This window comes from Spermophilus citellus, assembly GCF_964194105.1.
Source record: "Spermophilus citellus genome assembly, chromosome: 5".
Classification (NCBI taxonomy): domain Eukaryota; kingdom Metazoa; phylum Chordata; class Mammalia; order Rodentia; family Sciuridae; genus Spermophilus; species Spermophilus citellus.
This window is the reverse complement of record NC_138186.1, coordinates 144392361-144536539: the sequence shown is the minus strand read 5'-3', so window position 1 is coordinate 144536539 and position 144179 is coordinate 144392361. Positions and strand designations below refer to the sequence as shown.

The window sequence follows — 144179 nt, the reverse complement described above, 5'->3', positions numbered from 1 at the left end:
GGAGGTTAAGTGAGTTACTAGGGGTCCCCCAGAAGGCTACCCAAAGACAAAAATTCCAGGGAATGAAGCTCATGAGAAAGTGAAGGAAAGATTAGCACAGAGGTAAGAGAGTGAGAAGCCGATGAAGCAGCCAGGGCAAGATGCCTCTGGCTGAAGGGACAGCAGTTCCTCTGGTAATGGGTAACTAACCCAGGACTGGATACAAAATAAACTAAGGACACTATCCATGAAAATTAAGCCTGGGAAAGGGAGAGTTCCCTTTCCCTCATCTTTCCAGCCAGCTGGTTTCCAGGAACCTAATTAGCACCATTCACTCCTACCTTTTAGATTGTCAAGGACTTTCCCTAGGAGCTAACCACTTTCCTTTGAAGTGTAAATACCCTGGGAAGGCTCCAGGCCAAAAGCCTTAGCTAGAGGAGCAAGTCTCCTTTATCAAGCTCTGCTTAGGTAAGCACACCTCTTGCCTGAAAATGGTTACACACAATCATAAATCATTTTTGAAACCTTGTCAACCATGTGTCGTTTTAGACTAGAAAATTTATGACACTAGATAGCCTATAAATGTTGTAAAAAACTGGTAAGGGGCGCTCAGTGTCTGGAGCTGATCTCCTCTGGGTCTGCTGGTGTAAAATAAAGTTTGGTTTTTCCCACTCTACTTTGCCGCTACTTACCTGATTCCTGCAACACTCCTACAGGGGAAAGGGGCAACCAATGAAAGGCACAGACCTTAGAGTCATCCCTTCTACTTGGTAACAGAGCTAGAGAATTTATACACCAACTCCTGTCATTCATTGGATAAGAGCCACTGCCAAGAGCTACCAACTCTGCAGATCTAGATGTAAAAGCAAGACCTTGGGGAAAACGTTTCATTGCCGGCAGTTGGAGGTCAAGCCTGTGTGCACAGAAGCAAGAAGAGCAAGAGTATAAGACAGAGTATGAGCCCTGACAGCTGTTACTAGGGGCCTGAACCACACTGACATGGCTCCATACAGATTGTGTGCACGTTAGGGAATGTGAGCTGACACAAGACAGCAGTCTGAGGGACAGATTTTTCCAATGGTCCAGACATGAGGAATATCAGAAATGGGAATTCCTGAATTCTATTATTGCCACTAGGCTTTCTAGACTCACCCTTTCCCTTTGCCCAGTTCTGTTTTCAACAACCTTCTTATGTGTTTTCTAGTCACTAATCTTGTGGTCAGGAGTATTTGAGACACTGAAAGGCAAATCTTCTCTGTATGGCTTCCACATGGAAGGCCCAGGAGACAGGTATGCAGGATCCAAGTCTGGAAAAGGACAAAAGGGATGCTCAGCTTCAGATAAGGAAGAAAGAATGGGGGAGACACAAAATGAGTCAGAGCTCAACCTGAGCTTTGTGGGACTTGGGGAAAAAGGCAAAGTCACAAATGCCAGGTCCTAGTCAGGAGGCCCAAACCAGTGAGTAGATCTCAATCCAAGGGATTGAGAGTAAGATACGGTTTCAGTGTTTAGGATCTATAAGGAAACAATAGATTAGGCCTGGGAATCTGGGAAATTGGCCTATATTAAAACTTATTCTGTTAGAATTCTGGAGAATAAACTGACCAACCCAGGAAGCCTATAGGTAAATGAGGCAGATTTAAATTAGAATGCTGACATCTGATTGCTATTTCTTTAGTTAACAGAGAGCATTAATTCAAAAGATTATGGTACCCAGAAAACTTTACCTTTACTTGGAAATATTCATCAACATTATCTCCAATTATTTAATATAATTTGCTTTAGAAATCTGTATAGCATTGAAATGTATGACGATCTAAAATATCATCTACAGAATTAATGGCCAATAAAATCTTAAGAAAGTATTTGCAGCATTGGGCAAAACATCAATATTAGTAAAACTAAAAATGATATATTTTGATATTCTAATCACAAGAAAACTATAACTAGCAAAGGAAATGTATATGTTAAATTATTATGTACAAGAATCATTCTACTTTGGATATGTACATAAAAGCATCATGTTGTACATCCTTTAAAAACCTATAAATAAGGAGATCCAACATGGCGGCGGGTGCGGAGAGATCAAGTCTCTGACCTCTTCAGCTGCGCGGGCATAGGGAGTCGTAAACCATCTAAATGCTGTTTGCTCAGGATCACTAGGCAATGCTGAGCTAATGTGGATCTGGGGCGAACAGTCTGGGCCTCTCAGAACACACACAGAGCCCGGATTGGCTGAATTCAAGCTCTCGTTCGCCTGCTTCTCGCAGACAAACTGCTGTGACTCAGGATCCTGCTGAAACAACTGGTTGGCCCTTCTGAACCTACGGAGGTTAATGCCAACTGAGCCTTCATAGGCAGTGGCCACAGGATTGAAACAGGGCTTGGGAGAGCCAGTCAGGACCCACCCATTGCATTGGTCACCCGGCAAAGGGAACGAACTGTCGCCATTTGCATGGGATACCACCATGGCAGAGAACTGACGTCACCAAAAACCTATAAATAAAACACTTAAAATTCCAAAATAAAGTCTATAAAGTAGTAAAATTCATTGCTTAATAGAAAAAGAAACAAGTTGTTTATATGTGTATGAAATATATTAATTCTGTTTATAGTCCCATAAATATATTCCAAAACATATTACCTTTCCTTGTTCTACACAAAAGCAAATGTTAAAATAATAAAATTCTGTGTTAATTTCAAATTAAAGAGAATAGGTATGTTCATGTATGTTAAAAATGAAAATTATTTCCAAAAAAAATGAAAATTATTTCAAATTTTTTTAAAAAAAATAGTGCAAGTTCTGGCAAATAAGAAACTTTTATTTATTTTTATGTGGTGCTGAGGATCGAACCCGGGTCCTGCCCATGTAGGCAAGCACTCTACCACTGAGCCACAATCCCAGCCCCAATATTTCAAATTTTCTAGAACAGATCTTAAAAGTAAGAAATTTTCTAATATAAGTTATACATTAATATTAAAAAGACAATTTAAAAATTTCCAAGAATCATTTGCCAGAAAAATCTTATTAAAGCCTAACATGAACCCTGCTCTGGAATTCTAAGAGAAAAAGAAAATGCATCAAAGGTGAATGGAGTCATATATTGGAATTTTCATATATTGGAATTTCTACATTATGAAGATTTTTTCTACATTTTATTTTAAAAACACCCTTCCAATAATTCTCACTAAAAACAAATAAACCTTAAAAGGAACTACTTTTGGTTTGTACTTACACATCCCTTATTTGATTCCATGAGGAAAACACCTTGTGCTCTACTTTTCCAAACAGAATGATTAAAATTAAACCTGTAACATTCCATATAATGAACTAAGAGTCTGAATTTTATTTCTTTGACACAAATTAGTGTACAAAGGAACAAAGGGCATATCTGAAGGAGTTTTAGTGGCAGTCAACTTGAGAATCATTAATAAACAGCTCTCATAAAAATGGAAACATACTGTCCAATAATTAACAAGAGCAAACAATATGGCTTTCAAATTCTGAACAAAGTTTTTTCAGGACAGGTATAATTTCCATTTCAGGAAAAGATCATATTCATCAGAAAATTAGAAGGGCATTAATTGGGTTTTGACATAAATATAAATATTTAAAAGTTTCTTATTTGCCAGAACTTGCACTATGGGGATTCAATCTCAGGGGGCTTAGGTATTCAAAATCATTAGGTTACTTTCCTGAGGGGATAGAGGGCTCCTGGCATTGCCCTGGCTTTGTGAAGTCAGGATAAGAATGCTAATAAAAGGGGCATTCAGTCATGTGAAACAGATCATTCTTTTTGAAGAGAAGCACTTCTCAGATGTGAGGAACTGGGCAAAGCAGGTAAATATTTTAAAAAATATTAGTAAATAGCCTTTTCCATAATAATGAAAGTCGGTTGCTTGTAAGTTAGAAAGGAAATAATTTTATGAGATGAGGATATGATTCAGTTTCCAAACATGAAAATAAGGATTTGTAAGTACAACGAAAAAGGGACAAAATGTACTAACAATTATTGACCTATTTTATATCTTTTTGGTTTTGTTGAGATTTTTCAAAAACTGGAATAATAAACTTGGCTGTAGAGGAGGACAGTTTTCCCACCACGTATGAGAACAGAAAGTTATGAGCGGTGATCTGACCTCTCCTTCAGTAGTCCAGCTGTGCTATGAGAACTTGAACACGTCCTGTATCAAAACTCCCTACTCTCCGGTCCCCCGCCTGATTCTGTATGCAGTGTTTGGCTTTGGGGCTGTGCTGGCTGTTTTTGGAAACCTGCTGGTGATGATTTCAATTCTTCATTTCAAGCAATTGTATTCTCCAGCCAATTTTTTGGTCGCCTCTTTGGCCTGTGCTGACTTCTTGGTAGGAGTGACTGTGATGCCCTTCAGCATGGTCAGGTCGGTGGAGAGCTGCTGGTATTTTGGGGACAGCTACTGTAAATTCCACTCTTGTTTCGAGGGGTCATTCTGTTATGCTTCTATCTACCACTTGTGCTTCATCTCCATTGACAGATACGTGGCCGTTACAGACCCTCTGATCTATCCAACCAAGTTCACTGCATCTGTTTCTGGCATCTGTATTGCCTTCTCCTGGCTCTTTTCAATTATTTACAGCTTTTCCCTTCTCTATACAGGGGCAAATGAAGTTGGGCTGGAGGAGCTAGTAAGTGCTCTCACCTGTGTGGGAGGCTGTCAAATTGCAGTGAATCAGAGTTGGGTTTTGATAGATTTTCTATTATTTTTTGTGCCCATGCTTGTGATGGTAACAGTTTACTCCAAGATTTTCCTCATCGCTAAACAACAGGCTAGGAAAATTGAAAGCATGAGCAATGAAACAGCAAAATCGTCAGAAAGCTACAAAGACAGAGTGGCCAAGAGGGAGAGAAAAGCGGCCAAAACGCTGGGAATCGCAGTGATAGCATTTCTGATATCGTGGTTGCCGTACTTCATCGATTCCATCATTGATGCCTTCCTGGGTTTCATCACACCCACGTATGTTTATGAAATATTAGTTTGGATTGCCTACTATAACTCAGCAATGAATCCCTTGATTTATGCTTTCTTTTATCCTTGGTTTCGAAAAGCCATCAAACTAATTGTCACTGGTGAAGTCTTGAGAGAGAATTCCTCAATAATAAACTTGTCTCTTGAGTAGCTTCTTATTTTAAATTGGGAGAATCAAAAAGAGACTCACTTCAGATACATCGTGGGGAAAAGAACTGGTCATACATGTGCAAGATCTCCAAATGTGAAATAACTAAATTATGCTTCAATATGATCTGAACACTTAAATTCATGTGCAATGGTCTTTGGTAAATATAACATTAAAGCCCAATTGCATTGCAAATAGCATGACCTCAGAGCCAGAAACATCTGAAATCCAACAGCAACTCTGCCATTTATCTATGTGATCTTGGGCTGCTTAGCTTTCTTTGAAGATTCTTTCTACATTTTATTTTAAAAACACCTTTCCAATAATTCTTACTAAAAACAAATAAACCTTAAAAGGAACTACTTTGGGTTTGTTCTTACACATCCCTTATTTGATTCCACAGGAAAAACACCTTGTACTCTACTTTTCCAAATCAGAATGATTAAAATTAAACCTGTAACATTCCATGTAATGAACTAAGATTCTGAATTTTATTTCTTCGACACAAATTAGTGTACAAAGGAATAAAGGGCATATCTGAAGGAGTTTAGTAAGCCTTTCCTTGTAGTATCCTTGAGAAAATTTAGGAGAATAAATATGAATGAACTATTGAAATGTATTTTTAAATTCTAAATTCTGGCATTTATTTCTTTATATTAGTTTAAACCCTGGACATATCATTTCTCTATTCTTCCATGTCAATTTCCTTTAAAAAAGTGAATGAAACTAAGAGAAACTTATGTGCTGGTGCTTCGCTCAGAGAGGTCCAAGGGAGTCTACACAATCTGTTATTCAGGTTTGTGGGTCTGAAAGTTCAATTTAAGAGCCATGAAAAATAAATGAAGAAATATATTAATTATAGTACCATTCAATATTTTATAATGGGAACGAATAATAGCATCATAAATACCATTTGTTTACAACTTTACTAACTGTAGATTGTGTATTTACTTCCAGGGAGTCAGAGAGTAAGTGAGAAAGAAGAGTGAGTCTCAGACTGCAGTCAGGTTGCTTAGAGCTATCTGGAGCACAAAATTTTCATATAAATTTTTTCAGAAGAACAATATTATGTCATAAGGAAAAATACAGACAAAGTTCTATTAAGAGATGTAGATGTGGGAGGGAATAATTTATTTGCTGTGATTCAACATTTGAACATCTGAATTTCTATTCATTCACACTTCTATATTAAAAATCACTGTTTTTATTCTAAAGGATTATTTTCCTTTAAGGCTCCTAGGGGAGATTCAGATAAACTCTAAGTATTAAAGCAGAATTGGCCCACAAAAATTAACCAAAATTGTGATTTTTGTTATTTCATACTCTTGAATCATTTGGTTCCCTTGTTCCTCTTCTCCCCAACAAATCCATTCATTCACCTAAGCCTTATTGAGATTACAAATTGCCTTTAACTTTTCTCCATGGACACTAGTGCATTAGTATGAATAATAATATGATTATGTTTTCAAAATGTGTGCACCTTTAGTAACTCATATATTTAACAGTAACTTGGTAATTTTCCTTTTTCATGTATAAAAGTTTAAAACAAATGAGATTCTGGATGCATTTTTAGCTTCCCACTTTTTAGAAGCCAGGTTGTTCATCCTGTCATGTTATTTTCTGCATTTTAATGATCCAATGTGCATATTCATTTCCCTAAAAAAATCTATTCCTCAGGAGATTGTCTTTTCTTGTTCCTCTTTATGCCTCTAGCAGGGACCCTCCACTATATATGGAATGTAATGGTTGGTCAATAAATGTTGACTGAATAAATATGTGTGCATTTCCTTTAAATATAGAAAAAAATATATATATGTACACATACACTTACACCACGATTGGAACCCAAGGGTGCTTAACCATTGAACCACATCCCAGCCCTTTTTCTTCCTTCCTTCCTTCCTTCCTTCCTTCCTTCCTTCCTTCCTTCCTTCCTTCCTTTCTTTTCTTTGTTATTTTTTAGTTTGAAACAGAGTCTTGCTAAGTTGCTTAGAGCCTCACTAAATTGTTGAGACTGGCTTTGAACTTGCAATCCTCCTGCTTCAGCCTCCTGAGATACTGGGATCAAAGTCATGTGCCACCATGCCAAGCTATATACAGAAATATTTTGATGAGTTCATATAAGAATATGCATGTTTGGGCTGGGGAGATAGCTCAGTGGTAAAGCACCTGCTTAGCATACATGAGGCCTGAGTTCAATCCCCATCACCACATAAAAATTGAACAACAATAAAAAATGATGTTTAAAAAAAAGAATGTGTATGTTCACATTGAGTGAATATGACTATGAATGGATCATTATACACAAAGGTAGTTATCCGACACTACTGTGGACACCATACATGTTAATTTTGTGGTATTTGTGAGTCTGGCTGTCCATGAGACTAGGATTGGGCCTTGTAAGGATAGCCTGTTGGTTATCCCTCTTTGGAACCAACAACAAGTCAAAGTGCAATTTCTTTCTGAGGATTGCCTAAATGTTCCTCTCTTAAATGGGTTGGCCTGGTTCTATAGATCCATGGCTATTTCTTCCACACTCTACTATACACATATACTAAATTTTATTTCTGAATTACCTATAGAGGATTTTATGGTAATTCTATTAAAATTTTAACTGGAAATAGAACTCTAGTTCAAAAAGAAATCCCTCAGAACTTGAAAACCATTTCTCCATTGCCTTCTAGAACCTAGTGGGATGATGAGAAATTTGATAGTCATTTTCCATCTTAAAACAAGTGTCTTTCTCTGGCCACTGAGCCTACTTTTAGGTCCACTCCTTTTAGCTTCCCCATAGAAAAGAAAATATCTGGCACTTGCCTTTCTGTGATGGCAGACACTTTGAAGTGAAATCTTAGACCTTTCTTTAACCCAGAAGAAACTTTCTCCAGAATTGCTTTTATTATATTCATTCCTTTGTTCTCTTTGGTGGCTCTTTTTGTAACTTGGAACTTTGGTCTAAATCAATTGAGAGACAAAAGAAAGAATAGCCTCAAGATTGTGTGTACGTGTGTGTGTGTGTGTGTGTGTGTGTGTGTGTGTGTGTGTTCACACACGTGCATGCACAGGCTGTGTAATTCTCTGGTTTTCTAATTGGTTTGATCCCATCTGTTTTCTACTTTGGGGGGCATTTCAATGGCATTTCAGAACTAATACTACATGCTCAATTTGTTCAACAGGGTGATCTTCAGACGATATGTAAAAATACAACCATTCCACAGTTAAAATTTTGGAATGCTTAAATGGATGTTTATAGGACAAAGATACATATTTACTTTGAAAGTAGTTATTGCTATGGTGTGAGCCACCATGCAAGTTCCCCTCACACCTCCCAAGACTTTTCATGATCCACAAAAGCAATGATCAATATAAGGCAAAGGAAGGCATCTTCAGGGCATGTCCACCTCTGAGAGGAACCTCCTTTCTGACAGATCATGGCCCACATCTTGCAAGACTGTATTTTCAGTATTTGCATATCAAGTCTGAATGTTGATTCATAAATCAAGTGGTCACATTTTGAAGAGGACTTGCTCAACAATAAATTTATTTTTGATCATGTTATCTTAAATGGGGGAAATTGAAGAATGGACTCAGAATTAACACATTATTATTTAATTATTATTTATTCATTATTACCTTCTAAAATTAAATGAGGTCTCTTTTCTTCATGTAGCCACTCTCCAAGTTAGAGCAGAAATGGAATAGAGAACATCAACAATGGTACAGAAGTTTTAAATCATACCCCATAGTGTGGTAGCCTTGAAGGGCCAAGCTCTCAATGTACAAATGTAGGCTCTGTGATGAGGTACATCTTTGGGGTAAGCTTGCATACCACACAGATCTCTGATGGGGTAAGCCTCCTGAGATCCCTTCCAACTCCTGTTTAGCGTCTGTCCATGAGAAGAAACCTTATGACTTTTGCATCAGGGATCGTTCTGTCCAGGGGACCACTCCATTGAAGAGAGTACTAGTAAGATGATTCAAGTTTAATTCTCTGTTTAGCTTTCCTTATTCATTCATCTCACTGTGCTGCCCTGTGCTCATTTTGAGCAGAAGGAAGATAGAATTGCAGGTATGGTAGGAGGAGAAGTGGGCTGATGAGGAGAGAAGCCTATGCTGTCACTGTCCAGGAGGTAAAGGAGCTAGAGTTCTTGTGCTTAGAGAACACATGGGAGGGAGAAGGGAACCCTTCCTGCAATTGCTCTATTTCAAGTTACACCAAGTGTCTGTGACACATCCCATAGGAATTGGTAAAGAAAATGCAAGTTTTGAGGAGAGTGACCATGAGCCTCAGGTAACTGGGGAGAGGGAATGCTCCTGCAGAGATTATTGAAGAATTCAGGTTTGTACTGCATGAGAGTGGCATGATCTGGACGTTCAATAACCAGAAACCATGCCCACAAAGTGAATGTTACAAGCAGACCAAATTTGGTATAAAATTATGTGGTCCTCCCCCCCTTTCTCTTTTTCTCTGAGGAATAGATACAGAAAAGTGGGGGGTAAGGCATGGGTGACAAGAAATTAAAAAGCAGGTATTTCCTTTTCCTAAAACCAAGCCCTTTAAGCTCATACCTGCCTCCTGGAGGCAGGGAGGACAGGGATATTCAAGTAGGTATGGGTTGAGGTTTTAAATTGGAGTGCCCTGAAACTGAAATTTTCAACACTCAAAGTGACTGGACCATTATGAGTCATACCTGAGGTATAAACCAAAGAACCTGGGAGGCTGTGATCACAGAAAATGTGATTGCTTCTTGTTCATCATCATACTCAAAGTAGTCCATAAGCAGTTAATGAAGATTTAACTCATCAAACCCAAATGGATTATATAGTGAATCAAATTAATTCAGTGATAACGCTCACTTGTTGGCTTAGATCATTACTGAAATGAATTAATTGCATATAAACAATGCCCATCACTCTTAGTTTACTGTTTAGCACTTTGGCCCAGCTGTTTGTTTGGTGACCAGTAGCCTCTAATCCATAGAGACAGGGTACAGATCATTTCTCTCCTTTTCCTCTCATTAATAGTCTTCTGAGTTTGGGCACTGCCATGACTACAGGGCATCATTATCACATTTTTCTCTTTCCTTGGTCATAATGAGGGAGTTTCACACTCTCAGTCACTGGGGAGGAAGTCAAGTTAGTGGGCTTTTATTTTTGAAATGTCTTTGAGGATTTCACAACACACAAGCTAAAGGTCAATGTAAAAATGACACTGAAAACTTCAGCTGATGCAAGACCACCTAAAATTTGCCTGCAAATGCCTTGGGTATTAGGATCTTAACTTCCTGAAGATGGTCTTACAACCAACACCAGTAGAGTCAGATATGTACAAGAATTTTAGAGGCTTTGGAAAAGAACTTCTAATCCCATCCCACCTCAGTACTGGGTGAGGTGCTTTTTATTGACTAAGTGCCAATGTAGAAATGGGAATTGAGTTAGATTCCTGTATCAAGTTTAGATGATACAGTGAAAACATACAAATATTGAAGAAACATGTTTGTTTAATGCTATTTTTAGTGACTCCTTTGATTGTATCTGCCTGTCATTGGCTTACTATACTCACAAGCTATTGTCTTTCTCCCTTAAAGTGCTTATCACCATTTGAATTCATAAATCCATCTCTATACTTACTCGCTTCATGTTTCTCATCCTCTCAAGACCTAAAACGTCATGAGAATAGGCATCATATGTGTTTGGGCCATTATTTTATACCAACCTAAGGGATTCACTAAATATATTTTCAATACAGGAATTCATTAATAAATATACCTCAGAAGGATGGAGGGAGGCATAAAGTTATGATGACATTAAATGCCATAAAACCTATGGGAAAACTCCCCACACCCAAGTATCTTCAAATTTAAATGTCAATACAGATTATGTTGAGAAAAAACTCACATAAGGTTGTGTCTACTAAGCAATCGACATCAATTCATCAAAGGAAAAAAAAAGACACTCAGAAAGAATTAGGAGAAATCTGAAAGAATATTTGGTTAATAACACTAATTTTATTCATTAGTAATCAGATGGCCAGTTAGATTACTAAAAATATGCCTCTTATTTGGGTCTAGGAATACAGCTCATTTGGTAGGGTGCTTGCTTTGCATGCACAAGGCCCTGAGTTCAATCTCCAGTATCACAAAAAAAAAAAAAAAAAAAAAAAAGAAAAGAAAAAGAAAGAAAAAAAATACCTTTTGCTTTTTATATTGTGAAAAGCAAGTTCACAAATATCTCTCAACCAGCCCTGCACTGCCAAGGTCTTGAATTCTTCCTCAGGAAGACTGAAGATTGCTTTTCCTTGCTCTTCAATGTTCCACCGCTCCAGGGTTGAAACAATTCCTAAGGAATTCATTTCTACATTCTCACTTCTTCCTGCTCATTACTCCTGTGTGAGTGTGTGTGTGTGTCTGTGTGTGTGTGTGTGTGTGTGTGTGTGTTGCTGGGGATTGATCCCAGGGCCTCACACATGCTAGGTAAGTGCTCTTTCACTGAGCGACATACCCAGTCCTCATTTCTCATTCCTTTTTAAGACACTTCTTTATCACTGGGCAGAGAGACCAATCACCAGGAACCACAGCTGAATGTGTAGTGATAAGGTTCACTGCCTATTTGTCACATACATGGATAGACATTACAGATGTGCTTCAGGTGACAAGGTCCTGAGAGAAGAGCTGACTTTCTACCAGCATCTCAGGAATGTTCAAGTGTCTAAATCTTTAATGTTTGAAATAATATATTTCATCAATCTCAAGTTTCCCCCACTGCATCTTATCTTTTTGATTGTTGGTAGATATTGCAAATGCAGAAATGATTCTTGACAGGATAGAAAGAGCCAAGTTGAACTTTAAAGTTTGTACCTTATTATAGCTTTGCAACAAAAATCCAAGGTACAAAAATCTTAGTAACAAAAATTCAAGGTACAAAGATCCAGTAAGGTGGCTAGGTCATGGTTGGGAACACCCCCTATTCAAGTCTATACATGAAGGAAAAAAATCTTTGGCCCCAAATACATAATGTCAATTAAATTTAATGTAGAATAGAGACTTGTTTTGTAAAATAACTTTCCTAATAACCACTGTTGGAAATAGTCTTCTAGTTCACACCTTGTACCACAGGGATTCTGTTGAGGGAGTTCCCATTGAAGGTGTCTGTTTAGCTGGAAGGACTGAAACCTTTACACAATGATGCAAGACATTCGACATGGAAATAAACCTGGAGAAGATGATCCATCAACACTAATCACATTTATTAGTGACTGTTGCTCAGAAGAACTGTAGAGGTAAAAATAAAATGTAAAACAAAAATAATGAGTAAAAGCAAATTTTATCAAATTAAGGAAAAGAAACATTGGCTGCTTGAAATCAACCCCCAGTAATCTTTTACAATATTATATTTTGGACTTTATTATTTTCTAGAAAGTGTTCAGAATTTATAATACAAATGGAAAATTATTGTAGGGATGATATCTGATAATTTTCTGTTGTATTGGTGCATGTAGGATCAGAATAATACATTCTTGACAATCAGAGGTGAAGCTTTTGCACATACAAGCAGCAGCACCAATGAGCAGCAACTCATCCCCACCTGTAGCTCCGCTGCTTTGCTACGAGAACCTGAATGGGTCCTGTATTAAAACTCCCTACTCGCCAGGGCCCCAGGTGATTCTCTATGCAGTGTTTGGCTTTGGGGCTGTGCTGGCTGTGCTGGGAAACCTGCTGGTGATGACTTCCATTCTCCACTTCAAGCAGCTGCACTCTCCAACCAATTTCCTCATCGCCTCTCTGGCCTGTGCTGACTTTTTGGTGGGAGTGACTGTGATGCCCTTCAGCATGGTCAGGTCCGTGGAGAGCTGCTGGTACTTTGGCCGAAGTTTCTGCACTTTTCACACTTGCTGTGATGTGGCGTTTTGCTACTCTTCTCTCTTCCACCTGTGCTTCATCTCCATTGACAGGTACATTGCTGTTACCGACCCTCTGGTCTATCCCACCAAATTCACGGTATCTGTGTCAGGGATTTGCATCTGCATCTCCTGGATCCTGCCCCTGGTGTACAGTGGTGCCGTGTTCTACACAGGTGTCTATGATGACGGTCTGGAAGAATTATCCAATGCCCTCAACTGCATAGGAGGTTGTCAGGTAGTTGTCAATCAAAACTGGGTTTTGATAGATTTTCTTTCTTTCTTTCTACCTACGATTGTTATGATAATTCTGTATGGTAATATTTTTCTTGTGGCTAGACAGCAGGCTAAAAAGATTGAAAATGTTAGTGGCAAAGCAGAATCATCCTCAGAAAGTTACAAAGCCAGAGTGGCCAAGAGAGAGAGAAAAGCAGCCAAAACCTTGGGGATCACTGTGATAGCATTTATGATCTCATGGTTACCATATAGCATTGATTCATTGGTTGATGCTTTTATGGGATTTATCACTCCTGCCTATATTTATGAGATCTGTGTTTGGTGTGCTTACTATAACTCAGCCATGAATCCTTTGATTTATGCTTTATTTTACCCTTGGTTTAAGAAAGCTATTAAAGTTATTATTAGTGGTCAGATCTTAAGGAACAGTTCGGCAACCATGAATTTGTTCTCTGATCAAATGTAAGCAATTGGATTGAAGAAGTGGAAGAGTTCATTTAAAAAATTATTGTGCATTATAATTATACATATTAATTGGATTTGTTGTTACACATTCATAGATTCATACAACATAATTTGTCCAATTTCCTCCTCTAGTATGCAGATATCTTTAAGATATCCAAATGAAGACTGTGGTAGCATGCTTGTCTAGCATACATGAGGCCTTGGGTTCAATCCCCAGCTTCACAAAAATAAAACACAAAGCAAAATAAAACCCAAATGAAGTATTTTAAAAACTCAAGAAAAACTAGTGATGAATACAAATAAATTGCTCTTCAAATAGATAGGATATGACCATGTTTTCAGTCATTGTTAAGATGTCTCTGTCACTTCTCCAAAAATATTAACTTGACTATTAAATATCAAGTTATTATTTAATTGCTCAGAGCTCAACATATCTCATCCCTGAGGACACTTCCCTCCCTCCTCTCTTCCTTCAAGTCACAGAATTTCCATTTGTTTTGGTATGTTCCCTGAAAATATCTTTGTTCTCTTTTGATTCCCATTCCTTTTCTCCTTACAAAGTTTGCTACTTGATCTTAGCCTGTTAAAAATTTCATGCATGAATAGCCTTTCTGGCTTCTTGTTCTCTTTTACCTTTTTTTTTTAAAAAAAATAATTTTTACCAAAGGAGCCTCTTGGGTAACAGCTTAATCTATTCAGTCTGATGGGAGATCTCAGGTGTGGGGGCAATTTTCAAATATAGACATCTTCTTGACCAGATTGTTGTGATTGTCTAACAAATTACTATCCTTCTGTGTCATCATATTCCCTCCCAAAGTAGAAGGAAAAAGCTCCCATGGTTACCAGAATGGTGTTAGGGTGATGATCATGTGGCTTCTCTTCTTGCTATTGCTGGACACTGAATAGTTTGGATGGTCAACACCCTGTGTTATAAGCTTATGTTTAAATACAATGACTATCACTTGTTCTTGGAGGGGGAATCTCTTTTGACTGTGGTCTCTAGTTCTCTTTCATTTTCTTTTAAAAAAGCTTAATCAGAATAGAGAATTTGTAAGGCTGGTGGAATATAAATCAATAACAAACATTCAGATATCCGTTCATTTTGTTCAATTACCAAACAGGATGTATGCCTACATCATATTGAAATCTGTCCTCAGAGCCTTGGATGCAAGTAATAACATTTGTCTTTAATAAGCTTTGACTCTAGCAAGATGCAATGTTGGTCATGGAGGACAGGTTTTAAAAGGACAAACACTAGCTCAAGCAGGTAATGGAGGTTCACATCCATGGTGAGCAGTCTTCTTGATGTTATGCAAAGAGAAGGACCTTTTATCTTGTGATTACCCCTCCACAAACATATAAAAGAAGACATCAGAAGAATTCTCATTAAGGACTACACAGAATTCATGACTGGTGTCTTTATACTGATAAGGTCATCAAAAATAAGGAATGTGAGAAATCGTCCCAGTCTAGAGGAACCTGAAGACACGTGACAACTACATGTGCTGTGATATCCTAAATGGGAAGCTGAAGCAGAAAAGGGATATCAGGGAAAGTGAGGAAATCTGAATAATGAATGTTCTTTTTATTAATATGTTAATGATAATGTACCAACATTTGTTTATAGGTTGTTATAAATGCACCATACTAATTAAAATGATAATTAGAGAAAGTGTGGGTGAGTATATAGAAATTCTCTGCATTATCTCTGCAACTTTTCTGTAAATGTAAAAGTACTCCAAAACAATGTGTGTGTGTGTGTGTGTGTGTGTGTGTGTGTGTGTGTATAAATGGAGTATACAATTCTTGCTTGATGAAGTTCCCAACTGGTCTACCTGAAGACAACAAGGCACGTTCATTCATTTCTCCACTATACAAATGTCTGTGAAGGATAGTGTATACCAAGTTTTGGGTTCAGTGTGATTAGAAATAGAAAACAAAGAATACAGAATCCTCAGTGGGAAAAAAAGTTGCCAATAATTATGTCTTATAATTCATAGGACTTAAAGCTCTAAAAGATACATTTGAGGAGCACAGAGGAAAGGAGAATTCATATGTGAATGGCAGACCAGGGAGACAAAGAAGTAGCATTTAGGTTAGGCCTTAAGTTATAAAAAGATTTTTGAAGGAAAGAAGAAATGGGAAGAGATTATCAAGCTGAGGGAAGAGCATGAGAAAATAAACCAAGAAAGTATAGTTTTCAGAGAATATAGAGATAAAACAATTAACAACCACACAAAGAGTACGCACCCTTTAAAGCTTCCTGGTGTGAGCATTACATAAAGTTATTCCAAGGAAAAGAGTTTCTGTATCAATAATGTTTGAGATAGTTTGCATACTATATCCTGCTCTTGGAGTATACCACTATCCAAAGTCCTATTAAAGACTCTGAGAAACCCTGTTTTAACAAAACCCATCTGACCTTGTTTAAATATGAATTTTTAAAAAATGTTTAACCCATGAAGACCTCTTTGAGGTGAAAGGCTGAATAATAGGACTCCTGTCCTAGGAAAATATTGGTCTATATCATTGATTTGGTACTTATCAAATATATTCCTTATTTTGTCTTGGTCTTTTTCACTATAATCCAGCAAGTTCAATGTGTATTTTTTTGTACAATTTTACTTATTTATTATTTGTTATTCTTAGGTATACATGACAGTAGAGTGTATCTTGACATATTATACATACATGGAATATGGCATTCTAATTAGGATCCCATTCTTGCAGTTCAATGTATATTTCTAAAAGGCAAAGATGGGTTTAGAACTCATGGTATAATAATGAATAATAATACTCATGATGTACTTATTATCAACTGTGATATATAAGATAAATTATATGATATGTAATACACAACACAGTGTGATTTAGGAAGACAAAGAGAATGCTAAAGTCTGAGGAAGCTGAGAAAGTCCCTTGGAGAGCTCAGAATATAGCCTGAGCGTGTATCACTCATTTAAATAGAATAAAAGTAGAGAGACAATTTCTACTCAGAGTAAACTTTCATGAAATACATAAAGTTGGTGGCATATCAAGCATCATTAAGCATACAAAACGAACAGTCAAAACACCAGTCAGTACAAAGCAGAGTGTTTGTGTTGGAATGCCACAATCAATCACAGTATTGTTTTAGACCCTATCATTACACCACCCAATGAACAACCATAACATAACCAATATGTGATTATTGAGAACATGAAAAATGTTAGTCTGAATTGAGGTAGGCTGTAAGTAGGAAATGCCTATCAGATTTGCACAAACCTAGCATAAACAAGCACGTAAAATCTCTCATTAATTTTTATATTAATTACATGTTGAAATTATCAATTTTTATATATTGAGTTAAATTATGAGTTAAATACAATTTTTAAACTTTTTCAAGTTGGATACTAGAAAAGTCTTAAACTACATACATAGTTCATAACATATTTCTATAGGACAGTTGTACTTTATAGAGAATAAAAATGAATTATAAGACCTGATTCAAGCCCTTTAGGGCTTAAAAATTAGGATTCTAGCCCTTAAGGGTATAAACGTAACAAGTAAGTAAAAATATATGAACCATGATAAAACTAGAATATTTATTTCCAACTGATGTGGAAAAATTCATATAGAACTTATTCCTATGTTTGACTCATTTTACAAATGAGAAAACTGGGATCTTATAGAAGCAAAGTAATTTGCAAGAAATTATACAGTTAGTAAAAATCTCTTTGCCAAAATTTGAATTCAAAGCATTGAATTTTAAGCTCAAATTAATTTTTTTTACAGAAATGAGAATTTAAGAAAAAAAGAGTGGATATCACAAAATAATACAATTAAGTAAATGCTACCCATAAGAAGGTACACAGCATTCAGAGTTTATCATGCAAGCTAGTAGTTCCTGGTAAACTTTAGATCATAGTCACATTAAAAATATACTAAAATTTAAGTGCCCGCTTCCAAGAAAAAAATTCACATAATCACATTTTCATAATATTTAGCGTCCTATTCCTAAGTTCCCAAACCCCTGAGGTCATGGATACACCGCTTCCAAGTCAGACCCAACTTAGAGTGGTTGAAGTATAAAAACCTCAACAATCTCTGTAACTTTAACATAAGAGAAGTTTATTTCTTGTTCATGTGAAGTCTGGTGTGAATCCGGAGCACTATTATGTGCAGCTGTCCTCAATATCTGTGATGCAGACCCCTTTGATTTTGTGGTTCCATCTTTTTAGCAAGAGACCAGTTAGTGCCTCAACTGGAACAAATTATCAGGGTAGTCTATGAAGAGCAGAACCGAGCAGGCAGCCCCACCTAGTGGTTGGGAAAGGTAGGGTGAGCAAGTGCTGTTGGTGCGCCTCTGCTGTGTTGTGTATTAAGTCATACCTCTCAGGATTTGGATTTGGCACAGACTGGCTTAAACATATTAGAGTTTATTAAGTAATAGTAAAACTGAAAGAAGAGATTTCTGGCTTTGGTTTGGTTATTATGATTTAATATTGTGATTATGATTTAAATTATGATTTAAATATAGTTTTTAAATCTAAAGCACCTTTTGTTAAGGGTGCCATGATTCCCTGATAATGTCATTACTGGTTCTGGAGTGGCCTCTGGAGCTTCAGCCAAATCTCAAATATTCCTGGACGCAGGGAGGAGCAAGAGACAGGGAGAGAGGGCTTTCCTGGAGCCTCTCTCAACAGCCACATCTTCATCTATGGAGGAAAGGTTCTGATGCCATGGAGAAAGGAGGCCATGGCCATTAGGTGAGAAATAAGCACTTCTTCCCTGAAATAATTGAGAAAATGAAACCTAACAACAAAAACAAAATTCCTTGACAAATCTTCTCAAATGCGTTTTCTCTACAAATTCATAAGAGAGTGAATTGAGAGAGACAGGACAGAAGAAAATAACTAAGGTTTTCTCAATGACATCTCTGACCTTTTTAATTTCTCCCTTAGTATTATTTTTTTCAACTAATGAACATTTATTCAGCACAATGTAGAAAACACTGATTTGACAAATGCATGAGACATGAATGAGACATGAGAGTGAATGAGACCCAGTCACTTCAAAGACTTGTCACCAGGGGCTGGGGATGTGGCTCAAGCAGTAGCGCGCTCGCCTGGCATGCGTGCGGCCTGGGTTCGATCCTCAGCACCACATACCAACAAAGATGCTGTGTCCGCTGAGAACTAAAAAATAAATATTAAAAATTCTCTCTCTCTCTCTCTCTCCTCTCTCCTCTCTCACTCTCTCTTAAAAAAAAAAAAGACTTGTCACCAAAGTCTGGGGTGACAAGCATCACCTGAAGTTCTCATCTTAGGACAGAGACATCTTCCTGGAGTTCACAAGGAAATCAGCACCAGGGACAGAGTCAAAGATTCACAGTGGCATAGTCATTCAAAAAAAAAAAAAAAAAAAAAAGGTGCAGTCTCTGAGCAATCAGCAGAAAGCTAACCAACGTCTTATCCATGCCTAACAAAGAATAATTAAAATCTCACTGGACTATAGCAGTTAACCCAATAGCAAGTTAGAAAAAATTGTGAGACCAATTTAATAATTCTCGTTTTTAATGTCTTTTTTCCTCATTTGACCTTCATTAATACTTACAAGCAAAATGGTGAAGTTGTATTTCTCTAAATGAACTCAGATGGAATAATATTGCCTGAGTCAAACATTCAATAAATACTGATTGAGTTCCTACTGTGTGGGCGATATTATGCTAGGTTCCTGGGATAAGGAAGTGAGGACACAGTCAGCCATAATATCCAGACCATATCCAGACGAACAAAGATGCACTGAGGTTGTCACCATATCTAAATGGCATGAATACCAGCTGGGTGATCAGGAACAGATCTCAAGTCTGTGCTGTGTGTTGACCTGTGCTACTTCATGATAACTGTATTTCAAAGTAACTATTTTCTTTTACAATGCTACCTTAAAACAGTTTTATTCACTTGAAGGTCTTGTTATGAGATGGGAGTCTATGATCATAACCAGAGTGTCAAAACAGTCATAGCACAAAAAAGTAAGAATATTTGCCTTAGTAGAGTTAATTCTCACTCAGTAAGGGAGAGGGACAATAACCCCATAATAAAGTATCACCAGAAACATTCTGTTTAGACATCAGAGTCTCAGAAAATTGATATGTAAAGCAGGTTTCCATTTTTCCAAGGGCAAAACATTTTTGCCAGGTGCAAAACATTTGCTTTTTATACCCTGTTCTCATAAGTAATGATGATGAACTGGACTTCAAGTCCTGGGGTCAGGTCTTTACCTGTTCACCCATCAGCTTAAGCTCCCCATGCGGTATCCATCACAGGTCTGATTCTTGTTCTCCTTCCTCCCTGATTCATTGGTAATAGAGACTGCACCATTATACTCATGTCTCTGTGTTTCTATGATTCTCTAGAAGCTGATTCTCCTTCCTGATTTTTAATACCAGTCCTACTCACAGATTTATTGCCATTGCTAGTAATGGCTGCTGAGACACACTTGATCCAATTCTGAGAAGTATGTGACACAGGTACTTGTTTTCCCAGTGAAAACCATGAGCTCGTGCTAGTGGAAAGATAGTGATTCTAACTGGTGATTAAAGGAGGGAATAATTAAAATGATAAGATGGGAATAATTATCACTTACTAAAATAATTTTAAAAAATGAAAACATTCCTTCAGGAACATAATATATTTACTCAATGATCATTAAAATAAATAAGTCTGACTTATAATTCTATTTAGTGGTTGACTTCCAAGAGGACAGGAATTCTAAAATGAACATTTTGAAAAAAGAGGTATTTCAAACTCTTGACAATGACTTAAAAATGTGAAGTGAAATTATGATTTAAACAAGGTTTCCAATATTATACTAGGCAATATTTTAGCTTCAGGACACTTTAGAGAGAAAACAGTACAAACCCCAGGTTTTATGAATGAGGACACTATAAGGCAAGGGAGATGGAAGATTCAAAGATAGCTGAAGTCTCACCATGCTGCTTCATGTGGCAGAACCAGGGAGCTCTATCCTTCCACCTCTGCATCTTAGTTGTTTCAAGGAAGCAATGACTTAGGAGCCAAATATTTCCCCAGCATTGTGGCTTATCCACGACGTCTTTAGATGACTTAGCTCTCTCCTTTCCCTACATTCTACTATGAGAGCACTGAATAAGAGGAGCACTCATCTCTTTCCAAATTAAGCTATCTTTCTCCTGCACTTGAACCCTGGAAGCTACCTACAAACTCATGACACCACGCAACCCACAGCTCCGGTGCCACTCATCCTTCCCACCATGCCTTCCTACAGGATTCCTGCCTGCATTCAGCAGAAGGAGTTATTCTTGGTACAAATCAATAGTGGGGGTCCGTGGCAAGAAGATCTCCCGGCTCAGGATGAGTTTCAGTGCCTTCCTGAACCACCGGTAGGAAAAGACGTAGATGATGGGGTTGCAGGCTGAGTTGAAGTAGGCAAACCAGATAAAGATGTCAAAGATGAGTGGTGGTGTGACAAAGTTAAGGAGGCTGTCCACCAGGGTGTCCACGGTGAAGGGAATCCAGCACATGAGGTAGATGCCCACAGCGATGCCTAGGGTCTTGGCAGCTTTTCTCTCACGCTTGGCAGCCCCAGCCAAGCTTTTGCTCAAGGTGCTGATCTGTCGAGCCTGCCTGGTTGCAACCATGAAGATCTTCACATACAAGCTAATCATGAGGAGGCAGGGGATAAAGAATGCAGGGAAGTTTAACCAGCCCCAAAACTTATTGAACAGCAGCTGGCAACTGCCCACACAAGGCATCTCTTCCAGCCACTGGCTAAGTCCTCTTTCTACAAAATCTGTGTAGAGGAGGATGGCAGTATAAGCTGCTGGCACTCCCCACCCTGCTAAGATATACTTGAGGGCCACCCTGATTGTGAACTTGGAGGGATAGAGCAGGGGGTCGCAGATGGCACAGTGACGGTCAATGGAAATGAAACAGAGATGGAAGATGGAGGTGAGGCAGAAAAGAGTGTCCAAGTAGGTGTGCAGACGGCAGAGGAAGTCCCCAAAGAACCAGCAACTCTCCACAGAGCGAACAGTGCTTAGTGGCAGCACCAGAAGACCCAGCAGCATGTCAGCCAGGGCCAGGGAGAGCAGTAAGAAGTTAGTGGGAGTGTGAAGCACTTTAAAGTAGGACACAGAAAATACCACAAACAGATTCCCTAGGACTGTAGTAAGTATGCCTGCTGCACAGGACAGGTAGATGACCAGCTGGATACCCAGAGGATGGACTGTCCTGGAGCAAGACCCATTCACCTGGTAGCAGAATGCTGCAGGGAGTTCTTCAGCACCACCACGGGTGAAGACAGCTCTCATTGATAAGTTCTACTCTTCTCTCTTTGGAACTGGCCACCAAAATTTAAAAAAAAAAAAAAGTACATATATTTTTTTTCTGCTAAAAAATCAGAAAATGAGAGCAAAAGAGAAAACTAATGTCAATTGAACCTAGTACAGTTTCCCTGGGTACTGAATCAAAAGTGCACTGGAAGCTGGGTGTGGTGGTACATGCCTATAATCCTAGTGACTCTGGAGGCTGAGGCAGGCTTGCAAATGTGAGGACAGCCTTAGCAACTTAGCAAGACCTTTGGCAACTCAATGAGACCCTGGCTTAAATTTTAAAAATAAATAAAGAAAAAGGGCTGAGACTAAGAATGCAACTCAATTGTAAAATACCCCTAGGTTCAATCCTTAGTATCCACCCCCCAAAAAAGTGCACTGAAAATCAAAAGTAGCATAGGGTTCAAGGTTTTGTTGAACTTACTTCTGCTAGCCTTGGTTTGTCTGAATGGTGCACACAAGATCCTTATGGAAAGAGAAGGATATAAGTTAAATATTCCTTCAAGGAAAAACTGATCATGTGATACTATTTAGAATAAAATTATTTAAAGGGTGTCTTTCCCATGTTAATAAAGTACTTGTCAAATGTAAAGTGACATTTAAAGTTATGAATCTGAGCCAAGTGACAAATTAATTTTTGTTAAGAAATCATCGCTTCAGGAAAAGGAAATTTTATCACCTCTCTTCAATAATTAAATTGACAATAAATTAAAATCAATTAAAGCTTTTAATTAGGCCAATTTTTCCAAAATGAAAAACTCAGCAGGCACATAATCAAAAGAATAAAAAATTGCCCTATTTTAGTTTTTCATACTGCACATTTTCTAAAGATTATACACAGTGTTTACACATCTTGGAAGAACTATCTGAGAGACTATATGAGAAAGTATTTTGTATAACAAACACAAGTCTGTAAACTATTAAAAAAATTCTAATGATCTGAATCCAGGGTTTCCAAGCTACTTACACAGGTAGGAGTCAGAGTCACTTCACAGGAAGGTTTTCTGTGTAAGCAGGTAGAGATTAGGAATGTAGAATACTCTCTCCCCACAGATGACAGATGTGCTACCAGTTCATGATTTATACTTTCCATAGAAACAGCTCCCCATGTAGTGGGATACAAATGGGCAGTGGAGGAGTACCAAGGGACCTAGTTTGCACTATTCACAAGTCTCTGTTGTTTAGGTTTCTTTCTCAATATGGGATTATTTACTCTGAAAATTAATTAGAGATGAAATTTAAAGATAATGGATTTAGATATACCTTTTCTTTCACTCCTGAGTTCTGGGTTATTCACAAAGGTACTCTATTTTCTTATGTGTGGATAGTTTCTATCCACAACTATAGACAATTAAAATATTTAATGTTAATATTTATCAAATTCCATTTTATTTTATTTCATTTTCCGTAAGTTCCATACATCCCTTCTACTTTAGAATTCTTTCTGTGAGTTTCTCAATATGAGCAAAAGTTGAGAATTAATTCTTTTTGGCAAATCATTACCCGAGGAGAGTTCTAAATGTTGGTCATGGGGAGGGAAAGGCTGTAAGGAGATATTCCAGCAGGGAAGAAATTCTAGCTGAGGACCCTTACGAAGCCCATGTGTCCTCAGAAGCATTTGAGACAAGAAGTAAGTTTCCAAGAACTGCCTCTAGTCATATTTGTAAGCCAGATGAGCAAATTTGCTGTAAGGCCAATAAAGTGGGAATTAAAACAAACAAACAAACAAACAAACAAAAAACCTGGGAAGCTACTTTTTTAGAGATGCAAACAAAGAAGCAATTTCAGAACTTGTGTATGGAGTACAGAACTACCCACATTTAGTAGAACCTATGCAATCCAATAAAGGTAAATTAAATGTTGACAAAGGAAAGGCAGGGGTAATCATTAGACAATGCAAACAATAGGACTTTATATATAGAGAGAACTGGTTCTAAATCTTGCTCCTAACATATGAGCTATTTGGTCTCAGAAAAGTTGCTTAACCTTTCCGAGAATCAAAAGTTCTAATATACAAGTTGTAAGGGGTGTTAAAATATTTAGAAGATTAATAAAATACAAACCAGTCACCTGAATCATAATAAGCAATTAATAAAAATTGATTTCTTATATTGCCTTTATTTTATATCCTCTCTGTATTTATACCTTGTGTCAGATATTTGCTTGAATTTCTCTTTTATGATGCTTTTGGAATTGTCCTCAAGGAATTAATATTTTACCCCAGTGTGCTGGTAAATGTCTTGAATATAGGAATTTTCTGATCTCTTTTAAATCTCCCCACTGTGCTGTACATAGCCTCCTCTGCACTGTACTTAATGCTGAAATAATTGATCCTAGATTTCCAAAGCTTGGACTCCATGTCCTACTTATGTGCTTCTTTAATTCTTATACTTCCTTATTGTTTAGCAGCCATTAAGACCTTATTTCTTTTCAGGGCTCCATCAATCACAATCTTCATGAGATAAGGAGTTTGTATAATTTAACCATAGGGCTTGATGCCTGTTTCAGTGCCTGGCATATATTAGTCACAGAAGGATCATGCATCGAATGTGATTCATCACAGCCTAGACAAGCCAGCACTGTAAGAATGCTATGAAAATACTGGTCAACAGTGTGACTTTAATTAGCAGCTTTCTCCTACCACTAGGTACAAGGCAAGTTATGAGACATGGAGGTCAACTTCACTTAGACATTGTGGTGCGGTTGCTTTAACAGAGTTGTTTTGGCTGTAAGGGTCTGTGGTCTCCAGATGTAGCATGGGAACAGGGGGGAACCAGGAAGGGATTTGAAAGGAGCAGAGAGGGTGGTGGTGAGAACAAAAGCATTGGCCTGGGGGTAGGATTTAGGGTTCAAGTTCATTGGACTCAGTTATATGGCCTGGAACCATTCCTGGATCCAGTGTCTTCACCTTATTTTTCTAATCTCACTTCTCTCTTTGTTCTGCTTTTTTTTTAAGTTTAAAAATTAATTTGGGTATTTCTCCTTCTTGTACACATTCATATAAATTATTCTTAAATCCTTTCTGGAGCAAGGGGTGGAAGTAAAAGTTATTATTATTATGAATCTTGGAATTATCAGTACGAATTCAAGTAATACATCCCAGAGAGATAACCATACAAAGATAAACTGCATGCTAAAGGATATTCTATGGAATATTGTTAATAGTAGTGAAAAATGTAAACAATCTGAATACTCTCTAATATGGGATGGATTAAAGAAACTGCAGTATATACCATGCAATACAATATTTTGCAATTATTAAAGCTAATAATACAGTTATGTAAATAAAATACAAAAATAGGGCTGGGGATATGGCTCAGTGGTTGAGTAACCCTGAGTTCAACCCCCTTGTACCAAAAGGCAAATGAAACAAAAAACAAAACATGAAATTAAATAACTTGAATGTGTTTCAAAGGCAAATGAAGAGTATACTCTGGTTCAACAATCCAGGAAAGATTTTTTCTTTGCTATTAACCATTATAGTCATGATACATTATTAAGTGCTAAAGACAGATATGAAGAAAACAGGTATAGCAAAACTGAACATAAATATTTCTATGGGCCAATTTATACAGGAGAGGAGCTGACAGTGGCTCTCTCTGGTCTGTTTTGGAGTTATTGCCTTCATTGTACTTTTTTTTAGTGCTTGAAGTTTTGTTTCGTTCTTTGTAGTAAATCTGTATGATTTTAACCAAAGGGAGAACGTTTTTAATTTTGCTCCAAGAAAGATGCATAGATTTTATGTGTGCTCAGAAATTGAGTTCTGCCTCAGGTCCCTAGCCAGGTATACTGCACTCTTTCAATTGTTAACTGTGAATAAAATTCACAAAGGGGAGTATCCCAGATAACTGATTTAAAATAGTCTCAGTATCACAGCACCTCCTAATTTGGAATGTACCTCTGTAATTTAGTGATATCAAAGGTGTCATGGGATGTTAGCAATAGCTACTTAATCATCATTTATGGTCAAGAATGCTACTACCAGGGGGATCCAAGATGGCAGGCCAGAGGGAGGCAGCATTCTGTGTTGCTTCATGACCTGGGATTCAAATATTCAAATGAGAATACTGCTTCTCTGCGAGCAATATTCCTGTGATTCCTGCACAAGAATCACAGTCCCGTGCCCATCCAGGGCTTCAGGCCTCAGTGTCAGAGTAGGTCTCCTAACTACTCACCCATGCAGAAATACTGGTACCTGAGCAAGACCATCCACAGCAGCAGCACCCACACAGAACTTTCGGCCACCCACCCAAGAAGAAATCACTGATGTCGCTCCCACACAGGACACCTGGCAGCTTCCAACAAATAGGAACTCCAGCTTCCACTCCTGTATGGACCCCTATCTAGCAACGTGGGGATCCCCTGCAGAGTCTTGAGACTCTGCAGCAGCGAAGATAGTCCCCTACACACAGTGGCCTGCCTGCACCCGAGAACCTCACACAGGCTCTGAAGTCAGCCGGCAGCCACACACTGGAAACCACAGAGCTCATCTCTGAACTCATTGTCCCAAACCATCGCTCAGCTCCCCTCACCAGACCCAACAATCCACCACTGAAAGCAGGCGCCTCCATCTTGGGCGACCTTCATCACCATTTTCAGTGGGAGCAACTCCCAGTTTGGAACTCTGGCTGGCCATGTACCCAGTTTCTAACTCCCCCCTCTCCTCAGCAGCTACTCACCTGGCACAGTGACACCCTGGTTACCTTCACCATCCTGAGGGCGGAGATACCACCTAACAACAGATGACCCCACCTATTGGATGAGAAGGGAAGCAGGAACCATACTGATCTCCAACCAAAATAATACCTGTTTCTTCCTTCAAGATTTTTCCCCCTCCCTCTCTATTCTCCCACCCTCTTATCCCCAATATATGTAAAACCAAATACTTTGCATAACTTAGGATTTCAAGGTCTGGGATGTCTGAATAGTATATTACAGTTGTGTTGTATATTCTTTTTAGTTTTTTCTTCTTTTCCACCAATTTCTATTATTTTAATATTTTTATTTTATTAATATATATCTGTGTTCATTTTATGTACTCTATTATCTTCCCACTTACTTGTCTACCCCAAATTACTTCCTCTCCCTTCTCATGCTACTAATCTTCTTTAGATTTCTATTTAACAATTCCTAAGATATAATAACTCTATATCCTCACTTCCTACTTCCTCAGCATATCATCCTACTCCTCACCCCCAGTTTTTTGTCCACCATCAGAAACTGTAAACACTTTTACAAACTTACCAAGTATATTGTAGATAATAATTGAATTCACCATTTCTGTACATTGTGACCTAACTCTAAACATCTTAATAGCAAACATTTTTTTTTGGTAGGGTGTATATTGTTCATATTGGGATTTGTTAACATTGTCTTTCATCTCAAAGGAGAGGTTGGATTGGATTTGGTTGGATTGAATTGGATTCCTACAGAGGCACTATAAGCCTACAGTGTAAAAATGGTAACTCCTTGGATCCACAGTGCTATAAAGAAAGACACACAAGAAATATGAAAAGACAAAGGAAGAAAGTGCCCCAAACAAATCAAGATACCACATTATTAGAATCCATGGCCAGCACAACAGAAGAAATCACAGAGAAGGGTTTAGGATGTACAAAATTAAAATGTTCTGTGAATTAAAGGATGATATAAGAGAGCAAATACAGGCAGCAAAAGATCATTTGACAAATAGCTACATAAACAAATACAGGAAGTAAAAGATTACTTCAATAGGGAGATAGAAGTTCTAAAAAAAACAAACAGAAATCCTTGAAATGAAAGAAACAATAAATCATATAAAAAGTTCAATTGAAAGCATCACCAATAGATTAGACCACTTGGAAGACAGGACCTCAGACAATGAAGACAAAATATATAATCTTTTTTTGGGGGGGAGGTAATTTTTTTTATTATTATCTACACATGACATTACAATGATCTTGGCAATTCATACATTTGCATCATTGGGATATAATTTCTCATTTTTCTAATTGTACAGATTGCAGAATCACACTGGTCATAGAGTCACCTATATACATACATCAATCATAATGTCTATTCTATTCTGCTGCCCTTCCTATCCCCCCTACAAAATATATAATCTTGAAAAGAATATAGACCACACAGTGAAAATGGTAAGAAACCTTGAGCAGAATGTTGAGGGCCACAGCCAAGTCGGGATGATGCCTGTCATTTTGCCAGAAGTAATGGTTGAGAGGCGAGCCATTAAGATGATGCTGGATTGATTCAATTGTATATAGACCCCTGCTGTCCATCTTGGAGTTCTTGCAGGGATTTCCTGGGGAGTTCGTGTGCTGTGCCAGAGAGGGGGCCGAGTGGGTGGCATTCGGGAGAGTTCCTAGGGAGTGTGCATAGTGTGCTGTTGGAGTTCAGGCAATAAAGTTTCCTGTTTGAACATACAAGTGCTTTGTGGCGGCCCAGCGATTTGTGCACAGCCAGACTGTGGCAGCAGAACATTCAAAAAATATGGAATAGCATGAAAAGACCAAATGTAAGAGTTATTGGGATAGCAACTCTTAGCAAATATAAAAAAGTAGAGATACAACCTTGTTCTATCAGATCATAATGGAATGAAATTAGGAATCAATGATAAAATAAAACATAAAAGCTACTCCAACACCTGGAGACTAAATAATATGCTACTTAATGAACAATGGGTTGCAAAAGACATCAAGGAGGAGAGTAAAAAATTCTTAGAGATGAATGAGAACACAGATGAAACAAATCAAAATCTCTGGGACACTATAAAGGCAATGAACTAAGAGTAAAGTTCATTGCATGGAGTTCATTCCTTAAAAGAAGAAAAAGTCAACAAATAAATAACCTAACATTACATCTCAAAGCCCTAGAAAAGAAGAACAAATCAACACTAAAAGCAGCAGAAGACAGGAAATAATTAAAATCAGAACTGAAATCAATGAAATTGAAACAAAAGAAACAACTGAAAAATTTGACAAACAAAAAGTTGGTTCATTGAAAAGATAAGTAAAATTGACAAACTCTTAGCCATGCTAATGAAGAGAAAGAGAGCGATAACTCAAATTACTAACATCCATGATGAAAAAGGAAATATCACAACAGACACTACAGAAATACAGAAGATAATTAGAAATTATTTTGAAAACTTGTACTCCAATAAAATAGAAAATATTAAAGGCATTGACAAATTTCTAGGGCCATATTATTTGCTCAAATTGAATCCGGAAGATATACACAATTTAAACTGATCAATTTCAAGCAAGAAAATAGAAGACACCATCAGAACCTTATCAACTGAGATAAGCTCAGGACCTGATAGATACACAACCAAGTTCTACAAGACCTTTAAAGAAGAACTAATACCAATATTCTTTGATTTATTTCAAGAAATAGAAAAAGTGGGAGCACTTCCAAACTCATATCACCCTGATTTCAAAACCAGGCAAAGACACATCAACAAAAGAAAACTTTAGACCAATGGTAAAGAATAGAGGACACAGAGACTAACCCACATAATTACAGTTATATTAGACAAAGGTACCACAAACATACATTGAAGAAAAGATAGCCTCTTGAACAAATGGTGCTAGGGAATGGGAATCCATATGCAACAAAATGAAATTAAACCCCATATCTTTCATGCACAAAATTCAACTCAAAGTGGATCAAGGACCTAGGAATTAAACCAGAGACCCTGTGCCTAATGAAGAAAAAGTAGGCCCTAATGTTCATCATGTGGCACTAGGCCCCAGCTTTCATAATAAAATTCTTATAACTCAAGAATTAAAATCAGGAATTAATAAATGGGATGGATTCAAACTAAAATGCTTCCTCTCATCAAAATAAGCAACCAGTGAGGTGAAGAGAGAGTCTACAGCTTGGGAGCAAATTTTTACCCCTCACACATCAGATAAAGCACTAATCTCTAGGGTATATAAAGAGCTCAAAAAGCTAAACACCAAACAAACAAATAATCCAATAAATGGGCCAAGAAACTGAACAGACACTTCTCAGAAGAGGATATAAAATCAATCAACAAATATATGAAAAAAGGTTCAATATCTCTAGCAATTAGAGAGAGACAAATCAAAACTACTCTAAAGTTTCATCTCACTACAGTCAGAATGGCAGCTATTAAGACACAAGCAACAATAAGTGTTGGTGAGGATGTGGGGAAAAAGGTACAGTCATACATTGCTGGTGGGACTGCAAAATGGTGCAGCAATATGGAAAGCAGTATGGAGATTCCTTGGTAAACTGGGAATGGAACCATTTTTTGACCCAGCTATCCCACTCCTCAGTCTATAACCAAAGGGCTTAAAAACAGCACACTACAGGAACACAGCCACATCAATGTTTATAGCACACAATTCACAATAGCTAAACTCTGGAATCAACCTAGATGTCCTTCAGGAAATGAATGGGTAAAAAAATGTGGCATATATACACAGTATTACTCAGCAGTAAAAGAGAATAAAATCATGACATTTGCAGGTAAATGGATGGAGTTGGAGCACATAATGCTAAATGAAGTTAGCCAATCCCAGAAAAACAAATACCAAATGTTTGCTCTGATATAAGGAGGCTGATTCATAGTGGGGTTGGGAGGGGGAGCATGGGAGGATTAGACAAACTCTAGATAGGCAGAGGGGTGGGAGGGGAAGGGAAGGCGCATGAAGACAGGAAAGACAGTGGAATGAGATGGACATCATTACCCTAAGCACATGTATGGAGACACAAATGGTGTGAATATACTTTGTATACAACCAGAGATATGAAAAATTGTGCTGCATACGTATAATATGAACTGTAATGCATTTTGCTGTCATATATAACAAATTAGAATAATAAAAGTAAAAAGCTAGGCAGGCTTGGTGGCACCTGCCTGTAGTCATGACTACTCAGGAGGTTGAGGTGGGAGGATCACTTGAGCCCAGGAATTTGAGACCAAACTGGGCAATATAGCAAGGCACTGTCTAGAGGAAAATAAAAATAAAAATCTCTAAAGCAAATAAAAATTTCTAACCAAAAAAGGGTTTTATTCTACTTTCATAAGGATCTTTAGAAAATTTTCTTAAAAAATCTTTAAACTCTAAAAGTTTTTAAAAATCTTCATGAGAAAAAAAGTTAATAATGGTAATAATTTATTGGTCACCACTTGTGTGCAAAGCCATTGATCTCTACCATAACAGAAAAGGCATTATTGGTCTTGTTTAATGATTAGAGGTGGAGGTTCAGCCATGCAAAATAAGTTGTTTATGGCCACTTATTGTGTTTTGTCAACTTAAGCTGGAAACTGCTTTTGCTCAATCTCTCTCTGGATTCCCCATGAAAGGGACATGTGTGAGATTTGGAGAGCAGAAGTGAAGCTCTTCAACACACAGCCAGAGTACCCATAGTAGTCATCCTCATCATGAGGTTATGATTACTCTGTTCAACCTGTATGAGTTTTGGAAAGACGAGAGTTAAAATAACAATAATGTTGGGGATGCTTCATTTCTCTTTGGGTTAGCCTAGCAAGAGCATGTGGAGATATTTGGAGAAAAAAAAAATGAGCTAATAAAGTTTATGGACACCTTTGTAAGTTGTAAAAGTCCTTTGATAAGGTAAAAAATTATTATGACTGAAACAGAGGTTTCCTTCTACTTCTCATTTTTCTTCAATTTACTGGTCCGAGTAAATGCTTATCTATGAAGAGGATCACTTCTTGTCCTCAAACCACAGTTTCTTGTGATTGTCACATATTTTGTGTTACATTGAGGATCATTTGAGAAAATGAGTACATACTGAATGAATGACTGCCTTTCATATTCATTCTCTTAGATTCTTCCTTGTAGATGTCCTGGTTAAATCCCAGACAGGAAAGGACATTCATAATAGAAAGTGAACCGTAAAATGCTCCAGCTATTATAAGGTGACCTATTGCCCCTTCGAGACTTTCACTGAGATCTAACTCGACCTGAAGCCTTAAAAACACCTCCTGCTCTTTTGACTCTTCAAAAAGAAACACCCTAGCCTCTGAGTGCTACCTTCAAGAATAGTCAAAAGAAATCCCCTAAAGGATGAAATTCCTGCAATCACAAGATAATAAATCAGCTGCTGAATATCTCAAAATCCAATTTTTATTTCAACTACTGTTGTGCTAACTGTGGTAATTTAGTGAAACATCTCAGTAACTTAAAATGCTATATTCAACTTATCAAATTACAAATACTGACCTCTGGAAGCTAAAATGTTCAATAGAACATGTAGATCAAGAGAGTGCTGGGGGATTCTCAATTGAATAGAGATGTTTTATTAAAAGTGTTTTGAAATAATGAGTATTTTCTCAATACATATGCTTGAGTGAGGGTAGATTCGAAACTGCACACATGTTCATGAAACGTTCATTAAGTTAGAAACCTTGGGATCAAGATGTCTTACATAGAGGTTTGATGTCATTTGGACAGATCAGAGAACAGTCTATTTAAACAATTATTCTGATATCACTACAAGAATTATTACAAAAGATGAAAACAAGAATATAAGAGACAAAGATTTGGTGAAATAAGTTTATGGGTAGGAAGGAGTAGAGAAAGTCAAAAGGCTGGGAGAAAAGACATTCAATGAGATAATAGATACTACCCTAAAACTCTGGAAAAGGGAGAGAACATCAGGTTTGTGCTTGGAGTTTAGTCTTGGTGAATAATTTGTATGTGTGTACACACAGACACACATACACACACACACACACACACTCATACATACATTGACACATATTCTAAAAGACAGATATATCTGCTATACAGATATATGCAGGACACTTGTATATCTAGTTTGAAAGTATATATTGGGAGAAAGAATATTTTCTTCAACTCTTTATTCATTCTTATCACTTAATTAAAGTCCAATTTTATCAAATATTGTGAACCTCACATCAATTGTTTTCTGAAAAGAGGCTTAAGTCAGAACCAATAAAATTTGAGGTAGCTCTCTCTCTGCTTCCTTCTTCCCTCTCCTGTCACTCACAACTTCCATAGCCTAGGCTACCCATGTTCCAGCTCTCTGGCTCCCCTAATAGGCAATAATTATCTCAAAAGAGATAAGATCCACTCTGATACACTACATGGCTGTCAATGATTGTAAAGACTGGAATGTCTTCTCCCTGGATGTTTATAAGTTAAAATAAAAAAATCTATGTGATGCAAGCCAATAGAAGTGAGATTCTAAATTGTTAATTTTGGAAATTCAGAAATCAGAAAGACTTTGGAGAGAGCTTCTTTTTGTTGGAGGTGCCTTTGCCAGGAATCCAGAAATGGACTGTGATGTTGTTTGTATGCCAGGAAAGCTAGCTTTACTGCTCATGCTTAGGAGCCTGTTATACCATCTGGAAGAATCTCCTTGTTGAGTCAGTTTGTGCTACTGTCTTTGGGAAGTAAGAATACCTAAAATTCCCTTTGAGAAAAGAATCTTCGAGGATGGGGAGCAATGTCTAAGGATGAGCGGGAAACAGGCTTAGGGTGGAAGAGTCGGGGCGGAAGATCATTCCTGTGACTATCATCCTCAATGCCTTGCGAAACCAAGGATAAAACATGCCGTATATAACGGGATTGAAAGTGGAATTTAAATACCCCAGCCAGAGGAAGACATTATACAAATCCTCAGGGGTTGTAAAATTAATGAAAGGGTCTATGATTGTCAAGAGAAAAAAGGGCAGCCAGCATAACACAAACACTCCCATGACTATGCTTAAAGTCTTGGTGGCCTTGCTTTCCTTTTTGGATGCTGCCTTTGTCTTGCTTTCTGAGCCAGCCTCTTTCATCCTAGGGCCCATGCCAATCTGCTTAGCATGCTTTCTAGCTACTGTAAAAATGTGTATATAAATCCCCACCATGACTGTGCCAGGGAAAAAGAAAGCTATACAGGAGGCAAGCACCCCCCAGAGCTTATTAAATATCAACACACATAAACCTGTACAGTCAATAGCTGCAACAAAATCTTCTGTACCAATTATGTTTAATTCTGAGAATACCAGGCCAAAGGCAAAAAATATGGGAATGGACCAACTGATGAGTAGAAAGACCTCTATAACAGGTATTGTGATTTTGGTGACATAATGCAAAGGGTCACAAACAGCATAATAGCGGTCAACTGAGATGAAGCAGAGGTGGAAAATAGAGGTGGTGCAGAGCATAATGTCGCAGCAGCTGTGGATTTTGCAAAAGAGGTCTCCAAAGTACCAGCAGGACTCGATGGACCTGATTATACTGAAGGGCATGACCACACAGCTTAGCAGAAAGTCAGTGGTGGCCATGGAGAGGATCAGGAAGTTGGTGGGGGAGTGGAGCTGCTTGAAGTGGGTGATGGAAATGATCACAACCATGTTGCCCAGCATGGTCAGCAGTATAGCGCCGATCATGACCACATACATGGCACAGACAATGGGCATGGACCTCTCTTTCCTAGGGCATGAATTGTTAATGAAAGCAAAGCAAAATTCTACTTCTGGAAGATTCCGAAGGTCAGGTGAATTCATCGTCTTTATCCTGTTGGTGGTATTATGGATCTTTTTCGAAAGTACTGTATTTCCTTTCTTTCTGTCAAAGAAAGAAAAAAAAACAGTAAAAATCATTAGCAGGGTAACTTTCTGTACAAGCCCAGGAAGTCTGCACTTCCAATCTGTGTTTGAACTCCCCACTGACCAAGAGCTCCCCCTCCTAAATATTCAGGTGCGTATGAATCACATAGGGATCTTTCTAAACCCAGATTTTGATTCTGGGTAGAAGCTAGAGTCGGAATTTCTCCAAAGCTCTTGGGAGAGGCCAATGCTATTTGAACAAGGACCATCCTCGAGTCAGAAGGGACTAAAGAAAACTGAATTGATATTTAGATACCCAACATACAAGCAGTACAGGTGAATGAAGGTTTCAGTTGCATTAATAGGTAACTCTTCATCAGGATCCAAATTCAAAGTCAGAAAAAGAATTTTTCATTTTCCATTTATATTAACCCATTTTCCAGATAAAACCCCTCAAGAGGGGCTGGGATTGTGGCTCAGTGGCAGAGCGCTTGCCTAGCATTTGCGAGGCCTTGGGTTGGATCGTCAGCACTACATAAAAATAAATAAATAAAATAACTATAAATAAAAAATAATATTAAAAATACCCTCAAGAATGATCAAAAGCTGTAGAACTATTATTTCATGTTTTGCCTAAACCATAATTATAATTTGAAGACTGTGTTGCTTTTTTTTTAAAAAAAAAAGAATTTTGATCCTGCCACTTATTATGTATTATTCAGATAAGGGACTATTTCTCTTTCCAATGTTAAGAACATAGTTTTTAGAATTTAGAGCAATATTATAGCAAACTAAAAATATGCTTATTATGGTTATTAGATTATTAGGTTATACATGAACAATGTCTGAAAAGGGAGAAAATAACTCAAATGATAGATTCTGTAAATTATATGGGTTGTTACCTTTCACTTAGCAGAGGCAGTCACAAATTCAAATTCAGGTTTGAGGACTTCTTGCCACTGATTTCAAGCCTTGCATTGGTAACAAATTTGACATACAGAAGTTTTTATTGTTTAATCTGTTATTTTGTATCCTGTATGCTGTTGTCCTTATTACATAAAATTAATGAGACTGACTCACCCAGAATATGAAGGTGTTTGGTTTGTTTTTTCAGGGACTGGCTGTATGTATAATTCTGATGACCAATGGCAAGCATTTGTGACATCTAACAACTGCTTGTAGAAGTGGACATTGACTACAGAAGAGACTCAAATTCACTGATGTATTGGGGGAAATGAACCCACAAGTATGTCCTCACCAGACTGATATGAAAAACATATTAATGAGAATATAAGCACCTTTGAAATCAATATTTCCACCATTTCCTACAATAGCTCAATAGTTACTTCCAAAGTCTATGTTTTATTTGAAATCTTACCATTACATCATATTTCACTTATTTGCTCTGGTAATTTACTTTCTCAGATTAGTATTTTTCTTCAGATTTAAAAAATTGTACCAACATAATATTGTATATCAAGCCATAGTAAACTAAAATGTACGATGGATATTTATTCAGCTCCTCTATAAGGTGCAATCAATTTAAACAAAGCCCCAATTATTATATTGTTTATCACTTTGGTTCCTAAGCTCTAAGAGACTAAAAATAATTAAATCTTAAACACTTAATTGTCTTATTTAATAAATTAATTTTATACTGCATTTTGTCGTTTCTGCTTTTGTGATTTAAAGTTTTCTCCACTTTTTTAAAAAATCTCTTAAAAATTATCTTAAAGTTAGCTAAGAATCACCATAATATTACATAAAAATCTGTGGCTATATATTCATAGATATAGCATTCCCTAAACAAGATAGAACAGTCTTCAATACTTCATTGTATGTTATTTAAAGTTTTAAATTTTATTTCTGAAAACTAATCCCTGAAAGCATCTATATAATTTAACTCCTTACATTTGTCAAGTGAACTTCATTTTTTTCAAAAACATGGAATGCAACACTTCTAGAGATTAACAGTATTTTCTCCTGTCTTTTTGCATAGGTAAAAATATTAAGGAAATATTTAAATAGCTAAGTGTTAGATTTAGACAAGAAGATAAAGTAGAACACACATTTATTTTAAAATTATTACATGGATGTATTGTTTAGGTAATGTCAAAGATAAGACTTAATATTAACTTTATCTTGACCTCTGAGCCAGAATTACAAAAACAAGTAAGCAAACACAAGTCTGATTACTGGTATACTGCTTTGCTAAAGAAAATTCCTATGAAGCTAAATGGAGCTGAGGTTTTGTTTGCTCTTTTAATACTTGACATAGTCATGATTTCTTGCTTTTGAAGACATTTTCAAAAGGGACATACACCATAATTTTTTTAATAATATAAGATAAAGTTAAGCCCTTTATGGCATCTCACTTTCATCAAGGGACATTGATGTACCTTTTTCTCTTTATCAATAATATTTCCCCAAGCATCAGCAACAAAAGACTAACAATTAAAGCACTATACACAATCACATAGTAAAGCTAAGGAAATTACTAATTTTTTTCCCAGAACACAAAAACAATATACTTTTAGAATTTAATATAATTACTTTGAAAATGTAAAAAAAAAGTATGCAGAATTTTGAAGAAATGAGAAAAAGAGTAAGTAATGATTTTTCCTCAGGTATTAAATTCCTAAAATTATATTAGTGTATATGTATTCCCCTTAAATCAGGAACTCTTCAACAAGTTAATAATGTATTGTAAATAAGTGGAAAAAAATTAGGAGACAACACATCAGCTTACTTGGGCATGATTTTTCTTCTTCTACTAGTTGCATAGCCCAAACACTCCATTTCTGCAACTATCTCTGCAAAAGTAATGATTGGCTATTAATTTAATTCATCTACCCTGCACAGTAATTTCTTAGTTAAGGGAGATTACTTGTGAAATAAATTTAAGAACAATTTGTTGCAGTTCTTCCTATGATTGTCACTTTAGAATCTTAGTGACTTTTTAAGTAAGAAATCTAATTTATTTTTATAGGTCGACATTTTAAATGTAATTCCTTTTAAAGTGAAAAAAAATGTTTTTTTTTCCATGACAAAAACTTTTTCTTTTAGTTTACTAGAATGTGTTTGGTTAAATCAAGTAATTTGGAGTTAAAATAATTAAACAAAAGTTTTTTCTTTTGTGCCACAGTCTCTTACCAGACAAATGAACCTGTGTTCCTTTGATCTCTTTCCCATACATTTCCCTCCAGAGAAGTTTCAGGCCCATGCTGGAGGGAGGCTCCCCACAGGTTGCATGCTCATCAGTATTTAAGCACAAAATACATCCCCAGAGGTGACGTTACCAAGCATCCTGGTTTTGACAGGTGTGTTCTTTTACAATCTTCACTGTCAACAAAATTACAGTCAGTCATCAGAGAATTGGCTTTGTGAGGGCAAATCTTTTTTTTTTTTTTGTGCTCTCATTATTATTGCCTCTAAGGGGTAATGTGGATGAGCCTCACCAGAAGGCCAAATGTGAGAAATGATGAAAAATGAACAGAGAAAAGGAGTAAGAAAAACATTTAATTCAAATCCAACAAATACTCATTCTGTTATTACCAAATGCTAAATAGTGATTTCAAACAGTGAACCCTTTAATTCCTAGTGAAAAGGTGACTCCCTGATACCTTTACCCTTTGCTGCCATGTGCAAATCAGGAATGTTACTTCAATATGTGTTTCCTTAAGTTTACGGCTTTCCAAATAAAGGTCCAAGCAAAAAGAAAAATGTTGCAAAACAACCAGATGAAAAGTAGAAACTTACATCACTCTGTGGGTATTTTGACAACCATTGGGGAAGTGTTTCCATTAGTGTGTCATAGTTGTGTGCTCTAAATTTTAAATAATTTACATAGATTAATTTATCATTCATAAAGACCACAAAATCATTGCACTTAAATATGCAATAATTTGGAGAACACCAAAGCTTGAGTACTTACCAAAAAAAAAAAAAGAATCAAATTATTTGTATTTAAATCAATTTGTTGAGCTTAGTGTGATAGGGCATGTGTTTAGCATATTGAGGTCCCGGGTTCAATCACCAGCACCAACAAACAAACAAACAAACAAAGAAGTCAACTTGGAAAACTATTGTATCCTTGGAGAATTTTCTTCATAAAATTATTCTCTTGGTGAATTGGAATGGTTGGAGCATTGGAGAATTGATGAGTTTTCTGTTCAACCATTTTTATTATAATTATTAGTGCATATTAATTGTAAAAAATAATAGGTTTTTTGTGCCATTTTCAAGTATGTAGATAATGTACTTTGGTTATCTCTTCCTCCCCATTCCCCTCTATCATCCTCTTTCCCACTTCCCCTGGTTCCCTTCCCTAATAGTTCACCTTTTACTTTCTTTTATTTTTCTCCCTAGATTCCATTCATGAGGAAAACATGAGATACTTGTCTTTTTGAATCTGGCTTATTTTGCTTAACATAGTGCTCTTCAGTTTCATGCATTTTCCTGGTAAAGACACATTTCATTCTTCTTTGTGGCTGAGAAATACTCCATTGTGTATATGTGCTACTTTTAAAAAATGCAGCATTTACTGATGGGCATCTAGGCTGATTCTATTATTATGAAAAGTGCCATGATAAATACGGGTATACAGGTGTCGATATTATATGCTGACTTTGATTCCTTTGGATGTGTACCCGAGGAGTGGAATAGTTGGGTCATCTAGTATTTCTATTTTCTTTTTCTTTTTTTGAGGAACATGAGTTTTCTTTTTATGTTCATCTGGCATGACAAAGTGCTTTCCAAACTTTTTCCTAGATAGATATCTTAAGTTTATTTATAATATATTTTTAATAAATATCGATTGCTTTAATCAGGATGCAGTCAGGAAGATAGAAAATTGTTACTTAAATAGGGAGAAATCAATTTAGGAAATTGTTTTAAGTGGTACTGGAGGATTAAGAAGGTAAAAACAAAATAAAAACTCTAAGATCAACACAACTAGTATTGCAGGAAGCACTTACCTTCTATGGCTGGAATACAAGGATAGTGGTGGGGATATCAGAATCCGGAAGCCTGAAGCAGGGTTCACTTGGAATGGTTTCTCAGACTTGGGAAGTATAAATCAGACCTGCTTACTGCCGGTTCCCTAGGAGTTTGGCAAGATCCTCTATGCAGAAAAACTACTGTTATCATCATTGTTGTTATGGTTATTTTGGTATAAATAATTTTACCAAAGGAGCTAGTCCACTGTTATTTATAATTTAACAATCATTTCGATATTTATGTATCTTCTTTGTAGGTCTATTAATGGCTTGGGCCAGGAAAGAACTGAAAATTTCAATGGTGTTTATCTAAAAAAACATGATTTAATATTAAGATAACTCCTCAGTGAACTTTCAACCTGCTGAAACATAAGGCACATATTTTGGGGTGGAAACAGTCTGAGTTTCTTTTGAGGGCATTTATACGTAAGTGTTAGCCTTTAAAAAAATAATAACAATTTTTTAAAAACTAGGGTTTTCTTTCTTATTATTTTAATAAAAAATTAAACTGTTTTAGCTAGGGATAGGGTCTAGAGAATGCTTAACTACATGTTTACAGATAGAAATGACAAAGTACAAGTGAAAACACAGAAAAACTTGAAGCTCTAGGATCTATAGAATTAGAAAAGAAGAAGGCAAAGGAGGATGAGGAGAAAGAAGAAGGATGAAGGAGGAAGAGGAGATGAAGGAGGAGGAGGAGGAGGAGGAGGAGGAGGAGGAGGAGGAGGAGGAATGACACCAAAAAGGCAAGTACTGACCAGAACAGATTAAGCCTATGGATTTAGAAAATGCTTTGTTTTAACTCTATGAGTTAGAAATTTGACTGTTTTCAAGAAATAACATCTTAGAAAAGACAACCAAAAGACAACTAAGAAGAAAGTGGTTGTTATATTTTCTGAGAAAGATTGGCATTATGTGAAAGCACCCACTATGTTCAATATAAGAAATATTGAATAAACACTAATGATAAGGACTCAAGGAGCCAAAATTGTATTGATGGTCTCAAATGTTGTGTGTTCAAAGAGAGCTTCACTGTTATGCAGAATGGGGAGCTGCATTTAGAAAATTCCTGCTAATTACTGAGGGTATTATTTCCAAAACTGCCTACATCCATTGCATAGTTTTATGTGAGACAAAATGTGTTCCCTGGTCAAAAATATGTCAGACCATGATTGAAATTCAGGTGAGATCAAGACTACTGATGGTTATTTCCCTCATTTGTTTGGCATTAATTTTACTTAAAAACTGAACCAGATTTGGAAGACCTTTTATGCTCAGCACCAACAAGTCTACCTAATCTAGAGGAAGATGATGGAAACTATGACCCATGAGTTATGTCCAAGTGACTTGAAAGAAGCCATCAATCAAGTGATTTCAAATGGCTTTGGAGAAGACATACAAAGCCTTGCCAATATATTCATCTTCATGATTTTTACATTATAGAGGTAGAATGGTAAAGGAGCCGAACTGGGAAAACTTGCAGAGTTTCTTGGTGAATGTGGTAGAACTGGAAAAGCTAACTAGGGATGAGACAGTTGAACAAGTTAATAGATATAAAATACTAGTGCAAGACTCTACTTAAAAATGTAGATTATTAATAATGACAAAAATCCTATTTGTGGGGGAAAATGACTTGTTTTCTTTTCCTAGAGGTAAAGGTGAGGAGCAGGGCATGCATATACCAAAGAACTCATAGGCTGCAACCAGGTGATTAACTCACTAAGATGTTTCAAGTAACATTTCAATGAGAACTTAGCCTGCTCTAGTTCAGCAATAATGAGAGGCAAGAAAATCTTCAGTTTAATAGAGGAAAACCAACATCAAGGACAAATCTGATGATGTAAAATCAGTATAATACTCTAGTACAAAGAGTACGTGATTAATCAAGACCAATTTTCTTCAAATACAAATCTAAGGATATCTTCATATGTAGAATTGCATTTTGTGCATATGATCAATAAAATTTCTCATAACAATGTTAAAAAGAACACATGACAAAGTAAATCAAACCCATACTGTTGATACAGTTTGTGTTCACTCCAAAAACAATCTTTGTCATTTTTAGTATTTGCAAGGTTTAAAACAATTTAACATTCAAAAATATTTATTACAATAGCTTTGTGATTCTGCCTAGATGTATTATTAAATAATTGATTTATATATGAATTTTCAATTGTGAAATTTACTGTTTCTAAATGGTATTCTACTTTTAAGAATCATAAAATTCACATTAGTATATCACTAAATTAACAAGATTTATTAAAAATACTAGAAAAGTTAAGATATCAGACTGACAATTGAATAAACACAAAGGGAACCTAAACATTTAAGTTTGATGAATACAACTAAAACATAAAGGGAATTAGTTAGGCTGCAACTGCTGCTTAAAAGTTGTGGAAAGTTGTGAAAAGTTGTGATAAGTTTTTTTTAAAAAAATGAAACAAGATTTTAGGAAAGGACTAGGTGTTTCAGAATTATTTTACAAATGAAATATTAATTTTAAAGGCCAAAATTACCTCAAAGAATCAACAATGACAATCAGTACACCAGAAATCTCAAATGGACAGTCAGATCTTAGAAGTGAAAAGAACTGTGGCCAGTGGAGGAGGAGGCTGAGTAGTCCCCATGGAGCGAATGGGTGAACTACTTATTGGGGAGGTCAGTGATTCCTTTAGAGAAATGTAGAGCTGAGCAGAGCAATTAAATGTGGAAAAAACAAATGCCAAATCAGGCTAATATAGAACTTGATGCATTGGGGAGAGTTTCTAAACATCATCTGTGAGCAATGAAAATTACATTACTCAGGTGTCCAACAGGAAACAGATGGTGCAATCACTCTGGCTGATTGAGGAGAGTTTAATGAAGGGTGTGTTTGCAAAGGTGTGTGAGGACAGCTGGTGGAAGGAAACCAGCAAGAAACAGAGTTGTACCCAGAAGCAGCAATGGAGGGAGCCACCACCTCAGCTAGATCAGAGTAGCAGGGGAATGGAGCAGTTACAGGAACTCTTGAGAGGGTGGCTGCATGGAAAGGGACTTGAAATGGCCTTTCTTAGAGGAATACAGCCATCTCTGGGGCAGGTTTGCAGAAAAGTACCCTGATTTTACCCTCTTTCCATCCACTGATCTCTCAAGGGTGCTTCTCATGGGTAAATGCCATTGGAAACCCTGGGCAAAGGTGACCCTTTAACCCAGCATGTTCAGAGCTGGTTAAGAAGCCTGGACATGGGGTGTGGGGGCACGTAGCATTTAAACAATTTAAGATATTTAAGAGAAGCATGTCAATGTCATGTAAAGCATTTTTAGATTTTTTTTTTAATAAATGACAGCGGAATGTTTAAAAGCTCAAATTAGTCACAAGGATATTCCCTTTTCTGAACTTGCAAAGTAGAATCAGATAGAAAACAAAACCATCTCTTTATTTACATTGGCTTTAGTTGGGTGTAAATCTAGTAGAACCTGTTCCAAACTTTGTTTTATATTTCTTTTGTACATTTTCCCCACCATGTACATTGGATACAGAGTTAACAATAAATGAGACATTCATTAATTGATTCAAGATGTTGAAAGTAGCTCTTGTACAGGTTATAGAACTGGGATTATAGAAATTTCAAAGAATAACATAGTAATATGGGATATAGACTGCAGGACTAAGTAATCGCAATCTCATTTTCAATATTCTATTGACTTCTGTAATGGTTTTTCATTAATGTGCTTCAGGAAACAGTTTAGCAGTTTCTGAATGGGAACTAAATATTTTTCCTGATACAATGTACTTAAGAGCTTTACGAAACCATGGATAAAAAAATCCATGAATGAGGGGGTTGCAAGTAGAGTTGAAATACCCAAATACCAAAAGATCAAGCACAATTATGGGAGTGGAGTAGTCTAATTATGGATCAATCAAAACGGCAAGAAAACAGGGCAACCAACAAGCTAGAAACACCCCCATGACTATACCCAGGGTCTTAGCTGCTTTCCTGTCTTTTTTCTTAGATAGGGCATTTTTCACCTCCCCTTTTGTGTTTTCAGGCAGATTGCTAATGACTCCAGCATGGAAACAATAAAAATCTTGCTATAAATACCAACCATGATGGAGCCGGGAGTAAAGAAACAGGTAGTGAACAATATTGTTCCCCAAAATTTGTTGAAAGTAAGTGCACAGAACTTGAAGCAAGCAACAAGAATCTCATAGCTTTGCATACCAGAAACATTGGCCTCAGATAGAACTAAACCAAATGAAAATAGAGCTGGGGCAGACCAGCAAAATGCTAGCAATCTCTTTATCATTGAGGTTGTCATTGTGGTTGTGTAGTGTAAAGGGTCACACACAGCATAAAATCGATCAATAGCAATGGAACAGAGGTGGAAAATGGAGGTCAGGCTTAGCATCATGTCAAAACTTGCATGGAATTTACAAAAGCCATCCCCAAAATACCAGCAGCTCTCCACTGATCGCACCATGCTGTATGGCATGATGACAAAACCCAGCAGAAAATCTGTGGTTGCCATGGAGAGGATCAGAAAGTTTGTAGGAGAGTGAAGCTGTCTGAAGTGTGATATGGAGATTATTATAACCAAGTTTCCAAAGATGGTGATAACCATGGCTTCAGTCATAACCGAATACATTATCACTCAGACATAAAAAGAGCGATGAGTGGGAGGGCAGGATTTGTTTCCAAAGTTGAGACAATTGGATAAGTCTTTGGGAATATAAGTTAGATCCATGGTGCTTTGTCACTTCAAATTCCTTTCCAAGAGGATGAGTCCGTTCGTTCTCTTCTGAAAACGATCCCAAGCAAATTTCAGCTCCTGATAGTATAATAGGGTTCAAAATCATGTTATTAATTCACTTCAACTCTAACTTATTTTAAATATTTAAAATTATATCAGCTATATTTGCCTACTGAGTTAGTTGTTGCCCAACAAAAATGAAAAATTTCAGCTGCTTCTTCTTTCCTAATTATTTTACTAATTATTTATTCCACCCATTCATTCAATCAACATGGGATTGTTTATGACTCTTTTAGTTCTGGTAATGTATTGAAAGATTTTCAAGAGGTTTTTATTTACTTTTACCTTGAACAGCTACTTTCCTATTAACTCCTGAACTACAATAAGCAAACATCACTTTCACCCTAAAAATACTTAATAAACAAAATCTAAGTGAAGTCACGAAGTTTTCATTATACATTCTTTTAATAATTTGAATTATTTATTTACAGAAAGTCTGCATGTATTTTAGGAATTGGAAATGGCATATTGCTGTGGAATATCGAAACATGACTTTTCAACACAGCTGCTCAAAGCCACACATCTGTGAAATAAACCATGCACCAGGGCCAATGTTTTATAGCTTCTCTATTTTCTACTCCCTTTCTCTCTTCCTATGTCCTCCTTTCCTGTTCTCATTTGCCTTCTGGTATTTGCGTCTTATAGCTTATCTGAGACTCTAACTAGTGGAGTTATGCCACAGGCATGAGTGACCCAGGAGAAACACAAACTTTACACTCACACCTATCCCACATATCTCACATGGCTGCTGTTTGTCACGGTAGGCTGAATGAAGGAAGATGGATAATGCCTTTCAATAAATCATTGCGTCTGGTTTGCTATTTATTCTGGGGTATATATCACTCTGAAATACATCTGACTAATAGACTTTAGAAAGGCTTGCTGCTGTGCCTATAAGGTAATATCAAGTCTACTTAGTGGGCTTCAGGAAAGTGAGCCTAGTCATGGTGAATTAGAGATAGAGAACACTCCGAAGCTACATCAGATTCTCTCAAATTGGAGATTCAACTGCAGCGTACATTTAGAAACTTTCCTATTTAGACAGGTTCTATTTAGTTTTCCCCTTAAAACCCCTAAGAAAGAGTATAAAAAAGAACTCTAAGGATGAGCAGCAAGTTTCTTTCCTGATAGGAAGGTGTTAGAAGTTCCCTTCATTGCTTTTGATTCTGTCATTCTCTCTGAGAGATGGAAGAAGGAAGACACTGTGCAAAAACAAAACCAAAAAATATAAACCCTGTATGATGCCAGTCAGAGAAGTTTCCTGTTCTCAAGTCACAGGAAGACTTCTGTTCAGAAAATCTTAGGAGGATGCCTTCGTGATCTGATCATTCCATAGGAATCTTGGGCTTCCTCTGGTTAAAGGTTTACATTACTGCTTTCCAAAAAAGCAGGCAGGAAAAGATTGTTGCCCTGGGAGTCCTTCTAGTTCTGGGAGCCAGTGGGGACCAGTGGGGAGCTCTGGTAATATGAGGTGTGCTGGCTAGATGTGCTTTCTAGGCACTTCCAGTTCTAACAGTTTGTGGGTCATTGAGAAGCCAAAGGCTATTAGTTTTAAATTGAACAGAAGACAGAAGATCAAAGAGACAAGATGAAAGAGAGACATGGAATGAAGTCTGAGACTCAGAGCAGAGACTTGCTGAATGACACTTTCAACCCTGGTGCATGTCTAATCCATAGTGAGAATATGTTCCCTCCACTATTGATCTTCTCCCACTCCTCCTCATCTTCTCTTTCTTCTGTGGTTTTCATCAAGAAAAGATTGTGAGCATCTAACCTAGGTTCCATTTTAACCTACAAGTGACAGCACTTTATAAATAATTGTTGAATGGTGAATATTAAAATACAAAGAGACTCACATTTTGTTTTTTCTTGACTTTATCTAATAAACTAAACAAACAAAACAACTACATCTGACAGGGTGTGTCTTTCTGTTACAACACCATTAGAGGAAGAACTTGTCTATTTGGTGCACTCTTGGATTCTCAGTACCAGTTTAGTGATTGTAATAGAAACTGGATAAGATTTGTGAATGAATAAGTGTACAAATATGGTAGATTATGGTCATTTAAAAAAATATCTGGGGCTGGGGATGTGGCTCAAGCGGTAGCGCGCTCGCCTGGCATGCGTGCAGCCCGGGTTTGATCCTCAACACCACATACAAACAAAGATGTTATGTCCGCCAAAAACTAACTAACTAACTAAATAAATAAATAAATATTTTTTTTAAAAAATATCTGCATTATTTCAATAAAAGCCATGGATTCTATATACTTGAAACTTTGTCATAGATGAATGGACTAGTTCCAGGAGCATATTTCATGAAGACACTTTCTGGGATTAAATTATTTCTGAGGTTGCTATAAAGAAATCCCGCCCAGAGTAGTATTTAGATAGGCAGAGCTGAGAGATGTGACATGGGCATATTTCACTGATATTTTAGACTGCAAGAAGAGAACTAAAGAGAAATATAAAGTATTAGTAGAAGAAAACAAAGCTATTGAGTATTTCTGCTAAAAGCACTTGAGTTCAGGATGGCGTAATTCATTTTCATTGTCCCATGAACATGTTAGGAAGGTGCTATACTGGCTCTTTTCAATTTCACCTACCACTTAGGGGAATTAGAAATTTTCTTCCAGCTGAAACTCATATATTCTCCAAACTAAAACAAAAGACAATGTCAGAGAGCTCAGACTTACAAATTAACTTGTATAGTATCTAAGTCTTCGAACACACATGTACAGAGTTGAAGTATATGATTGCCTAGGAGACTACCATGACCCAATTGCCCTTGTGATCTTAATGATCACAGCCATGACATTGAGATAGCCTCACTAAGCACTTCAAACAAGCAAATGCTCATTTACTAAGGACTGGGATGTTCTACTAGGTGTTTCAATATGATATCAAATCTTCTACTATGTATTTCTTCTTATTAGCACTAACTATTGCTATAAGGAAAAATCATGAATGTTTTAAACTGAGAAATCCTCAAGTAAAATGTTACAAAGAACTGCTACATGGTACAGTTCCAACCTCCTTGCTATCTGAATTTCCATGGTATGACTTTGAAATTGGAAATGTGTTGTTTTATTGGTTCTACCACTTATTATCTGCTCCATTTTGAACAAGTCATTTAATGTCCTTGGGCCTCAGTTTCCTCCTGAGTAATGCACTCAATTACTTGATTTAAAGATCAGAGATAATATTTGAAAAACATGCATCTGTCTATAAGCACTTAATGAAGTCTACATTGACCAGCTTTAACAAACTAACAATGTTCTCTGGAAATCTGTATTATGATTTCTTTTTTGTTGTTGTTGTTTTAATTTTTTTATTAGTTGTTCAAAACATTACAATGATCTTGACATATCATACATTTGATTCAAATGGGGTATGTAATCTTATTTTTCCACGTGTACAGATTGCAGGATCACATTGGTTATACAGCCACGTTTATATTCTGATTTCTTAGTGACTGATTTGAAGATAAACTTTTGCTTCATAATATGCCTATAAGTTTGGAAATGACCTATGTGGATTTGAAGCTATTGGCATTGTTCCTACTCTCCTCCCTGCTTTCTTTCAGAAGAAGTGATACCTCTTTCACTTTTGCTTTTTTTTTTAAAAAAGTATATGATTTAATCTATTATGCTGAGCCAAGTGGACTGTGTTAAATTGTCTTTTTTGTCAGTAATAAATGTTCAAATACTAGTGATTTCAAATAATTTTCAAGAGGGATTGAAAATTATTCAATTTTTCAATTTTTCCTCTCAAGTTTTAGTTTCAACCCCTATGTGATAAGATTGGCATATCTCCGGCCATATACATTTGCAAAATGTCAGATTTGCAATGTTGGATTATGTCATGGAGTTAAAGCATGCTCAAGAGAATCTTTGAGAGGCTGGATACATTCATTTAAGTAGGAGGCATTGGTAGCCTCATAGCAAACTCTAGGTGCAGAATCTAATTTTTGAAGCCTTAAAATATGAATGCAATATAAATTGTAGTTGGAAATGAAAACTTGTAATCCAGAATTTCAACAGAGGAAATAAATATTTTTACATGGTACTTACAAGGCACCAAATAATATGAATGTCAGTATTGTTATCAAACAATGGTTATCAAAAAATGTAGCCTCTACAGATCACAGACTCTTTTAAATGCTTCTGTATGATATTCCAGAAAGGAAAAGAGTCTCTTACCCAAATCAGCACCTAGAACTAACATAAACAATGATTGCTCCACTATATTCCTATTATCAATGGTCAGAAAACAAGGCTAATTTTTATGAACCCCTTAAAATTGATGTTAAAATATATACTTTCAAATGTAAATTTTATCTTAAAGCTCCAAAATCATTCTTAGTCTAAAAATAAATTTCATCCAAAAAGCAAATTTGTGTTAATTTTTATTCAACTTGTTAAAATTAAGACAAAAGGGTAACAATACAATTTCATAAGTAATTTCATAATGTGTACTAGCATTTTATTCAAAAATACTAGTAAATGATATATGTAGTATAACTAAAAAGATATTGTTTTGACCCTTATCAAAATGTATCTGTTAAATTCTCTAATATCTAATATAAACCACAATGAACATTCATGGTTATAACAGTAAAGACTAATTGGAAATTATTTCAGGGTTCACAATAAGTAGATTGTACTCAAGTACAGCACTTCAAACTTAAGACAAACAGAAGAAAATAGTTCTATAAATTTGCTTTATATAATATATAGTAGTTTTTTTTTATTTCATAACATTATAAAGTTAAGAAATAGTGTCTGGTATTTAAATGACTGATTTATCCAAGTGACTCAGTTCACAAGTGAGCCAGCATGGCACTTGGCAACAGACAGGGATAATATCTTGAAAACATTGTCTTTTAAAAAGCAGGTAGTAACAGGAAGACCATTTTTTAGTGACAGTAAATATACACACAGAATAGGCAGGGCAAATTCTGTCTCAGAGATCAGGAGCAAAAATGTAAATGAGAATTAAAACCATATAGCATCTTTCATATAATTAGCTATAAACTATAGCATTATTTAAAAACTAACAGAAGAGAAAAATATTTACTAAATCTAAATATCAGAGAATGAGTTAGAGATTGGGGGCCAGGAGGAATTAATCTAAATGCATCCTTTGTCAGGACCACATTTACTTTTTTGTGATGGACAGAGAGAGGGTCTGGGAAAGCTCACCTGGGCTCGAGGGTCAGATTACAGCTTGCATGTGCTCCACATGCATATTTCAGCAGCCATTTTCATGGAAACTTTGCTTCATGCTTCCTTCCTTCAGTCTCCAATCCCCCAGTTACCTTAGCCATGGTGGTCTCTGTGTTGTTCTGCAAATGTCCATTCTACGACTTGAACTACTCCCTTTCTTCCATACAATTCCAAGACCCTTCATCTCTATCCACTTCAGGGCTCAGCACAAATATCATTTTCAGAATCAGATGTAATAATTAGCATCGTTTTAATCTGTTCACACTTGCAGCACTTAATACAGAGTCATGTATATGGCTGGCTACCAGTAATGGCTTGTTGAATTAAATACAAGTTAACTTCAATACATCATATAAACCTGATTAATAAGAATTTTTCTGATAATATTCTCTAATCCTGATTGAGAAAGACTAAAATATTAGGAAAACAACAAAAGCTGTTTAGAAAAATGCTAACAAATGAATTATTAAAAACAATAAGAAATCTGGGTGTCTTAAAGTTTCTAAATTCCTTGATAAGAACCTTTTTCTTGCATCCTCCCAATTACTCCATGTATATGAAATAACTAAAGTCTTGAAGTAGCCACTGCCATTAAATGCTGGAATCAGCATTAAAATATAGGTTTTCTGGCTCCTGTTTTAGAGAACCCCCTCCATCCCTTTCCTTCTCTAACAATGGGTAACAATCTACTTCTAATCTATTTGGCAGCAAGGAAATTTATGGCTTCAGTTAATTCTTGCTAATCAAATCATGGTTCATGAGCCAGCCACATTCTCATCTCCTCAGAATGGCTTTGAGATGAAAAATCTCAGACCCATCCCAAAATATACATCTCTTCAAGATACATATGTTATTTTTACACCCATTGAATTTGCAAAGGATTGTTTTGAATCATAGACAATCTGAATTTTTTTGTTTGGCCACTCTTTGTATTTGGAATGAAGGAATAGCTTTGTGGGGCAAAGAGCAATAGAGTATCTTAAGTAAATGCTGCTTGTAAGAGAAAAAATACCCAAAATTAAATGTGGCATCTGGCAGGGATTTAAGTAGTACATAACAGATATTTTATATTAAGATATAATACTAAAGAAGAAAATACAATATAATATTATTGAATGACCTGAGTACCTTACACATACTGAATTATGACTTGCATAGTTTTGTACTTTCCAAAAATATCTTATACGCCACTACATAAAAATGTATAAAACATGTCACACAATTTTTTATGGGAAATTCAACACCTTTCATTGAAATACCATAATAATTACTTTTCAGTTAGAAAAACAAAATCCTTCCATCTCTCTTACAACCTATTTGTAATAATTTTTGTTTACTAATAAAATGTAGTTATTGTTGTTTGATTATTTCAAAGAATAGAATAAATAAGTAAGAGTGAAAAAAGGTTAGTACATTTCCAAATCTTTTTATTGACTCAGTACCTTTCTTTTCCTGGAAAGTTAGTTGTGAATCATGGAGTCTCTTTTGGTGACACGGCAGGTGTGCTAATGGAAGTTCCAGAAGGTTTGGTGTCGAGGATGAAGATGTCTGTTCTAATAAGTTTACCTCTGCTCTTAAGAACATTGGAGTGGAGAAGGCAGATTCAGGAACTCCACGGAGGCACTAACTTCAGAGCCCCAGTAGAATTATTCTCTTAACTCTCTTTCCTGGGGGATATTGAAAAATTCTTTGTATGTTTAATGTCCCAGGGAGTTTTCTGTATGTTTTTTAATGTCCCAGAGAGTTTTCAGTTCTTTTCTCATTTTTCAAATGACAGATAATAAAATCTTATATATGATTTCATGGCCATAGGGTCTTTATTCTGGAAAGATATAGTACAAAAACTTCTCTATATTTAAAAACATATAACGTGTGAAGGCTAAATTAAGTGTTGGTAATATCCAGGGAGGAGTATTGTCTAACTTCTAAAAGGATTCTATTTTCACTTTATATGAGAAGATAATGGAGTGGGAGGCATATTTATTTTTTACTTCAGTAATTTGTACCTGTTTAAACAAAATCCTGAATTAAAAGAAAAAAGAAAGCAGGTACAGGTGTCACAAACAATGAAAAGATACCCTGATTTTATAAGCAAAGAATACTAAATGAGAAGTTAAGAAGTTGGATTCTAATCCTGCTTCTATAACTAGTGGTGTAATCCACGTTAAGTTACACAATCACTTGGACTCAGTTTTCTCATCTGTTACTTCCTATCAAACTTTGGGTGCAGGTGAAATTACTTGGTCAGCCCTGGGAAACAAAAGCAGAAGGAATGAAAGAGGGCAGCTGAATCACTGCTTCATCAGTGGACAAAGCTGGATGACCACATCTTCAAACGGGAAAGTGCAGGGGAAAGAAATGAAGGAAAAGCAGCTGTTTGAATGTAACTCAGCAGAATTTTAAAGAGAGAGTGAGAGAGGAGAGAGAGAGAGAGAGAGAGAGAGAGAGAGAGAGAGAGAGAGAGAGAGAGAGAGAGAGAATTTTTTTTTTTTAATATTTATTTTTTAGTTCTCGGCGGACACAACATCTTTGTTGGTATGTGGTGCTGAGGATCGAACCCGGGCTGCACGCATGCCAGGCGAGCGCGCTACCACTTGAGCCACATCCCCAGCCCTCTCAGCAGAATTTTACAGAGTGGCCGTGTGAACGGTGCCTCCAAATACCAATATGAGTGGGGATGGGCTGAGTGGGAGAAGGCTTGCCTAGCATAGATAAAGACTTTGAGTTCCATCCGCAGCCTCACAACAGATAAAATAAAAAATACAAATAGGTCAAATAGAAGAAGCAGCATAAGAATGTTTGTGGTCCACGTACTGTGGTCAAATTTTTATTTTGTCTGTAGGCTCCAGCACAAACAAAAACCACCAGCACAAACATCATCATTTGTAAAAGGGACCTTTGCAAACCCCTTTCTGGCCAATGACAACAGGTATACCTCCCACCAAGATATTTGATTTTATTTTCTCATGCCATATTTTAAGGAGTCAGGAAATAAATTTAAAATTTTTAATTCAAATCACTTTAATTCTGTCAAATACCTTTTAATTCCTAAAGCAATACCCTCCAGGCAGGTTATGGACTCTTACTGTAATGGTAAAGTTGATTTTGCTCATTTTTTTAGCAATGGGTCTTTTAAAGGAACAAAATATTTATGTGTATTTAAATACCAAAATAGCATAAGCATCATCATTTAGACACATGACCTAATAGTATCAATAGCAGCTAATACTCTAGATTAGCTTCCATAACTGTACCTAGCTGAATTACTTTTTTCATGTAAGATTACTTGTTCCTTTTCTTAGTTCGTATTGCAATCTCTCTTCCTCGTTTCAAATAAGTTGTGTTCTTTCACTTTCCCATGGTAGGTTATAAGAAAGAACCAGCCTACCAGCAGGCCCACCAGGATGCAGCGACAGTAGATCTAGAGAACATGTGGCACGCCCATCCTTAGGTTGCTATATTTTAGCAAAACTAACCCTTAAGTTGATTGCTGAATGGTCACTGTTGAGTTGTAATCTGTGTAATGAGCTAAGATCAAAGCAAACTTGTGGTCATTTATGTAAAAAATTGCTAATGTTTTCAGTGATGTAACATAATGAAAAACAAATATTTCAGTGAAACACAATTCACATATATAAACACACACACACACACACACACACACACCTGAAATTAAAACTTCCTAAGGCAATACCCTCCAGGCAGGTTATGGATTCTAATTTATCTATTTTCTTCTATGCTAATTTGCTTTTCATTAAGAATGTTGTTTGCAGCCAGAAGTACCTGGGAACCACTCATGTCCACTTTCAAAAATAGGTTGTTAACTTTTCAGGAATTTTGAGAACCATTTGACACTATGGTCATAGCTTAAAATCAATTATAAGGGAAGATTTTGGTTTGTATGCTACATAAATTGTCAAACTCTACAAATCAGGGCTTTTTCTTCCTTCCTTTTTCTTTTCTTGAGAGCCAGATTTTAATTTTTTGCCAGCACATCACTGATCACAGCCCACTAGGGATTCATGAGCCTCAACGTCGTTACTAAATAATGAATAAAAAGTTTCTAGTATGCACAGCCCCCAATAAATATTAGTTTTCTTCTTTGTTTCCCCTTCCTCTACTCTATTATTGAAAAATACGAGTGTAGACATTAACTGAAAAAGAATGAGGGACTCAAAGCATAACTTTTCTGGTAGTTATGTTGTATTTATTAAACATCAGCATGTCAGATAACAATACAAAATGTGGGCGGGACTAAAGAAGAAAGAAAGGCATTGAACAGTATTCTACTGCTAGTAAAAGAAAATTGCCAATTTCTGTGATTAAGATGATGAGACATTAACGAAACCTTGCACAAAATTTATGACCTCAGTAACACATTTTCCAGTTCTTCTTTAATAAACACACACACACACACACACACACACATACACACACATAATCTCAGTATAGTAAAATCTAGCGAAAGTTCAACCCTCAGCTAACAAAATATTTCTTCCTGACATTACACATGGGATTTTGAAATCTTTATATCCGCACTTGCTTACTAATAATTTTTAATTGTTGGTGTTTCAAAATGCACTTGATTGGACACTGGGACCAAACATTAAAGGGCTTCACACAAAGTGTGTGTAGTGGTGAGAGGGGTGGGCACTTTTCAAGTTCAACATTCTGGGCCACTTTGAATAGCAAACAAGTTTTTGTGCATCTTTTTTCTTCTATTTCTGGGTTTTTTTCCCATCTTATTTAGCTTTCTAATTTTTCTTTTCCTTTTCTTTTTTTACTTTTCTTTTCTTTCTTTCTTTCTTTCTTTTCTTTTTTTTTTTTTTTTTTGTTCTAAGTAGTGGATGTGTGAGCAATTTTGATCCAAAGAGAAGATTTGTTTTTCCAAGTCTTAGTAATCAGGAGCCTTCCATGCTAACAAAAATAATGTTGTATGTGCATGCAAACACATACACGCACACATCCTTTAAACAACTTCATTCTTCAAAGTTCCAGTCCTTTTGCTTTAATTCACTCATCCATAAATAAGTCTATTCAGTTTCTTTTTGAGTAAGCAAATTGGTATCATGGAAATGTGAGCTGAAAACTTTACCTAGGAGAATGTACTTAAGCGCTCTGCGAAACCAGGGGTAGAAGAAACCATATATTAAGGGATTACACGTGGAGTTAAAATAGCCAAACCAGGTCAAGGCATCAAACAAAACAGCAGGAGTAGAGAAGTTCAAAAAGGGATCCAGTAAAATTGTGAAAAAACAGGGAAACCAACATAACAAAAAAACACCCATCACTATTCCTAAAGTTTTGGCTGCTTTTTTGTCTTTCCTCATTTGATTATTTTGATTTTCTGGCAAGTTATTGATTGCACGAGCATGTTTTCTGGATACTACAAAAATTTTGCCATAAATCCCCACCATCATAGAACCAGGAGTGAAGAAACCTGCCATAAACAAGGTGGTCCCCCATAGCTTGTTGAACATGACTGGGCAGGAACTGGAACAAGCGACCAAGATGTCATAGCCTTCTATTCCATCAGCATAAGCCTCTGAGAAGACCACCCCGAAGGCAAAGGCTCCAGGGACTGACCAGCAAAGAAGTAGCAACCGTTTGATGACTGGAATCGTCATTTTGGTGGAATAGTGTAAAGGGTAACAGATAGCATAAAATCTATCAATGGCCACTGAGCAAAGATGGAAAATGGATGTGATGCTAAGCATCAGGTCAAAACTATAATGAATCTTGCAAAATGTAAGCCCAAAATACCAGCAGTTCTCCACGGATCTGACCATACTGTATGGCATGATGGTGAATCCCAGGAGGAAGTCAGTGACTGCCATGGAGAGGATGAGGAAGTTGGTTGGTGTGTGAAGCTGCTTGAAGTAGGAAATGGAAACTATCATAGCAAGATTTCCGAACACCGTGATGAATATGGCTCCTGCCATAAGAGAATACATAGCTGCTCGGGTGCCCAGGGACCTCTCATTTTCTGGACAGGATCCATTTCCATACTCAGAACAGTCGAATGTTTCCTTCAGAAAAGCAAGAGCACATGGCACTCTGTCAGAATATAGACAAAGTAATCTATGTCTTATATGTGCTTTCATAGAAAGCCTCAAGAAAGATGTAGAAGACCCAGAAATACAAGTATGCTGAAATATTACTTGTGTCTTTACCATTAATTTATTTATATAATTTGACTGTAGTCTTATACAATTCTAACCCAATGGGCTTAAATGATTATTATTTGTATTTTTCTCAATTCAAATTGTATCACAAATATTTAAAACTTTCACTTAATTATTTTAAGATCTGAAAATAAGAAGAAGAGGAAGGAGGGTGAGAAAGAGGAGGAAGAGAAGAAACAGGTTTATTATTGAAGTAACCATAATTGATCTTCCTTTAAAAAAAACATTTTTTAGTTGTAGATGGACACAATACCTTTATTTTACTTACTTATTTTTATGTGGTGCTGAGGATCAAACCCAGTGCCTCACACGTGCTACTCAGTGCTGTACCACTGAGCTACAAACCCAGCCCCCATAACTGATATATACAGAAAGAATAGTTATTAAACAACACATGCATTTCTTCCTCAAATGAATCTGAAATACATAATCATACTTGATTAGCTTGTGGTTTATTGCCTTATGGGTCAGGAGATTATTATTATTTGGAAAGAGTTTTATTCATGTATCTCACCATTTTCACTATGCTTCGATTTTTTATGGTAAGGTTGTTTAATGGGGAGGAATCATCGAAGGACCCTAATTATCTGATGGGGTCATCATCTTCAGCAAATCATGAAGCCTTGACAAGCATGCCACCAGCCAGGGCAGCTAAGTCAGAGACAGGCAGAGAGCAAAGCTATACCACTTTTACTTCTTTAAGCAGTGTACCTCCTTGCTGTGTCTACTCAAAGCCTGTACAACAGACAACAGGCCATAATGACAATTTGATAATTTCCTGGGCAGGATCCACATAGAGGACTATGAGCAGGTGGTTAGGGAGCTTTCAAAAAGCAAGTCAATCCTCACTAAGAAAACACAAGTACATGCCCTCTTGCTCTGCCCACTATGTCCAGCTTAAATATAAAAAAAAAATCCACAGATTATGATTTACACCTATCTTTGGAATGTAATATGCTCATGAATTATAATACTTTTCTTTTTAAATGTACATTAGGAAAAAAGCAATGTGCAAAGCATACTATTAATTTTGCAGAGAAGTGTTTGGTTTTTGACCTTCAATGACCTCACATCTATCAGACTTGGCCTATTACTGACAGGTTAACCAAGTGTCACTCTCTCTGATGTAAAAGCACCAATCACAAACTGAGCAAGAAATATCTATTGGAGGCTCACAATATACAAGTCACAGTGAAATGAACAAGAAAGCGTATAGTCTCTGACTTCAAAAATATGAAATTGCTGAAGAGATAAACTACATATGACTTAAAACCTCAGTGATTTTGAACTTCAGCTAAAAGCAACAATGCTAATTAACTAATCAAAGAAAGATCTAGGCAAAATGCACAACTAAAGACAAAAGCTGGACAAGGTAAATTCAGTCTGAGCTAGACAAAAATATCCCAGTACAAATGTGACTTTTGATCTGGATCTCAACGTGTTAATAAGATTTGAAGAGAAGATAAAATTGCCTAATACAAATAGCAGGAGAAATGCATTTCCTCCTGGGGTAGGATACGTCTGAGGCTTTTCAAAAAGTAATGCTCAGAGATCTCTCAAATGCAAGGGTGAGAGAAGAGGTGTTTCTAATTTCATTGTTTTTTCCCAGTCAGTGTTCTTTGTCCTCAAATTTGAACAGTAATGTTTAAAATAAATAAATAAAATAGTTAAGTTAGCTATCAGAGAGTAGAGGAAGATTTAAAATTAAAAAGTCTTCCCCAGCTGATTCCAAAGGATGAGTTTATTGTTGGTAATTTTATTCTTTTTCCTTCCTACTCTGAGGCAAACCCCCACCTGCAGGGAACTAATGGCCTAACTGTGTGATGGGACATGTTTTAGGAATGGAACTAAAGATGGAGGAAGGAGCCATTTTTATATCTGTCATCTGGGAGATCAGACACCAGAACACAGGAACACTACCAAACTGTCTTTGAAGTTTCTACCAAATAGCACTCTAAATGCTGTTGACAGAAAGAGGCTTATTCCTGAAAGAGTTCATCAAAACATTTTGATCCAGAAATCTCTAAAATGTGTACAACTATTTCTCAAACTATATTAATTTTTAGCAGCTAAAAATGGGAGTTTCTAGAATTTCTAGTATATTAAGGGCATTTCATTCTGTTCCTCCTAACATTCTTACAGGGAAAAAGCAGTAAGAGGCAAGGAATTGTTCCTCTGTGCTGGTACCAAGTTTTTCAACCATTTGGTATTATATGTTTGCCACCTGCTGGACAGTTAGGCATGACCATAGCAAAAGTGCAGTACTATGAAAAACAAAGGAAAATTCTGGTTACCTTTGGTACGCTCATCAAAAAGCATGTGAAGGGCTGGGAGTGTAACCCAGTGATAGAGTATATGGTTGACACATGTGAGACCCTAAGTTCAATTCCCAGATCAAAAGAAAAAGAAAAAGAAAAGCATAGACACAGAGGGAATTTTGTTGGTTTATTTTAAAACCACTTTACTTCTTAGACAGTAAAGAGAAATAATAAATTAATTATGAAAATGGCATACACACAATAATTTTGTGCTTGTGGCAACTCTACAACAGTAATTCATTGTACAATTTAATTGCAAACTTGTTCTGGTCCTGACTTAATGACTGATAAAATTGTCATCCTACTATCCCACTTTCATAAAAGTTCTACTCAATTCTTAGTCTCAAATCATGGTGTACAGAGTTTGACTCATTTACCTTTTAGTATTCAGGAACTTTAATTAACCAATCAGCTTTACAAACTACATTGAGTTTTTTAAAAAAAATAGTATGATACCTAAGTGCATATCTGTATTCCTCAAACATTTGCCACAGAACAGTGAGGAGCACATTAGATAATTACTTGAAGGGCTTATCAAATACTCTTTATTCTACCTAAACATAGCCATTCTCCATGGCATATTGGACATATTTTATTGCTGTTGTTATTTTTGGTACTGGGGATTAAACTCAAGGCCACTTTACCTCTGAGATACATCCCCAGTCCTTTTATTTGACACAGATCTTGCTAAATTGCTGAGGCTGATCTTGAACTTAAGATTCTATTGCCTCACCCCCCCCCCCCGCCCGCCGCAAGAAACTGGGATTACAGGTGTGCACCATCATGCCTGGCTTTTGGCATAGTTCCTGCTGTGACATTTCACATAGGTGTTATTAATCATATCTTTCACGTATTTCAATTGATCACATTTGGAAAGTTTAATGCAAAAACAATATTTTCAAGATTATATTGTTTCAGGATCAATTTTTTCCTATTTTTAAAAACCATTTAATGTAAGCATGTGTAGATGTGCAAATTGAAGTATAATTAAATGAAATGTCAGACAATTTCTCCATTACTATTGTATTTCTATAAGCTCAGGCACAAAAGTTAAAGATTTGGAATATAGTGAATTTCTTGCCCAATCAGCTTATAAAAACTATTGTATCTAAATTTTTTCTGTTAAACTATAAAAATGAAAGTTTTTTTAATATTCCCCATGAAAATAATTAAAGTACAAGACCAAAACACAATACAGATTTTCTGATTTTTTAAATTGTGATCTCATTTCATTTTACCTTGTCTTTAAATTTGATTAATACCTCCTTGTTAAATATTTTTCTGCTTTATAATCACATTTAAAGACATTTAAGTTTCTTTGAAGTTGACATTTTAAGTTTTATGAATTAAATTTCAGTCTTCTTGCTAATCATTCTTTCTGCTTGCCTTGAAATTATTTTGCACTCACCCAAACAATTGATTTCTTTTTGATTTCAGTTTTCCAGTTTTATCAAATTTTAATGTTAATGAATATTAATGCATTAAATAACACGTGAATGGCCTTAGAACAATGCTTGATGGATGTATAATAAGCATTATCAAATTTCCTTTCTTCCTCTCTAGAAAAAATTGCATTCAAGAATACAGAAAATGTTCATAAAAATGATCAAAAAATGTTCCTGCTAAAAAAGTAGTGTAATTGTATGTAAAAAAGCCCATGCAACTGTTTTGGCCCTATGTTTCACTTAGGTGAACACCTGTAATAAATACATTTCTGAGTCACTTATGAAGAAGTAATCCTTTCCAGTATTTTAAATATGCTTCCCAAGAAACACATGTACTATTAAAAGGCTTCACCTTATCCTCTTCACATATTAGAAAGAATCTGCCTTTTATTACAAATTCATATTCAGTCCTGCACCTTCAACAATTTTTCACATACCTACAGACTCTCTCTGCACATTACCAATTGGAAAAAGATTCTTCATCACTTACCAACAATGCTACTTCATCAGTAGGGCAACAATTTACTTCTGTAAAAAAAAGTTTCAAGAAGAGAGAACAAGGTCTTTTCTTTATAATCCCTTCTCTACATACCTGTTTCACTGTGAAAGTTGCCATTGTTAACTCTTTGTGGAAGAAACTTTGTCACTTTCTGTTTACTATGACTATTTATATGAAAATAGAAGACCTAAACCATTGTTAATTGGGCTGTTTTATGACTTTTTTGTAACACTTAATCTCAAGGGAATTGGATCTGGAAGTGAAACAAACACCTTGCCATTGTTGAAGAACTTCAATGAGCCTAACACATTCTTGCCTCCTCTCAGGAGTCTCTGCTTCACCTAGATTTTCCTCACCTGCCCCGCTGAAATTCTAAGCCTGCCATTACATAAAGGCTGTAGTAACAAATCTGAACTGCTGAGTTGTACATGGCCCTGCAGAACATAATCCCAACCACATATAGATGGGACCAGTAGTTCAAAGAGAAAAATGGATGTGTGTCCTCTAGATCTTTAGGATGATCTGGGATGCTCACAGTCCATACTGCATGTAACATTTCAGACTGAGAAGAGGCTTTACTATCCACTTTCTCTCTCTCTCTCTCTCTCTCTCTCTCTCTCTCTCTCTCTCTCTCTCTCTTCTTTTGCATGAATGTTACTGAAATAATTTATCTCATCAAACCTTTTATACCTGGAGGAATCAGGCATCAATATTATATCTTTAATAACTCCCTTTGTTATGCCGAAATCTTTTCAGATGTTACTTGGTTTAAATCTATTCCTATGTGGTTTAAGTGCCTATATTTTCATTTGTTTTTTCTGAAATGTGAAAGTTCATTTCCCATTGATAATTCAGATAGAGATGAAATATAACACAAGTCACTGGAAGACATCAGGTCCTGGAGGAATTTAAATTATAGCTATTTTAGTGACCTCAGTTTGGCCCAGGGTCACTCTGTGGGTGTGCAGTTGTGTAGTTTCATGGAGAAGAAAGCTTTGAAGGACTGTCACTTCGCTGAATGCTCTTTAGTCTCCCACTTGAAATCTTAAGAGTTTTTAAACAAGGTGCTTTACATTTTCATTTTGTGCTGGGTCCTACAAAATTTGTAAATGCTCCTCACTCACCCTCTCCCAGTAGCTCTGCTTAAGGAAGAGAAAGAACAACAACAAAAAAATGTTTTTATTTCAAAGCATATTCAGTTATATTATGGCATAAAAATATAACTGAAAGTGTTTTTAAAAATATTTACAAAATTTAGCACAAATATTAGCATAGTTTCAGATCTTAATTTTTAAATAATAAGCAAAAGACATTACGAAACAAAAGTTACTCTTAACTTCTCTCGCTTCTGGTAGAGACAGTGAGTCACATTGGACAAACCTTAGTTCTGTAAAGAATCACTTCATCATTCTCTATTAATTACATAACTGAGGGACAATTCATAGGGAAAGATTAAAACTTAAATATGTTTTTAAGAGCTAAACAATATATACAGAGCAAGGGGAATGAATCTTGTACCCTTTCCTTTTAAAGTTCACTATTACTGGAATATATCCTAGAAACTGAAATATAGTATTCCTTCCTTATCCATGGTTCCAGTTAACTGTGGTTCAAAAATATTAAATAGAAAATTCTAGAAATGAAAAACTCATCAATTTTAAATTGTTTGCTGCTATGAGTGGCAGATTGAAATCTCATGCTGTCCCTTTCCATCTCCCCTGGGACATGAATCACCCCTTTGTCAGTATATCCATGCTATATACACTACCCTCCTGCTAGTCACTTGTAGCCATCTCCGTTATCAGATTAACTCTTTAGGAACTGGAGTGCTTGTGTTCAAGTAACCCTTATGTAGCAGCCTAACACTATGTCACAATGACTGTTATATATTTTATTTCATTTCATAGTGTAGGAATTGGATCATTTTACATCATTAGAAGGTGAGCATAGTAATATTAAAATACTGCATGAGAGAGCTGGGCACTGGTGGTATATACTTATAATCTCAGCTACTCGGGAGGCTGAGACAGGAGGATTCCAAGTTTGATGGTATCCTACCAGCTCAGTGAGACCCTGTGTCAAAATACAAAGTAAAAAGACAGGTGATGTGGCTCAGTGGTAAAGCACCCCTGGATTCAATTGCCATCATCACAAAATAAGAGAGATATTGTGTGTGTGTGTGTGTGTGTGTGTGTGTGTGTGTGAGAGAGAGAGAGAGAGAGAGAGAGAGAGAGAGAAATTAGATAACTTTGGCACAATAAGTTGTTATAATTGTTCTATTTGATTATTAATTATTGTTGTTAGTATCTCACTGTGCTTAATTCATAAATTAAACTTTACCATAGGTATGCATGCACAAGAAAAGACACATAATATATGGGTTCAGAACTACCCGAAGTTTCAGGCATCCACTTTGGAAAAGGTGTGGGTTTTGGAACATACCCCGATAGATGAAGGGGGACTACTGTATACCATTTTACCAACTGGCAAGAAGGAATAATAGAGCTTCCTCAAGGGAAACCGACCATGGCAGAGTAGAAGAGGACTGATGATATACAAAGACAAAATCTTAAAACAGTACATGGCGGAGCAAAAAAGACATATGTCTAAGCCTCAGAAAACTTTTGAAACAATCTCTCTAATCCTGAGAACAAGATTTAAGACTAATAGCTCTGTGGTGACTCCAAGTGTGATATGGTGATATTTATGGCTTACTCCTTCCTCCTAAACCTGTAGAAGCTACAGTTTCTCCATATAGCCACACACCCACACATCTTTGTAGCTAGATTGGCCTTTGGACCCAGTGACCGTCTATTTTCAACACTGACACCTGTGGCAGCCTGGAAGAATTGAATATTTGGATTCAGTCTCCAGAGAAAGTAACCAAAAGAGGAAACCTAAAAGGAAATGAGAAAACTGCCTAACTAGATGCTACAGAGATATTACCTTATTTTGTACTTTGAGCTGGAGGAAAGAGATATATTACTAACATATATGTGCACATTTTAATGGAATACAGGAATGCAGAATTTGAATTAACTATAAAAACTCATGAAAGCATATCCACATCCTCAGCCCTTTTTGTATTTTACTTTGAGACAAGGTATCGCAGAGTTGCTGAGCATCTCACTTTTGTTGGGGTTGGCTTTGAACTCGTAATCCTCCTGCCTCAGCTTCCCTAGCCACTGGGATTACAGGTGTACACCAGTGTGCCCAGACTTATTTGTTTATTTGTAACATAGCAAATAGCTACAACAGTGAACTAGATTGACACTAGTTTATATACCTCTATATGCTGCCTTCTACCCATCACCCAGGAAGCCACTGCCTTGAATTTTGTGTCTATTATTTTTTGTATTCATTTAATAGCCATATTCAAGCTATTATATTTATATAACTAAATCAGAATATTATTTGGTTTTTAGAACTCTTTATAAAATGAGTACCATATTCTTGGTGGTTGTTTTTTGAACTTTTTTTTGCTCTTATTTTTTTCCACTGAACTGTAGGTAGCTTCACTACTTTATTTCTTTTTTTTAAATTTTTTTTCTTTTTTTTTAATTTTATTTTTTTATTGGTTGTTCACAACATTACAAAGCTCTTGACATATCATATTTCATACATTAGATTGAAGTGGGTTATGAACCCCCAATTTTACCCCAAATGCAGATTGCAGAATCACGTCGGTTACACATCCACAGTTTTACATAATGCCCTATTAGTAATTGTTGTATTTTGCTACCTTTCCTATCCCCTACTATCCCCCCTCTCCTCCCCTCCCATCTTCTCTCTCTACCCCATCTACTGTAATTCATTTCTCTCCTTGTTTATTTTCCCATTCCCCTCACAACCTCTTATATGTAATTTTATATAGCAATGAGGGTCTCCCTTCATTTCCATGCAATTTCCCTTTTCTCTCCCTTTCCCTCCCATCTCATGTCTCTGTTTAATGTTAATCTTTTCTTCCTGCTCTTCCTCCCTGCTCTGTTCATAGTTGCTCTCATTATATCAAAGAAGACATTTGGTATTTGTTTTTTAGGGATTGGCTAGCTTCACTAAGCATAATCTGCTCTAGTGCCATCCATTTCCCTGCAAATTCTACGATTTTGTCATTTTTTATTGCTGCATAGTACTCCACTGTGTATAGATGCCACTTTTTTTTATCCATTCATCTATTGAAGGGCATCTGGGTTGGTTCCACAGTCTAGCTATTGTGAATTGTGCTGCTATGAACATCGATGTGGCAGTATCCCTGTAGCATGCTCTTTTAAGGTCTTCAGGGAATAGTCCGAGAAGGGCAATAGCAGGGTCAAATGGTGGATCCATTCCCAGCTTTCCCAGGAATCTCCAAACTGCTTTCCAAATTGGCCGCACCAATTTGTAGTCCCACCAGCAATGTACAAGTGTATCCTTTTCTCCACATCCTCGCCAGCACTTGTTATTGTTGGACTTCATAGTGGCTGCCAATCTTACTGGAGTGAGATGGTATCTTAGGGTGGTTTTGATTTGCATTTCTCTGATTGCTAGAGATGGTGAGCATTTTTTCATGTACTTGTTGATTGATTGTATGTCCTCCTCTGAGAAGTGTCTGTTCAGGTCCTTGGCCCATTTGTTGATTGGGTTATTTGTTATCTTATTGTCTAATTTTTTGAGTTCTTTGTATACTCTGGATATTAGGGCTCTATCTGAAGTGTGAGGAGTAAAAATTTGTTCCCAGGATGTAGGCTCCCTATTTACCTCTCTTATTGTTTCTCTTGCTGAGAAAAAATTTTTAGTTTAAGTAAGTCCCATTTGTTTATTCTTGTTATTAACTCTTGTGCTATGGGTGTCCTATTAAGGAATTTGGAGCCCGATCCCACAATATGTAGATCGGAGCCAAGTTTTTCTTCTATCAGACGCAGAGTCTCTGATTTGATATCAAGATCCTTGATCCATTTTGAGTTAACTTTTGTGCATGGCAAGAGAAAGGGATTCAGTTTCATTTTGTTGCATATGTATTTCCAGTTTTCCCAACACCATTTGTTGAAAATGCTATCCTTCCTCCATTGCATGCTTTTAGCCCCTTTATCAAATATAAGATAGTTGTAACTTTGTGGATTAGTCTCTGTGTCCTCTATTCTATACCATTGGTCCACCCGCCTGTTTTGGTACCAGTACCATGCTGTTTTTGTCACTATTGCTCTGTAATATAGTTTGAAATCTGGTATCGCTATACCGCCTGATTCACACTTTCTGTTTAGAATTGCTTTTGCTATTCTGGGTCTTTTATTTTTCCATATGAATTTCATGATTGCTTTATCTATTTCTACAAGAAATGCCGTTGGGATTTTGATTGGCAGTGCATTAAACCTATAGAGAACTTTTGGTAATGTCGCCATTTTGATGATGTTAGTTCTGCCTATCCATGAACAGGGTATATTTTTCCATCTTCTAAGATCTTCTTCTACTTCTCTCTTTAGGGTTCTGTAGTTTTCATTGTATAAATCTTTCACCTCTTTTGTTAGCTTGATTCCCAAGTATTTTATTTTTTTTGAGGATATTGTGAATGGAGTGTTTTTCCTCATTTCCGTTTCAGAAGTTTTGTCACTGATATACAGAAATGCCTTTGATTTATGCGTGTTGATTTTATATCCTGCCACTTTGCTGAATTCATTTATTAGTTCTAGTAGTTTCTTTGTAGACCCGTTTGGGTCTTCTAGGTATAGAATCATGTCATCTGCAAATAGTGATAATTTAAGTTCTTCTTTTCCTATTTTTATGCCTTTAATTTCTTTTGTCTGTCTAATTGCTCTGGCCAGTGTTTCGAGAACTATATTGAATAGAAGTGGTGATAGAGGGCATCCCTGTCTTGTTCCAGATTTTAGAGGGAATGCCTTTAACTTTTGTCCATTCAGAATGATGCTAGCCTGAGGCTTAGCATAGATAGCTTTTACAATGTCAAGGTAAGTTCCTGTTATCCCTAGTTTTTCTAATGTTTTGAACATAAAGGGATGTTGTACTTTGTCGAATGCTTTCTCTGCGTCTATCAAGATGATCATATGGTTCTTATCTTAAGTCTATTGATGTGGTGAATAACATTTATTGATTTCCGTATATTGAATCATCCTTGCATCCCAGGGATGAATCCTACTTGATCATGGTGCACAATTTTTTTGATGTGTTTTTGTATTCGATTTGCCAGAATTTTATTGAGGATTTTTGCATCTAGGTTCATTAGAGATATTGGTCTGTAGTTTTCTTTCTTTGAGCTGTCTTTGTCTGGATTCGGAATCAGGGTGATGTTGGCCTCATAGAATGAATTTGGAAGAGCTCCCTCTTTTTCTATTTCCTGAAATAACTTGAAAAGTATTGGTATTAATTCTTCTTTAAAGGTTTTGTAAAACTCCGCTATATACCCATCTGGTCCTGGGCTTTTCTTGGTTGGTAGTCTTTTGATGGCTTCTTCAATTTCATCCATTGATATTGGTCTGTTCAAATTGTGTGTATCCTCCTGACTCAGTCTGGGCAAATCATATGACTTAAGAAATTTATCGATGTCTTCACTATCTTCTATTTTATTAGAATATAGGTTTTCAAAATAATTTCTAATTGTCTTCTGTATTTCTGTAGCATCTGTTGTGATATTGCCTTTTTCATCCCATATGTCAGTAATTTGACTTCTCTCTCTTCTTCTCTTCGTTAGCATGGCTAAAGGTCTGTCAATCTTATTTATTTTTTCGAAGAACCAACTTTTAGTTTTGTTAATTTTTTCAATAGTTTCTTTTGTTTCAATTTCATTGATTTCTGCTCTGATTTTAATTATTTCTTGCCTTCTGCTACATTTGCTGTTGTTTTGCTCTTCCTTTTCTTGGGCTTTGAGATGAAATGTGAGCTCATTTATTTGTTGGTTTTTTCTTTTTTCGAGGAATGACCACCAGGCGATAAATTTTCCTCTTAAAACTGCTTTCATTGTGTCCCATAGATTCCGATATGTTGTGTCTGTATTTTCATTTATCTCTAAGAATTTTTTGATTTCCTCCTTTATGTCTTCTGTAACCCATTGATTATTCAGTAACATATTGTTCATTTTCCATGTGATGTAGGATTTTTCCTTCCTTCTTTTATCATTGATTTCCAGTTTCATTCCATTTTGATCAGATAAAATGCAAGGTAATATCTCCACCCCTTTATATTTACTGAGGGTTGCCCTATGGCATAATATATGGTCTATCTTTGAGAAGGATCCATGTGCTGCTGAGAAAAAAGTATATCCATTTGATGATGGTTGATATATTCTATATATGTCAGTTAAGTCTAGGTTATTGATTGTGGTATTGAGTTCTATAGTTTCTTTATTCAACTTTTGTTTGGAGGATCTGTCCAATGGTGAGAGAGGTGTGTTGAAGTCACCCATGATTATTGTGTTGTGGTCTATTTGATTCTTGAACTTGAGGAGAGTTTGTTTTATGAGTGTCGCAGCACCATTATTTGGTGCATAAATATTGATAATCGTTATGTCTTGTTGGTGAATGGTTCCTTTTAACAGTATATAATGTCCTTCTTTATCCCTTTTGATTAACTTAGTCTTGAAGTCGATTTTATTCGATATGAGGATGGCCACCCCTGCTTGCTTACGAGGACCGTGTGCATGGTATATTTTTTCCCATCCTTTCACCTTCAGCCTGCGTATGTCTTTTCCAATCAGATGTGTCTCCTGGAGGCAGCATATTGTTGGATTTGTTTTTTTAATCCATGATACCAGCCTATGTCGCTTTATTGGAGAGTTTAAGCCATTAACATTCAGAGTTACTATTGATATATGGTTTGTACTTCCATCCATGTTTGATTATTTATCCTTTTTAAAAAAAATTTAGTTTGTTTCTCCATGATTATCTTTCCCCTCACCCTCTGTCTTTACCGAGGCACTTCCTACTGATGGTTTTGGTTATTGTTTTTCATTTCTTCCTTGTGTAGTGTTTTGCTCAAAATTCTTTGCAATGCTGGTTTTCTGGCTGCAAATTCTTTTAACTTTTGTTTATCATGAAAGATGTTTATTTCGTTGTCATACCTGAAGCTTAATTTTGCTGGATACAGAATTCTTGGTTGGCATCCCTTGTCTTTCAGTGTTTGAAATACATTGTTCCATGACCTTCTTGCTTTCAGTGTCTGTGATGAAAAATCCGTTGTTAACCTTATTGGTTTACCCCTGAATGTAATCTGTCTCCTTTCTCTTGTAGCTTTTAATATTTTCTCTTTGTTCTGTATATTGGATATCTTCATAACAATGTGTCTTGGCGTTGGTCTACTGTGATTTTGTGTGCTCGGTGTCCTGTATGCATCTTCAATTTGTATATCTGTTTCCTTTTTTATTTCTGGAATGTTTTCTGTAATTATTTCATTCAGCAGGTTACTCATTCCCTTGGTTTGAATCTCTGTACCTTCTTCTATCCCGATGACTCATAAGTTTGGTTTTTTTATGTTATCCCATAACTCTTGGATGTTTTTCTCGTGATTTTTTACCAGCCTTTCTGAGTTGGCTAGACTCTTTTCAAGATGATATATTTTGTCTTCATTATCTGACGTTCTGGCTTCTACTTGCTCCACTCTGTTAGTGATACTCTCAATTGAGTTTTTAATTTGGTTTATCGTTTCCTTCATTTCTAGAATTATTGTTTGATTATTTTTTATAATCTCTATCTCCTGATAAAGATGCTTAACTTCTTCTTTTATCTGTTTATGTAATTCATTCTCAATGCGTTCTTTCGCTGCTTGAATTTGCTGTCTTGTATCCTCTTTAAGGTTCCATTCCATCTGTCTAAGGTGTTCCTTGAGTTCTTTATATGACCATTTTTCTGATGACTCTAGGTCCTCCTGAATATTTAGGCTGTCCTGCATTGTTTGTACTCCTTTTCTTCCTTGCTTTTTGAATCTGCTCATGTTACTTCTTGTTCTGTTTGACTGCTGAGTTACTGTTTACTCCTATAAATTTATTAGATGCTTGGGAGGAAAGGTATTAGAAGGGAAGGGAAGAAGTCACTAAAGAGAATGAGAGTAAGCAGGTAGAATTCAAGGAAGGGGGGATAAGATAATTGAAAAGAAGTGAAAAGACAAAAGAAGAAAAAATAGGAAATAAAAAAAGAAAAAAAATTTTTAAAAATAATAAAAAAAATAAAATTAAAATTAGAAGAAAAAAATTTTTTTAAATGTAAAAAAATTAAAAAAACAACAAGAAAGAAAAATGAAAATGAAAGAAAAACCCAAATCAAAAAAAAAAAAGAGAAAAGAAAAAAAGGAAAAAAAAAACTAATAAATGCAGTCTTAGAGTTTGATTAACTTCTCTTCCAGTAGGTGGTGCTGTGCCCACCAGGCCAAGTTTCTCCTGTCAATACGTGGGAACCAATCACTGTGCAGCAGCTCCTCCCAGACTGGGCGAGTCTCCAATCCTGAGTGCCTAGGGCCTCCTCTTTGTCTAGTCACTTCCCACTTTTCCTCTAGCCAGGCCCCTCTCACAGGTGCTGCTCACCACAATACTGGCTACACGCCAGGTGTGCTGCTCCCGGGAGCCCTGTTTTCATGAATGACTGGGCACACTCTTCCAGTTTGCCATTCCCTCAGACCCTAAGTTTGTAGAGCTTGGGGCTGAGAATCCTCAGCGAATTTTACTTGCCCTCCGGTAGCCACGCCCCCGGTAGCTGGTGCAAGAGATCTCAGCTGTCAGCACTGGTGGGAGCGGTAGTTCTGCGCCACATCTGATTCCCTCGGGCTGGCTATCCCGCTCACGGGACAGCTGGGAGGGGCCCTTACGGGAGAGCTGGGAGGGGCCCTTAAGGTTTCCCCGATGTGTGGAGAGGGAAGGCTAGGGAATTACACACCTGTAGCCGCAGGTTTCAATGAAGTTATCTCCTCCGCCGAAGTCTGGTGACGTCAGTTCTCTGCCATGGTGGTATCTCTTGCAAATGGTGACAGTTTGTTTGCCTTTGCTGGGCGACCAATGCAACAGGTGGGTCCTTACTGTCTCTCCCAAGCCCGGTTTCAAACCTGTGGCCACTACCTATGAAGGCTCGGTAGGCATTTACCTCCGTAGGATGAGAAGGGCTGACCAGTTGTTTCAGCCGGATGGATTAGTGCTGAGTCACAGCTGTTTGTCTGCGGGAAGCAGGCGAACGGGAGCTTGAATTCCTTCACTACTTTATTTCACTGAAATAATTATCTGTTTATCTTTGCTCCAATCAATAGTTATTTGAATTATTTCCAATTCTTTTGAGATTGAAACAATGATATCTTGAACATTCTAGAATAAGTCTCCTGGAACATATATTCAAGAGATTTTCTTGGAAATAGATATGAGAAAGTAATTTCAGAGACAGAAAGATTATGAATACTCATGTCCACATGACAAAAACAAATAGTATTACAAATGATTGTACTAATTTACATTCTCACAATTGAGATGCAGAATTTCTATTGACTTTCATTCAACACAAGGCATTATCAGAATTAAATTTTTGACAACTTAAAGAGGAGAGAAAAGTAGTAATTTATTGTAGTCTATTTTCCTGATTACTATGAACATAGCTTAGCTATTGTGAATTGTGCTGCTATGAACATTGATGTGGCCACATCACTATACTATGGAGTGTGATAACTGGGTCAAATGGTGGTTCCATTTCAAGTTTTCTGAGGAATTTCCATACTACTTTCCAGAGTGGTTGTACCAATTTTCAGTTTTGCCAGCAATGTATGAGTGCACCTTTTTCCCCACATTCTTGCCAACATTTATTATTACTTGTATTCTTTGATAATTGCCAGCCATTCTGACTGGAGTGAGATGAAAGTTCAGTGTACTTTTAATTTCCATTTCTCTAATTGCTAGTGATGTTGAACATTTTTTCATATATTTGTTGACTGATTATATTTCTTCTTGTGTGAAGTGTCTGTTCAGTTCCTTTGCTCATTTATTGATTGTGTGTGTGTGTGTGTGTGTGTGTTAAGTTTTTTGAGTTCTTTTTATATCCTGGAGATTAATGCTCTATCTTAGGTGCAGGTAGCTAAAATTTTCTCCCATTCTGTAGGTTCTCATTTTACATTCTTGATTGTTTCCTTTGCTATGAAGAAGCTTTTTAGTTTGATTCCATCCCATTTATTGATTCCTGATTATACTTCTTGTGCTGTAGAAGTCTTATTGAGGAAGTCCGTTCCCAAGCCTACATAATATAAATTTTGTCCTACTTTTTTTCTAGAAAGTATAGTGTCTCTGGTCTAATGCCTATGTCCTTGATCTACTTTGAGTTTTATGCAGGCTGAGATATAGGGGTTCAATTTCATTCTGCTACATTATGAATTTCCAGTTTTCCCAGCATCATTTGTTCAAAAGGCTATCTTTTCTCTAATGTATTTTTTGGCTCCTATGTATAGGAGATAATTATAATTATGTGGGTTTGTCTCTTTGTTTTTGATTCTGTACCATTGGTTTACATGTCTGTTTTGGTGCCAATACCATGCTGTTTGTTACTATTAGGTCTATAGTATAATTTAAGATCTGGTATTGTGATGTGTGCATGTTTTTTGTTTGAAACGTTGTCTCAAAAATTTATAGGGAATTACAAAAGGTCTCACATAACTAAACTTTCCAAATAAACAAGGAGATGAGGAATAAAAAATTGGATAAAAGTAATTTTCCTTTACCTCACTTCATGTTAGAATATAAAATTATAGTCTCAAGAAAATGAGATACTGGTAAAGGAGTAAGTAGATCAATAATACTTCAAATAGCTCAAAACATTTTTATATGTGTGTGGAAAATTAAAATACTATATCACAAAGAAGAGAATAATTGGGAATGGTTATATTTTTAAGAAATGATACTGGGACAACTGGTTATATGGAAAGAATAGATAGAAGTGGATTCTATCTCACACAGTACATACCAATCAATTCCAGAATCCAGGTGGATTAAAAAATTAAGTGTAAATGACAAAAATATAAAATCTTAGAATACAATCTAGGAAAATAACTTTGTGATCTCATAGTAAGGTGCAGTGGTTGAGATCTTAGGTGTCCCCCAAAAGCTTATGTGTGAGACATGCAAGAATTTTCAGAGATGAAATGAATAGATTATGAAAGGTGTAAACTAATTGATGAATGAATTCACTAATATGGATTTACTGGGCAGGAACTGTGTGTAGGTAAAATGTTGTTGGAGGAAGTAGGCCACTGGGACAGCTGGCATAAGGTGTATGTCCAATAGTATCAGTTATGTGAATGAATAATTGATGAATAAATCTTTTTAAGAACCTTGAAAACTGTAGTGTCCACTTAAAAACAAGAAAATTATAATTTAAAGAGATATAGTAAATTTCTTTCCGCTGTTGAACACAGCTTAAACAGCTAATAATATCCATTGTTTGAATAGAAACTCAGGCAGATATTTGATTTCCAGAATATATCACAAGCAATGATTCTATTTTTGGTTGGTTGTGGCCTTATCTGATGATGGTAGCTGTAGTGATGGAGAATTCAGATGATTGTATTACCCAGATAATGACCACCATTTCTTTTCTCCCCCAGCTCCTTCTCCTTCCCTCATCTGCCCCCTCCTCCTCCTCCTCTTCTTCTTCCTCCTCCTTCTTCTTCTAATAGATAAAGCTAAACTGTGATCTAGTTGTGAATATTCTAACATAGCATTGTGGTGATTCTACCTCTAAACTAGTATTTGGTAGTAAAATAGGTGTTATTGTGGCGCTTTACTGTGTTTTATTTTATGGTTTTAGTTACATGAATTATGGAAGAAAAAACAACATATGATCTATGTGTTTTTTCCTTATTCCCAAGACTTTGTAATTTTCTGTAATTAAGAGAAATACAAACAAGAAGAAAACTTTAAACCATTTAAAAACAAAGTTATCAACACCTTTCAAGCATGTGATATCACTGTCTGTGTGAACCCTTCTGTTTGTAGAAGTAGCCTTGAGAGAATTGCAAATAATAGTCATTAAATGTGTTGATTGGCTAATTACCAATGCCCTCTACACTTCATTTACAGTTTGACACTTTGAAGCTGCAATTTGTTTGAACTAAGTCCCTTGTCCAAAGAGTCAAGTATAAGCAACACCACTCACACTTTGTACTTATTTATCAAACTTCTGAGTAAATAGAGACCAGAGGGCATCATTAACACATCTGTTATTTGGTGTTGGTCATGAAGGAAAATGATTTCACATTTGTAAGTCCGTGGTGAGGGAGTTTCACTTAATGGAGATAGGAAGATGTTTATCACAGAGTTTTAGTAGAAGAACTAAATGCTTGGGGGAATTCTCAAATTATTAAGCAAAGACCAAATGTAAACCTCATAAAGAAAACTTTAGCTGATGCAAAAGATGCAAAACAGTGATTGGTGTCTTAGTCAAAACTTCTTATCTGATGTAAATATGTTTACAGAGCTGGTATCAGGAGCCAAAAATAAAGAATCACATATCTGGAATATTTTTCAAGTCTCAGGCAAGCCATTCACCTGACACCACACTTTAACTCTTGTTGGATGATAAAAGAAAACCCTTATTAAACACTCATTTCATTTATCCTTTCAAGGGTAATTTCAAATTTAAAAATTATAAGTAAATTACATACACCAAATAAATTATGCTTCTCTATCAAAAGGGGGAGTAGTAATACAGTACAGGCCAACTTTCTTCTTAGTAGCAAGAATTATTTTGCTTGTGTTGGTTTGTTGTCTTTGCTACCTGTTTCCACTGAATTGTGACTGTGGGTTTTTAGCAGTTCTTATGATTTTACCAGGCCCTACCCACAGAGCTCACAACCAGGGCTTCTGAGCTCCTTATTAATTGAGTTGTAATGTTCATTATTCCTCTGAATTTTTACCCTCCCATGTATATTAAAAATCAGTTTAGAATTCCTTTTTCTTATAGCTCTAAATCAATGGTTCTTAGAAGAAATGTATTCCTTCCAAAGAACCTGACTCACTGATTGAAACGTCAGGTTTCTGAGTCTCAGCCAAACCCAGCCTGAAAATGTTTTTTCTTTTTTAAATTTTGGGTTTTTTTTTTTTTGGTAGTTGTAGATGAACACAGTACCTTTATTCTTTTTGTTTATTTATATGTGGTGCTGAGGATTGGACCCAGTGCCTCAGACATCCTAGGCAAGTGCTCTACCACTGAGCCACAACCCCAGTCCCAGCCTGAGTAATTTTAATGCTTCAAGCATAAGTCTCACTAGAAGGTCTTAAGCCAAACCTAGTTAATAGTTTCAGGATATGTTTTAGTAACTTATCTTTTAAAATATTTTTCTAATAAATAAAAAAATATTTTTCTAATAATTAAGCCCACATAGGCACATCTGACTAGGGATAAAATTATGAATTCCTTATATTTTTCCCATAGTTGGCCCCATTTTCTGAAATAGAAAAGAGGGTAGAGTTTGTAGCCTGAGAGACTTAGGCCCCAAATCTGTCTCTACCTTTTATTAGCTGTACCCCTTGGACTTCTTACTATCCTTTATTTGTTTATTCACCTAATAAAGCATTATGGAGTGCCCTCTGTGCCAGCATGATGCTAAGCTCAGGAATACAAAGATGAATAAAGCACAGTCCCTAACTTCTGGATTCATAGTCCAGGGGGCAGAGGACACTACAACGTACTCAGTAATACTCAGTAAGTGCGCTGACATGGAGTGTTTAGGATATGTTGGGAATCTACCCAAGGGGATTTAAAAATGGGTCCCGGGACAGGTAATCACAAGATGAGTCTTTTAGGATGAATAGATGTCACCTAGTTACACCATGGGTTTGGGTTGGAGGCATTTCAGGTATACAGAGCTGCAGAAGCAAAGACATAAAAGAGGAAAAACACAGGAACTACAATTAGAGCTAATTTTTGAACCCATGCTTGTCTGGTGCCAAAGCTAGAAGATTTTTTTTTTATGACAGGTGCTTCAGGACTTTGTATCAGTGTTTTATAAGGTTACACATTTTTACCCAAGTTCATTAGGTAGATAATAGATGTTTTATAGACAGATAACAATATATAAAATTTATAATTATATCAACCATTATTATATATAATTACAAATACTCATAATTATATAGATTATATGTGTAGGTATATTCACTTTATATAAATTATTTTTTAAAGAGATAAAAATTTCTATAGTCTCTCAAACACACAATAACTTCACAGAATAAAAATGCATAAATGTCTCACCAGGTTACATCTTTCTGCATAGACTTTTGAGAAATTTTGGCTATCCTTTGCATAATTATTATAATTATGTCATTTATTAGGAAAATATGTCAAAATTCTGCTTTTTTAAAATAAGTAATATCTTCCTTTGTCAAGTTCTCTGTGTGTAGTGCCTTAGCATCTACTGAGTGAGCATCACAATAGCACATACCAATAAAATGACCAGGGATGATGCTAAAAGTGTATGTTTGTAGACTGTTTTTGTGAGTGTGGCCAATATACTAGGCAGGGTCTTCTATCTAATATTCAACAGACTCATGAGGTAAGTGATATTATTATTTCATTTTGTACAAGAGTAAACCAGTGTTTGGGGTTCTGAAGTAATTCTGTCTGAATAACTAATAACTCCTCCCCAGTAGTAACCAGGGTTGAAAACTCTACTTTACACATCATGTTGTAAAACTTTTGACTGAAAAACACATTTTTTATTAATAAACACATTTTTTTAGTTTATCACATTAGCTATTGCTTATCTGATTTATACATTTACCAAGAGGAATAACTGCCATTGATAAATCACTGAGTGGCTTATCTTTAAGCTCCTATGTCTGTTTAACTTATAAATATGCTGAGAAAATTTAAATTTGTGTGAATCGACGATGTCTACTTCCTGGGAAAGGTCAAAGACAGAAACAGATGCCAATGCTGATGTGACTCACAACAGAACGAGCCTCATTGGAATGAGCCAGGTGGAATGTCAGAACAGCATAAATTCACTGGCAGCTTAGAGACTTAAAGATAGAATTTTAGGAAAAGAAGGGATGTGGAAAAAAATTTGAAGACATGTCAAAGACAAGTTTACTTTCTTTGAAAATTTCTTTCAGTTGGTTACATACTCAATGAGCTTTGGAAAATGCATATGTATCACTTTTAAAAATACAAAAAGCAGAGCTGAAAATGTAGCTTGGTAGCAGAGTACTTTCCTAGCAAGTACGAGGCTCTGGGTTCAAACCCCAATACCACACACACACACACACACACACACACACACACACACAAAATCAATCAATTGATTAAATTATAATTTAAAAACAAAGCAAAAAGCAAAAGAAAATTTCACTATGATTCTTACATCATGTTGATTATTTCAGTGTTGGTACTCTTTGTACTTAAATTTATAAACACAAATCATTCTTTATATATCCTTCCACATTTAATACCCAAGCTCTTTGTGACAGTGTACAAATAAACAGAAACTGTGGCTTACCAGAATCTACAGTGATTAAGAAATATTTGCAGAAAATTGATAACTGAATTCTGACTTCAAGGACCAAGTTTAAATTCATAATGGAACTTCCAGTCTAATGATCTCCAAAGATAGCATTAATATTTATAGTAAGTCATTTCCAACAAACTTCTTTGCTAGCGCATTTTTGTTTTGTCCCATCTAGAGTAGAAATTTGTATGGATATTGCTCTTTGATTGGAGAGTGGAAAATGAGACTGTTCTAATTGGAAGATGTCTTGACTGAGAGGAAAAGTATCATGTATCGTGTTGTTGCAATAGTTTTATTGGTATTTACTATATTCTCGTATATTAAGTTAAGGTCCTTTTCATAGATACAACCAAAAACCATTCATAGAATTCTGTCTGGGTCTTGGAATCCATGAAGGTTGGGTGACTCACTTTGGAAATGGGCAGACAGGTAGGCAGCTCTAAAGTTTGGGAAGCCAGAACTGTGTCAATATACCAAGGGCAGTCTGACCATGACCTTACCATGATCTTACCACTTGGAAGGAATGGAAGTTTTCCATGTTTTCAGCTAATGGTTCTGTAAAAGATTACTGTCTTTTTCTGTTTGCTAAACATTAAATTCTGGAGAAAGACCTGAAGATTTTAACTGGGGTTATCCATTCATGCATTTAAAGGGAAAGGAAGGAGGCCAGTCTCTTGATTATAGTTCCAGCAGACTCTATTCTGTGGGAATGAGAAATGAAAATTCCCTAAAGCTTATTGGATTCCAGTTGGGAAATGGACTCTGGATGACCAAAAGATCCAAACAGCTTCTGCCTGAGGAAACACAAGTTATGGTAAAGTAGGAAATATGGACAGAAAAAGCCAACCTTTCTGCATGCTTTGATGAAAGTTTTGGTTATTTCTTACTATGAGCATTAAAAATAGAGCCTACAGGGCTGGGGATATAGCTCAGCTGGTAGAGTGTTTGCCTCGAATGCACAAGGCCATGGGTTCAACCCCCAGCACCACAAAACAAAACAATAATAGAGCTTACAAAAAAGGATGGTCAGTAAGGGCTCTATTCATACTAAACAAACAATATAGAATTACCTGGGTCATGATCTTATTCCAAGAAAAACATAAAATCTATTAAAGCCTGAGTAATTTAATAGAATATACGATAAAGATGACTCTTTTGTCACCATTATCAGAATTGCTCTAGAAATTCTGATTAGTAGAGCATAGTAAGGAATATGCATAAGAATCATTATTAAATCATTATTATTGCAAAGGAGATAAAACTTAGCATTATAGATAACATCAATATCTATAATGAAAACCTAAAAAAGTCAACTGGAAAGTTAAAATAAACTTTATTATATGCTAGCAATAATGTTTACATAAAAACAAAATGATTTCAGAAATTTATTCAACATTTAGAAATAATCCTAGAGGAATATGTTGGAGCAAATGAACCTCATTTGCTGTAAAGGATAAAAATCTCTCAAAGTGCTTTTTTTATTTTAAAATTTTGACACACTGGTCTCACAGGTAAATAAATTCAAGGTAGTTTTTTAAAAAGAAGTGATTAGAGACAACTTGTCTTACCACATACTAAATTAAAAAGGTCACTCATAAAGTTTTTATATGTGTTAGAAAAACAGTTTAGCCAGATCAATGAGACAAAATATAGTTCTGAAACAGACTATAATAGATGAAAAGATTTAATATATCTCCGGAAGATCATCAGATTTGTGAACAGACATGTATAGGTAGGAGTGTGCATTTTAGTTTCATTTAAAATTGGCCACCTTGCCCTAACTCACTTGAGCAAAAATTGCTATTATTGAATAAATTCAAATTCCTGATGATACTTAACCTGAAACAAACCACGTAAAGTCTATGTAAGAAATAGTTCAATTGCAGATCAATGTATATAATTTAGAATGTTTCCCATTTCCTATTAAGGCACATTTTTGGAAACCACTATTTGTTCCTTTTTTTTTTCTTTTTGTAGATACTGTTTTAGTAGGCATGGTATGTATATTCTGACCTTAAAATAAGTGACCTTGTTTTATTCTGGATATATTTTGAGTCCACCATGCAAGATATAACCTTAAAATATGGTTAAATCCTTTCAGACATTTTCATGGCCTCAGTAGCAAGTAACAGACAGAACATAATTTAACTGTTATTATTTAAGAAATTAGAAACAACTGAAATAGTATATGATAGGGAAATGGTTATAAAAATCCTTATACACAAAAAAGACACATGCAGTTGTCCCTCAGTATCCTTGTGGTATTTGTTTCAGGATCTTCAGCAGATACAAAAATCCATGGATGTGACATCTCCTATATAAAATAGCATAACATTTGCTTATTATCTGTGACATCCTCCCATATACTTCAAATCATCTGTAGATAACTTGCAATAGCTAATACTGTGTAAATGTTATGTAAATGGTTACTATATTGACAACTATAATAATGAAAAACCAAAAACATCTATAAGTGTTCTCTATAGGCACAAAGTTCTTTTTCCACAAAATTTTTGATCTAAGATTACTTCAATCTGCAGATGTAGAACCTGAATATATGGAGGGCCAACTGTACATATATGACAAATTTCTATATGCAAATGTGACAAAATCATTCCAATTTGTATCCCCCCAAATATAGTCTTATAGTTTCCACTACTGAACCACTTAGTAAGGTACCACTGTCAACTCATGTAAGTTCATCTAAGGGCAGGAGAAGTTCTTCAGAAGAAGAATTATCCTCCTCCTCCTCCTCCTCCTCCTCCTCCTCCTCCTCCTCACCACTACCCACCTTTCATGTTGCTGGGGATCAAACTGGAGCCTTGTACATGCTAACCAAGCACTTTTCCACTGAGCTACAACCTAGTCCTAGGAAATGTTCTTTAAAATGTAGGTCCTTAAATACTAGGCTTTCAAAATTTGTGTAGTATCATAAGAAGGGCTAAGATCGCATCTACCATGTTCCATATAAGAGATGATAAGCATAACTTGGCTCACCATAAGTACTTTGACTCAAATAACAAATGAAAGATCCATGTAGTTAGTGCATCCGGTTGTAATGTTGTGTTCATGAACTGGATCACTAACCATTTTGCAATAATAAAATTATTGTGGATTTGATTCTAAAAATAACTTACACCTAAATGAATCTCTTTGAAAAATTTTACCAAGTAGAATTGTCTTCAATGCTCTTCTGAACCAGGGATAGAAAAATGCATAAACCATTGGATTAAAAGTAGAGTTCAAGTAGCCAAACCAAATGAATGCATCATTCAAAGGAGGTAGAATTGTGTAGTTCAGGAAAGGATCCATGACTGTGCACACAAAGAAAGGGCTCCAGCATATCAGGAAAACACCCATCATGATCCCTAATGTCTTCGCAGCTTTTCTTTTTTTGTTTTGTGAAATTCCATTTTTCTCTTCTAATCCAAAGTGAAGCCTCTGATTTGTATGATTAATTGATCTTGCTTGCCCTTTAGCTATGAAATATATTCTGTAGTAGACACACAACATAACAGACCCAGGTATATAGAAAGAAGTCAGAAAGGCCAATACCCCAGATGTTTTGCTAAAGACAACTGAGCAGCCCCCTGTGCAGTGAAAATGTTTATAATATATCTCTTCAATTCCTTTGAAGTTTAGCTCCAGAAAGATCATTCCAAATGCAAAAATAGCAGGAATGCTCCAACTAATGAAGATCATCACAAGAATTACCAAGATATTGATCCTGGCTTTGTATCTCAATGGGTCACACACTGCATAGTAGCGGTCAATGGAAATGAAGGACAAGTGAAAAATGGAGGCTGAACTCAGCATAATGTCAGTGCTAGTGTGAATTTTACAGAAGAACTCTCCAAAATACCAGCAGTGCTCAACTGACCTTACCATGCTATACGGCATCACCAGGCACCCCAGCAGGAAGTCCACAATGGCCATGGAATGAATGAGCCAATTAGTAGGGGTGTGAAGTTGCTTGAAATGTGGTATGGAAATAATGACTATCAGATTGCCAACCAGAGTGATCAGAATTATCAGTACCATTAAGCTGTACAAAGAAGCACGAACATGGCTTGACCAGTTGCTTTTCACACAGGAGATATTAATTATATTGTTGCAAAGGGGCATCATTCCTGACAATTCTCCACCAAGTTTATTTTTCCCTTTGTGTGTCGCATAATCTTTTTCCAGATCCATAGTCAGTTTATAGTTCCTTCTCCTTTTATTTGCACATACCTATCCCAGAAAGATGGGAGGGGGGAAAAAGAGAGAAAGGGTAAATCAGCAATTTGATTCCTTGCATTTTTAACACACTTACCCATAGCTTCCTATTGATTATTCCTATTGAAGAATAATCATTTTGGAAGAAGCTTTATTTCCAAGTTCATTTCAATTCAATGATTTTTTGAAACTGCTAGTTGGATCTGGACATTTTGCTAAAGCAGAAAGCTGAATTATTAGGTTTAACTATATGAAACCTTCATGTTACAGATCAGAGGTCAAATGATGATTATCATCATACACTTTGATATGGACCCCCCACACTCACTATTTCCCTTTTTTTCCTTCTTTCTTTTACTTATGCTATTTGTCTAAAAAGCCAGAATCTAGTGGTGATGCTTACATTCTAAAGGGCAGATACAAATTGCCAGAAAACTTACAAGTAAAATATATTAGCGAAAAGAAACAAATGTTTTAAATGTGTCTGTTATGTAGAATTAAGACCCACTAGTGCTGGCTTTTTGTGTTTAGTCATATATAAGATTCTTCTGATAACTGATTATAATGAAAGAAGCTTGCATAACTTTGTTTCCAGTTTGCAAAGCAATTCTACATATATTCCAGTCATTATTTCATTTAACATCTTGTTTACTTATCTGTAATATCAACATCATTCCTTGTGAGAAAGACATGGTGTTTTGTTAGCCTTATTTCCCTGGCAGGAAATTGAGGTCTAGTTCATAAAAATCATAAAAACCGGAATGTGATCTGAGGTCTTATTTCCTAGTTCAATTTCTTTTTTCAACCTATAGAGTTTTTCTTTGCATTGTAGAAGGGATCGACTAAAAATAAACTAAAGAATATTGGGATGTAAATTTTCATATGAGAATTTATGTCTTAAATAACAACACTAATAATTAAGTGATTTTGTGGTCCTATCTATTAAGGAATGTTAATATGCAGACCGATCTGTGGTGAGAAGCGATGCGTCATGGACAAAAGAGCCCAGAGAGGACAGTAGGTGAAGCTGACCTTTGACACGGGCTGAAAGCAAGTTGTCCAGACCTCTTTTTGTTTTTATGTTTTGTTTTTTTAAAAAACTCTGAAAACCTTTACTTTTTTTCATGAAATCCCAATGTATGAAACAGGTAAAAGGAAAACTTCATCAAAATAGAGATGTCACCTTCTGCTAGGATTCCTCTTCAGAGATCTTATGAGACTCAGTTTGAAAATGTCCCTTTTGTTTTTATAGAATTATGTCATTTTAAGCCAATTTCTGAATGCACAGAGGGAAGAAAGAAGAGGGGGGAGGAGAAAGGAGGAAGGGAAATAATAGAGGAGAAGAGAAGAGAGGAGAGGAGAGGAAAGCTCCACAGGAAAAACATGAATTTCTGACAATCACTGAAGCCCTACAATCATCACTATGTTGTGAAAGTGCTAGAAAATTGCAACAAGTCTCAGAATTCCAAGGGTATGCCTTTCTTTTCATCTCTTCCCCTCTCTCTGGGATGATGGTTTAGATCAACACCACACAGAAATTTAAATTTGCCCAAACTAGAGTTGGAGGAATACAATATTTAGGTATAAAATTCCTATTTAATAAATTTGAAACTCCTCTCCCCCCAATTCACTACCATCTTCTATTCCTGGAAGAAAACATATTCATAAAAAAATGTGTAAGATTTACTTGAATAGATACGCAGGCTCAATACAAGACGGAACAAACAGCTAACTAAAACTATTAGATCATTTGAACTAAACAATATTTGAATTATAACTAAAATTTAGATAAAAGAATGATGGCTCTTTTTACCAGGAAATTTAACTAAACTCAGTTACTCAAATTATAGAACTTCTATTTAGACTCTCTTTTAATTATGCTATTAAAAGAGTATGCTAGTATTGTATTTTTAAAAAAAAAAGTAGGGTTGTATATCAGTGGTAGAATGCATGCCTGGCAGGTATAAGCTATGAGCTGGATCTCCAGCAATGCAAAAAAATAAAATAAAAATAATTTAAAGAACTATGTGAAACCCTAAATTGCGGTTTAGAAGTGCTTGCTAAGCAGCATGGTATTGGCAACAAAACAGGCATGAAGATCAATTAAATAGAAGAGAAGACACAGAAACAAACCCACATAAATACAATTATCTTATACTAGACAAAGGTGTAAAAAATATACATTGGAGAAAAGATAGCCTTTTCAACAAAAGGTGCTTGGAAAGCGGGAAATCCATATGTAGTAGAATGAAATTTAATCTCTATCTCTCTCACCTTGCACAAAACTCAGTTCAGAGTGGATCAAAGACCTAGACATAAGCCAAATAGCCTGCACCTAGTAGAAAAAAAATATAGGCCCAACCCTACAATATGCCAGCTTAGGAACTTCCTGAAAAAGATCCCTAAAGCACAAGAAATAAAATCAAGAATCAATGAATGGGATGGTATCAAACTAAAAAGCTTCTTTGCAGCAAAGGAAAGCCTTCCAAATGGGAGAAAATCTTTACCACCCACACCTCAAATGAGGCTTTAATTTATAGGATATACAAAGAACTAAACAAACAAACAAAAAACAACAACAAAAAAAAAACAGCAAATGGGCAAAGGAACTAAACAGATACTTTTCAAAAGAAGATACACAGTCAACAGATCTATGAAAAAGTGCTGAACATCTGTAGTAATTAGAGAAATGCAAATTAAAACTACACCAAGATTTCACCTTACTCCAACTAGGAGTTCACTCATGCCATCTCTTTACTCAATTTAGAGTCCAATATTTTTTGACATTATCTTAAACTCTCTCTTGTGCAGCTGAAGTTCTCTTAAGAAGTTGCATGTATCTGAAGATTCTGCCGACTGTTTAAACTTGGCTGAGTTGAGCATCATGGTTGGAATGTTGCTTGTGCAGAGCCAATCAATCTATCTTAAACCCTTTTAGTAGCATTTTCTTTCATCTTCTGCATCTGATCTAATATCCTCATGATTATTAAGTAAACCTCTGGGAATGTATCACTAAGCTTAGCAGGCTGCTAGCCCCCCCAACCATGAAGCTAAGATTGCTATAACACCTCAAACCTATAGAAGAGATTCTCCCACACTGCTGCAATCACTTGATACTCCTACCCACGTATCTACCGAATGTATTAATTTATGATTTGGCTTGTTCTTTGGCTGTGAAAGTTCATATGAAAGTTCTTTTACAGTGGAATATGCCTTTCAGGGTCACTTAAATCTGTGTTCCCATGCCACTCAAATTTGATTCAGGACAAAAAAAAAATAAAAACAAAAACAATTTTCTTATTTCCTTTAAAGTGAAGTTGCTATTTGATGTCAGCCTTCAAAGACAATCCCTCCATTTTTCCTGAGTCCCCTGTCTCTTCACTGGTTCCCTTCTTGCAAACTATTTTAAACCTACATCTCCTCCTGATTATCACCTGTTTCTCTCCTTTATTATAAAAACATATTTGAGTCATTGATACTCTCCATTTCCAATTCCTCTCCTCCTATACTTTTAAATCTACTTCAGTGAGATTTTTGTCTTCAACATTCCACCCCAACAAATCTTAATCATAAATTATTCTAGATTATTAAACCCAATGGTAAATTTTCAAGCTACATATTTCTTGGACTCTCAGGTCCTTCTGAAACAATTCCTTTCCTTGGATTCCAGGTCAGTACCCACTACAGTTCTGCCACCTCACAGACTGCAGTCAGGCGCCCTTCCTGGTTCTTCATCTCACCTGCTCTAAGACTCCATCATTGATTACCTTCTATAACTACTCCCAAGGTGATCTCTTACTGTCTTGTGGCTTTGGATTATTCTCTATGCTGATGAGTCTCACATGAATCTCCAGCTTTGACTTCACCACTTAATGCTGGATTAGGGTTTCCTGCTTGCTAGAGGTTACCACCTCCTAATGTGTCTAAGCAAGCCCTTGAGCTCCCTCCTAACATGTGCCTAGCTCTGTACGCTTCTAGAAGATAGCCGCTCCATTCTTGCATGTACTCTTGAAGACTTTACCTCAGATGTAACAATATATCTGATCTATCTGTAAGCCATTTTGGCTCTTCATGGACAATAGATCCAGAATCAGTCCACTAATTATTTCTATCATGACTGTTCTGGTCCAAGCCACCAACTGTCAGATTATTTTAATAATCTCTCCAATAGTTTCCTCTCCTCTTCTCTTCACAAAGACTATCCCCAACACAGCAGCCAAAATTATCCCAGGAGCACATATATATTTTAATGTCAATTCTCCCAAAAATAAAGGAATAATAACACAAAAGACATTCTCAGAGCCAATACTGGGGCCTGGCAGCCATATGTCCCTATCAGGGGTTGGAGGCTAAGGAAAGCTGCACAGTGATATGCTACATCTATTCCTGCCAGGGTGAAGATCACATGTCTGATGAAGTTTCCCCTAGAACTTGATCTCATCCTACAGTGTATGTGTATGGGGGGGGGGGTGGGGGCTTCATCCTGCTGATGTACAATTTTAGGTATATCAAACTTTGTATATGAGTATATATAGCTTTTTCAGTTATGAGTGACTTTATCTCAACATGAATGAGCTACCACTGTTATTTTTATAGATAAGGCCAAAAGAACTAAGAAACTAGAGTTCTGTGATTTGTGCAAGGTAGGTAATTTTTTTCACTGACATCTAGGGTACAGGGTCTGTAAAATAATTTTGAACTTACAGGTAAAAACCAAAAAAGCTATAAATAATGCTTCTGAATATCAGGTATAATTATTTTTAGGAAGACAACTTTACTGGATTAGAGACATATAAGATAAAAGAAAAGGTTTCTCTGAGGCTATGCATTTGACCAGTTGAAATTGCTTATTCCTTCCCCCTTCTTTTCTAGTTTACTTTAGATTCTTGACTTGAGGACACAGCTTCCAAGACAAGAAGGACTGTGTTTGTCCTGGTCTCATCATTCTTTTATGACAGGTGAAGAATGAATTTCATGGAATATGAAGTCAGTCTTATGTCAATGTGGGTATTGGGGTCAGTGGCTGGGTAGAATCTACCGTAGTGTGACTGCATTATTAAAGAAATGTCTCTTCTGAAATACGCTGAGAAACCTGTGCTCATAAGTCCTAATTTTGCAATGACCTCAGTGGACAGTGTCATGAGTTAACCTCATTGATTTTTCTTTCTTGACATATTTTCTAATTGACTCCCTTTGTTTCCACCTATTTGTTCTCAAGGTTTGTGCACCTGTTGTTTTTCTATAAGTTACTCAATTGTTTATAAAATGTAATTCAAAGAAATTCTATGACCCTACTATGTTATTGGTTCTCATTTTACTGCTATTTGCTAACTACTACTTAACAGGGACCACTTCATATCTCAAAGGAAACCAATTGCAAACAAATGTCCTTGATCCAGACAGAAGCTAGATACAATACCTGGTTGGCTTATTTGAACTTTTGTGCTATACTGTGTGTGTGTTTAAGTAACACTGATTTTCTTTTGTGTGGTAATTTTGCCATTACCACATAATACAAAATTTGAGACAGAGATATATGGCATGAGGACTTATACAAGGATTTAATTTTTTTGTTCTAGAGCTTTCTATGGCTATTCTGTATTTTCTTTCATAAAAAAATACTATAAAGCATATAACACCATAATTGATTTGGTGTTGGGGGGCATTTTAAAGGTATCATGGGCCAAGACTGAAACTAAAGTTTGTTTAAATCCATATATATTGTTTAATGGTTTCTTATTGATCCTAGATAATTACAAAAAATTATGGATCTCCAGAAAGTATTACACTCACACTTTTGGTAAATTTAAAGTTTGAGTTGTTTTTTTGTCCATTGGTAGCCATTGGAGCATCATAAAGGAAACATTGGCAACCAGTGCAACTCACTGAATCTCTGATGCTCAAAGGAAACAAATAGAAAAAAGTCACACACAGTAGATGAGTCTATCAAATAGCCTAGAATGGAAAATATTTGTTCAGAGACACCTGTCCCTAGCTGCTTTCTTCCTGCAGATGGTGCTGGAAATCCATTGACTGCGTTTTGTTCAGAACAAGGAAAAGCTCCAGATATTAACATGCCCTTACCTGGAAGAATAAATGTTAGCACAAGATCTCCTGAAAAGATGTTTCAAGTCCCAACTGAAAGCAGTGGGAATAGCCATGGCTGAACTTACAAATCTTGTAAAATCCTACCCTGGATGAGTGTTGTAAGCTGCAGTGTATATATTTCAGTGTTGCTGGAGAAATGCAGACTGCTGAAATGTGCTGGTCTTCTATGCTCTGTGTGGCTCTCTTGCTCCCATCTAATGAAAGACAGCTGGTATGTACTTTCACTTGAAGCTATCACAATCTGGAATTTAACTTTACAATAGGTATAGTTTAACCTCTTCCTACAAATCCATAGCTCCAAAGTAATGAGTAACAGGAATGCAAATAGACTGAATAGAACTTCTCAGAAACATGGAATCCTTCAATTTAATGGAACACACTATACAGATCAAGGAGAAAGTGTTGAAACTATAGGATGTTAAATGTGGAAAACATGTCTTTGAGTGACTATGAACAATGGTTCCATATATTAAGGGATTTATAAAATAGAGCACTACATGTTCTTTTTGAAAAAATAAAAAATTTTCTTGAGAAAAGTGTTGGTTGCTGGAGAAAGGTATGGGGATTAGGGTCTTAAGAACTGGGAAGCTGAACCATAAAAAGACCATAATCAGTTCTATGCAAATTGAACATAGAACTGGGTTTCAAAAGGAATATGACAAGAATTCATGTGACATAATACAATGCTTATTCAATAAAGATAATGAGGGGTGGTAAAGCACTTGCCTAACACAAGTGAGGCACTGGGTTCTCTCCTCAACACTACATAAATAAAATAAAGGTATTGTGCCCATCTACTATAATTTTTTTTGTAGTTGGACAGGATACCTTTATTTTACTTATTTATTTTTATGTGGTGCTGAGGATCAAACTCAGGGCCTTGCACATGTGAGGCAAGTGCTCTACTGCTGAGCCACAACCCCAGCCCCAACTATAAAAAATATTTTTAAAAAAATAAATAAACAAATAAATAAAGGTTTTAAGTTGAAAAAAGTAAATTTAAGCAGACCTTAACATCAGCCTGGAACTAGAGCTTTAATCATCTCAGTACCCTCCAGTTGTTATCAGGGTTGATGAAGGCTCAATAAGTTATACTTCTTCTTTGAAACTCAATAAACTACAACTAAATTTTGGCCCATTGTTCTACCAGCATTTTTTTAAACTTTAAAATGCTCACACTGAGGGACTCAGCAACCATTCAGTATGGTGATTTTTATAAGAATAAAAGCTAAAAGTGCAATAATCTGAACTTATATGTGACATAAATAAGTACATATATGGTACATATCCAACAAGATGTTGTATAGTATAAGAAACAACAAAAATATGTCAATGATATCTTAATAAGCAATATATATATATATATATATATATATATATATGTATTTTTTCCTAAGCATGAAAAATATGTATCAAGTAGAATATTCCAAATTCTCATTTCCTGTTTCTACATTACAAATTTTAAAAGAAAATTGAAATGGACTTAGAAATGATTTTATTCCAAAAATAGTTTGTAGGTCTGTAACTTAGCCAGTATATTATTAAAACATTAAAGGCACTTTTGGGAAAAAAAAACTTATTTTTAAAGAAGGAAAGAGATAAAGGACAGGAAAAACAATCTTTTGCCAAATGCTGAAGTCATGATTCTTTTTATTTTTTTTAAGAAGAATATCCTATGATTTATTTATCCAATACTCTCCCAAACTGTGAAGGTCAAGGTCAAAGACCTAAGGAAATATGAAAGCTAAATGTAATATAGAATCCTAAATGTAATTCTGAGACAAACAAAAAGGACACTAGCTAAGAGCTAAGGTGATCTAAATAAACTATAGATTTTAATAAGTTAATAATAATGTATCAATATCAGTTCATTAATTATAATATATTTACCTTCTGATGAAGAAAGGGTGAAGAAATTGAAGCATAAAAACATTAGGATGCTGAGGGAATAAAGTCCATCCATAAAATATTGTGATCCTGGCATCATATTTTAAATCTGGATAATTTCCTTTATTTCTCAGACATATGAAGGTATAGTAGCAGCTCCAAAAACACAATCTTTAGACTCTCAAAATAGTTCTTTTGATATTTCACTAGGAGACAAGGGCAGAATAGAGTACAGGACATTGCAGGATTACCTTTATAAGAGATGGAGCTACTTTTCACACATGTATATGGAGAAGATAATTCTGAAGATACATTCTTCCCATCAGGCTCCGTTTCTGGGGCAATTGTGAAAATCAGACTGTTCTCTTTTACTTGTGGATGATAAACCAAAATAACCAAAATGAGGGAAGTTGGAGAAGGGAACAATAGAAATACATTGGATTAGACAAAGGGAAACGAAGGGATAGGAGCAGGGAGGGGGACAGGAAAGACAGTAGAATGAATCAGACATGACTTTCCTAGCCTTTTATTTGTATACACGACCAGGGTAAATCCACATCATGTACAACCCACAAGAGTGGGATCCTAAATAGAGTAAGTTATACTCCATATATGTATAATTTGCCAAAATACATTCTACTGTCATGTATTACTAAAAAGAACAAATAAAATAATAATTTTTTTAAATGCCAACATTTGGAATTTTGCAACATACTTAGTTGGATCGCTCCAAAACAGTTGTATCAGGATGTCTAAGGAACCCTTGAGTTAAGTTGGAAGGGAGATTTGAAAACATCTGTTTTTTGTTACTGTTTTCCATTAATCTTTCTAGGAATATATAAAAATATTGAACTTCAATCTCTGTGGGTGGTTAAACACTAAAGATATGTCATGATTCTTGAGATGAAACATTACCAGAAGCCAACCATCTCCATCACTAAGAAACAGGAAATGTAGCAAAATCTATTTGTTTATAGACCAACAATAAAACAGGCAAAAAATCTCCAGCAGTACCATGGTAGTCTATACATAAAAGTATTTCTGCTATTTTAACATGTATAACACAACTTGAATCAGATTTTTGTAATTATTTATGTAGCTAAAAGATTTTTATGCAAGTTGACCTAATACAGAGCATGTAAAAACAAAGACACACACACACACACACACACACACACACACACACCCTCAAACATGAAACCATTTAGGATTTTTCCCACCAATTAGTATTTGGACAAAGATGACTTCAGTTCTGTCTCTACAAAACCTTCTTGTATTAAGTTAAAACTAGCCAATGCATATAACATGTTACTTTATTTACAAAAAAAAAGTAGACCCAGAAAAATATGTTTCAAATTTTCAAATTTCCTACCTGTCCATAGCTGATTTTTTAAATTTAAAAATCACACCTGAAGCAAGTTATTTAAAAATATACAACTATTTTTAGCTTCACTGACTAAAGTAGATACTTAGTAACTAAATTACAGAACACTCATTTTATCTTTTTCTAAACACAATCTTGCATCTTAATTTATAAATAAGTAACAGACCATTAAATATTCTCACTATCTTTAGCATTCTCCCTGTAAATAAAAGACTAGTCCAGGCCTCTGGTTTGTCTCCAGAATCTGCAGGAGCGTTCAGACCTACCTTCTCTGGCAAGAGTGGACAGAGCCTGGATGAACTAAGGGTAGCAACACTGCTTGGACTGGGCTGTCCACCTGTGTCCTATACCTGGCTAGAGCCCACTGCTGCTCTGGGGCAGGCTGCAGTTAACATAGACAGAATGACGCAAATATTAAAATCTGAAGATAAGCTGATAATAAATCTTTCTGAAATAAGCTAACAGAATGTTATCAAGAAATATAACTGGGAGGAGATTTGATTCTAAACCATCATCAGGAAGCCAGCCGTGCACAAGCTAAATAGAGAAGGTAAATATTGCCATTACTTTAAAAAACTAATTCCAAGCGTGGGCCACCCATCCCCACAATCATGATTGCTAAGAGTATATAAATGAAAACACAGGTCCATTAAACCTGCCTCAATTGTTGATTGATTTGAAAGAAAAGTAATCTTTTATTAGACATTTGCATAAAGGAAATGAGCACTTAAAAAACCATCCACTTTCAAAGAAGATGACGTGTCCATCAAATTAAAACTTTTACAAATTAGAATGTACTTAAACTAAACATCTTATAATTATAAAATATTTTACCATAAATAAGTACAGCTATGTATCAATAAAGAAATAAATATGTTAAAATATTTTATATCATTGGCTTTCAAACTTTAAAACAATTCATAAACCTAGTCAAAGAAAAATATTTTTATCTTGACTCAATACACATGTAGGTAAAACGCAAATTTTTTCATTAAAAGTAACCTTTATTTAATTTACTCTGATATTTTCTTCTTTTTTTTAACTACTGGGGTTTATAAACTAATAAGTCACCACAATTAGATAAATCTTGCTTAGAGATTATAATCACAAATATATAGTCACAAATATTTTTCCCATTTGCTTTTTAGTTGCTATATACAAAATTTTCAAAATGACTTTCTTTTTTAAATTTTTTTTCATAGATGGACAGCATGTCTTTTATTTGCTTATTTTTATATGCACTGCTAAGGATTGAACCTAGTGCCTCACATGTGCAAGACAAGCACTCTGCCACTAAACCCCAGCCCCAGCCCCAAAATGACATTCTTATATATGGATTCAGAACCTTCAAAGTAGGAAAAATGAATAGCAAGCAAGGGTAGTTTCTCATCTATTTATTGCTATTATTCTGCAACAGGAAATAATAGGATTATTATGATAGATTGCCAGTCTCAATGTCTTTGCTTCCTTAGGGATAGAGGTTCTTTCCTACCTTTCAGGCCTGAACTTTGCTCTTTTACTTATCTTGGCTAAAAGAATCTGAATATAAATAAAAATGTGCCAATTCCAAACCCAGGAGGGCTGTATGTTTCTGTTCCATCACCATAAGAAAAACATATACTTTTGTTAGCCCACTTGTCCAAGAAGGATGAGAGCCCTGAGAGACCTGTGGAAAGACTGGGACACAAGGATATAGAGCATGTGGCAGAGCCACTTCTGCTGACCCCACAGGTTGATCAGTTTAAGTAGCTATTATTTTTTGATACTGAGTTTTGGGATGTTTTGTTATACAGCACTACCAGGCATATACTTAACTATGTCAAGTATAGTTCTGAAACAAACCATTGTAATCTACTACTCTGTTCTCTTGCTACTAGTGAGACATTGGCATCCCACAATGTGCCACTTGTGGTCTAAATAAGTGTTATTAAAAGAAGTCCCAGCAAAAACAAAAGCACTAAATGAAATTATTTCTTACTATGTGAAACTGAATTTTCCCTAAAGTGAATAGAAATTCTTCAAAACCTACAGATGTTAAAAATTGTTTTAAAACATTATCCCAAGTTTGGTTTCTGGTTAACAGTACATAGACAATCACAGTGTTTATTTGAAAATGATTTCAGTGTTTGCCAGAATCATGCAGGTACCTGTCATTATGTAAACGAGTTTTCTTTGCAAGGAAGCACATACCTCATATGTTGGAGTTTTAACTAAGCTCTAGGAAATTGAAGCTCTTGTCTACATTAATGTTTTGTAGTCTAAAAGAGCTTCTGGGAAAACATAGATGCTCAATAAAGATTGAAAGAGATTGAGTTATTGAATGAATTCATTTTTCATTTTTAAAAGTTTTTAAGTCAAATGATTGCACTGATATGGAATTCTTATAGTTTTCTTTGGGTTAATATCAAAACTGTACTAGAAGTAGATTTTTCATTTTGTGTACTGTTTTTTTTTTCTTTTAACTGCAAAGTTTATTTAATTGAATAATGATGGCTCTTTCTCCCAGGAATATATAAACACAGAAGCAGATCTTACAGTGCAGGAGGGAGATTGCTGAAAGGAAAATGAAGGATGTTATGGGAGCACAGAAGAAGAGTGGGAAACCACACATGGCAGCCAGGAAAGGCTTCACACATGAAGTCACATGGAGCTAACTCTGCAGAGTGTCTCAGACTTCACAACACTGCTACATTTAGAACAGAGAAATATGAGCAAAAACTTTATACTTCTTCTTTTTTTAAAGTGAGAGAGAATTTTTTAATATTTATTTTTTAGTTTTCAGTAGACAGAACATCTGTATTTTATTTTTATGTGATGCTGAAGATCGAACCCAGCGCCCGCGCATGCCAGGAAAGCGTGTTACCACTTGAGCCACATCCCCAGCCCAATATACTTCTTCTTAATAAGTCTATTTCATAGTGGACTATTTCTTCAGTTAACAACAATCACCTTTTTAAAATATATTCTCATTCCAGCATTATTTTTATCAATAGAAGTATATTCAGTAGATTCAAAATAAAACTTTTCTCTCCTTCCAATTAAACACAAACACTTACCCTCAAATATAATAAAAGCTAGAAAATGTCTTCATCCTCACTATCCAAGTTAATGATTTTCTTTATCCCTACAATCTCATTTGCAAAGAATAAAATCATAGTATCTTGGTTTCTACTTGTAACAACTTAATATCATTTTCATAAATGATATAATTATGTAGGTATGTTAATGGCATTATCAATACTTATCTTTAGAAATTATTTCTATGTGAATAATAATCAAATTGATTCCTTGCTATGAAATATATTATCCTAAGAGCCTAAATATCCTTGCAAAAATCAAAAGAAATAGATACTATTATTTGTGCTTTACAAATTATGATGCTTGAGAGAATTTTAAATGGCTTTTCCAACATCATAACACTGGTGAAGGGCAAGCCAAAAATCAAGCTAATGATTGCCTAATGCCCAAACTTACACCACTAAAGATGATTTTTTTTTTGCTGCCTCTAGAGACCAGTTTTTAAACATTTTTAAGCAGCTGATTATTGAAAAAGATTGTGATGGCACATACCCACTTAAGAAAGGGAAGAAAAATTTTGTAAAATGAACTAAGTAAAGAGAAGATGGAATTAATAAAGGCAATTATTCTCAGTAGTGTTATTGCTTTCTATATGCATTTCTTCAATATGAGATAAAGATCTTTAAGAAAGGTGAGAATAGGTCTCTCCCCTGCACAGGCTATAGTGCAGCAGTTTGCATTGGCAGAGATAGGATGGGTAGGCTGTAGCATCAGGCAATGTCTGAAGATGTTTTTTGTTACCACAACCAGAAAAAGGTGAGTGCAATGACTATATAATATGCAGAGGCTAGGGATGCTGTCAGACACATAAGCAGAATGCTCACTACTTTTATCTGGTCCCAAATGCTAGTAAAGCAGATTCAAGAGATTAGAAATATATATATATATATATATATATATATATATATATATATATATATAGAGAGAGAGAGAGAGAGAGAGAGAGAGAGATATCATCCAATATATATAAGAAGTATATATTATTATATATAAGTAGAAATTCTTTGAGGATTATATCCATTGACATTAACAGGCAATTTAGCACAAGTTACCTTATAAAAAGAGAATTTTTGGATAACTGAATATTATCAGGGGAGAAATTCAGGATAAATTTAGAGCTTGTTGCACTCTAATTGAAGGTGTTGGTTCCATTGGAGGATTAGGATGTCAACACAAACACTTAAAATGCTTTGAACTGTTAAAAAAGCATCTAGTGAAAGCAGATGCACAGACCAGAATGCACCTGGCACAAATATTGACTATTTTCCAGTGTAATGAAGAAAAGTACCATAAACAACCTGTACTACACAAACCAAATCCTTACAGATGGTGACAGATGGTGAAATGCATAATAAAGAATTAGAGTGTGCCTTTATATTCAAGAAGGTTGTCAGGGGCTGGGGTTGTAGCTCAGTGGTAGAGTGCTTGCCTCAAATGTGTGAGGCCCTGGTTCGATCCTCAGTACCACATAAAAATAAGCAAATAAAAATAAAGATAAAAAAAATAAAAAGAAGGTTTTCCTTATCATACAAAGAATGCATAAGATTGTTTTTGTGAAATAAATATCTTAAGCTTTGTGGGCCATAGTTCTGTGACAACTACTCAACTTTGCCATTATTAAAAAAACCACAGTCAATAGTATATGAATGAATGTGGTTGTGTTCTAATAAAACTTTTTTAACAGCAAATAGGGTTTTGCTCCTGGAGACTACAAAAGAAATACTATAAGATTTTCTACCACCAAACAAAGCAAGAAGATGGAAATTTTAAGCCATTTTGCTGATATCCTTTTCTCCATTCTAAAACTACAGTAAGCAAGTAGTATACGAAGAACATGTTGCACACAAAACAATGGCTGATTGAACAAAACTGAAGAAGCAGATGTCAATTTTTATAATTGCATTAAACATTTACATATGGGGTTGGTAATTTTCTGTTAACATAAAAATAAAACGATTTTTATCTCAACACAAAACTGCATATAAACTACTTTGTCATGGACATGGGTTATTTCTCTGAAAATGTTCTGGAAGTGTCTCAGGATTCAGGAGAATAACTAATATGAGGATCTTCCCCTTTCCTATTCACCGCTCAATTTTTTAAAATATTTTTTTAGTTGTTGATGGATCTTTATTTTATTCATTTGTTTATATGAGGTGCTGGGAATGAAACCCAGTGCCTCATACATGTGAGGCAAGTGCTCTGCCACTGAGCCACAACTCCAGCCCCTCACTCCTCAATTTTTAAAACATTTTTTATTTGCTCTTTTTAGATGGACATGACAGTAGAGCATATTTTGACATACTGAACACACATGAATTATAACTTTTCCAATTAGGATCCCATTCTTGTGCCTGTACATGACGTGGAATTTCACTGGTCATAGTTTCAAAGATAAACATAGGAAAGTTATGTCCAATTCATTCTGCTGTCATTCCTAATCCCATCCCCATCTATTCCTTGTCTAATCCAATGAACTTCTATTCTCAAATCACCTTATTGTGTGTTACCATCCACATACAAGAGAGAACATTTGGCCTTTTGTTTTTGGAGACTAGCTTGTTTCACTTAGCATAATAGTCTCCATTCCATCCATTTACCAGCAAATGCCATAATTTCATTCTTCTATCAGGCTGAGTAATATTCTATTGTGTATAGATACTATACGTAGTTGAACATTTTTTCATATATTTGTTTACCATTCATATTTCTTCTTTTGTGATGTGCCTGTTCAGTCACATTGTCCATCTATTTATTGGGCTATTTGCATTTTTTGATGTTGAGTTTTTTGAGTTCTTTGAATACCCTGGAAATTAATGCTCTTTCTGAGATACAGCTGGCAAAGATTTTCTCCTATTCTGCAAGTTCTCTCTTCACATTCTTGATTATTTCCTTTGCTGTGAAGAAGCTATTTAGTTTACTACCATTTCTTGATTTTACTTCTTGCACTGTAGGAGTCTTATTGAGGAAGTCAGTTCCTAGGCTGACATGATGGAGAGTTGGGCCTACATTTTCTTCTAGTAGGCTCAGAGTGTCTGATTTGATGTTTAGGTTCTTTATCGATTTGAGTTGAGTGATAGGGGTTTAATGTCATTCTACTAAATATAGAGTTCCAGTTTTCCCAACACCACTTGTTGAGGAGGCTATCTTTTCTCCACTGTATGTTTATAGCACCTTTGTCTTATGAGCTAACTATATATATGTGGGTTTGTCTCTGTGTATTCTGTTTGATTGGTCTTCATATCTGGGTTTTTTTTTTTTTTTTGACACTATCATGCTGTTTTATTACTACAGCTCTGTAGTACAATGCTTCCTGCTTCACTTTTGTCACTAAGGATTGCTTTTCACGCCTCAATTTTTACAGTAAAGCTAGTGAAGTTTTGGCCTGATACTTGCCCACCTCTCTCTTTCCTCAAAACTTCTCCCATGTCTTTCCATTTGAGAGCTCTTCTTTTTAGGGACACAGCATGAATGGCTGTCCAAAGACCAAGTGCTCAACAGAAAAATGAGTATGACTATGCCCAAAGACATTTTCCATCATAGCACATAAGCAAGCCATCCTTCAATGAGACAGAACTGTGCTGGTTGGAAAGTGGTCTTGGTATAAAAGCTGCAGCATTAAGTGCCTGAATTGTGTGGCATAGCCTGGTATTTTCCAGGCTGAAGTGTTTCCTGATACAGGACATGCACATGGTCAGCTGATAGCTCTAACCTATTGTAGAGAAAGATGATTCAAAAGACTACCAGAGCTTCCTGAAAAGTATGAGAAAATGAATTCCCTTACTTCCATTTTTAACTTCTTTTTAGCAAGCTACCTATAAGTTTTATTAGGCTTTCAAAGCAGCTTGATATTGTGAAGCTATTACTATTCTGAAATGAGCACCCAGTGGACTTTGTGGTAAGCAATCAAACCCTTATGGAGTGCCTAGTCTATGCTAGACACTATATGTTGTTTTATCACATTTAATCCTCATGCCAACCCCAAGAGTCTGGAAACATTCCCATTTCTACTAAAGAGACTGGTTCTCAAGGCAACCAAGGAATTTGATCTCATGACAAGTTGGAAAGCCAGGAATCAAAGGTAGGCCTAACACCAAAATTCCATCCTTTTGGAATGCCATTTGATTTTCCCATTTGTGAAAATGACCAGACTCATTTTTAATGAGCTCAGTTCAAATGGTTCAATTTTCAAGATTGTGATCAGTTCTGTTAGAATTAAGAGAAACAAGCCTCTGAACTTGTAGTATAGAGGAAAAAGAAAGGGAATATACCTCCAATATAAGGCAACTTTATATAACCTACAAATCAGAGTAAACTTTAAATTTTCTTTAAGTCACAGTGCAGTTCAGCACAAATAACCATTATGATTAACAGAGTGTACAAATGCAGAAGATTTCAACCATGCCCTGAAGGGGCCCTGCAAAAGACAGGAAGCTACTCTTAGGTGTGGAATCTTACAGCCCCTGTGTTGATTCACTGTGTAGAAAATTTCATGTACATCCCTCAGTGAAATCAAAATAGTATGCCATGGTCCTATATATGTAAATATCTTATTATATCTGGAACAGTCGTATTTAAATATCTTAGCATATTTGGAATCTTTACACGTACAGGGCCTAGCACTTAGTAGAAACTCGATAAATAATAGTTATGGAAGCTAATAATAATATGAAGGCTAGAAAACAAGGTGGCATATCAAAGGTTGTGTTTAGTTCAGAGTCACGAGGAAAGACCGAATGTCATCAATTCTTATATATCTAAAGTGCTTTTGGGGAAACAGGTTGACTAAACTCATCCCAACATCTCTACCTTTGAACCTCTCCATGACTATCACAGGGTAGATCTTTAGGGGACTGTCTTTTTATCCATTCTTTGGTCACCACAAATCATAGCATGTCATGTTAACAAGGCGGCTTATACATTTCAGGAGGTGTTTTTTTTTTTTTTTCTCTTTCTGAACCATTCCTAAGAAACTATAGCTTGAATGTTAATTTCTCAGTGAACTTGAATCTCTGACTCAGCTGTGATTTATGGACACCTACCTACAGAGGGCATTGTTCTACAAATTTTTCTAGAATTTTTTTTTTAACTTGGTTCCTCCTCCAAAAAACAAAGAATGGAGTGGCCTCTTATGAAATGACTTTATCTTTCTCACTTTTTATTTTCTCCTGTGAGATGGAAAAGTGAGGAAAACAGCCACATTGATAAGAGTGGATTTCCCATAGGGTCTGTCAGGTCTTTCTCTGGTTTTAGGAACTCCGGTAGAACCTGGACATCCTGTGTGCAGTGTCTGCAATAATAGAGGATTAATAAGCAAAAATAGGAGGGTACAAAAGAGAGGAGAAGTGAAGGCAAACAGGAAAGGAGAAAAATAGAGGGGAAAAAGACAGAGAAGGGAAGAAGAGGATGACAAGGAGTTTTAATGACCCTGTACCAGTGACTGGGCTTCAGGCATTACATGAAATCCCAAGTTTATTTCCACAACAAATTCAAAGGATAGAAACTATTTTATTTTTATTTATTTATTTATTTATTTATTTTTTTTTAGGTATTTGAACAGTGTAGAATTTATATATCATTGCTACTTAAATTATGGTCAGTCCCATCTGGGAGTTTGTTAGTAACATAGAATTTCTTTTTTTTTTTTTCTTTTTTTTTTTAATTATTTTATTGTTGGTTGTTCAAAACATTACATAGTTCTTATTATACCATATTTCACAGATTGATTCAACTGGGTTATGAACTCCCATTTTTACCCCGTATACAGATTGCTGTGTCACATCAGTTACATTTCCATTGATTTACAAATTGGCTTTCTAGTGACTGATGTATTCTGCTGTCTATCCCATTCTCCACTGTCCCCTCACCCCTCCCCTCCCCTCCCCTCCCCTACTCTCTCTCCATCCCCTCTACTATAAATCGTTTCTTCCACTTATATAATTTTTCTCCTACTCCTCCTTTCCTCTTATATGTAATTGTGTATAACCCTGAGGCTCACCTTCCAGTTCCATGCAATTTCCCTTAACTCTCACTTTCCCTCCCGCCTATCATCCCTGTTTAATGTTATTCTTCTTCTCCAGCTCTTCGTCTCTACCCTGTCCTTGGTTACTCCCCTTATATCAAAGAAGACATTTGACATTTGTTTTTTAAGGATTGGCTAGCTTCACTTAGCATAATCTGCTCTAATGCCATCCATTTCCCTCCAAATTCTATGATTTTGTCATTTCTTATTGCAGAGTAATACTCCATTGTGTATAAATGCCACATTTTTTAATCCATTCATCTATTGAAGGGCTTCTAGGTTGGTTCCACAATCTTGCTATCGTGAATTGTGCTGCTATGAACATCGATATAGCAGTGTCCCTGTAGCATGCTCTTGTTAGGTCTTTAGGGAATAGACCGAGGAGGGGAATAGCTGGGTCAAATGGTGGTTCCATTCCCAGCTTTCCAAGAAATCTCCATACTGCTTTCCAAATTGGCTGCACCATTTTGCAGTCCCACCAACAATGAACAAGTGTACCCATTTCCCCGCATCCTCGCCAGCACTTCTTGTTGTTGGATTTCTTAATGGCTGCCAATCTTACTGGAGTGAGATGGTATCTTAGGGTGGTTTTGATTTGCATTTCTCTGGCTGCTAGAGATGGTGAGCATTTTTTCATGTACTTGTTGATTGATTGTATGTCCTCCTCTGAGAAGTGTCTGTTCAGGTCCTTGGCCCATTTGTTGATTGGGTTATTTGTTATCTTATTATCTAATTTTTTGAGTTCTTTGTATACTCTGGATATTAGGGCTCTATCTGAAGTGTGTGGGGTAAAGATTTGTTCCCAGGATGTAGGCTCCCTGTTTATCTCTCTTATTGTTTCTTTTGTTGAGAGAAAACTTCTTAGTTTGAGTAAGTCCCATTTGTTGATTCTGGTTGTTAACTCTTGCGCTATGGGTGTCCTATTGAGGAATTTGGGGCCTGACCCCACAGTATGTAGATCATAGCCGACTTTTTCTTCTATCAGACGCCGTGTCTCTGATTTAATATCGAGCTCCTTGATCCATTTTGAGTTAACTTTTGTGCATGGCGAGAGAAAGGGATTCAGTTTCATTTTGATGCAAATGGATTTCCAGTTTTCCCAGCACCATTTGTTGAAGATGCTATCCTTCCTCCATTGCATGCTTTTAGCCCCTTTATCAAATATAAGATAGTTGTAGTTTTGCGGATTGGTTACTGTGTCTTCTATTCTGTACCATTGGTCCACTCGCCTGTTTTGGTACCAGTACCATGCTGTTTTTGTTACTATTGCTCTGTAGTATAGTTTGAAGTCTGGTATCGCTATACCGCCTGATTCACACTTCCTGCTTAGCATTGTTTTTGCTATTCTGGGTCTTTTATTATTCCATATGAATTTCCTGATTGTTTTATCTATTTCTACAAGAAATGCTGTTGGGATTTTGATTGGGATAGCATTGAACTTATAGAGAACTTTTGGTAATATCGCCATTTTGATGATGTTAGTTCTGCCTATCCATGAGCAGGGTATATTTTTCCATCTTCTGAGGTCTTCTTCTATGTCTCTTTTTAGGGTTCTGTAGTTTTCATTGTATAGGTCTTTCACCTCTTTTGTTAGATTGATTCCCAGGTATTTTATTTTTTGGGGGGATATTGTGAATAAACATTTTTTTTTTTACAAAGGGATGAACTAAGAACTAGATAAAATAACTTACTATTAAGGGCAGCATTGGAATTTGATTCCTAATTTGTCTGACTTCAGAGTTCTACCTCCTAACTACCACCAAGAATTTGGAAAGGGGAAAAAAAAAGTCCTAGAGTCTAATTCCTCCCACAGATCCTCCAAATATCTGGGTAGGGAAAACTGAGATTACTACATTAGTGAGAACTTTACTTATCTATCTGTCAATAGGTAGGCTGGGTAATCTTATTAACTATATACTAGGCAAATGAGATAACATACTAATTGTAATTTCCAAACATTTTCAAAATAGTATTCATAACTGTCTTAATCACCAAAAGTATTCCATTTTTAGCAGAAATATCTGAAGATAATTTTAACATATCTCTTTGTTAAAATTAAGATATGTGTAGATACATAGATATATATACACACACATACACATACATATATACATACTTAGGGAGCTATTTTCAGGCCACTGAATTTATTTTTCTGTACAGTGCTTTTATAAACAAGGTCTATAATACCTAGTTTCCTGGTATAAGTACACACAACTGCAGTCTTTTCGATTAATTTTTACTCATATTATGACAACAAATAAGCCTTTAGTTAATTATCTTTGATAGGGCAAGGTGAGATTTTATCATAGACAGAAAGGGAAAAGTCAGTTGGTTCACAACTAATTTCATTAAGTCAACATCATAGTCTGTCAAAATAGCACATTTGTGATCCTAACATCTTCATAATTCAATTCAAAGCCTATCCAATTAACATGTCTACAACACACAGTGCCCAAACATTATCCGATAATGTACCACCATGGTGACAGGTGGGTCCTGTTTACTTTGTCATGTAGTCACAGTTTCTAGAAAGTATTGAAGGCTAAACAGGGGGTTCAAGCTGATAAGAGCTTTTGATGTGTTTCTATAGCTCGATCACTATGGAGAGTGATTTCAAAACAGGATTAAAAAACTCACTCTTCAGTTCACAGATGCTCCTAAATTTACCTTTCAAGTCTGAAAAACTCCCATTCTTTATGTTACAATATTCTCAAGGAAAATTTTTATTCTCTGTGCCACGTTGACAGATAAGATCAACTTTGATTTTTATTTCAGGACATATATATATACTTTCATATTAATCCTGTACTTTCACTTTAGCCCTCACTCTCTATTCTCTCAAAGTCTGAAGCAATTAAAGATAAAAATTAACTATGAGGAATGTGACAGGTCTCTCATATGAAAGGAAAAATATAATTGAAATTTGACATTAATAATCATTGAGCAAGAAATCAGTGTCCAATACTTAACTCAATCAGGACTAACATTGCATCCTTCAAAAAACAAAAACCAGCTTCGCATGGCTCTATGAAAGAAAAAAAAGAATAACAATAATAATAGCAATGTACAATGGTAGATAAAGCATTGAACATGAAGTTAATAGATTCTGGTTTGAGAATTTATACACATTTTAAAAGATCTGAACTGAACATTTTGCTTTCTAATACAAAGTAGAGAAAAATGTGCTACTTTGTGAAATTAAAATAAAAGTATGTACAAATGTCTAGTAAACTATGAAGTATTTACAGAAAAATATCAATGATACTTTTATATCCTCTCAACAAGCAGATATAAGTAAAATAACCTTCAGGTCCATGGAAAGGAAGGGAATGGAAAACCCTGACCTTAACCTTCTCCTTGAAGAAAAGGGAGATTACAATTGACATGTACATTGTTTTTATTGATTATTTAAAGCATTACATAGCTCATGATATATCATCTTTCATACATTTGACTCAAATTGTGTTTTGAACTCCCATTTTCACCCCAAATACAGATTGCATAATCACATCTGTTACATATTCACATTTTTACATAATGCCATATTAGTGACTGTTGTATTCTGGTACCTTTCCTATCCCCTACTATCCCCCCCTCCCCTCCACTCCCCTCCCATCTTCCCTCTCTACCTCCCCTGCTATTGTTCAATTCTCTCCCTTTTTTTCCCTCCCCCTTGCCCCTCATGACCTCTTATAATTTTATGTATCATTGAAGGTCTCCTACCATTTCCGTATGCTTTCCCTTCTCTCTCCGTTTCTCTCCTCCCATTCGTCTTTGTTTACTGTAGTCTTTTCCTCGTGCTCTTCCTTCCTGTTCTGTTCTTAGTTGCTCTCTTTATATCAAAGCAGACATTTGGCATTTGTTTTTTAGGGCTTGGCTAGTTTCGCTTAGCATAATCTGCTCTAATGCCATCCATTTCCCTGAAAATTCTATGATTTTGTCATTTCTTAGTGCTGCATAATACTCCATTGTGTATAGATGCCACATTTTTTTTTATCCATTCATCTATTGAGGGGCATCTAGGTTGGTTCCACAGTCTAGCTATTGTGAATTGTGCCGCTATAATCATTGATGCAGCCGTATCCCTATAGAGCGCTCTTTTAAGTTCCTCAGGGAATAGTCCGAGAAGTGCGATAGCTGGGTCAAATGGTGGATCCATTCCCAGCTTTCCCAGGAATCTCCATACTGCTTTCCAAATTGGCCTCACCATTTTGCAGCCCCACCAGCAGTGTACAAGTGTACCCTTTTCCCCACATCCCCGCCAACACTTATTGTTGTTTGACTTCATAATGGCTGCCAATCTTACTGGAGTGAGATGGTATCTTAGGGTGGTTTTGATTTGCATTTCTCTGATTGCTAGAGATGGTGAGCATTTTTTCATGTACTTGTTGATTGATTGTATGAATTGACGTGTACTTGAGGCTGACAACACAATAATGAATCAGAAGGTAAGAAGTACAATGTTATTACAGGTGGAAAATAAGGGCAACTCATGGAAGACATTTAACATTGTAAAGTAATTTCTGCAAGCTGGATTTGAAGAAGAATGCAAGATACATATCTTTGAGAAAGTCACATTCAGTGATTGATATTTCTAGCACTCAACAGCATTTATTAATCTCTTCCCTTTCCTAGACCTACAATGGAATTATACTTCCTACCCCAGTTGAATTTGGCACGATCGTATGACCTGCATTAGCCAAAGAAATATGAATGGAAAAGGTATGTATCATTCTGTCTGATAGCATTCAGGAGGGAATGTACAATTTCACCATATTCTTTTCTCTTGCTCAAGAAATTGTGAAAGTGCAGGGTTTTTTTTTGTTTCTTTGTTTGTTTGTTTTTTGTCTGTTTTTGTTTTTGTGTTGCTGGGGATTAAACGCAGAATCTTCTACATGCTGAACATGCACTCTACCACTGTGCTGTATATATCCTCACTTTGGAAGCAAATGTTGATAAGGAGGTTATATAATATGAAAAAAGACTGTGATCCTGAGCTATGACCCAGTGGCAAATTGCCCTGGAAATAACTTCACATAAGGAAAACACTTTTGTTGTATTAAGCTATGAGAGTTTTGGTATTATTTGTTATAGCACCATAACCTACTTTATGCTAAACAATACACATTCTAAAGAGAAAGTATGGCCCAGTGAAAGAGTATATACATAAGAAGTAGAAGAAGCTTGGCATTTTATCCAAGTTCAACTATTTATTATTTGTTAACCTTGAATATATTACTCAACTTCCCTATGCTTCAGTGTTATTGCTATAAAATAGTGCTTGCTTAAGGGCAGGTTGTTTTGTTTGAGGAAGTGCATGACTTTAGCATGTACTTGAAAATGCTTTTTATTATTTTTGTACCTCAAAAATAATAGAATGCACTTGAAATATTATAAAAACAAATTCAGTAATTCTTGCCAGGGCCACAACACACCTAAGACATGCACTGAGCAGAATGCTGGGGTCTATCAAGCACAGGAAATAGTGACTATACTTTGAGGATATAGGAGTTAAATATGCTCTGGCTTCAGGATATTAGGATGAATAGGCTATAGAATCCTGCAGGGGTATTTTTTAGTTTATAATTGTTTATTTTTCCCCTTTTTTTGTAATTTTGAGTATTTTGCAGAATCATGGGTTCAAGGCAAGAAGAAGCACCCTTCACTCCAGCAAGTAGACACAGGCACTTTGGAACCTTCTCCAAGGTCAGGCTGTTCTTATGATCTGAAACTTCTGTGATTTTACTCTTAATTTTTATACCAGTGTATTTATAGAGATACAAAAAATTTTTTCCAGAAACCCAGAGTGAATTGAAATGAAGAAAATGTCCCAGCCTGGAGTCGCCATTCATCCCTCTCCTACCCTCCACTGCCTCCCTAAGTCTCTGTTGCAGAATCTCTGAAGCTCTTCCATCATCAGAGAAGTACATTTGTAAATAATAAAGAAAATAACAAAAGGCTGGATGAAGAGCCACAGCCAATGACTCTCCAGTCAGCATTCTTGCACCCCACCTTATGGCACAAAATTCCAGAATGTGTAAATGGTGTCATTGTGATCATGGCCCCCACATTTCCAAGAGGCATTCAACTGCTCAGCTGGCCTTTCTGTACTGGTCCCACCACCTGACTTCCATCCACCCCAGTGTCCTGTCTCAAAACTGCAATCAGAACTTCATCAGTCTAGGTCAGTGTTGTTAGCAAACCACCAGCTGCATGATTCCATTGATCCCGAGGGCATTCATGTCCCTGTGGGGTAAGAGTCAGACCAGAGAGATCTTGCTCTCCAGCACTCATGCTCAGGAAATGTTTAAATTTAATGTTTAAAATTTTACTTGTCCCAAGTGATGAAGAGACAATACAATGGCCAGGTGCTCCCAAGTTGCAGGAGGCTGGAGGAAGTGAGATTACCTCACTTGTTGAACAAGAGAACTCATCCTTCCGTGTACACACGACAGGCACATCTCCCAGTCAGATGGCATTTCTGAGGGTTGGCCTTTGAAGTGATCCACAGTTTGTTTCCTATCAGCACCACACCCAAACAAACCTTTTTGTCATAAGCATTTTTCTAGAAGTGTAAACACAGCTGGCCTATCTTAATCTCCATCCGTGTCCAAGTTTGGGTTCCTATGTTGGTTAGCTTTTTATTGTTGTGATCAAAATACCAAGAATGACTTAAAAAAGGAAAGATTTATTTTGGCTCACAGTTTCTGAGACTCAGTCCATGGTTGGCTGGCTTTGGTCTTGTGGTGAGGCAAAATATCATGGTGAAAAGGTGTGGCAGAGCAAAGCTGCTTAATTCATAGCAGCCAAGAAGCGGGCAGGGGTGTGAGAGGGAGGACCTCTTACATGATATAGTTCTCAAAGGCACATCCACAGTGACCTACTTTCTCCAATCATGCCCCACTGCCTGCAGCTTTTGCCCTCTCCCAGTGATCCATTCAGCTATTAAAGGACGAATCCACAGATGAAGCCAGAGTCCTCGAGATACAATCAGTCCCCCAAAATCTACCTATGAGCACTACTGCATTGGGGAGCAAAGCTTGAACACATGTGCCTTTGTGAGACATTTCAGATCTAAATCACGACAGAACCCACTTGTGCTTTGCAGGTGTGTGGTCATCAGGGTGTGGACATACTTACATGTGCATGTATCAGTAAGCAGGTGGTCTTTTGCATTGCCATTTTAAGAAGCTCTGTCTTTTAGATTTTTAAAAAAATGCTATGTTTTTATTGGATTTTGGAGCACTCTCATGGGTTTTCTTCCCCTTCCTTTTTCTTTACCCCTTCCCTTTCTACATTGTAGAAATTAGCCCTTTTTTACTTTTAGTTTCACCAAGATTTCTGATAAAAATGATATATACAGTAACTGCACTATTCTGCAACACTATTAATTTTGGGGTTACTTTGTTCAAATTTTAAGTTTTGATGATAACTGTCTTCAAATGTAAAGTGCTATTTACATTTACTAGGTCCTAGTCTTACTTATTATATTTTGGGGTCAGAGGAGGTGGGTAGCAGAGATTGAACTCAGGAGCACTCGGCCACTAAGTCACATCTCCAGCCCTATTTTGTATTTTATTTAGAGACAGGGTCTCACTGAGTAGCTTAGCACCTCACTTTTGCTGAGGTTGGCATTGAACTGCATCCTTCTGCCTCAGCCTCCCAAGCCACTGGGATTACAGGTGTGCCCCACCGCTCTAGGCTCTTACTATTTTTATCTACTGGGTTTCATATTAATTATATCAAATCTGGATAGGTATGATTATTATTAGAGCACAGATATATTTTTCACAGTCTGTCGTTAAAGCAAAAATTCTATTGTACAACTAAAACCTGCTGCCTAAGTATTCCTACTGGATGCAGGATATTGTCCTTGTTTAAAACTTCTATTGTCTTTACAAAAGCCATAATTAGAGTAATGCATGGACAGAACATTAGCCCCAGAACCTCTACAGGATAGAGAAGCAAAGGAAATGTGGAAAACCAGATGTCAGTTATCAGTATGAGAACCAAATCAGGTGTTTCAGGATAACTTTTGATATCTAACTGACTTTTCCAATATTCGTCTTGATATTTAGAGAACTAAAATTATTTGAGTCATTTTTTTTCATTTTTTACATATATATTTTCATAGATTATTAGAAAAAATCTTGCTGCTTTTTAAAAAATCATTTAATTAAACACATATGATAATGTATTTAAGACTCTTCCATCGCAGTGCCATTTGATGAATTAATAATTCTGGACATTCAACCTTACTTAGACCAAAAGTAGAGATTATTAAAGTTCTTCAGCACCACCAAAGCCTTGAGATGAATCTGCAACCCCAACCACACATTAACGGCATCTCCAAGAGTGACCCTGAGTCACAGGGGCCACCACAATGGGACAAAACCTGGGACAATGAAATGAACCTCAGGATGTGATAAACAATTGCCCCTTTGTCACAAGGCTTGCTGTTTCTCTGCCTTTGTGCTCTTTTCCCTGACCTGTCATGAAACTCTGATAAAACCACTGAAGCAGAATATTTACACAAGATGAAATTGTTCCCAGGGATAAACTGTCCAGCTTTACTTATTTTTAGTCAACTTAAAATACCTCATTTGGGCTGGGTGCAGTAGCTCATGCCTGTAAACCAGAGACTCAGGAGGCCGAGGCAAGAGGATTGCAAGTTTGAATTCTATTTCCACAAATTAGCAAGGCCCCAAGCAAATTTGGGAGACCCTGTCTCAAAATGAAAAACAAAAAGAACTGGGGATGTCGTTCAGTGGAAAAATGACCCTGGATTCAATCTCCTATGCCACTCCCCGCCAAAATCACTAATTTGGGAGGTCACACAGACAGCTGGGAAATACATTATTATTAATTTCCCTCGTTCTTTGCTACAGATAGCACCTGTGATGTGTGTGTTTTCATAATAATGGTTGTGGAGGTTATGTTTCAAGGAATTGAAGGCCACTTTTGCTGAAAAACACAGACTCTTCCTTTGGGCCTGCAGATGTTTGATGGGCAACTCAAAAGGGATGAAAACGTTTGGCCTGTCTTCATGTGAAGTTTGTTCCCTTTGGTGCCATAACTTTTTGATCAGATTCTACTTGGCTTGTCATGTAGATATGTTGATTGCTCATGGGGGCTGGTATGGTTTTTACTACCCCAGCTTTGTGGGATTTTTTAGTAGATATATCAGCCCAAGCACCCAAAGTTTTTCAGCCCCATTATAAGACCCATATCCAGCCACAATGCCAGGATGTTTGCCCAGGATGATGGCACCAGCTGGCAAAGTAACTAAGAAATTCTCAGGACAAGTTGACTTACCGCCTGCTGTGAGTGGACCCACGGAGGAACCTGAGGAGCTCAAGGAACCCAAGGAGTCCCAAGTCAGAGTGAGGCAGCCATGGTGCTCCTACCCTGGATTCTTATGTTCTTTCTTGAGAGGATTACAGGAAAGACACAAGACTGAGTAAAAGAGGAGCAAAGTTTATTAGAAGGGATAGGAAATGGGAAAATGGGGACACACTAAAGGGACATTGTCGGTCCTCTCAGAGACGAGAAGTATGATGTTTTAGTCAGCTTTTTGGTTTGTTTGTTTGTGTGGTTTTTTTCCCACTGTGACTAAAAGAATAGTTTTAGAAGAGAAAAAAAAAGCTTATTTGGGGGCACACAGAAGAGGTCTCAGTTCATAGAAGGCCAACTCCATTGCTCTGGGCCTGAGGTAAAGTAGAACATCATGGCAGAACAGTGTGGCAGAGAAAATTGTTTCAGAATGTCACACTAGGAAGAAGAAAGAGAGAGAGTGAGCTCCCTTCACCATGAAAAATATATATAAACCACAAAGGCATGCCCTAATGGACCCCCCCCTCCTTTAGCCACTCCCTAACTGCCTACAGTAACCACCCAGTTAATTCCTACCAAGGTGTTAACACACTGATTAAGTTAAGACTCTCATAACCCAATCATTTCACATCTAAACTTTCTGCATTGTCTCACATATGAACTTTAGGGGAGCACCTAATATCTAAACCATAATGAAAGCATGCCCCTTCTGCCCTCTAGTTTTATTGGGGGTCCCAGGGAAGTTTCCAGAGAATCCTGCCCAGGTCCATCTCTTGACTTTTGGCTGACAACAGGATTGCATTAGACTTCCAAGTCTCTGCTGTACACAGTAAATGTCTGATGGAACTCTAGGTCATTTTGTCCCATGCTAACCAGTTCTAATTGAAACCTGTTCTGACAAGTTTTATGATTAGAGGAATTATCCTTGTCTCCTGGCATTCTGGAACCTGGTCTTTGTAAGGATCACAAACATCTCCCAAAGATAATTTCTGTTGTTCTTATTGCCATTTCTGGCCTGCATTTCTTCAGCAGATAATAGGTTGTTATTAAAGGAATATAACATTCTATTGATGTAAGCCAGACAGGGCTGCAGGTAAATTGTTTTTTAAAAGAAAGCATGTCGGGGTAGGCACAGTGGCCAGTTTATAGAAATATTCCGCTACCTTCATGTTTCCACTGCTCACATCTGAATCCTGTCACATCCAGTGGTCTGAGTCTCACAAAAGAAGAAACATCTCTTGGAACCATGCCTCTGACTAATGGAAAAATGCCCAGGCTTTAGCCCACTAAAGCAAATCAAATCAATAAAGCTCACATCCCCCTCTGTTTGGAGAGGAGGCAGGTCCCTTGATCAGTGTCCCAAGCAAAGTAATGCAAAGCCCTATCTGCCTTTCTTTTCTGCCCCTACGTCCCACCATTTTGCACCATATGGTGGGGGACAGGCAGAGAGGGAGGATGGGACGTATTATTGTGGTAGGACTGCCACAACAAACTATCACAGACTGGATGATTTAAGCAACAGAAATTTATTTTCTTATGATTCTGTGGCTTAGAAGTTGAAGATCAATGTGTTGGTAGGTTTGGTTTCTCCTAAGGCTGTCCTTGGCTTTCAGGTGTTCACAGTCTTCACCTGTGCATGTCTGTGTCCTTATTGACTCTTCTAATATGAAAAAGAGTCATATTGGATTGGGGTCCACCTTAATGATCTCATTTTACCTCTTTTAAGACCATATTTACAAATACAATCACATTCTCAGATACGAGGTGTTAATGAATTCAATTTATGAATTTTTGGTGACATATTTAGCCCATAAGAGAATTGCAATTTGATGTTTATGTAAATAATAAACACAGCAAACAAATAAAACCATTGAAAATCTTAAGCAGAACTGAGTAAGAGATATGTTATAATAAAAGTGGCAAGAGATTCAAACTTCTTGTAAGTGTATTTTGTAATGGTTTTATTGTGGGTTTGTTTTTTTTAAATATTTTTTTTTAGTTGCCAATGGACCTTTATTTATATGTGGTACTGACAATGGAACCCAGTGCCGCACACATGCTAGGCAAGTGCTCTATCACTGAGCTATAACCCCAGCCCTTGTTGTTATAGCTCTATCACTGAGCTATAACCCCAGCCCTTTTATTTCTTTTGCATAAAAAATTCATGATATTCATTTGGCTCAAACAATCCAGTTCCTAGAAAGACCAAAATTTAAATACAGACAAATTTTATAGGTAGATATTAATAGATATTATATTAATCTTACATAATCTGCTGTGTGTGTTTGTCTAAATAAAGAGAAATATTAGTCATTTACTTATACCAGAGGCCCCTGTTAGCAAAAGCTATTTTAAAAATTATCCCACATAAAAGAGAAAATGTAAATATTCTACCAACATAATGAGAACATAACAAGTATTTTAACTACTAACATTATTTTTACTGAATATGTTGAGAGGTCAGGTGACCCATTTGATGCCAAATCCTTCTCGTACACCCTCCCAAAGAGAGTGACCGTTAACAGAGGTCCAGATGTTGGCTTCAGGCTAAACAAACGTCCATCACTTGACACCTAATGAAAACAGAATAGTACACAAAGTCAAACTTTAAGTCATATAATTCCACAACACTTCTAAAATACAGTACAACTGAATGAAGAAATAATTTTTTAAAATACTGGCTGAATTTTGTTTCATTAGAAATATTTGAAGGCCTGGGGTGTAGCTCCCTGGTAGAGTGCATGTGCAGCATGTGTGAGGCCCTGGGTTCAATCTCAAGCACCACAAAAATAAATAAATACATAAATAAGAAGAAACCTTAGAAATATTTGAAATGTTGTTTGTTAAACATAAATAAATGGAAGCTATGAAACTGGCACTCATTCACTTATTATTGAAATGTCTATTTCAATTTATTAAAATTAACTTACCCGAGGAAGTATTCGTGAGTTAATAAACATAAAACAATGGATTTGGTAGTATGTAAGAGACAGATCTAGTCCTCTCCAACAAAATAAAGATTGTTGCAAATGGTCAGTAGTAATTGACCCATGGGAGGTTTGAAATGAACATCAATCATCCCCTGCCACTTATCACAGTCTCCTAGCCTCTGTATGGTCCTCCCTCACCCTAGAAGTTGTTTCTGCCTAAACAGGAGAGTGAGACGGGAACCTATAGGAAGCATCAGTGGAATAATGTGGCTGAGAAGAACACTGGCAAAGCAAGCAATTTTTTATAAATTTTAAAATTTTTGCTTCCTTGCCAACATCAGCCACTGATGAATTCTCTCTTCTTCAGCTTTTTTTCTTTCCTTTCTGCCTATTGTCACACCAGATCTTGACCCATACAACTGGAAAGATTCCCTTAAACTTCCCTAGGCCATCAGTCCCCAGAGATCCAAAGGGACCTGTGGTAGGACTGGTCCTGCACTCTTCCTGTTGAATATTCTTCCTAATCAACAGAGCTTAAATAGTCCAGTTTTTTTTTTCCCTAGAACTCCTCAAGTGAGATTTCTTTCTTTATTTTCAAGGACACCCATTATTACACTAAGAATTTCCAGGTAAGAAATTCAGCCCACTCAGTATCCTTCGTGATCCCCCAAATAACCAAACCTTTTTCAAATGGAGACTTTTATGGTTTTTGGAGGCACTTGGGGGTTTTGAGGTCAAAAAGTACTTCCTCTTACATGAAATTAACTGGCAATATCAAGCAAAGATTGTTACCTGAAATTCTTTAGGTGCAAGCTGAACGTCACTCAGCAATACCTCAGGGAAGACATACTGGGTTCCGAAAGTGCCACTGAGGGAGAACGATTCAAACCTAGTGGAAGCTGTGTCAACTGAACCACCACAGGTGTGCAAGTCAGTGGTTTCACATTTCAGCAGAGTACAAATCTAGAGAAGTAATGCAAATCAAGAGGTTATAGGAAGTCGTGATGCACATGTAATTAGCTTTCTCTAATCATTGCACAATGCTGAAACATCATGTTATACACCACACAATGCTTACCTGTTAGTCACATTTTAATATAGAAGCAGAAAAAATTTTAAATGAATTGGTTAGTTTAATGCTAGCTGCACTAAAAATAAAAAGTCATAAGAAAGTCATTTGAAATACTCTGTACTTCAAAAATAACTGTGCCCCTTAGTTGAAAAAAATAATGCTGTTTCCTCATAGAGTTGTCATGTTTATTTCTAAATAATGAATAACTAATGTACCCATCAATAAGATAAGGACTTTAGGTTCCAGTGCTTCCTGAAATTTGCTGTTTGAACAGATAACCACATAAGAAAATTGAATCTTTGACCATGAACAACTATATCTTTATTCTTCAAGTTAGCAATGTTTTTAATTATCAAGAATGTTCCATATTTTAAAAATATTTAATCTCAACACTAGTGAAACTTCTTATTGCTTATTTCACATGATCAAAAAAAATAGGGTTGTAATGAGCTGCAAAGTTGATCTAGAGACAACCTCCATAATCCAGAAATGTCATGTCTTTTATTTCCGAACACAGATGGAAAAAGTCAGTTAAGTTCTTCTCCCACTATATGACATGGTCATTTCAATGTAAAAATCTAAGTATATAACTCATTTCACCATGCAGAGGGAACATTCCCTCTAGGGGAATTCACAGTCACTTAACTCTATCTGCAGCGTCTTCCAAACCAATATCATTTCTTGCCTGACTGACGCATTAGTCTCTAACTGGTCTCCTTAATTTCCATTTTGGCAGATAGAAGGCAAGCACTTCAAAGCAAGTGTTAAGTGTCTTTCATGTTAAGATGAGAGACAAATAATTTTCAAGTATGGGAGAATGAAAACACACTTCTATTTTGTTCCCTTAAAATCCTATAAAAAACAACACTAATTTTTAAAAAACAAGAAAATCCCTTGAAATCCTATAAAACGAACATTAATTTTTAAAAAAGAGGGGCTGGGGATGTGGCTCAAGCGGTAGCGCGCTCGCCTGGCATGCGTGCGGCCCGGGTTCGATCCTCAGCACCACATACCAACAAAGATGTTGTGTCCGCCGAGAACTAAAAAATAAATATTAAAAAATTCTCTCTCTCTCTCTCTCTCTCTCTCTCCTCTCTCACTCTCTCTTTAAAAAAAAAATTTTAAAAAAGAAACAAAAGGAAGGAAGGATAAAAAAACAGGAGGACAGACCATAGTATAGCTTTAGAATCTGCATTTGATGCAAAAAGTGGTTACTAGCTGACTCAATAGACCTCTGAAAGCCACATCCTAAACTGGCCAGTGGAGAAAGGCAAGAATCAACCATCTTCACTTCAGAATGCCCAATGGATTGTATCACTGGAACCTAGGTACTAAGTACCTCAAGTGTGCATAAAGTTGTGGGGGCCAAATTAAGGAAAATTAGTAGCAAGTTGTGAAGAATGCCTTAGATACTAAGAGAGGCCACAGTCCCTCCCCTACTCTGGTAAAAGTTGGGGAATTTATTTTCAGAGAGATAAAGCAGATGGTTTTTACAGGGAGGTATGAAAGATGTGGTTAAAAGGGATTATATGAATGAATCACAGTGAATATTTGAAACATCTCCCTCAGCCATTCCCCACAAACACCTTGCAAAGTCATTTCCCTGAGATGGCTCCAGTGCAATTATTAATTTCAGGAGAAACAAAGAGGAAAATAACATGCAGCCAACGCTTCCCTCTGAATATTTGCATAGTCATAGTAATGCAAATAAAAGTATAGTGGAAGGATGGAAAATGGGAGGCAGGTAGAATGATGTAGCAAAGCTAAGTGTTCATCTACCAGAGCAGAATATAAAAGATAATAGCTAAAAGTGGTGAATTTTAAAGAACATAAGTACCATTAGGAAACATGAATTGGATTGTAATTTAAAAAATGAGTCAACTTCTCTCTGAAAAAGGGAGCTAGGTGGATTATGGATGACACAACTGTTTTATCACATTTTTTAGTGCTCTTCATCTTCTTAACTATGTGCATGCAGTACTTTCTTGAAGATAAATGAAAAAAGAAAAGAGAATGAATCCACGTGGCCAGGTGCAGTGGCAGACGCCTATAATCCCAGCAACTTGGGAGGCTGAAGCAGGAGGATCACAAGTTCATGACCAACCTCAACAACTTAGCAAGGCCCTAAGCAACTTAGTAAGACACTGTCTCAAAATTTTACAAAAAGGGCTGGGGATGTGACTGAGTGGTTAAATGCCCCAGGTTCAATCACCAGTACCAAAACAACAACAACAAAAAATAATCATTTTGGAAGTAAGACATAGAAAGACTTGGATATGGGAAGAAATGAAGGGATAACAGAATTTATCCCTTCATTTAATTAGGACTAAAATTTATGAATAAAACATAGCAGTGGTGTATAGAAATAGAGAGAAGAGTAAATTCCAGAAAAAACAACAGCTAAAATATTGACAAGTATTTGCCCCCTGAAAGGGGGAGGAGGCAGACTCAAAAGTGAACTAGAGTTTCATAAACCTCCAGTGCTATTTGTCTTTTTAATTATGCCCATGAATTACTTTGATTAAAATTACTGAGATAGAGAGGGCTGGAACCAATCCAGGAAATAAAAAGGGACAGGACATCCGGCATATGAAAAAGACTAAGGGAGGAAAGAAATTGAATAGGCAGCTACTTGCAATGTGGTTGGTGTTGAAACCTGGTGGTGTTGCTCTGGTGATGGAAAGGATAGGTTGCGATTATTTTTATTGGCAATACTACTAATAAAATAAACATTTATTAAGGACTTTTTACATGCTGATCTTAATGCATAACATGAATTTATTAAATCAAACTTCCTCAAAACCCTATAAAGAATTGTCTCAGAAAAAAAAAAACACCATATGAGGACTAAAGGCAGAAGGTGCTGAGAGACCCAAGAAAGATCCAGAGAATATGCTGTTTTGTCATCCTTTCTGCAGGACTAGGAGAGGTTCCACAGTAGTGTACTCTAAGTTTGCAGGTATTTTTCCTTTGCAGCATTTGTCACAACTAAAACTAACTAGTAATTTTCTTTATTTTCTGTGCAATGACTGGCTCCCCCCTCTTAGGCTTAAGGGGATTACAGCCCTCTTACTCATCTTAACATCCCCATCCTCTAGCAAGTGCCTAAATATAGCAGGCATTGCATAAGAATTTGGTTGAAGACACTGAGTCCACATATTATAGGTGAATAGCTAGAGACTTAAGGAAGTTGAAGGGTTGGCTTGAAGCCAGGTGGCTACAATGTAGTAAGTCAGAGATCACCCAGGATTTTATTTCATTTTTTCTTTTCCATTCTTCCTTCTCCTTCTTTTTCTCCTTCTTTTTTTAATTTTTAAGTACTGAGGATTAAACCCAGGGGTCCTTAACCACTGAACCATATTACCAGTCCTCTTTATTTTTCTTTTTAAGACAAGGTCTCACTAAGTTGCTTAGGGCCTTGCTAAATTACTGAGGCTGACTTTGAACTTTCTCCTGCCTCAGGCTCCCAAGCCACTGGGATTACACGTGTACCACCACACCTCACTCACCCAGGATTCTGATACCAAAATCTATATTCTCAATTTGCTAATCAAACTTTTGCATTTTATTTTTTGTTTTTAGCAGAGTTCTTGGTCCCTAATTCCTTACACTGTTGGAGAGTCGAAAGCCCCAGAAGTTGGTGGTTTGGAGGACTGTCACAGTGGAGGGAGGTTATAGAGGGAGGGTACAGATAATAATTTAAAGAGGAAAAACTCCTAAATGCCCTTGGTAAAGGTAATTAATTTCTTTCATTTGCCTATTCCTTTTTCATTGAATTGCTCAATAATTCTTTAAAATATGTAGGCTGCTCCCTCTCCCACTCTTTTCTAGCAACTGCTCCAAATCTTTTCTTCCTTCAAAGACTTCTTCAAGTTGTTTATCCAACCTTTTACCACTTTAGAATTCTTCTTTAGAATGCCACCACTTCCTTTTTTTTGCCCACATCCTTAAGTCTTACGAAATTGTGTGTCTTTTTTCCAAAGAATACATAGAAAATTTGTGAGGCAATATGGGGGTTTATTTCATGCTTACCTCTTTGTCTTTTTCTTCTTAGTTAGGAAGTAGTTTTTAGTAATACCAGAGATTTTTTTTCTAGCATAATATAGCATCGCAGACTATGAAAGATTATCAATATCACACAATACCAAAGTTCCTTATCTTCAACACCAATATCCAAAATTTTTTGAAAATAAGAATTTTTTATAAACCATTTGGCATTAAAACCAAAGTGTAATTAATGTAACTCTATAATCTAGTTATTTAGGCTATTTAAGGTGAATATTACCATGTTTTCCAATAGCTAAACTTATATGCTTGATGCTGGGTATTGTCCCAGACTCCGTTGGCTATATGTTCACAATACATGGTCTTTGTGAAATTAGAAATTTCCAAATTCCAAAATGTATGGTACCAACAGAGGTAGCTACCCAGCAATAACAACAGAGAGCTCAGTTTTACTTGACAGAGCCAACCCACCACCCAACATTAAGAAGGGATTTCTTGATGATCCAAGATGATAGACCAGAGGGAGGCAGCATTCTGTGCCACTCAGTGACCTGGGACTCAAGCAGTGAGAATACTATTTCTCTCTGAGTGATATTCCTGCTCCCTCTCAGGAATCATGGTCACCATTCCCATGCAGGGCTCCAGGCCTCAACGTCAGAGTAGGTCTCCCAACTACTTGTCCATGCTGGACTACCAAGTGCCCAAGCAGGACCATAGGCATCAGCATCCATGCAGAACTTTTGGCCACACACCTGAACAGAAATCCTGGACGCCACTTCTACGCAGGACACCCAGCAGCTACCCACGTGCAAGAACTCTGGCCGCTACTCCTGTGTGGACCCTCATTTACCAATGTGGGGCTCCCCCAGTGGTCTTCATCTTGGGACTCTGCAGCAACAGAGATAGTCCCCTACAAGCGGTGCCTTGGCCTGCCTGCACCAAAGAACTTCACATAGGGTCTTCACACAGCTGAAACCACACACTGCATGCCACGGAGCTCTCTCTGAACACATTGCCCATGTCCAACGCTATCAGTTGGATACCCCCATCCCACCTGACACCCCATCACTGAAAGCAGATGCCTCCATCTTGGAGCATCATCATCACCATCTTTAGTGGGAGCAACTCCCAGTTTGTAACTCTGCCTTGGCAGGTACCCAGTTTCTAACTCCCCCCACTCCCCAGCAGCTGCTAACCTGGCACAGTAACACCTTGGTTACCTTCACCACCCTGAGGGCAGAGATACCAGCTAACAACAGATGACCCCACCTATTGGATGAAAGGGGAAGCAGGAAAGATACTGATCTTCAACCAAATCAAGCCTTGTTTCTTTGAGATTTTTTTTCTTTTTTTCTTCTCCTTTCCTATTATCCCACATTCATACCCCCTACACATGTGAAACCAAGTACTTTGCATGAATTAGGATTTTGAGGTCTGGGACTTCTGAATAGTATATTACAGTTGTGTTGTATATTCTTTTTAGTTTTTTCTTCTTTTCCACCAATTTCTATTATTTTAATATTTTTTATTTTTATTAATATATATCTGTGTTCATTTTATGTACTCTATTATCTTCCCACTTACTTGTCTACCCCAAATTACTTCCTCTCCCTTCTCATGCTACTAATCTTCTTTAGATTTCTATTTAACAATTCCTAAGATATAATAACTCTATATCCTCACTTCCTACTTCCTCAGCATATCATCCTACTCCTCACCCCCAGTTTTTTGTCCACCATCAGAAACTGTAAACCCTTTTACAAACCTACTGATTATATTGTAGATTATAATTGAATTCACCATTTCTGTACATTGTGACCCAACTGTAAACATATTTATAGCAACTAATTGTTTCTAAGGCTGTATATTGATTATATTGGAATCTGTTAACACTGTCCTTCACCTCAAAGGATAAGTATTGGGGCCCCACTGAGACACTATAAGCCTGTAGGGTAAAATGGTAATGCCTCAGATTCACAGTACTAGAAGGGAAGACATAAAAGAAATATGAAAAGACAAGGTAAGAAAGTGCCCCAAACAAATCAAAATGCCACATTATTAGAATCCATGGCCAGAACAACAGAAGAAATTACAAAGAAGGAGTTCAGGAAGTACATAATTAAAAAGTTCTGTGAATTAAAGGATGACATAAGAGAGCAAAAGATGATCTTGACAAAGAGCTACATAAATAAATACAGGAAGCAAAATATTACTTCAATGCGGAGATAGAGGTTCTAAATACAAACAAACAGAAATCCTTGAAATGAAAGAAAATAACCAAATTAAAAGTTCAAATTAAAAGCATTACCAATTAGATTAGATTAGATCACTTGGAAGACAGGACGTCAGACAATGAAGACAAAATGTATAATCTTGAAAAGAATGTAGACCACACAGTGAAAATGGTAAGAAATCATGAACAAAACATTCAAGAAATATGGGATAGCATAAAAATACCAAATTTAAGAGTCATTGGGATAGAAGAAAGCATAGAGTTCCAAAACAAATAAATGAACAATCTATTCAATAAAATAATATCAGATAATTTTCCAAATATGAAGAATGAATTGGGAAACCAAATTCAAGAAGCTTAAAGGAAACCAAATGTACAAAATCACAACAGATCCACACCAAGACACATTATAATGAAAATGCCTAACATACAGAATGAGGAGAGAATATTAAAAGCCACAAGAGAGGGGCTGGGGATGTGGCTCAAGCGGTAGCACACTGGCCTGGCATGCGTGCGGCCCGGGTTCGATCCTCAGCACCACATACAAAGATGTTGTGTACGCCGAAAATTGAAAAATAAATATTAAAAAATTCTCTCTCTCTCTCTCTCTCTCTCTCTCTCTCTCTCTCTCTCTCTCTTAAAAAAAAAGCCACAAGAGAAAGGAATCAGATTACATATAGTGGGAGAACAATTAGGTTATGTACAGGTTTTTCAAACCAGACCCTGGAAGCTATAAGATCCTGGTAAAATATATATCAAGCTCTGAAAGAAAATGGATGCCAACCAAGAATCTTATATCCAGCAAAATTATGCTTTAGATTTGATAATGAAATAAAAACCTTCAATGATAAACAAAAGTTAAAAGAATTTACAGCTAGAAAACCTGCACTACAGAACATCCTTAGCAAAATATTCCATGAAAAGGAAATGAAAAACAACAATGACAATCAATAGAGGGTGGTACTACACAAAAGGAAAAAGTAATCAAATAAGAAACCAAGTCAAGTTAAATAACAAAAGTAGCTGGGAATACAAATCATGTCTCAATAATAACCCTGAATGTTAATGGCCTAAACTCACTAATCAAAAGATATAGACTGGCAGATTGGATTTTAAAGAAGTTCCAACAATATGCTGCCTTCAGGAGACTCATCTTATAGGAAAAGACATCCACAGACTGAAGGTGAAAGGTTGGGAAAAATCATACCACTCACATGGACTGCAAAAGCAAGCAGGGGTTTCCATCCTCAAATAAAGTAGACTTCAAGTTAAAGTTACCCAAAAGGGATAAAGAAGGACATTTCATACTGCTCAACAGAACCAGACACCAACAAAACATGACAATTATAAATATATATGCCCCAAATAAGGGAGCGTCTATGTTCATGAAACAAATTCTTCTTAAGTTCAAGAGTCAAATTGACCACAACACAATAATTTGGGGTGGCTTTAACACACCTGTTTCACCACTGGATAGATCTTTCAAACAAAAGCTGAAAAAAGAAACTATAGAACTCAATAATAAAACCAATAACTTAGACTTAACTGACATGTATAGAATATTTCATCCTTTAACGAGCGAATACACTTTCTTCTCAACAGCCCATGGATCCTTCTCTAAAATAGACCATATATAATGCCACAAAGCAACTCTAAGCAAATACAAAAAAAGTAGAGATAATACCCTGAATTTTATCAGATCATAATGGATGAAATTAGAAATCAATGACAAAATAAAACATAAAAGCTACTCCAACACCTGGAAACTAAATAAAATGCTACTGAATGAACAATGGGTTGCAAAAGACATTGAGGACAAGATTTAAAAATTCTTAGAGGTAAATGAAAACACTGATACAACATATTGAAATCTCTGAGACACTATGAAGGCAGCACTAAGAGTAAAATTCATTGCATGGAGGTCATTCCTTAAAAGAAAAAAAAAAAGCCAACAGATAAATGACTTAACATCTCAAAGCCCTAGAAAAAGAAAAACAAATCAACACCAAAAGAAGAAGACAAGAAATAATTAAAATCAGAGATAAAATCAATAAAACCAAAATAAATTGAAAAAACAAAAAGTTGGTTAATAAATAAATAGAATTGACAAAACTTACCCATGCTAAAGAAGAAAAGGAGAGAGAAAACTGAAATTACTAACATATATGATGAAAAAGGAAATATCCCAACAGACATTACATAAATACAGAAGATAATTAGAAATTATTTTGAAAATCTGTACTCCAATAAAATAGAAAATACTGAAGGCATTGACAAATTTCTAGAGTCATATGATTGGCCCAAATTGAATCAGGATGATATACATAATTCAAAAAGATCAATTTCAAGCAATGAAATAGAAGATATCATCAGAAGCCTAACAACCAAGAAAAGCCCAGGACATGATGGATACACAGCCAATTTCTACAAGACATTTGAAGCTGAACTAATATGAATACTCTTTAATTTATTTTAGGAAATAGAAAAAGAGGGAGCACTTCCAAACTCATTCTATGAGGCCAATATCACCCTGATTCCAAAACCAGGCAAAGACATATCAAAGAAAGAAAACTTCAGACCAACATCTCTAATGAACACAGATGCAACAATTCTCAAAAAATTCTGGCAAATCGAATACAAAAACATATCAAAAAGATAGTGCACCATGATCAAGTGAGATTCATCCCAGGGATGCAATGTCAGTTCAACATATGGAAATCAATAAATGTAATTCATCACATCAATTGACTAAAAGATAAGATCCATATGATCATCTCAATAGATGCAGAAAAAGCATTTGACAAAATACATCATCCTTTCATGTTCAAAACACTAAAAAAACTAGGGATTACAGGAGAATATCTGAACATCATAAAAGCTATCTATGCTAAGCCATAGGCCTACATCATTCTAAATGAAGAAAAATTGGAAGCATTCCCTCTAAATACTGGAACAAGACAGGGATGCTCTCTTTCACCACTTCTATTTAACATAGTTTTTGAAACACTGGCCAGAGCAATTAGACAGATGAAAGAAATTAAAGGGATTCAGATAGGAAAAGAAGAACTCAAATTACCACTATTTGTTGACAATATGATGCTATACCTATAAGACCCAAAACATTCTACCACAAAGCTTTCAGAACTAGAAAATGAATTGAGAAAAGTAGCAGTATATATAATCAACACTGATAAATCAAAGGCATTTTCTGTTTATCAGTGACAAATCCTCTGAAAGGCAAATGAGGAAAACTACCCCATTTGTAGTAGCCTCAATAAAATAAAATAAAATAAAATACTTGGGAATCAACCTAACAAAAGAGGTGAAAGGCCTCTACAACAAAAACTACAGAACACTAATGAAAGAAGACCTTAGAAGATGGAAAGATCTCCCTTGTTCTTGGATAGGCAGAATTAATATTGTCAAAATGACCAGACTATCAAAATCATTATAGAAATTCAATGCAAATCCAATCAAAATCCCAATGACATTCCTCATAGAAATAGAAAAGGCAGTCATGAAATTCATCTGGAAAAATAAGAGACTCAGAATAGCCAAAGCAATCCTTAGCAAGAAGAGTAAAGCAAGTGGCATCACAATACCAGACCCTAAATGATACTACAGAGCATCAGTAACAAAAACAGCATGGTATTGGCAGCAAAATATATGGGTAGACCAAAGGTACAGAAAAGAATACACACAGACTAACTCACATAATTACAGTTATATTAGAAAAAGGCTCCAAAAACATACATTGGAGAAAAGATAGCCTCTTCAACAAATGGTGCTGGAAATCAATATGCAACAAAATGAATTTAAACCCCTATCTCTCACCATGCACAAATCTCAACTCAAAGTAAATCAAGGACCTAGGAATTAAACCAGAGACCCTGCGCCTAATAGAAGAAAAAGTAGGCCCAAATCTCCATCATGTCAGATTAGGGCCCTACTTCCTTAATAAGACTCCTTTAGTGAAAGAATTAAAATTTTAAAAATCAATAAATGGGATGGACTCAAACTAAAAAGTTTCTTCTCAGCAAAAGAAACAATCTATAAGGTGAATAGAGAGCCTACATTTTGGGAACAAATTTTTACCACTCATACATCAGATAGAGCACTTATTTCTAGGGTACATAAAGAATTCAAAAAGCTAAACACACATACACACACAAAAAAACCAAATAACCCAATTAATAAATGGGCCAAGGAACTAAAGAGACACTTCTCATAAGATGATATACAATCAATAAATATGTGAAAAAATGTTCAACATCTCTAGCAATTAGAGAAATACAAATCAAACTACTCTAAGATTTCATCTTACTCCAGTCAGAATGGCAGCTATTAAGAATACAAACAACAATAAGTGTTGGCGAGAATGTGGGGGAAAAGGCACACTCATACATTGCTGGTCGGAGTGCAAATTAGTGCAGCCAATATGGAAAGCAGTATGGAGATTCCTTGGAAAATTAAAAATGGAACCACCATTTGACCCAGCTATTCCACTCCTCAGTCTATACCCAAAGAACTTAAAAACACCATACTACAGGAACACAGCCATATCAATGTTTATAGCAGCACAATGCACAGTAGCTAAACTGTGGAACCAACCTATATGCCCTTCAGTAGATGAATAGATAATGAAAATGTGGTACATATACACACTGGAATATTACTCAGCAATAAAAGAGAATAAAATCATGGCATTCATAGTGGAGTTGGGAGAAGGAGCATGGGAGGATTAAATGAACTCTAGATTGGGCAAAGGGCAGGGACAAGAAAGGAGGGGACAGGGGAGTAGAAAAGACAGTGAAATGAGATGAACATCATTACCCTAAGTACATGTATGAAGCTATGAATGGTGTGAATATACTTTGTATACAATCAGAGATATGAAAAATTATATTCTACATGTGTAATATGAATTGTAATGCATCCTGCTGTCATATATGGCAAAGTAAAATTTTAAAAATTTGAAAAAAGAGGGGACTTCCTGATTCTCTCCTTGAGTGAACCTGAGACTGAGAAAAGCAGAAAGATAGAACAAGACTGAAAGGGAAGACGAAGAGTTCAGAGTTGCAAGGTAGCTGGCTTTTTACTTTAAAAATACATCACACACACAAAAAACCCACTGTTATTTAACTTAAAAATTTTATATGACTATATAGTACCAAATATATGCTTCATATCTAACTTAATATGTTAATATACTATATAATACATGGCAATAAATATTCTTCTATAATATAGTTTGTTCATCTGATTTTCAATTATTGGACATATTATACTTATATTCACAATACTATTTTTTCCCTTTCCTCTAGAACCTTAAAGAACTGATTAGGAGTATTGGTTTCTCCTGTATTTTCATCATTTTCTTCTTTTGATGTTCTCTGCCTTAGACCTATACAGATAATCAAGGCTTTCTCATCTACTAGAAGAAAAAAAATTTTTTTCCCTGACCATAAGTCTCTGTTCAGCCCCTGACTAGTTTCTCTTTTTCCTGTCTCAGACAAGGTTTCTTTTACTACCCTTTAACTTCTCAACCACTATAATCTGTCCTTCACTCTCTCAATATGAACAGAGAAAATTCCACCAAGACTGTACCTATTAATGCCCATCTGTAAAAACAGAACACAAATATGCCTCACAGTTTCCCCCTTTGAAGAGTTTCTACATCCTTGGTGTCCATTAGAGTTTGGGATTTTTAAAAAATTCTTTCATTGCTCAATCTTATCTGCAAGTTTCTATTCTTTTGTTCATTCCGTGCCCCAAGCACTGGAGCTTCAGAAAGCTCCATTTGTTTAGTATTTTTGAGTACTTCTCTGTATAGTCTCCTTTGCAATGTCATTCTCTCTTTCAGGGCTTCTCCTCCTGTTTCTCAAAAACAGTGTTTCTAAATCTAATATTTCCTAAGCATCAGACCCATACATTCAATAGCCTCTCTGGTGGTTACAATTGAGTTGCCCATAATAACTTCAAGACCAGCAGATCGCTAACTGAACTCAGCATCTCCCCATTTCCATCCAATCTGCTCCTCTTGCATCCTAATCTGTCAGAAGCATCACAACCACCCAGCCACTATTTCCAGAAACCAGCAGTCTTCTAGACCCATCATTCCACTTTCCTGTTTCACATTAAATTAACCACTGAGTTCAGTTTTCTAAATATTTATTGACTGTATACTTTTTCCTTATTCCTACTAACATAACCTTGGTTCAGGAATTTTTAAAAAAACTATTTTAATAATCTATCTCATCTTTTTTTTAATCTTAGTTTCATTGTGCAGAGTATGCCAAAGAAAAAAACTACTCCAAGTAGATATGACCATTTTATTTCTTTGCTGAACACCTTCCAAGAGTTGACCAACACCCAGAGAATAAAAATGTGCCATGGAGGGGCTGGATATGTAGCTCAATGATAGAGCACTTGCCCTACCCAGTGCTGAGGTTCAGTTTTTTTGTTCTCCAACACCACAGAAAGTAAAGGAAACAAAAGAAGAGATGAATTGCTATTAAATGTGTCAGGTTCAATCTTTCAGGATGTGATGTTCCTTCCAGGATTTCCCTCACCGATTCTTGCTTCTCCTATTATTCCTTGGTAACAGCAAATACCTTGCTCTTTCTACACACCCTGCTTTTTCACACATCCAATTCCTTATTCATGCTCTTCACTCCACTGAGAATTCCCTCCCACTCTTCTTCACCTGGATACTAGCATCATCTCTAGAAACTTCCCTGGATCCCTAATTAGACTAAGTTCAGCTCCTTAGCACTTCTACAGCAAGGTGTGCCTTCTATGTTCTCTCACCTGTAAACCTGCACTGCAGTTATCTATCCAAATGTATATCCTGAAATTCAATGAGAGGTACTTACAACACTAATTAAAGGGATCACTCCTGGTTTTTCTTTAGCAAAGTAGGGTAACCATTGGGTAGAACAACCTATAATATATTTCAAAAGAACTAGGAAAGAAGACTATTAAATTTCCAATATATAAAAATGATTAATGATTGAAGAGGTGGAAATGCTTATTACCCAATATGATTAATGCATATTGTGTACATGTATTGTATTACTATAATGTACTCCATAATATGCAGTTAGGGATCTGCTGGTCATGAAGTTATTATGCGCCACTCAACTGTAACCACCAGAGAGGCTATTGAATGTATTAAGTACATTCCTGTTCCACATTAAATTAACCACTGAGTTCAGTTTTCTAAATATTTATTGACTGTATGGGTCTGATGCTTAAGAAATATTAGATTTAGAAACACTGTTTTTGAGAAACTGGAGGATAAGCTGTGCAAGAGAGAATGACATTGCAAAGGAGACTATACAAAGAAGTAGAAAAAAATACTAAACCAAAAATGGAGCTTTCTGAAGCTCCAGTGTTTGGGGCACAAAATGAACAAAAGAATGCTCATTTTAAAATAATATTTTTTAAAATAAAAAACTACAAAAGACACATGTGTTTCTCCTCTACCAAGAGACTAAATTCCTCAAGGGGAAGGTCAATATTATTCATCTTCCTATAATTAGCAATGAATAGGTACCCAGTATATGATAGGAACTCAATAAATGTCTATGAAAATGAATAATCACTGGTATAGCACCAATGGCAGAGTAAATAAAATGTTTGCAATAGGCGTAGTTCCAGCATTCAGGGGCTCAGTCTCAAACAAGTATGTGAATAATATGACATGATGTGACTTTGATAAGTTAAGCATAGGGTGTTCTGGGAGGACATGAAAGAGGTACCCAACCCAGCTGGGGCATGGCTGTGGTACTACAGAAGTGTCAGGTAAAATTTCTTAGTGGAGATAACAACAGGAATGTTCTATGGGAAAGTATTAGATGTGGGTCACCAAAGACAAAGGAAATAAACTGCAAATGCACAAAGGCCCCACACACTTTTCAAATTGGAGATGGGAAAATGTCTTCATATTACAGAAGCTTAAGGCACATGTGGGTATAGGTGAAAGAAGAGGATACAGAAACAGAAAGGATCGAACATCAAGACTGACAGTCTGTTCGGCTTGTGAACTTAGTTGTCAATTTGTAGTCAATGAGGAATTTTAAGCAGGAGAGTAATAAAATCAGAAATGGCATTTTATAATTTTTGTGATTGTAGCACTGAAAATGGAGTGAATGGATCTGAGACTGTCTACAGAAAGCTGTGTTAGAAGACTATTGCAATAATTTGAGTGAGATAGGATGGGTGCCAGACCAAGAAAGAAAAGAGCAGAATGAGAGGAACATAGAGGTCACTTGTTCTTTGGGATTCCATCTTACCAAATTATAATAGCCCCTCTTTTTTAAATGTTGAGGATTGTGAGATATCCTATTTTTGAAGGAATAAACCATTCTACTGAAAAATCTCAGACAACAGCTTAGTCTGTTTCCAGTACATACTTAAAAGTCAACTTTGTTATAAACAGGATAGGAATAAGTGAACATATAGGGAAAATGTGTAAATTTGTTCAGGTAGGATATATCATAAGTATTTAATTATCCGTTTTTATCTGCAATCTGAATAATTTTTAATGTTGGCACTACAAATAATGTTCTACTTTGATCTGATCTATTTAAAATTGTACTGACAACTAAGATTGCAAGATTTAGAAAATAAAAGTGCAGACTGCCCAACCAAATTTGAATTTCCAATAAAGAATTATTTTTAGAAAATATCTGTTCAAAAAAGTGAAACATACTTAAACAATACTAAGAAATCATTCACTGTTTATCTTACACTTAAATTTACCTGAGTGTTTGTATTTGACCTTGCAATTTCTGACACCAAAAATTACCTGTAGGTAATAGGACCCTTCAACAACGTGCAGTCCATCAAATGCTCCTAAGGCATAAACTTCATCTGATCTCTTTTCAGACATCTCGTAGCTTAAATGACAACAGAGCTCTTTCTGACAAACTGTGTAATTTCCTGCGATTTCTGTGAGCTCCACAAAGGTGAATTCATCAAAAAATACAGTTCCCTTGAATTCTTGGTTTCCTGTCGGGAATGCATGTATCCTGCTGGCGTAAGAAGACCAATTCACTATGGAATGGGATGGGTGGGAATCCAGTGTTGATATGATAAGTTTTCCCTCTGGTGTCTTCATATCATAATGAAATGCTCTAGGAAAATCAGGTGCATAAATACCACTTCCTGAAAGTAATCAGTTGGAGATGCCATTTAAATTAGGAAAGTGGAGAAAGGTTTCATAATGCTCATTTTAAACTCATCAGTTCAAGCCAACCTACGTATTTCATTAATTTCAGTAAAATACACTGATAAGGGGGCAGAGATGAGAGGATCCAATAAAATGTGAAAATGAGAAATCAAGAAGGGTGTAGAAGTGATGGATTTAAAAAAAGAAAAAGTATGCATGCATTCAGGAAATAAAATAAAATAAAATAAAATAAAATAAATCTATAAAACAGTTTAGATTGAGATTGATCCTGAAGTGTGTCACCAGCTAAATGTTCAAAAGCTAAGAATTGGAAAACAATTGTATTAAGGAGTACATGTTAGTGTTCAAAAAAACAATTTTCGTTTTTCTGATTATATCAAGTTTAAAAATCTTTTTAAAATGTTTTATTGTTGTATTATAATTTGCATACTTATTGGTAGAATTCAAAGCCTATATATCTTAAAGACGAAACGTTACCTGTCATTCTATTTGAGGGGTTATGTAAATTAGATGCAAGGAAATTGACTCCCATGCCCATAGCCCAAGCTGAGTGGAACTCAACTGCTGACAAATGTGGCAGGACATTCATCCAAGCTGTTGGGAAGAGTACGGTGTCCACGTGGAGATCTTTCACTAGGGCAACAGCAGGATCATGGAAGAGAACATCAAAGCAAGTGAAAATGCCAAACTTTCCAAAGGTTGTGTTAAATGTCACCATCTCAGGCTGTTTGGGTGCATTGAATTGGTCTTCACCCATGAAAAGGTTTTGCTGTGAAAAACAGAAGATGAAGGGAAATGAAATTCTTTTAAGATGTGGGCCTAGACATCAGTGTACCTGAAAAAATGCAAGCTCACATCAATTTAACATTGCCAGTTTCACCTATCATGGCTGCCTTCATGGGAAGAGCAGTGCTTTGGAGAACCTGAGGCCACTCCAGTGAAATAGAGCCTTTGGCTCCATCTTCCCATTACAGCTATTTGTATGTGTATTCTCATCTGCAAAGACCATCTTGAATTTCACAAGATAAAGAAGTAAAATAGATCATCTCTGTTTGCCAAGAACACTTAACTATTGCCTGTGAGCCAAGAGCTTTATTTTGTCCATTGTCAAGACCGAGTTTATCTGATAAGGAGTTTTTCATTCTTTGACTCATCAAGAGGGCAGATCTTTAAATGAACAAAGCCTAAAAATTAACCTTATATTTCAATGTAGGTAACTCCTGCTGACTCTCACATACACCTACAACAAACTCATGTGCTCCCAAATGTACAGCAAATTATAAGAACCTACCAAACCTAATCATTACTTTCCTTGTACACTTATTATCAATAGTAAGAGGGTTTTTGTCTTGTTCACTGTAATTCTTTAAGCATTCAATAACTCAATTATTTGCAAATTAAATTTACCTTATGGTAGCGTGCCACCAGTTTCCCCTGAGAATCAAACACCACGTTAGTATTGTATTGGTAACGGCCATCAGGAGGACACTGAGGCTCACTGGCATTGCATGACTTCTTGTCCCCTATATTTGCCACCACATAGATAGAGTTATTCTTGGCCAGGCAGCTGAGTCTTTCTTGTACTGGGTTGTAGCCAAATCTGGTATATGTTCATTGAAAGAAAAAAAGTAATCAAGTTTAGTTTTTTATGATATTTTCAACTTAATTTTACTTTAAAAAAATTCAGAATGACAGTTGTCTGAACCTATCATTTGATATATACAAAAATGTTCTTAATATCAATAGGTAGAAGAGACATATTTAGACAAGAAAAGGGTTTAGAGAAAATTTGGCTGTAGAAAACTACTCCAGTGTAAAACTCCAAGCCATGTATTTTTTTTTTTTCACAGCATGGATTATAACCTATAATCACATGTCCATTTATGTGTTCATCTTTCAATGTCTGTAGTATCCTATAGATAATTGAGGCAAAGACCTGCATACCCTGAATATTTAACCCATGCCTGACAGTAGCAAAGAAGCATTACAAAATATTTTGAATGAGTGAACCAAAACTTGTAACAAGGAAGATCCTGGAAAGATGGTGGAGTAGAAAACAGAAAGCACCAGGGATCTAACTACCCAACTAGATAACAACTACACTGGTAGAAACCATCTGATACAGTAGTTTGAAACTCTGAACTCCATTCAAAGACTTCAACTTCCAGCGGAAGTTTGGAAGGTAAATGGTGCTTAATTTTAGTCAATTTCCCCCCTAAGCTCAGCAGTGGTTTCCCATCCCACCCCAGTCCTGTGATAGGATGCTGCATGTGTGTTCCTGGAGAAGTTTGCAGGCAACTTGCAGGATCAGGGTGAGCATTAAAACTCAGTCCTCTAGATATCAGGGATATGTTTTCTGATCAGTACTGGTTGTTTCAGAGTATGGAGTTACAGACACAGAGGCAAGCAGCATTGTTGCACACATACACATGCATTCAACTCATGGATGCAACTGCTTCCTCTAGGAGCAAAGTGACTGCCAAGGTATTCAAAGGGCCTTCTCAAATCTCCTTTCATTTTTCCATTTTTAAGGAGCCATACAGTTAATAACTAAGACATACAGAATCAGACCAACATATAAGGGAATTTAGAAAGTTGCCACCCAAACTCAGGAAAAGGCACAGGTATAGAAGAGACCTGAGAAGATCTTATGTTTATACATCAAGCTGATCCTCAACAAAGGTCTGCAATAATGAAGAAGAAGAAAATAACAATACCAAAAACAAACACAGTAAACCAAGAGAAACTACCCCTGAAAAAGATCAGAGTCAGACCTACTAGAAAAAGACTTTAAAACAATTGTCTTGATGGCTTGGTTGTGCACACCTATAATCCCAGCTGCTCAGGAATTGAGGCAGGTGGATTACAACATCAAGGCCAGAGAATGTAGCTCAGTGGTAGAAATGTGTTAAAATTAAAAATTAATAATTAAAAATTATGAGTTTGTTTTAGGGCACACAATGTATGATGACAGAAATATGTGAAGTTAATAACTGAAATAGAAAAAGACAGAGATGTATAAGAGCAATTTTTATGTTATTGAAGTTAAATAAATTCAAATTAGAGTATTATAACCTTATGATGCTAAATATAATCCCTATGGCAACTACAAAGAAAACAGGTATAGATAGACACAAAAGAAAATGAGAAGAGAATTTAAATGTCTCATAAAAATCAACTGAAATCAAAATAAAACAGTAATGCAGGAAATGAGAAACAAAAAGCTATAAGAGATATTGAAAACAAAATGACACAGAAAACACCAAATTGACAGAGGTAAGTTCCTCCTTGTCTTTAATCACATTATATGTAAATGCATTAAACTCTCCAATAAAATATCAGAGATTGACAGAATGAAACTTCAAAAAAAATATAATTCAACTCCATGCTGTCCCCAAAGTTCCTTTAACTCCAAAGAAATAAATAGATTGAAAGTGAAAGGATGGAAAAAGATATTTTATGCAAATGGTTATGAGGATGACTATACAGATGATCCACTATCTATAATGTGTAGTCATACAGTTTTTCAATTAACAATGGTGCAAATGCATACTCACACACCCATTCTGTTTTTTGTTTTCAGTACAGTATTTAGTAAATTACATGGGATATTCAACACTATATTACAAAATAGGCTTTATATTAGATGATTTTGCCCAACCATAGGTTAATGCAAATGTTTTGAGCACATTTATGTAGTCTAGACTAAGATACAGTGTTCAGTAAATCTGGCCCACTAAAAGCATTTTTCATGTATAACATTTTATTTAATCATGACATAATCCCATCAAAAATCAAGGAGCACCATTCTTATTATCAGACAAAATAGACTTTAAGTCAAAAAAAGTTACAAGGTACAAAGAAAAATATGTACTAATATTAATATCCAGAATACATATAGCTCTCCTAAAAGTCAACAGTAACAACAATGATTCAAAAATGAGCAAAAGGGTTGAATAGATATTTCTCCAAAGAAAATGTACAAATGACCAATAAACACATGAAAAGATGCTCAGCATGACTAATCATTAATGAAATGCAAATCGAAACCACAATGACATAACAACTTTACACCCCATCAGGATGGCTACTACCAGTAAATAATAATTAATAATAATAACAAGAGTTTGTGAGAATGTGGAAAAATTGGAACCCTGCATACTGGTGGTAAAGTACCTGCCATTATAGAAAGCAGTTTATTAGTTTCTCAAAAAAAAAAAACTATTCCAATTTCATTTTGGAATATAAACCCAAAAGTGTTAAAATAGAAAGATATCAAAGAGATGTTCATATACCCATGTTCATAGAGCAAAACAAGAAAGGGTCTATGGATGAATAAATAAGCAAAATGTGGCGTACACACACACACACACACACACACACACACACGCACGCACGCATGCAGACATCATTCAGCCTTTAAAAAAAAAGAAAAGAAATTCAACAAGGATGATTGAGAACATTAAGTAAAATCAGCCAATCACAAAAAGGCAAATACTATATGATTCCATTATGTAAAATTCCTAGAGTAGTCAAACTCATAGAGAAGGGAAATGCCATTCAGAAGAAAAATCAATTCAATTCATAATGAAAGTAATAATAGAATTCTGGTCTTTAAGACACTGAAGGTCTGGCATGGGAGATGGTTATATAAGAAATAATTATGATACAATGGAATGAGAATAAAGTGATTGATTAAGATAAGTAGTACTGAACTCTGTCAAAATCAAGGTGACTTTATCAGTAGCTATAGTATTTGGTTTGTGTGGTTTTGAGAGCTGATTCAAAAGAGGAATTCCTAAAACAATGTTAGCCATGGTGCATTCGGAAAGAAGTGTTTTCACTAACATGATTCTCCCAGGTATGTAAAATATTGGCTTTCTACATTAGTATTAAAAGTGCTATTTTAATGTTTCTTTAGTCTATTCCAGATTTAAGCAATATGCACAATTCTGCTAGATCACCTCCTAGGTTAAAATCAGCCTATACAACCAGAAAAATGGGAAGTTGTACTCCATGTATGTATAATTTGTCAAAATATATTCTATTGTCATGTATAACTAAAATGTGGCATATATACACAATGGAATTTTACTCAGCAATAAAAGAGAATAAAATCATGGCATTTGCAGGTAAATGGAGGGCGTTGGAGAAGATAATGTTAAGTGAAGTTAGCCAATCCCATAAAAACAAATGCCAAATGTTTTCTCTGATATAAGAAGGCTGACTCATAGTGGGGTAGGGAGGGGGAGCATGGGAGGAATAGATGAATTCTAGATAGGGCAGAGGGGTGGGAGGGAAAGGAAGGGGGCAAGGGATTAGCAAGTATGGTGGAATGTGATAGACATCATTATCCAAAGTACATGTATGAAGACAAAAATTGGGTTGTCAACATACTTTATATACAAGCAGAGATATGAAAAATTGTGCTGTATATGTGTAATAAGAATTGTAATGCATTCCGCTGTTATTTATTTATTATTTATTTATTTATTAAAAATCAATTTTAAAAATCAGCCTAAGCTTTAAGGGTTTTAATACCTTAGCCTCATCAACTATTTGACCAATGAAATAGGAAAATCATTCATTCTAAATGGACACATATCTCCCTTTTGTGATCTGCTCATACAGTTTCAAATTACAAACGTGCACAGGAAAATATTTTTCTTTTCACAGGCAAGAATTTAGAGACTAAGATTTGGATCTTGTTTCACCCCCTAAATACCTCCTTCCTCAGCCTCCCAAGTCACTGACATTACATTATGTGCCACCACATCTGGCTGAAATGTGATGATTTCTAAGCCATTTTCTAATACTAATTTCTGTGATTTCACAATTCACATTTCTGATCAATACATCCATAATAATGAAAAACAAAGTATTTTGAAGTGTAGAGTTCACAACACATCTATGCAAAGTTTTCCCGGGCAAAAGAAGTTGATGTTCATGATCGACTTTTTCACATTCTCTTTCTCTTTACCTGTTAGGATTATTACAGGGAATCCAGTTCACTTGAGGGTCTGGGATATCCTCCAAGTATGGGTAGATAGATTCCCTGCTGAAATTGTAACCATAAATACCATCTTCTGGAGTCACAATTATATGTGCTCCCTGTTTAAAAAAAATATATAGTTAATTAAAACATTTCTCAAATAGGGAAAAATTGCAAGGGGTAGAGATGCAAGAGAAACTGAATGGCTAACATCCATTTGAGTCTTTTCTTCCCCCTTTCAATCTTATTTGTTTGTTTTCCACATTGATCTAATTTGTTTTCTTTTCCCAAATTCTTTAGTCTTCTAATCCTGCCATTGCTGTTCTAGATAGCTTTTTCATTCTCTCAAAGATGTTAATAATTTTCTAGACCATTCTCTGCAATCATGAATTATATAACTAGCTCTCCTGAAATCAATTCCTCCCTGAACTTTGGACAATTATTGTGACTACTGTGCCAGGATTGATTTATAACTCAAATTCTTTGTTTACTTTATCTTCTGCTCTAGCTTTCCCCTGCATGGCACCCTGAAAACCGGATTCCTGCTCCAATGAAGGAGGAGAGTCACACAACAGTTACCTGAATTGTGCTAAGGTTAGAAGTACTGCCTGAGCTAACATGAGCACTTTTGGATCGGAGGGTCACCTTGAAGGTTGCTGTGATCTTAAAAGAAATAATTGGACTAATTGAGAAAGAGCATCAGATCTCCTGATAACCTCATGTTTTAATATACATAAGAATATACTGGGGCTCAGCAGTAGCACACTTGCCTGGCACATGGGAGGCACTGGGTTCGATTCTTAGCACCACATATAAATAAATAAAGGTCTATCAACAACTAAAAATATATTTTAAAAAATATATATACATCAACAGATTGTATAATAAGTATGTGCCTATAAACTTCCTCTCTTATTTCTAATCTATACCTGACCTATGAATATCTTATTTAAATCTTATTTGTCCAAACCACACATTTAAACTGCATGGGCTTTTCTTCAAACTTACGTCTTCATTTAACTCCAGGACTTACTGTTCAATAATACATATACTTTTATCCTATAATTAGAATGAAGCATGTAGTATATAATACACACTTGCAAGTCATTTGTTAACTTGAATCATGTTTTCAGATTATAAATTTACCTGAAAACCTGCAAACTCTTAAGGACACAAGAGGACACTGAGGCCATGAATACTCTGAGGATAGTACCTGTTCCCTGACCCATCTATCCTCCACCCCCATCTGTAGCAGAAAAAAGGAATATGTTGAATTTATAGCAAGTTCCTCAAAGGTCTGCTATTTCTTAATGATGACCAAACCATTCCTTTCTTAGCTTTGCTCTCTTTGTTGGGAGTGTAAGAGTGTCCTTACTCTGTTGATTTTGAGAGTAAAGTGAGATTCTAACTGTAAAACAAAGGATCTTGGCTATCCTGATACATACATCACCCAGAATTGTAACAGACCCTGACAACATCTCTCCCCTGGGACCCTATCTTTCTCATAGAATCTAGCACATTGGAGAGATGGCAGAGATGGTACCTGATTTGCAGCTAACGTGATCGCTCCTTCCAAAACATCAATATTCCTGTTCATGAATGCCAATGCTTCTTCAGGAGATACTAAGGTTAGGGGGTCATCAGGCAGTCTCACTGCATGTTCGTAAACAGCTGCGATAAAAGTATCCAAGGAGTTGACTTTTAAGACACAGAAAACCGAAATTGCCGCATAAGCCAGAAACTGAGTAGTAGTCATGCTGAAGTCCAAAGAGTACTGCAAAACAGAGTGTGTCTTACTATTTATAGACGAAAACACAAGTGGTCACGTGGTTCCCGGAAGTTAGTACTTTAAAAACTAAGTGCAAAGACTAATTTTAAGAAAACTTTGTGCCTTCATATTATCCTTAGGCAACAAAAGACCTTTTCATCCTTTTTGCAGGGATGATTAGGGAAGAGCAAATAAGGAAAGGTATTCATATTAGTTTGCCAGGACTACAATATATCACAATCTCGGTGGTATAGATAATAAAAATGTTTTGTCTCATCATTCTTGAGGTGAGAAGTTCAGAGAAGGTGTCAGCAGGGTTGGTTCCTATTCAGGTTCTGAGGGAAAGATGTGTTCCAGACTTCTGTCCCTGGCTATCTTTTCCCTGTGTCTCTTCAGATGGTGTTGTCCCTGTGAATTTCCCCTTTTTCATATTGGCATCAGTCATTCAATTTAATGTCTACCTGATTCCAGAATGACTCCATCTTAATAAATTGGCTCCCAACACTGTTTCCAAATAAGATCACATTCAGAGGCACTGGACTTCAACATTACTTTCTTTGTGTGAGCACTTGAGTTCCAGGCCTCCTGAGTCACACAATAAACACCAGCTCCCTCTTCTTGTTGGCCTCCTTTGGACCTGCCACCCATCCAGGTGAGCAAGGAAGGCTAGATATTTTGGAAGGAGATGTAATGGTTACATAACAATGGATAAAAGGAATCTTTGTATGAGTCAATCAGAGGTTAAAAAAAATACTACTTTGAACTTCTTCGATTAAAAATATTAAATGAAGACCTCCCAATGAGTTTCCAATCCAATATGTAAAAAACTTAGCAATCATCTCTCTCATCCTCACCACAAGAAAAAAGCCAAACTACTAGAAAATCAACAAACTTTTCTTAGAAGCATCAGAGAATTGAGGTCATAGGATAAATTGTCGCCCTTATAATTGGAGAGACAGGCAAATACAGAAGACAAAAAATTAAAGGACCAGAGTCTGATGTGGAGCAAGTACTCTGACCTGCAGGGGATGAATTGCTAGAAACTCAGCAATATTGGACAATATTGACAGTTAAAACTCTTGAATGGGGTTATGGAATCTCTCTCTCTATCTTTTTGTGCGTGAGTTTTACCTCTAGAAACCCTACCAGATTCTCAGGGAAAATGGATAAATATTAGGGTAAAAATCCCATTGTGCTTCCTGCGAGGAGAGGGGAAATAAGATGGTTGTGAAATATATCCAGAACACTCTCTTCTCTTCTCCTTAGCAAAAGCCTGCCCTTAAAGGAAAGCATATTACCAGGGCCTAATCTACCTGGGGGAAGGGACACTTCAAATCTATCTCCTTTTACCCTTCCACAAGGGAGGATAAAATCTCAGCCCCAGCTGCCTCTACCTGGTTCACGATCCTCCTAAGGATAGAAGAAAAAAGCTTAGATGCAATTGTGAAGTAAGGTTACAGCCCTGGCTGGGTACAGGCTCACTAGAAGAATAAGACGAATCATAGTACCATAGGACACTTCCCCTGCCCCTGAGGATTACCATGCTATCAATCCGTTTCTGACTTACCTGTCGTATATGAGACTCCAGATGAAACACTGCACTTCTTGCAACACCATGTCCCTCACAGGACCTGGAAACAGGAAGCACCAAGAGCCAATGAAATCAACTGCCTCTTGAACGGAAAATGGACAGCTCACTGCCTAGACAGAAGGAAGACCCACTCTGCCTGAACTTTGCTGACAAAGCAGCAGGTCCCAGAAGGAACTCAGAAGCAAGTCCTGCCAGCTCAAACAGGGAGAACCAGAACCAAGAGAAGGAGCTGAGAACAAAGACTGAGGGAGATTAACACTGCCTCTTGCACTTTGCCTGGTGACATCTGAAAAGCCATGTACACACTGGTCCACCTGTATATGTGGTGAAAGATTAGAAGTCTGCCTCTGTGTTGATGCTAAAATATATATAAAATATATAAGTATATATTATACAAACAATTTATAAAATATATAATTATGTATTTATTTGTAGATAATTAGTCATTGGAACTCCACGTCAATTTCCGGATTGACCTTAATTTGCCTGATAAGTTGTTTATGTGGTCAGAATATATATTCTTGACATAGGACTTAATAAAACTATTTTTGCATTTTTGAATGAAGCTCCTTAACATTATTGGTGGCCTTGTCACAGGACAAAATTACAACAATTTAGCTTAAAGATCTTGATTGCCTTTACTTTAAATTCCAGATTTGGGCAAAACTTTATTCCATAAAATAGAATAAGTGTTCCTGTGACCTGAGCAAAATAAGCTGGTTTTATAGACACAGAAGGCTGAAGAAAGAAACAAAAGGACAAAAAATGGGCCTGTCGTTTCACTTTACTTTCTTGTAAAGTGAGACAGAACAATGGAAAAATAACTAACTGGTTAAGATCCAGTTATTTCAGGTCACTTCTTTTGTGTAAAGATGAAAGCAGAGAGATCTTTATTATACTACCAACTGAAACTGGTCTGTTTGGGAAATTTGGTTGTTATCGCTCTGATTCTGATTTTTCAGAGGGTCAGGTAAACAGTATAATTCCATTTGGTGACAATGAACTTTAGTAATAAGTGATTCCATTTTGAGTTTTTTTTTTTTTTTTTTGCCTGTTCTATTGGGGTCCAGGGCAGGAATTTAGTCCAAAACAATGGTTTCTTGTAATTTCTATTTAACACCCTAAATTGGCTCTCAGGAATTTGTTTGGTTGCTTGTTTGTTTTGCTAACCAAGAAGTTATATTCTTCAGTATCAGAAATACTAGATGAAGCCATGAGTGGCTTTACTCTCCAAAGAAAGAGAGAAAAGGAAGGGCGTCAAGTCTGTGAACGTTGAGTTTAGTATGACTTGTAAGTCACGGAAAATTAAATGGGAAATGAGGAGAGGAAGGGAGGAAAGCCAAAGGTGAAAGAAAATAAAAAGCATGAGTGGGTATTAAAAGATATGGGGTAAACGATCTTTAGGAGGAGTAGTTCAGTTGTTCTCTCATGGAAAGTAAGGGCTGAGAAATGACCATGAGATCTGATTTTTGAAACTTTCTTTGATAAAAAGAGTGCAGAAGTCTGCTTAGATAAGACTGCATGAAATAAAGGGTGGTGAAGAAGCTGGGGCCATTATGCATAACCACCTTCCAATGGTGGTTTATGAGAAACAAGCCTAAGAAGGAAGCAGTATAAGGCCATAAAGAGGGAAGGTACCCATATCCCACATGGATGGAAGAAATCCAGCCACAATGCGGTGTCATCTAGGATCTAAGGGTCATGGTTCCTATAACAAGAATCTAAGAAAGATGGAAATGGGAATACCAAAAACATTTTCTGCTGCTTAGAGCATCTCTGGTTTCCTGGTACTGGATTAAATTATATTGAGTGGGAATAAATACCTAGAAGAAGTCTAGAAATGCAATTATCATGCATTTTGTAGGGGTAAAAGGTATCTCTTAACTCAATGATCCTCAACCACCCCTAAGGATTCCAGAGAATCCATGTGCTCTCATGTGAGTCTCTTCCCAGAGGTAATCAATGACCAGCCAGGTAAAGGACTCAAAGAACTTGGGGAAATGCGCCAAAAGTTATTAGGGGAAGAGATGACAGGGTGGCCCTTTCTAAGAAAGCTCCTGGCCTTGCACATGCTGCAACAAATCTCTGAGTACTTCAAGAGGGCTTACTCAGAATTGGGTAGATCCTAGGTAGAAAAAAGTCAAGATGTAGTCTGAAGGAGATAATTTATTTTTTATTTGAATTCCAAGTGTCTAATTTTCTTGCAAATAGATCATAAGAATCAAATAAACTGTGATAAAAAAGATAGTGGAACAATTCTAATTAGCTACAAAATTGTTCATAATTACTTGATGAGGTGCCCTGTTTTTTTATTTGATATTCAAAGTTCACCCTGTGTAATGATAGTGACATGTGTTAATTGGGATTCTTAGGAGCAATGAAGATGATAGGAGATATATAATGATAGGATAAAATGATAGCCTATATTTTATGTATGTCAATAAGTGATAGGACAGATATTCTATGTATTATATTATTTATTATATTGATTATGATAATTAGGATAATTAGGACATATATGATACTGTTTTTCACAATTATAGAGACTGAGACATCTCATGAGCTGACATCTATCTGCAAGCTGGGGACCCAAGAAGGCTGGGGCAATAGTTTGAAGGCCTGAGAGATGGAGAATAGATGATGCCATTCCAATGCAATTTGAAGGCCTGAGCACCAGAAGCCAGAAGATCTACATTCTAACTGAAGCATTCGGGCAGAAAATCAACAAAACCTTCATCTGCCTTTCTGTTCTACTCAGGCCTTCAAGGGATTCATTGATGCCCACTCACATTGGGTAGGGTCATCTGATTAACTCAGTCCACCAATTCTAATGCTAATCTATTTTCAAGACACCCTGGCATATACAAGAGAAATAATGTCTAGCCAGTTATGTCCAGTAAAGTTAACACATAAAATTAACCATTATTGGATGGAAGCTATATTTGCCTACATAGAGTGGTTGCTACAAAAGAATTTTTCTAGGCCCTCCTCCCACTTGAATATATGTTCAACTCATACACAGACTTACAGGAACACATACATGGAATGAGTTTTTGCTGCATCAAATAGCACACACACTGTCATAGTCTTTTTCTATTGCTAATAACATCACCAAAGCCTGGATAAATTTTAAAGAAGAGAAGTTTATCTGGGCTCATGGTGCAAAGCCAAGGACCTACATCTGGTGATGGACTTCTTACTGAGGAGGTGCAGGGCATCACATGGTTTGAGACAGAGAACATGTGTACCTATGTGTTCTGGTCTCCTCTTCTCATTAAGCCACCAGGAGTTTATCATGGAGGCTCTGCTCTCATGGTCTTATCTAATTCTTATTACCTCTCAAAGGCCTGATTTTCCACCTTCTCAGTACTTCACAGTGGCAATTAAATTTCAACATGAGTTTTGGAGGGGCAAGCCATATCAAATCATAGCATACCCATTGCTTTTTTAAATCTTCTTTAGTTTATTTGCTGTTCCAATAAGTTTATGGCATGTATCCTGACTGGACACCAAGGGCGCTCTCTCTCTCTCCCCCCCCCCGCCCCCCCCCCGCCCGTCTCTTTGTCAGACTAATCCTGCAAGATCCTGGTGAATGGGATCATTACAAATTCCAAGGTCCCTAAGAAGGGTCTTTTCAAACACTCCTCCATAGAGAGCCATAACTAAGACAGACAAAGAGACTCCAGTTTGGCTCCTTAGATGTCCATCTCTTGAAACCTAATCAAAGAAAGCAAAGGATTAATTCCAATGCAGAGCTTGGTTTCCAGCCCAGGGGCTTTGTTTCACAACATTCCTCCTAATGCAACACAAGGTTATAAAAAGCAGGCAGGATTTGGTATCCAAAGATTTAGCCTCTTGTTTTGGATCCAATACTAGAGGAACTTTGGGTGAAAGTGTGGCAAATAAATCCGTTTCACAGGTGATCAAATAAGATAATGCATTTTTTTAAAAAGTGCTCTCTAAGCTCATGAAACACTATACAAAGTATTAACTCTTACTATCATTACAACAAATTCTCAAACTAAAACACTCAAGGAATAAATCATAGATGTACCATTTTTAACTTGAACATTCTATACCATGCAAAGGTACAGGACATTAGTTGCCATTATCAGCAATCAATGCATCCATTTTGATTTCTCTGTGACTTCACTGTTGCCTTGCATTTCAACATCACACTTCTGAAAAAAAAAAAAAAAAGAATCCCAACTCCTCTATCACAGCACAAAGATAATCTAGAACCACAACTTTCATTCCTCTCATGGCTTCCATATGTCTTTAAGGTGTGTCTCATAGAATGTGAATGATAATGCTTCCATATTGTCCCTTTACTTTAAAGATTATCATTATGCTGTTCTACCACATCTGCACAAAGAAAGTCATCATCTTGAAAACCTCCTACCTTGTAATGTCTTTCAGGGATAAGCTGACTGCTACTTAGGACAATCTGTGGAAAAACATAGCTTGTTGCAAATGTGATGCTGAGAGAGAACTCCTCAAACTTGGTAAAAGCTGAACCCACAGGCTCCTGGCAAGTTCTCAGGGCTGTGGTTTGGCATTTCAGTAATGTGCATATCTATACAGAAAATAAAAGTAGTCATAAAAATTTGAAAATATTCTCTCAGCTGAATTATTCTATTTCAGAGTAGAGGAATGTTTTAGTTGCCTTTTAAGCAATGTTGTTTAATTTCAATCAGAACTTATTTGTGAATTCTAATGCCAATTTAGTGAATCCAGATTTTATGTTTTTAGAGAAGACAAATGGAATAGAAACAAATTTTTTAAATCAGAGTGTATTTCACATAATCATAGCTATTTCAAATTCTAATTTGATTATTTCATAAACAGTTTAATTAAATATCTCTTTTAGAGATATGGCCATGTGGCTAAACTGGGTCACAACTGAAAACAGGAGACCTCAGTTGAAGATGATCTGAAAAACACTATTTGACCTGGTGGGAAAAGAATACACAGAAGTTTCATCTTTTTAAACTTAAACTTGATCTGCTAAGAACTAATCAATCTACTTTATTTTTTTACCTTGCCAAGAAAATTAACTCACTCTTGCTATGATGAAACAAATTGAGTGTTCTGGGTGAAAAAAAAAAAAGATTAATGTAACATTTTACCAATTTTGACTGACTCTAGCATAATTTTTAAAGAAAGGTAATGATGACCTGGAAGAAAAACTAATAATTATTAGTAATGCAACAAACACACTTATGCATGTTTACCTATAATATTATAATACCTATAATAATATTGGCCTTCACTGTGTGCAGTCCATCAAAAGCTCCCAGAGCATAGACCTCATCTACTCGCTTCTCAGACATCTTGTAAGACAAATGACAAACAGATCCTTCTGGCAAACTGTGTAATTTCCTTAAGTTCAGTGAAGGTGAACTCATCAAAATAAACCATCCCCAGAAAATCCTGCTGCTCAGAAGGGAAGAACTTGACACTTTTGGCATAAGCACTCCAGTCAAGGGCTGCAGGGTAGGTGGGATTGCTGAGAGGCCAAGACTTCTGTTCTGATAGCATCAATTGGCCACTCTCTGTTTCCATGTCATAATGATACACACTGAGTGCTTCTGGGGCATAGATCCTACTTCCTATGGCCAACAACAACAACAACAAATGCTAATATTAATTTCAATTTTATTTATTTTGTGTGTGTGTGTGTGTGTGTGTGTGTGTGTGTATGTTGCTGGAGATGGAACCCAGGCAGGGCCTTGTACGGGTCAGCCAAATGCTCTACTGCCTCAAATTTTTTAGGGTGACATGCTACTAGACTAATCCCTTGTGAAATTAAAATTATTAAGTCATAAGCATTTTCAAGACAGTTAGGGAGATGGGTATTATATTGAGCTGTGAAATTCTCATTTGTTTTTCTTATTCTTCTCTTTTCTAAGCAAATCCAACAAAAAAACTAGAACATTCTCCCAAATATGAAAGATAATTTCAGCTCTCCACTGATCTAGTTAATTTATTTTTGTCTGGGATTCCTTATTTTCATCAACAAACAAGTAGTCAGTAGGATAAGAGGGGAGCATGCATTACCTTGAACTTGGATACTTTAAAGGATAAACTCTAAAAACCTGAGAAGTTGAAAATGATTTTATCATCCGAATAAGATTTATTTCATGATAACAATAGATGTTGGCTGGGATATTTCTTTTTGAAAAATATATTTATTTTTTAGCTGTAGATGGACACAATACCTTTATTTTATTTATTTATTTTTACGTGGTGCTGAGGGCCTCACACGTACTAAGCGAGTGCTCTACCTCAGAGCCACAACCCCAGCCGCGACTGGGATATTTCTTAGACTGGCTCTGACTTTTTACTTATTTTGACTTCTCTCTTCCCCTCATATAAGATTGAGATAATGTTTGCTTCTTTTATTTACAAGAATGATGTTCTTAAGTAGAAGCCAGTATTGTTATTAATTTTGTGATGACAGAATTAATACATGCATTAATCACTGAAGAAAATTGTGGCTTCTTTCTTACAGTCCCTGCCCTTTGCCTCTCTGTATTCTCTGTGTAGTGGGTAGCTCTCCTGTTGCCATTCCTTGCCCCTGAAAATGTATGCCTGCTCCAAGTCCATCTCCTCTCACTCTTTGATCAGGACCAATGCCAGATGAGAGCCTCAGCAGCTTGGCAGTCCAGAGTCCCCTGATCTCACTTGTCACTAGCTTCCAAATCATTGCCATTTCAAGGGATGTCAATGTAACAGCCAAGCTCATTGGGGCTGGGGCTGCCGCATTTGGGGTGGCTGCTCTGGGGCTGGGATTAGGATTGTGCTTGGG

General features: G+C 36.2%; 7 protein-coding genes and 1 pseudogene across 16 annotated transcripts; 2 read left to right on the top strand and 6 right to left on the bottom strand.

Annotated features, from left to right (window-relative positions):
- Positions 1-4102: 4102 nt before the first annotated feature.
- Positions 4103-5134, top strand: LOC308650173 (trace amine-associated receptor 7a; the record flags this gene model as incomplete). The annotated part of the gene is made up of 1 exon (XM_081296183.1): positions 4103-5134. The coding sequence occupies one exon, from the start codon at positions 4103-4105 to the stop codon at positions 5132-5134; it is 1032 nt and encodes a 343-aa protein (XP_081152309.1).
- A 7415-nt stretch (positions 5135-12549) lies between these two features.
- LOC308649169 (trace amine-associated receptor 6) lies at positions 12550-15054 on the top strand. The gene has a single exon (XM_081294645.1). It carries the CDS (start codon positions 12694-12696, stop codon positions 13729-13731), a length of 1038 nt encoding a protein of 345 aa, XP_081150771.1. The 5' UTR covers positions 12550-12693; the 3' UTR covers positions 13732-15054.
- A 5014-nt stretch (positions 15055-20068) lies between these two features.
- LOC308649956 (trace amine-associated receptor 5) lies at positions 20069-22678 on the bottom strand. Its single transcript, XM_081295873.1, has 2 exons — positions 22508-22678; positions 20069-22091 (listed from the first exon to the last, which is right to left on the bottom strand). Exon 2 carries the CDS (start codon positions 22060-22062, stop codon positions 21046-21048), a length of 1017 nt encoding a protein of 338 aa, XP_081151999.1. The 5' UTR covers positions 22063-22091; positions 22508-22678; the 3' UTR covers positions 20069-21045.
- Positions 22679-33414: 10736 nt separating this feature from the next.
- On the bottom strand, positions 33415-41040 carry LOC308649159 (trace amine-associated receptor 4). 5 transcript variants are annotated; one of them, XM_081294625.1, is made up of 4 exons: positions 39616-41040; positions 37793-37981; positions 37389-37452; positions 33415-34658 (listed from the first exon to the last, which is right to left on the bottom strand). In XM_081294625.1, the coding sequence occupies exons 2-4, from the start codon at positions 37860-37862 to the stop codon at positions 33554-33556; spliced, it is 1239 nt and encodes a 412-aa protein (XP_081150751.1). In that variant the 5' UTR covers positions 37863-37981; positions 39616-41040; the 3' UTR covers positions 33415-33553. The 5 variants fall into 5 exon arrangements, 4 of the variants coding, with proteins under 4 accessions (XP_081150751.1, XP_081150752.1, XP_081150750.1 ...); XM_081294626.1 differs by having other exon boundaries at positions 37793-37976; XM_081294624.1 differs by lacking the exon at positions 39616-41040 and having other exon boundaries at positions 37793-38835.
- A 2072-nt stretch (positions 41041-43112) lies between these two features.
- LOC308648756 (trace amine-associated receptor 3-like) lies at positions 43113-44445 on the bottom strand (annotated as a pseudogene). The gene has a single exon. The product of its transcript is annotated as a trace amine-associated receptor 3-like (transcript).
- Positions 44446-54461: 10016 nt separating this feature from the next.
- On the bottom strand, positions 54462-55985 carry LOC308650473 (trace amine-associated receptor 2). Its single transcript, XM_081296481.1, has one exon. The coding sequence runs from the start codon at positions 55829-55831 to the stop codon at positions 54689-54691; it is 1143 nt and encodes a 380-aa protein (XP_081152607.1). The 5' UTR covers positions 55832-55985; the 3' UTR covers positions 54462-54688.
- Positions 55986-79349: 23364 nt separating this feature from the next.
- Positions 79350-108663, bottom strand: TAAR1 (trace amine associated receptor 1). The gene is made up of 2 exons (XM_081295168.1): positions 108564-108663; positions 79350-80784 (listed from the first exon to the last, which is right to left on the bottom strand). Exon 2 carries the CDS (start codon positions 80743-80745, stop codon positions 79657-79659), a length of 1089 nt encoding a protein of 362 aa, XP_081151294.1. The 5' UTR covers positions 80746-80784; positions 108564-108663; the 3' UTR covers positions 79350-79656.
- Positions 108664-108718: 55 nt separating this feature from the next.
- On the bottom strand, positions 108719-142571 carry VNN1 (vanin 1). 5 transcript variants are annotated; one of them, XM_081295165.1, is made up of 9 exons: positions 137345-140908; positions 135553-135783; positions 133998-134128; positions 129425-129617; positions 128495-128786; positions 127634-127992; positions 112304-112474; positions 111015-111154; positions 108719-109019 (listed from the first exon to the last, which is right to left on the bottom strand). In XM_081295165.1, the coding sequence occupies exons 2-9, from the start codon at positions 135763-135765 to the stop codon at positions 109007-109009; spliced, it is 1512 nt and encodes a 503-aa protein (XP_081151291.1). In that variant the 5' UTR covers positions 135766-135783; positions 137345-140908; the 3' UTR covers positions 108719-109006. The 5 variants fall into 5 exon arrangements, with proteins under 5 accessions (XP_081151291.1, XP_081151290.1, XP_081151289.1 ...); XM_081295164.1 differs by lacking the exon at positions 108719-109019 and adding an exon at positions 141423-141753 and having other exon boundaries at positions 110726-111154; positions 137345-137408; XM_081295163.1 differs by lacking the exon at positions 108719-109019 and having other exon boundaries at positions 110726-111154; positions 137345-140909.
- Between the last annotated feature and the right edge of the window lie 1608 nt (positions 142572-144179).

Bases quoted from the DNA above. Each gene is read 5' to 3' on its own strand.
- LOC308649169 (XM_081294645.1), top strand. From the start codon at position 12,694: ATGAGCAGCAACTCATCCCCACCTGTAGCTCCGCTGCTTTGCTACGAG.
- LOC308649956 (XM_081295873.1), bottom strand. From the start codon at position 22,062: ATGAGAGCTGTCTTCACCCGTGGTGGTGCTGAAGAACTCCCTGCAGCA.
- LOC308649159 (XM_081294625.1), bottom strand. From the start codon at position 37,862: ATGGGCCTGAAACTTCTCTGGAGGGAAATGTATGGGAAAGAGATCAAA. The intron at 37,453-37,792 runs GTAAGAGACTGT...TTACTTTTGCAG, and splicing joins AACACAGGTTCATTTGTCTG to AGATAGTTGCAGAAATGGAG. The intron at 34,659-37,388 runs GTAAGCTGATGT...TTTCTTTGACAG, and splicing joins AGAAGAAAAATCATGCCCAA to AAAGAAAGGAAATACAGTAC.
- LOC308650473 (XM_081296481.1), bottom strand. From the start codon at position 55,831: ATGGTAAAGACACAAGTAATATTTCAGCATACTTGTATTTCTGGGTCT.
- TAAR1 (XM_081295168.1), bottom strand. From the start codon at position 80,745: ATGGATCTGGAAAAAGATTATGCGACACACAAAGGGAAAAATAAACTT.
- VNN1 (XM_081295164.1), bottom strand. From the start codon at position 135,765: ATGACTACTACTCAGTTTCTGGCTTATGCGGCAATTTCGGTTTTCTGT. The intron at 134,129-135,552 runs GTACCATCTCTG...TTTTTTAAACAG, and splicing joins TCACGTTAGCTGCAAATCAG to GGAGCACATATAATTGTGAC. The intron at 127,993-128,494 runs GTAACGTTTCGT...GATTACTTTCAG, and splicing joins CCCCTCAAATAGAATGACAG to GAAGTGGTATTTATGCACCT.